Source organism: Schistocerca serialis, chromosome 1 (assembly GCF_023864345.2).
Source record: "Schistocerca serialis cubense isolate TAMUIC-IGC-003099 chromosome 1, iqSchSeri2.2, whole genome shotgun sequence".
NCBI lineage: Eukaryota > Metazoa > Arthropoda > Insecta > Orthoptera > Acrididae > Schistocerca > Schistocerca serialis.
In genome coordinates, this window is record NC_064638.1 from 890712992 (window position 1) to 890849387 (window position 136396).

Consider the following 136396-nt stretch of genomic DNA (forward strand, 5'->3'; position numbering starts at 1 on the left):
AGAATATAAGTTTCGATGAAGTAATTTGTGGACATTTGTGTTTATTTGTTTAGAATAATATTCAGGGTGTAAATTTTTAGTTGACAAACCAGAATAACTCAGAGAAATGTGTAGAATCCAAAGTTGATTATTTTCGTGGGGGATATCTGCTGGTGCTAAAATTAGCTTGCCACACCAGCCCCCTGGGGGGAGGGGAGGCAACTTTAAAATTTCAAATGGAAACCCCCATTTTTTGTTGTAGAATCGGAGTCTACATAAAAAACTACATACATTTTGTCTTAAACCGTTGTTCTGATTCTTGGTACTTGGCACTGTAATTCAAGAAAATCCGTGTTCTCATTTTTGCGTGGAAAATGGTTATGGATAAATAAAAAATACTTATTTACTTCGTACATTTTGATTCACTAGAACTAAAACTCTCCGTCTCTCCCCATAGGGTGGGGTTTGGGAGAGAGGTATTGGAGTTTTACTAATGTTGATCCAAATATTAATTTTTTCCGCAGATTTGGATAAGTTTTGTTTGTTTTGTGGTCATGAGGCCACACAACTTTTAATTATCAAACACATTATCTCAGTAGCTAACTAACTAACCAAACATCCCACTTACTAGCGAATGAACTCATTTAACTCACAGAGTAAACAAGTAAAAGACAAACTGGGGAAAAGCCTAACCCACTCGCTAACTAAAGATGAACGTATTCATGTTTAAGATTTGGTGGTCCTGAAAAGGAACGATTTGTTTCGTTTTATTGGTGATTACTTGCAAGTAAATGAATTTCGGGTGCTTGTCCGAAGCGTATACCCTCGCCTCTCACTTTTGGACTGCTTGTTGTCTGTAAATCCCTTGCATCCTACCGTTTTATGAAATCAAAAGTTCAAAGTGATGACCTTCAGCTTCAATTCATTTACTGACTCGTTCTGTAAATCCTTGAGCACGTCTTGATAACATGTCTGGTGTAATTGCAGAACATGCATCCCTTATTCTGTGCATCGTGTTTTCGCGAATGGTAGGTGTTTCCTGATAAACGATATCTTCTAGATAACCCCATAAGAAAAAATCTGGCTTGGTAAGGTCAGACGATGTGCCTGGCCAATTCACAGGACCTGCCCTGCCGATCCAGCGAAAATAGCAAAGTCGATCTAGTACACTGTGTGCTACTAATGAATAATGGGCTGGACAACCATAATGTTAAAACCACATGTTTTGTCGATGTTCGATGCTCAAGTCTTCAAGTAGATCTGGCAGTTCATTTTCAAGTAGGTTACGATATTTGTTGCCATTCAAATTACCGTCGATAAAATGTGGACTGATCAGTTTATCGCCATTTATACCACACCAAACGCTAACTGACCAAGGTCGCTGATGGTTGACTTCTCGTATCCACTGTGGGTTCCAGTACTGCATGTTATGTCGATTAACATCGTCGTGGCTTTTGAATGTTGCCTCATCAGAGAAAAGTTAGACGGTTTTGGAAGTCATCGCCATGCAGTTCCTAATACATGGATACATGGTATGGATGAAATTTGTTGAGCTTCAGGATTTTCCAAACTCTCATGTGTGAAATTCCTGATTGCTCTGATATTTCTCTTGTGCTCGCATGTGGATTGTGCAACAGCAGCTAGGCCTGCCACTTGATTGTTTTCTCCACAAACAGTAGCTGCATGGGTTCTTTTTTTCTGGTTCACACTACCTTCTGCAGTAAATTGTTTAATAACTCGAACAAAAGAGGACCGTGATCGTACATGGCCAGGAAAACGCTGCACATAAAGCGCGACTGCATCTTCAAAATTTCTCCCACTTTCTTCATAAATGTACACCATCTCAATTTTTTCTTCCACAGAAAGATAATTCATAATGACATATTCCACCTATTTATCTCAAGAGAGGAAAGATAAGGGGCATGGAGAAAGGCAGGGTTAGAATTTCTACGAGCGAGAAGCGACCCTCTCGGCTTAATTCCACCTAGGAATACTAACTCCTCATCAACCGCAAAATGTAGCGAGCAAAAGCCACGAATGCAGTCACACAAGGTAATCAAACATAAGTCGTCCGAAATAAAATCGTTATAAACGATGTATTGCTGTCTGAATGCTCAGACGGCTAAAAGATACAGTGCGTTAATTACGATAATACTTATAATTTCTAAAGCCCAGTCTTATTACGAGAAAGGGCGAAGTTCTCGTCCCTGCGCTACCTACGGGCAGCACTCCGAAACATTGCACCGCTCATCAGGAAGGGCTGAATAAGAGCATCGATTATCGATCAGGGCTGAGTGGGTTATCGATTATCGTACATAATTCAAAAAATGTAAACGACGCAACAGCCGCGACATTCCGAAATAAAATAAAGATGTGAACAATGTTATTTAAGTCAATAAGTTTATGAACGTCGTTTTCTACGTTTTTCCACCCGAAACTAAAAGACTCAAATTAATCAAGCACCCCAGTTGTGAGGCTTCTCGACAAACAAGAGTGATTACTCCGAATCTAATAAAAAATTAGGTTTGTGAGTCAGGTAGTTTTTTAGTTGATGAGTTCACTCGTTGGTAAATAGGAAGACTGGTTAGTTAGTTAGCTAGTCAGATGATTTGTTTGATAATTAAAATTTGTGTGGTCTCATGATCACGAAACAAACAAAACTCATCCGAATCTGGGGAAAAATTAATATATGGGTCAGCATTTGTAAAACTCTAATTCCTCTCCCTCAAACCCCACCCTACGGGGAGAGGAAAAAGTTATAGTTTTAGCGAATCAAAATTTATGAAGTAAATAAATACTTTTTTATTTATCTGTAACCATTTTCCATGCAAAAATGAGAACATGGTTTTCTTGAATTACAGTGCCACCTACTAAGAATCAAAATAAATGATTAAGACTAATTGTACTTGTTGAATCCGATTCTGCAATAAAAAATGGGGGTTCCCATTTGAAATTTGAAATTTGCCTTCTGCCCCACCTCCAGGGGCTAGGGTGGTGGGAGAATTTTAGCACCAGCAGATGTCCCCCTCGAAAACAATCAGCTTAGGATTCTCCCCTTTTTTTCGTGTGAAGCTTATTTTTCGAGTTATTCTGGTTTGTCAACTTAAAATTTACACCCTGTATATGAATTATAAGTTTAATGATACTTTAAATTTGCTAGATGGGCATTTTTGGAAGCAAAGTCATTAACTATTTAGGAAAAATAAAAGATTGTCAATCATTATATCCAAAAATTAATAATAAATAAATTTCAGAAACCAAAAATATTTAATCCATCATCAAAGTTGTTATTGTTGTGGTCTTCAGTCTTGAGACTGGTTTGATGCAGCTCTCCATGCTACTCTATCCTGTGCAAGCTTCTTCATCTCCCAATACCTACTGCAGCCTAAATCCTTCTGAATCTGCTAAGTGTATTCATCTCTTGGTCTCCCTCTACGATTTTTACCCTCCACCCTACCCTCCAGTACTAAATTGGTGATCCCTTGATGCCTTAGACCATGTCCTACCAACCGATCCCTTCTTCTAGTCAAGTTGTGCCACAAACTCCTCTTCTCCCCAATTCTATTCAGTACTTCTTCATTAGTTATGTGATCTACCCATCTAATCTTCTGCATTCTTCTGTAGCACCACATTTCAAAAGCTTCTACTCTCTTCTTGTCTAAACTATTTATCGTCCATGTTTCACATCCATACATGGCTACACTCCATACAAATACTTTCAGAAAAGACTTCCTGACACTTAAATCTATACTGGATGTTAACAAATTTCTCTTCCTCAGAAACGCTTTCCCTGCCATAGCCAGTCTCCATTTCATACCCTCTCTGCTTTGAAGATCATCCGTTATTTTGCTCCCCAAATAGCAAAACTCATCCACTAATTTAAGTGTCTCATTTCCTAATCTAATCACCTGACTTCATTTGGCTACAATCCATTACCCTCATTTTGCTTTTGTTGATGTTCATCTTATATTCTCCTTTCAAGATGCTGTCCATTCCGTTCAGCTGCTCTTCCAAGTCCTTTGCTGTCTCTGACAGAATTACAATGTCATCGGCGAACCTGAAAGTTTTTATTTCTTCTCCATGGATTTTAATACCTACTCCGAACTTTTCTTTTGTTTCCTTTACTGCTTGCTCAATATACAGATTGAATAGCATCAGGAAGAGGCTACAACCCTGTCTCACTCCCTTCCCAACCACTGCTTCCCTTTCATGTCCCTCGACTCTTATAACTGCCATCTGATTTCCGTACAAATTGTAAATAGCCCTTCGCTCCCTGTATTTTACCCCTGCCACCTTCAGAATTTGGAAGAGAGTATTCTAGTCAACATTGCCAAAAGCTTTCTCTAAGTCTATGAATGCTAGAGATGTAGGTTTGCCTTTCCTTAATACTCAAAGTAGCTCATGTAATTAAAAAATTTCAGAAAGCAATAAATGACATTTTTAAAGTAGCTCAATATTATATTGATTTCAAAAGTGGAAGAATAGTTAATGTTAACCATCCACTTGGTGATAGGGATGCAGATAGCGAACGATATTTGGAAACCACACTTTAAGAACCTATACAACAATATGCAGATATGTTAACTACATTTCAAAATTATTATTCCAAGAAAGATATTGAGAAACTTTTATCATATCTTCTTACAAAACCTGAATATACAAATATTTTAACTCAACTCAGTTATACAGGGTGTCCCAGCTATCTTGTTCATCCAAAATATCTCTGGAACAATAACAGCTATTGGAAAACGACTTTCACCGGTATCAATGTAGGGCTGGGGCCCATGAATGTACATATTTGGAAACGTTCTAAAACGAAAGCATATGTGTTTTTTAACACAAACTTATGTTTTTTTAAATCGACCTCCTATATTTTTTCTTCAGCAATCCATAGCATGACAAAGCACATACACAATGGCGTTGACTGCATCACAATATTCCCATTACATCCCGAGATATTAAGACGCGAAGTTTACGCTTGAAACACCTGACATGCGCTGCTAGCGCACGTCCTGAGGCTCAGGCGTGAACCCCATGCTGCCCGTATTCGCGATGTGATTGACATGCGTAATCACACTTCCATACCTATCAAGAGGTCCGAAACGAATAATATTGTCTGCTACCATCCTGCATTAACGACGTACATTCCAGCAGGCATTTATCCCACAGGCTAGGGGTGATGCGGTTCTGTAACATATCTGTGTACCGCAACGTTAGTCACAAAGTTAACTTCGCTTATCGTTAATCCATTACTAAACAGGTAACGCCGCTCAACGTTAAAACTTTACTTTACTGTAGATCTAGCGCAAGTGACAGTTAATCATTCACTCGTAATAGTAAAATTCATGTTGATGGTTTTAGTGAAACGAGCAAGTGGACTAAAAGTTTTACCGTTGTTTAGGTAAAAATGTTTTGATTTGGGAAGTTCAGGTAGGACATAGAAGATGAATGTACACATGTTTAACCAATTAGTTTTATTATCACATAATTATCAATGTTATGTTTATCTAATGCGTTAAGTGACAAATTGTTGCAAACAAATATTTCTTAACATCACTGGGTAAAATGGCCCTTTGTAGAAACATCCACTGTGATACCAGCACTACATACTAAACATGGCGCTCACATCTCATGCTCAAAGTGATGCCCATTGGCTTGCATACGTAGGGTCACTCTGCGGATGAATGATGCCCTACTTCGTGCTACTGTTTCCTCTTTGATGGCTGTACAAGCATCAATAATGCGTTGCTTCATGTCCTCTGGTGTTTTTCGTTCATGTTGGTAAACAGCATCCTTCACTGCTCCTGAAAGAAAATAATCCAGCAGTGTAAGGTCCAGATATCGGGCAGGCCACATAACTGGGCCACCTCGTCCAATCCACCTACCAGGGAACTTACGGTTCAGAAGTCGTCGTGCTCGTAAGGCGTTATGTGCAGGGCATCCATCATGCTGATACCACATGACCATTCTCCGGTTCAGAGGTACGGTGTCCTAGAGAACAGGAAGATTGTGTCGTATAAATCTGGAGTATTGTCTGCCATTTTGGATGCCATTTATAAAGAAAGGTCCGATAATGGTATCTCCAATAATCCCGCACCAAACATTAACTTTCAACGGACGTTGATGCTCTACCTGACGGAGCCATTTTGGATTGTCTGCGGACCAATAATGCATATTCCTCATATTGACAATTCCTTTGTTGGAGAATGATGCCTCGTCAGTAAAGAGAACATCTGCAAAAAAATTTGGATTAGTCAGAAGTTTTTGCTGAGCCCACCGACAAAATGTTACCCTATTGCGGAAGTCATTTCCGTGAAGATCCTGGTGTAAATGAACATGGTAAGGATGAAATTTATGACGTTTAAGAATACGCTGTGCACTTGATTTCGACACACCAACTTCACGTTCAATTTGACGCGTGCTGATTTGAGGATTCACAGCTATGGTAGCGAGCACAGCAACTTCAGCACGTTCATCTGTGCGTGTTCTAGGACGATGTCGAGTCTTGGATTTAAGCTTCCCGTTTCACGTAGACGAGATGTGAGACAACCAAACATCTGGCGCGAAGGCAATGGCTTGTCAGGGAATCGTCTTCTGTACAGTCGTTCTGCCTGAACAGCATTTCGTCCACCTACAACAGGGTACAGTACAGGTATGTAGAGTAGGGTAGAAAACAGACATATTAACTTAATAATCATAATGTTCGCTAACAGTACTATCAACAAACAAGCAATCTCATAACGTATTTCCCGTCAACGTACATTCTCCATAGATCAACAGCATTTCTACCCTATCTTCATGTGTGTACATTATACTGTACAGTTTAAGTTCCACAACACAACGTTTATTCATAATGTGTACTACCTCTGTGCCATCACTAGATTACTCTGATGCACGACTACGCTAGCAAGCAGTGTACTGCACGCCAAAGCAACAACAAATGGGATGCTCGGAGGGTGGTGGAGTACAGGAGTTTGCATGGGTCGCAAATCATAAACAAGGCGAAGTGGTAACTGTGGCAGTAGTGGGAACTACGTTGGACACTTGACTAGGTAGAGCCAGGCCCTGCGCGACAGGCGCAATGGGTCATATAACGCATTAGATAAACCTTATTTTGGGTGTGCAGGATAAATAAGACAACCTAACGGGTGTACACCGATCGGTACTGGTTCATATTGTGTATGTAGATACGGAAAAGGTGCAAGAGGGAAACCATTATGTGCTTATGAGAGTTGATGGCAGCAGACCGTATTATTCGTTTCGGACCTCTTCATAAATATGGAGGTGTGATTACACATATCAATCACATCGCGATTACGGGCAGCATGGGGTTCACGCCTGAGCCTCAGGACGTGCGCTAGCAGCGCATGTCGGGTGTTTCAAGCGTCAACTTCGCGTCTCAATATCTCGGGATGTAATGGGAATATTGCAATGCAATTAACGCCATTGTGTATGTGCTTTGTCATGCTATGGATTGCTGAAGAAAAAATATAGGAGGTCGATTTAAAAAAAACATAAGTTTGTGTTAAAAAACACATATGCTTTCGTTTTAGAATGTTTCCAAATATTGGGTGGACAAGATAGCTGGGACACCCTGTATATTAATAAACGGGAACTACGTAATTATTTTACAAAAATAAGATTAAAGATTTTTTCAGGAATAAATTTAATTCCGTACTTAAATGAGTTAAAGACCTTAATTTTATAAAGTATATGATGAACAAATTATTGAATTTACTTTTATGATGAGAGTTGAGAAAAAATGTATAATGTTGTTGGTGAAAACATAATCAAAGATTTAACATTTGATGACTTTGTTATTTGGATGAGTGTTGTAGATAAACTTTACAAAATGAAACCTTAGATTTTGGGAATCAAAATAATTCGCAGATGAAATTTTCTAACTGTTACATTAAAAGATTCTGTTGAAACTGCTCCAGGCAACCAGGGACTAATATAACTAATATAATAACATGGAACTAGAGGGCCTGAGGGGAGTTCTAAATCTGCTCCTGAGAAATATTATGGCCATTTACGACATTGGAGTATTTACAGAGACAATGGTAAAAGAGTACACAGAACTGAACATCACAGAATTTCACAATTTTTATGCCTTTGCGATACAGTGCAAGAGAAGAGGAAGACCAGTGGGCCACGTGTTATGCATCATTAAACCACAACTGGCCCGTTTCAAATTTCTACTAAGAGAAGAGAACATATTGGTTGTTAGGACAAGGATTGGAGCTATAGTAGCAGTCTACTTTAACCCAGACCACACCGCAACAGACATAATACATAAGCTAGGGATGACCTTCGATTACACTAGATACAAGGACAAGATAATCATTGCAGGAGACCTGAATTGCGCGATAAATAGGCAAGATGGAAAATGCAAAGAAGTAATGGAACATCTAGTAAACGAGGCTTCACAGTATGCAACAGACAGGAGGACTGGACCTACACAGGACATAACAGATCCAGCTCAACAGATCTAATAATCACGAAGGGCATCAGAACAAACTACCCTGCCACTACAGTGAAAAAGAGAGAAGCAGTCATTCATAAGCACATTCCAGTATAAATAAATATATAAACGGTAGAACCATCAAATTAGAAGAAGGCGAAATGTAACTCTTGGCAAAGGGATAATTACAGAAAAACATAAGGTTGAAATAGCAATACAAGCAAGGAATATTGATGAGGCCGCCACATGGCTGAAATCAAATATAATAAATGGGGCCACCACACAAGACACAAATAGGAGAGTGAGGCCATTATTCGACAGAGATTGCTATGAGCAAAGAAAACTGATGCTAAAAACACTGCATAAAACTAGAGGACAAATGGCAAGCACAGCCACAGAAGAAAACCAACGAGAACAGAAGAAATTCAAGGACCTAATAAGAATGAAGAAAAAGCGATACCTGGAAGAAGAACGAAAGAAAATGGTAGAGGAGGCAGAAGAAGACCCATACCGAGTTCAGAGATCGAAAAGGCAATAAATACAGCCCAACATCCCCATGGAAACATAGAAAGACCACATAAGAAAATTAACCTGTTCAAAAGAAACAAGACCTACTTTCAAGACATCTAGGACCCCGGAGGCTGATGAGGTCCTCACCACAGATAAATTTGCGAGAGCGGTACAGAAAATGAGGAAAAACAGAGTACCAGGAGCAGATGGAATGAAAAAACAGACAGCACAATAATGCCTGCCGATATGGACCTCCCTTCTAAATAAACGTATAGAGCCACGCGGGATTAGCCATGCGGTCTAGGCGCTGCAGTCATGGACTGTGCGGCTGGTCGTGGCAGAGGTTCCAGTTCTCCCTCGGGCATGGGTGTGTGTATTTGTCCTTAGGATAATTTAGGTTAAGTAGAGTGTAAGCTTAGGGACTGATGACCTTAGCAGTTAAGTCCCATAAGATTTCACACACATTTGAGCATTTTTAAATGTATAGAACTAGATAGCAAACCGAGCGAATGGAGAAAGTCAACAATCATACTACTATATAAGGGAAAAGGAGACACAAAGAACCCAAACGCATACAGAGGAACAGCATTGGAATCCACGCCACTGAAAGTCTTAACAGGAATCCTCACCAAAAGACTGGCAGAGAAGCTCGAACCCCTTCTACCACAGGAGTAGTTCGGTTTTAGGAAGGGACCACCCATGACCCTGGCAGTAGAAAACCTGTTGGAACAAATAAAACGGACGATAGGAAGACCTAAGGAAAAACTATATGTGGTTTTTGTTGACTACTCAAAAGCCTTCGACCTGGTCAACAGAAACGTTTTAACAGACAAATTGGAGGAACTAACTGGAAGAACGAGTACAACGACCCTGATCTCGAATATACTGGCAGAAAACCACATACAAATAGATGATGGAATAGGCATATTAGACTGGTTGCCACAGACGAACGGTATTCTCCAAGGCAATCCACTTAATCCTATCCTGTTTAACGTCATCAAGCGCGATGTCACAAAAGGAATGGCAGGAACAAGAACATATATGGCCATCGCAGTGACAGATAAAGACAAACTACAAGTAGCACACTAAGCGAATGGGCAGAGCGAAACGACATTAAGATAAACGAACAGAAGATGGAGTTCGTAGTGTTTAGGAAAGGAGGAAGACTCACTGAATCAGAGAACATCAAATTCAATGGAAAACCACTCAGGAGGGTTAAAAATTTCAGATATCTATTCATCACAATCCAATCAACAGGAAAAAATTTCAGACTACATATAAGATCTAGAGCGGTGATATGAATGAAACCAGAAACATCACACAACTATCAATCAGCACAGCTGTAGACCTGTTCAGGTTAAAGATACTATCTATTCGAACGTATGGCCTAGAATCAGTGGGAGAATACCTCACATACAAACGACTGGAAGAATTGGAGTGGGTAAAAGCTAGATACCTGAAGAGAATTTTAGGAGTCCCACAGAACTCAAGATCGAGTCTGGTGTATGAGGGAGACTTTCCTGAGAGATGATCTAAGATGCGAGCTCATACTCCCAGCTAGTGCCAACATCAAACGGCTTCTACGAGATCTACATAAGAAGAAAAACAACATACTGGAGGACTTCTATGCAACGTCTGCTAAGTAAGACATGACCTGGATGGAAGCTAACCAAGAAATGCGACATGTGATGTGACTGGTAACCCATGGTTTTCACCACAATGTGTGTTGCAACAAATTATTTCACAAAGCAAATGATGAGTGTTTGTGTGTTGTGCTTGGAATTTTTTGACCACTACCATATTATCAAATGCAGGAATAGACAGAAATCCATTGTAGGTTATAGCAAAGACAAGTAATGTGAACATAATCCTTTGAACAGCATGCATGTGTTTCCAATAAATAAATTTTCCAAATGTTTTACTTGTAATATTGTATATAAATGGAATTAGTCAACAAAACTTTAAACATGTTATTATTGAATATAATTTTCATTATGCTTATTGTTTCATTAAAGAAGATAGAGTTTATTTTGATATTCCAATAAAGGTTAACAAAAATGACTTAATGTCAAAATAATTTAAAAATTTTATATTTAAGTTGTCTGAATTGTATGATTTTGACAAATTTTGTTTATTTGATGCATATTAAAATTCTTATGAAAGTTACTTTAAATTTGATTATGAAAAACGTACTTGGAAATTTAGTTTTATACTCTACGAAGCATTTCTTAGTTTATTGCGATCTTCATTGAATTGTCCTCATGAATATTCTTCCAAAGTAATGAAATAATTTCGGTAGCAAACAATTCTTAAATTTTCTTTTATTGATATAATTTGCTGAATTTGGTACATAATTAAGTCCTTAAAGTTCTTCACAATTTGGATTCTACTTTTAATAATATCTACTTGATTTTGTGCATTTTTAAATTGTGTTCAAATAACATAATATTTGTTACTGAAATCATGTAACCTTAAAATAATAGAAGTTGGTCTCTCCCTAGTTAAGACCAACCTACAACCTTTGAGAAGGGCTTACAATACCTGAAAGGTTTCGAGAATACCGAGGTTTAACATCCACCAGCTGAGCGATGGGGATTTCGACTTCCAGACACCCTTGAGAAGAGCACGCAGAAACAAGCATGGCCTACTCTTCAAAAGGCTCTACTGGATGCAACTCATGAAACTATACCTGCTTCATCGAACAAAGGCAAGCACCCCTGGTGGACCACAGAATGTGATCATGCTATAGGGGAAAGGTGTAGAGCATGGATCAAGTGGAATCAGCCAAAAATGAGCCCAACCATCAGGCTTTCATGGTGCAGAAAAAACAACAGCGAACATTACCCACAAAACCAAGAGGAACTACAACAGGTCTCACATACTACACACAGAAGAAGACTTCAAGAAAAACAAATCAAGAGATCTCTACAAGAGACTCAAGAAACAGACTACTTCATACACAGCCCAAACCCGGTGTCTCAGAGGGCCAGATGGGAAACTCCAAATGAATAACAAGGACTGCACAAAATCCTTTGCACAACACTTCCAGAAACTCCTCAATGCAGAACAATTGAAAGAGAGACTTGCTTTCACTGAGCCTGCTGTCATTAACCAGGACTCTATACCACCCAAAAGGGAAGAAATAGAGAAGACCATGAAAGACCTGAAGAACAGCAAGACCCAGGTGAAGATGGTATAGTTGCATAAATGTGGAAGCATGTAGATGACCAGTCCCTGCAGTGTATCACCAAGGTAATACAGGAAATTTGGGGAACAAAGGTCTTGCCAGAGGAATAGACCTCACCAATGATCCATCTGCTACACAAGAAAGGAATTAAGATGGACCTCAACAACTACAGAGGCATCTCCCTGTTGCTTATAAGCTACAAGATCTTTTCTAAAGACCTGCAAAATAGAGTCACCAAACAGCTGGACTCCCAGTTAGGTGAATACCAGGCTGGTTTCCATGCAAGTAGGTCCTGCACAGAACAGATCCGAAAATTTCAAGACCATCATCTCTTATAGGAGCCAATTGTGACACCCCTGGGTAGCCATTATGGTAGACTTCCAAAAGGAATATGACTCAATAGAATGACAGACCCTCTTCTCCACCTTGTGGGAACTAGGGCTAGATGGGAAGACTACCAGAGTGATTCAAGCTACGCTGAATAACAGCACATCCAAAGTCAAGTTCAAGGGTGCAAGTTCCATGAGCTTTTCCATCCCAACAGCAGTCAGGCTGGGGGATGGTCTCTCTTGTATCCTCTTCAACTGTGTTCAGAAGAAAATAGTCATCTTTCACATTGTCCACCAGAAGCAGGACTGGAGCTTGGGTACAAGAAAGACAATCACAATGTACGCTGTCTAGCCTTTGCTGATGATCTCACCCTATTGGCCAACAGCATGGAGGAGACTACTCACCAACTACAGAGCCTCTACAGTATTGCAGCAAAAACCGACTTGAGAGTCAACATACATAAGACTGAGTTCATCACCAATATCAAGCAGGCTTCTTCTACAATCCCACTAGGAAACAATGCTATCTTTAAAGTTCCTGCAGTCAAGTACTTGGAAGAATGGATCTCAACAAGTGAGAGTGAAATCTTGACCACAGACACCAGATGCACCAAGTTAGAGAGGGCCTATAATTCCTCTAACAAGGGAACCTCCCCATCGCACCCCCTTCAGATTTAGTTATAAGTTGGCACAGTGGATAGGCCTTGAAAAACTGAACACATATCAATCGAGAAAACAGGAAGAAGTTGTGTGAAACCATGAAAAAAATAAGCAAAATATACAAACTGAGTAGTCCATGCTCAAGATATCCAACATCAAGGAGAATGTTACTGCAGGAGCGCCGTGGTCTCGTGGTTTGCGTCAGTAGCTGCGGAAGGGGAGGTCCTTGGTTCAAGTCCTTCCTCAAGTGAAAATTTTACTGTTTTTATTTTCGCATAGTTATTATCTGTCCGTTCGTTCATTGACGTCTCTGTTCATTGTAATTCGTTTACTGTTCACTGTAATAAATTTAGTGTCTCTGTTTTGCGGCCGCACCGCAAAACCGTACGATTAGTAGACGAAAGGATGTGCCTCTCCAATGGGAACCGGAAACACTTGATCGCAAGGTCATAGGTCAACCGATTCCTCCAGAGGAAAACACGTCTGATATATTCTATACGACACTGGTGACAGCATGTGCGTCACATGACAGGAATATGTTGACGACCCACCTAACTTGTACACTTGACGGATGCGTAAAAAGATTCTTCTACATTGCCCGATTTAGGTTTTCTTGTGGATATGATAATCACTCCCAAAAAAGTGATGAAAACGTAAGAGTTTGTCACATAAACTGAAAATAACAAAATTAAACTTTTCACTCGAAGGAAGACTTGAACTAAGTACCTGTCATTCCACAGCTGCTCACGCTAACCACGGGACCACTGCGACCCTGAACTCACACTGTCCTTGATGTTACATATCTTTTGCATGGACTACTTAGTTTGTATATTTTGCTTATTTTTTCATAGTTCCACACAACTTCTTCCTGTTTTCTCGATTGATCTGTGTTCAGTTTTTCAAGGCCTATCCACTGAGCCAACTTCTAAGTAAATCTGAGGGGGGTGTGATGGGGAGGTTCCCTCGTAAGAACATCTATACCATCTAGTACCTATCCAAGAACATAACGCTGACGCACTACAACTCAGTAGTAAAACACTCTGCACTCTATGCCTCTGAGTGCCTCTTGATGAATCGAAAGGGCCCACTCGGGAAAATCCTGAGGAGAATACTAGGACCCATAAGAAAGGAAGACAGTACCTACAGAATCAGGCACAATAATGAGCTCTACGAACATCAGGAAGACATAGTCACATGTATGAGATAAAGCGACTGACCTTCTATGGGCACATGACCTGCCTGAATTAATGCAGGCTCACCAACAGGATCCACAAAGTGACAAGTAGGGGAAAGATGTCCAAAGCTAAGTGGATCACCTCTGTTAAATGAGACTTAGAGGAACTGCAGATCCCATTAAAGACAACAGAAATCAATACCGACAGGCCATCCTGCAGGGAGTCTTCCCACTGTCTCTCACAAACAACAAGTGTACAGGCACCACCAGACCTAAGGAGACGGATGAGACAAAACAGACTCACAGCCATAAGATGGAGAAATACTGAGCCAAGAAAGAGGAGAAGACACTCGCTGAGAGTTAAGATGAGCACTGTGATTCCTAGTAGGCCAAAACGAATTGATAAAAGAAGTTGGTCCTACATTTTCATCACTTAATTGAGGAACAAGATGAGGTAATGATGTATTTATTTCTTCCTTTCTTTTGTTTATTATTCCACCTGCATCACGTATTACTACTCTCAAACTTTCTATATTTTATATATTTTCTATTTTTTAACTTAGTTATTTGTTCTTTATACATTTCTTTTACTTCTTTCATAATTGTATATCCTCCATGTTTTCGAATTGATGGAAAACATCATGAGTAGCAAATTTTTGAAATTGTTTTACTGCTTCTTCTTTAGATTTTATAATCCAATAATAATTGACAAAAATGGTTGATTTTTCACTTCTTTTCAAAACCTCCAAATTGTAGTTTCCGAAATTTGCTAATGTTATGATATCTTCATAATCAAAATTGTTCCACTGCTTTATCTATTTTTTATATTCTAGAAGTTTAGCAACATATTTAGTTTTTAAACCTTGGATTATTTGTCATCAATACTTACTCACAGATTTTTGTTATTATAAAAAAGTTTATTATTTTTTGGATCCACAAGCGACTTCACTTATATATAAAAACATTTAATACATTTTTAATTTTTTTAATTCAATAACTTTTTTGTATGAATGTAAAATGAATATAAAATGATTTGTCCATTGTACACTCAAGGAAAAGAAATTCATAAAGAAATTAAATAAGGAGACAAAATTTGTCTTCAAAATCTGATTGTAAAGGTAAAGAAAGAAACCAAAAGAACTTCTTCATAATTTGCATATTAAAACATTTATTTGAGAAAAATGTGAAAGGAAATTAAAAATTCATCCAAATGTTTTCGTAACTATGTTCATTCAGTAGATGAGAAATTACCTTTCAAACATCAAAAAGATAAATAAATAGTTTATGAAAAGATTGAATGTTTCTGTGGAAACTTTTATATACCAAGACATCAAAAATTACCATATCATGAAAGAATATTTAAAAATCAATTAATTCTTCATTTTTATTTAATCTCCTGTTTAATTCTTTTGAGAAACCATTTTTACCATCTTTTATTGTATTTGGATTTAATTTGTAATGATCATATGGTAATGTATTAAATCCATTTTGTTACACAATATGTTATTCATCAGTATACCTTAAAACAATTTTGTTACATTCGACTGTATGCAATTCATGTTTTAATGAATTAATCAAATTCATTTTACTATACTGATTTAATTTGTCAGTTAGATATATTTTATAATCATCGAAAGTAATTTCATTTTTCACAACTGATTTTTTAACTCCTTTAGATTTCTCTCTTTTTCACCAACTTTATAAGCATACAGTTTCGATCTTAAACTAATGTGTTCTAACACAATATTCCCACAATTTTCATATTTCATTTTTCCTACAACTTTCTTATTTACTTGCAGAACTTAATAAAAATTATCTTTTGGATAATTACTTGTATCAAATTCGTCTATCATTGATTTCATATCTTCATAAAAATTATCAATTCTTATATCATAAAAAAGCCATTAGCATGTACATAACACAAATCAATGTTTCCCCCATTTTTAGGTTTGACATCATAATGAAAATCATTCATTTTTATTTTCGAAATATAGAGAATACTCATTCCAATATAATTCGGTTTATGTAACAGTATTTTAATTTTCTTCAAATGAACTGAACTAAATTTTCTGTAAATTGAGTTGTATGTTCAAATTTTGGTTTTGAAATATAATTCTTATATTTTTTGAATTTGTTACATTTTAATATTTTGTTTATTTCTAAAATTTTCCCTTGTTTACCCAAATAATGAATTATTCATTAACTTGTTTCAACTTTTTTCAAAATCGTTAGTTGCTTTTTTTCTCATTTCTCTATTAAAATTAATATACTTCTTCAACCAACCTCATTGTTCAAATGATAATATTCCATGAATTTCCTTTATTTTTAATCCGAGATTTAAACACAGTATAAAATTCCTACTATATAAAACTTATTGTGACAGTACGTCACATAAATATTGACATTTTAGCAGTTGTAAATCGTAGTTTACGTATTTTATGAATATAATTAGTGTAAAAGATACAGTTAATGTTCTTGAAACAACTGATATGCAGCGATAGCATCTTTATTTAATGTCTCTGAAAATAAATAAGGATCGAAAGAGACGCGATTGTACAGCCGAGGAGGAAGGACGTATTTTGTGGTAGTCACACACTGTTTTGTTTCGCTATACGGAAGGCAGCCATTGAGAGGCTACATATATTTTATGCACGTTATTCATACTTATTGTTAAAATAAACTTGTTATTATTATTACAAAATAAATTTCTTTGTAATAGTTGTCACCTCAAATGCTCGCAGTGGCTAATTATTTGAAATAAGCATTTTTCAGTAATTTGCGCTGTGAGAAGCTCATCTTCCGATGCAGCCTCTGGGCGGCCATTACGCGCCGAACTATTAATTTATTTATCAAAGTGTTAACAGTAAATGTAAATGCGAGAGATTTCGTTGTATGAACCTTTTAAAATTGCAACAGATAATTAATTTACGTTAAAGTTCATGTTTTTAAACTATACAGATTTCATGACTTCAGTAAGTTTCATCTTGGCCACTCCATGGCAACAATCGAAATTCTCTCAAGCCTTGGTTTGCAATCAATAAACAGAAATTAACAAAATTACATTCAATTAAGTTAACAACAACTATATTTTAGTCATCATGTTCGAAATCTAAAGTTCGTACATGAATAACTGAGGCCCTTCAAGAACCCGTTTCATATTTACTTATGCACGTAAGTAAAAGTGATATAAAAAGACAATATCCTTGAGAGAAAGGAGCATGCTAATAAATTAAAAATCAAAAATATATAAAATATAAGTAATAATTTTTTGTATGTGACATAACAAATCCCAAACGGATGTCACAATAATTTTTGTTATTATTTAAATTCGTTGATAATTTACTTCCTCCTTCAGTTGCTAAAGGTAAATCTTTATGTAATTCATATAATTTTCTGGGAAATTCTAAATCAACTATTAAAATATTACCATATTTAGAATTATTTGACATTTAAAGTATTTTTTCAGAATCAAAAGATTTCGGTTCAATCCAACTGAAATTTTTTAATGTTAAAATTTGAGACATTGACCAGACATACTAATAATTTGCAACTAAATATGCAATATAATACGGTTGTGCTTTTAGCTCAATACTTTTTATATGTTTGTTATTTTATTATGCATATCTTTTAATTCTTATTCAAGAAATAAAATCACTTAATAATAGTATAATAAATGTAATTCAATTTTTGTCATTGTGACATAGAATACCAAGATAATATTGGAATTGTAAAATAACAACATGGATCAAGTTTATAATATTTAATACATATATCTCCAAAATATTCAACAATATCAGCTAAAATTAAAACGTCAGATTTTTATGTAATTTTGTACACATCTAAATTTTTAATATTGAATTTATTCCAAACTGTTTCTCCTCTGTTATAATCCTCAGCAGAAATATAATCTTGATCAAATTTTGAAAAAATAACATTCTTTTTCGAGTAATTTGGTTTCATGAAATTTTTCTTCAGAATACGTTTATTCTTAAGGATAAACTCATTTTAATCATTAAATATGATTGTTCAACTTCAAAAATTTTTGGTGTTTCTCTAACTAGTTCTCTTGTAAGATTCAGAGATAATTTGTGAAGCGATAAATGTATCCAAAATCTTAATCAGTCTTCAACATATTTACTAAAAGAAATATATTTTTGTTCATTTTTTCGAATTGTATCAATATCTTTATAATCAATGGCTAATTCTTTGACAAACAAGTGATCATCATAATTCGATAAATTATGAATAAATTTAGGATTCTGGTAATTAAGACTGCAACTCCACGATATTTTCCTGTTAAATGGCGATGACCTTTTCTTACTTTTCACCAACAGTATATTTTTGTCACAAATACAAGTTTCTGAAGTTATAAAATTGATTAAATCGTCTTTAGTCATTTTCAAGGAATAATTTGTTAACATATTCTAGCAATTTCTCTTGCTTCTTCATTCAACATTTCAAAGATTTTTTGCTGCTTCTTTACCTGTACAAGTAATTTTTATAACTTCCATTAGAATATTTAACATAATAGGCAATTAAAACGGAATTTTGTTTCATAACTGCTACATCAATTTTTCAGGATTTGGTTGACCAAGTACAAATATCTTTTAATAAATATTCGAAATCTACATCAATTACTAAGTGTACACGCAATGAATTATTATTATTTTTAAATTCAATTATTGACCTTTTAAAGACATATTTATTTTTCTTCTTTATGTTCTTTACAATCGTTTTCATGAATGTACTCTATTTCTTGTGAATAAAAATACCTTAAACATTGATGCTTGTGATTTAATCAATCTAGATAAAACTTTTATCCAACAATAATGTGCATATTTTATTCTCCAATTAAAAGAAGAGTTACATGTTTTTCTGTTTGTTTAGTGTATGGTAAAGAGGATATGCAATATTTTTTCCTTGTTCTTCGTTGTTTTCATATTCATATATTTCATTTCTTTTCAAATTTTGAAATATCTTATAGCTGAAGACGAGAATTAATTTTCTATTTCTCAAAAATTTCAACTTATTCTAATGCAAGATTTTTATGTTTACTAACTCTTTCTGCATCACATTCTACAGGATATAATGCCGACTTTATTGGGTAAAGAAAACACTTTTAATCGGCATTAATTACTGCTCTTTATCCTAAAATACTATTGGTAAATAAATATAAGAAGAATCAGAAATTGGATTGTTCATCATCATCATCATCATCATCATCATCCTCATCATTTAAGACTGATTGTGCCTTTCAGCATTCAGTCTGGAGCATAGTCCCCTTTATAAAATTCCTCCATGATCCCCTATTCCGTGCTAACATTGGTGCCTCTTCTGATGTTAAGCCTATTACTTCAAAATCATTCTTAACCGAATCCAGGTACCTTCTCCTTGGTCTGCCCCGACTCCTCCTACCCTCTACTGCTGAACCCATGAGTCTCTTGGGTAACCTTGCTTCTCCCATGCGTGTAACATGACCCCACCATCTAAGCCTGTTCGCCCTGACTGCTACATCTATAGAGTTCACTCCCAGTTTTTCTTTGATTTCCTCATTGTGGACACCCTCCTGCCATTGTTCCCATCTACTAGTACCCGCAATCATCCTAGCTACTTTCATATCCGTTACCTCAACCTTATTGATAAGGTACCTTGAATCCACCCAGCTTTCGCTCCCATACAACAAAGTTGGTCGAAAGATTGAACGGTGCACAGATAACTTAGTCTTGGTACTGACTTCCTTCTTGCCGAAGAGAGTAGATCGTAGCTGAGCACTCACTGCATTAGCTTTGCTACACCTCGCTTCCAGTTCTTTCACTATGTTGCCATCCTGTGAGAATATGCATCCTAAGTACTTGAAACTGTCCAACTGTTCTAACATTGTTCCTCCTATTTGGCACTCAATCCGTTTATATCTCTTTCCCACTGACATTACTTTCGTTTTGGAGATGCTAATCTTCATACAGAAGTCTTTACATTTCTGATCTAGCTCTGAAATATTATTTTGCAAACTTTCAATCGAATCTGCCATCACAACTAAGTCATCCGCATATGCAAGACTGCTTATTTTGTGTTCACACATCTTAATCTCACCCAGCCAGTCTATTGTTTTCAACATATGATCCATATATAATATGAACAACAGTGGAGACAGGTTGCAGCCTTGTCTTACCCCTGAAACTACTCTGAACCATGAACTCAATTTACCGTCAACTCTAACTGCTGCCTGACTTTCCATGTAAAGACCTTTAATTGCTTGCAAAAGTTTGCCTCCTATTCCATAATCTCGTAGAACAGACAATAACTTCCTCCTAGGAACCCGGTCATATGCCTTTCCTAGATCTATAAAGCATAGATACAATTCCCTGTTCCATTCATAACACTTCTCCATTATTTGCCGTAAGCTAAAGATCTGGTCCTGACAACCTCTAAGAGGCCTAAACCCACACTGATTTTCACCCAATTGGTCCTCAACTAATACTCGCACTTTCCTTTCAACAATACCTGAGAAGATTTTACCCACAACGCTGATTAAAGAGATACCTCTGTAGTTGTTACAATCTTTTCTGTTTCCATGTTTAAAGATTGGTGTGATTACTGCTTTTGTCCAGTCTGATGGAACCTGTCCCAACTCCCAGGCCATTTCAATTATCCTGTGTAGCCATTTAAGACCTGACATTCCACTGTATTTGATGAGTTCCGACTTAATTTCATCCACCCCAGCTGCTTTATTGCACTGCAATCTATTGACCATTTTCACCACTTCCTCAAATGTGATCCTATTTCCATCCTCATTCCTATCCCATTGTACATCGAAATCTGAAACATTACTGATCGTATTTTCACCTACATTGAGCAACTCTTCAAAATATTCCCTCCATCTGCCCAAGGAATCCACAGGATTCACAAGCAGTTTTCCTGACCTGTCCAAAATACTTGTCATTTCCTTCTTACCTCAGTTTCGAAGACTGCTAATTACACTCCAGTATGGTTTTCCAGCAGCTTGACCCAAAGTCTCCAACCTGTTTCCAAAGTCTTCCCAAGATTTCTTCTTGGATGCTGCAATTATCTGTTTGGCTTTGTTTCTTTCTGTAACATAACTTTCTCTGTCTACCTGAGTTCTAGTATGTAGCCATTTTTGATACGCCTTCTTTTTCCTTTTACAGGCTGCCTTGACTGTGTCGTTCCACCAAGCTGTTTGCTTCATCCTACCTTTACACACTACTGCTCCAAGACATTCTTTAGCCACTTCTAGTACTGTGTCCTTGTACCTTGTCCATTCCTTTTCCAATGACTGTAATTGACTACATTCAACTAACTGGTACCTTTCTGAGATCATTGTTATGTACGTGTGCCTGATTTCCTTATCCTGAAGTTTCTCCACTCTTATCCTCCTACATATGGACGTGACCTCCTGCACTTTCGGTCTCACAATACCAAATTCGCTGCAGATTAAATAATGATCAGTGTCATCAAAGAATCCCCTGAATAGACGTGTGTCCCTCACAGCCTTCCTGAATTCCTGATCTGTTATTATATAGTCAATGACAGATCTGGTTCCCCTGCCTTCCCAAGTATACCGGTGAATGTTCTTATGTTTAAAAAAGGAGTTTGTGATTACTAAGCCCATACTGGCACAGAAATCCAAGAGTTGTTTCCCGTTCCTGTTGGCCTCCATATCCTCTCTAAATTTACCCATAACCTTTTCATACCCTTCTGTTCGATTTCCAATCCTGCCATTAAAATCGCCCATGAGCAGAACACTGTCCTTGTCCTTTAATCTAACAACTACATCACTGAGTGCATCATAAAAACTCTCCATCTTATCTTGATCTATCCCTTCACAATGCGAATATACTGACACAATCCTAATTTTCGTGCTAGGCACTGTCAAATCTATCCATATCAGTCGTTCGCTTACATACCTTATTGCAACTACGCTGGGTTCCATTTCTTTCCTGATGTAAAGCCCTACACCCCAATGTGCTATTCCTGCTTTGATTCCCGTCAGGTAGACCTTGTATTCTCCCACTTCCTCTTCCTTGTTTTGTTTTTATTAACATTTAATTCTAAACTATCTATATAAAATAAAGACCAACCAGATGATTTCTCTTTCATTTCTTCCATTTCAGTTAATAGTTCTATCATCGATTTTTGATAATAATCTTCTAAATCAGTTGTTCGTAATAAAACCTGTTTGGTTGGTTTAAAATTAAATTCTTGTATTTCTTCTTGTCTTTTAAAATTACAAAAATGTTTCACATTAACTTTAATTGCCCTTCTATGTTTTAAAATATTCTTTAATTCTGATTTAAAAATTCAACAATATTACCATTATCATTAATTCTGTAAGATATTATTCTCGGTTTGCAAGCAGAAACTTTTCCATAAATTCGCTTCTGTGATTTGAAAAAAACTTGATCATTTTGAAAATTGAAACCTAGCAAATTTTTCTGATAATTCTTTTGCTTATTTTCTTCATATTTATCTACCATAATTTTCTGAAAAAATTCTTATTATCATTATTAATATTTTTCTTCTTAACATTATTATAAATTTTTTCTCATTTAAATATTTTTTACTCAATCATTATCTCTAAAAATTTTATCTTCAGGTTTTCTGATCAATTAATTGAGTTTTTCTCAGTTTAGAATGTTTTTAATTGTTTGTTTTGCAGTTTTCATGCAGTTCTTTTATTCAGTTCATTGTTATTAACATTTTTATTAATATGTCAACAGTATTTACAATAAGATCGATTAATTTTTGTTTATCAATTTTGGAATAATTATTTAAATTTTTGATTTAAGCAACTGATCGAAGTTCTTGTAAAATTTTATATTTTAGTTCTACCTTTTTTATATCTTCATTTGTGTCTTTCCTATGAAAATAATCAATAAATACCAACAGGTCTTCTCTAGATACATTTCAATAACTATTTTCTTTACAATAATTTTTCTAAATCTTTCTAACTTAATCCATACTTTCCTTCACTATAATTTTCTAAGTACTAAAATATTTCAGTTTTGTTGATTATTTTTGTTTTCATTGTATTTATATAGAATGAAATTTGACTTTTATGTTAATTGAAACATTTTTAGTTAAAATGTACCTTCCAGATTTAAGGTATGATGGTCCTTACTTATAAAGAATAAAATGTATTAGATTTGAAAATTTTAAATGAGAATCTGAATTTTTCGATGTAGGCAAATCAGTTTTGATGGTTCGTATTTGTAAAAAATGAAATTTCTCGGTTTTGAAAATTTTTAAATCAGAAAATGAGAATTTGCGTTTTTTGATATAGGCAAATGAGCTTTTTTGGTTGGGGTAATTGCGAAATTAGAATCTTGGTTTGCAAACTGGAATTTTTACTCAAAAATTCTCTTTGGTCCAGAATCGTCACAGATATACCACTAGTTCATGCGTATATTGAATGTAGACAGTGATGTAAGACTATAATGAACAATTCTGTTCCAGATATTGATTCTCTTAAGGGGGACAAACAATGTCGGAAATTCCATTGTAGTTTTTTTAACACTGACTACTTGTTTTTCAGTTTCGCATATAGTTGTCTCAGCTAAGTGAATAGAATATATACATATTTCAAAATAGGTTGTCCACACAGCTAAAAAGTTTGGGAGCCACAGCTCTAGAGTATGCATTGGTTACTGCATATGCTGTTGATTTATAGCGCTGCAGTAACAGAGGTTCTTTTTCAATTAAACTGTATTCGGTTTGTAGAGAGGGCCTAGTGAACCCCACAAAATTTACAACACTAATACCTTTGCTCGATTATATGGTTATGAATAACTCAATTTGTAGGGATTCGATTACCAAAGCGATTTTTTTTTCAATTACTTAATATGACTGTCACCGCCAGCAATACTTTGTGTGTATCACAGACTCAAAAATTTTACATTTTCCGATTCTGCACCCAGCTGCTACGTCTCACCTGCCTTCTCAAACATTAAGTTGATTTTTGAATTGGCAAAAGGCATCTGAATATGGTCTCCAACAGCTCCCAGTCTAGCATGACCATTCTTTCCTTTCATACTCTATTTCTGCTGTTCGTTTTTGATTTCGGGGCATTACTGTCAATCACAGACCATCAAAATATAAAAGGTGCAAGACCCATGTTACTGTGCACAAACAGAACGCAAGCAGTGCTCATGGTGGCCTGACAGTCCAACTTGAATATAAGAAAATATGTGTTCAGTCATTATTAACCAGTATTCGAAACAATATATTTTAGCAGTAATCAGTATGTATTACAAACATCTACCTGCTCAAATGACAATTTAGAAGCATATAATACACACTCTTATGCCTTCATCATTGGAACTACTAGTGAATGCTGTATGGTTAGCAATTACTTATTTCTGTAGCATTAAGGACAGTGGAAGCATGTTCACACTATACCACAATTCAAATAAGCACTTCAGTGTAGAATATTTTTGTTACATAATATAACCTGGCACAATAACTGTGTAGTATCACTAATACTACAAAACATACTCAGGCTCAAGATGACACACCATTCAAAGCAGAAACACATACTCATTCCATAACAAGAAGTAATAAATTTGAATACCAATTCTGTAGCAAACTCCTAACATGGAGTTTTCCATTAAATACAAGAAAGTATGAAATGCATACATGAAATAAAACAAAGCAGTGTGTGAACAATATCCTTACAATGCATTTAATTAGAGTAGTTGACACACAGATTCTAGGTAGGAACAAATGTCCATAGCATACTATGCAACAAAATCACATTCCTGTTTTATATGAAACAAAAATGAGTATGGAATCATTTGCTCTACTCAATATTACAAATATGAGCAAAAGTCAAGTGCACTACCAGTAATATACTGACAAAGTAAATCAAAGAATGCAACACACACACTCACACTCGAAGTTATAATAAGGACCAGAATGCTACAAAAATACTTTCTGTTTGGAGGAAAATCAAAACAAACATTGAAGACTTAAACCCCATTAAATACTGCCATAAAATATTTAAAATTTTGGGATAATATTATTATATCTACTAAAAATAAAGTAGTATAATTTCCTTATTTTATGCACAAAAATTGGGACTTAAAAGTCCTGACAGGCTATAATGATCATAGGAGATATTATGAGTTGTTTAGTTGTATTTACAGAAAGACAAACAGTTAGCAGAATTTTTATATTTCAATGCAATGGTTGATATTAGAACTTGATTTCATTTCGTTCAGACATAAGAGAATCTTGTACATGTTACATTTGATGATTAGTCATAATTCAATATTATTATTGGAGAATGCTTTACAGCATCTGCTAGTTTTTTAAACACATTGGGCACTCCACTGACACTCAGCCTAATGTCACTTGACATAGAGAAACTCTTCCCTTTCCTCCTCATTGTCTTGTTCATGATGTTAGGTCAGTCCTTTTAAAATGTTGCTGAAGCATTTTTCTTTTCCCTGCCTTTCTTCCACTGCTGACATGATTTTTTCCCATCAACCCCTATGCAGCTTGTCTTCTGAAGTGCAGAACATTGATTTTTCATGCATGTTACACTGAATAACATATGCACTGGTGAATACAATGACAGCCTAGATTATTAAGTGCCACCATCAACCCTATACAAAATGAATGAAATTTTCACTCTGCAGCAGAGTGTGCACTGATATGAAACTTACTGGCAGATTAAAACTGTGTGCCATGCTGAGACTCGAACTTGGGGTCTTTGCCTTTCGCGGGCAAGTGCTCTACCATCTGGAAGCATTCTGGAAACATTCCCCAGGCTGTGGCTAAGCCATGTCTCCGCAATATCCTTTGTTACAGGAGTGCTAGTTCTTCAAGGCTCGCAGGAGAGCTTCTGTAAAGTTTGGAATGTAGGAGGCGTGGTACTGGCAGAAGTAAAGCTGTGAGGATGGGGCGTCAGTCGCGCTTGGCTAGCTCAGATGGTGGAGCACTTGGCCGCGAAAGGCAAAGACCCCGAGTTCGAGTCTCGGCCCGGCACACAGTTTCAATCTGCCAGGAAGTTGCAACTCTATACAATGTTCACAGTTGACCCACATAATCTACTCCCCCAGTAGCTTTTTTGCTATCTGTAAGTATACTAGATCAAGGAATATTTAACTTTGGACCATCCATTTGCTTTTTTTTTTTCATTTCCATGGTAATTAGAGGCAAGAGTTACTATTCTGCTGTCCTTCCACTTGAATACAGATATTCAAAAATTAGAAATTTTATTATCAAATTGGCCTCTTTTCAATTGCTTATCCTCAGCCATTTGAGGTGAGCCATTCTTTCCCTTCTAATTGTACAAAATGTGAGGATCTTATATGTTTTCAGCACTTCAGTCATATGGAAGTAAAGTAATTTCCAAAACATAAAACTGAATTTGTACCCATCATGTATTTCGAAAGCATTAGGCTTAATCCTTGACCCAACCCAAATACGAGTAATTCATCCTCACTTTATTCCTCCCTCTCCTGGTAAACAGCAGATTGTGATATGTAGCCTATTTGGTGCTACTCTGATGTCCCAAAATTAAAGTAACAAATGGATATTAGCAAGGTTGCATTTATTTTGCCACAAGACAGTGTAAACAGGTGGTAGAAAAACAGAAATAATGTAAAGAATATAGAATGTAAACAACTGCAACATACAGAAGTGTACACAAAAAGTTATTCATTTTTTCCAACTTAATGGATTTTCACATTCATTCTGACAACTCGTTAATGTCCTCAGTATGGAGTGTGACCACCTGTGGCAGCAATACAGGCCTGACAACGATGGGGCATGCTATGAATTATGTCATCAATATCATGTTGAGGCAATAACGCGCATTCTCCTGCAGAGCTGCTCGCAACTGTTGGAGATTATTTGGCAGATGCTGGCATGATGCAGCTCATCTCCCTAGTGCATCGCAGACATGTTGTGTGGGATCCAATGTACGGGATCCAAATCGAGAAAGCAACCAGGCCACGCCATGTGTGCAATATCTTCTGTTTCCAAGAAAACATCAACCACCTGCATTCAATGAGGTCGAGTATTATCGTCCATCAGTATGAAGTCTGTGCCCACAGCACCTCGCAACAGCTCCACATGTGTCCCAAGATCTCATCCCGATACCTGACAGTAGTTAAACCTTGCTGAGTCACCTGTACAATTTCGTGAAGAGGTTTTTCAGAGATCAACATAATCCCTGCCCACACTATTAGGGATTCTCCTCAATATCACTTCTTTCCACAATGTTTGAGTCCCGAAATCGTATTCCATGTTCCCTCCAGACGCGAATCCGTCGAGAATCACTCTGCAGGCCAGAGAGGGACTCATCTGCGAAAAGAATGTTGGTCTACTGTTCGACCATCCATGTGGCATGTTGACAACTCCACTCTACACGTTCTCTTCTGTGAATACGCATCAGAGTTACACGTACAGCAGGTCTCTGACAATAAAGGCCACTCTGCTGTAGTCTTCTGTACACCGTCTACCTCAATACAACACACCCAGTGGATGGTGGAAAGTCAGATACCAGTTGCTGTGCAGCGCTAATGCTGTATCGTCATGTCCTTCCAGCCAAATAACGGTCCTCTCTTTCGGATGTCACACATGTTTGGCCTTGTCCTGGTCTTTGGGACACAGATTCAGTCTCTATAAACTGTCGCCACACCCGAAAAACAACATAACGATGGACATTTAGCCATTGGGCCACATCAGTTTGCAACTGTCCTTCTTCCATTCTTCATATGGCCCTCCACCACAGAGAGTCTGGTAGGCTTCTTCTCTGTGCCATGATCCATCTTCCGTGACTGTGTACACAGTGAGTGTGGATGTGGGACTACCCGGCAAACACTACCTCGTTCGATAGGTGCCCTGACATAATTGCTGGCTGGCGTGGTTGTCCATTGACCGGAATGCAATCTTCTGTGCACTTTACGATCGTATCTGTTGACAGTTACGTTTTTAGATTTTATTGTGAATTAGACACAGGATGGGGAAATAGTGGTTTGTTGCTTTAATTTTGGACACCAGCGGATAACCTGAAATCACGTTTGATTAGTTTCAGTGCATTGTACTGTTCCATTGAGCTCATGCTCATCATGCTCTCATCTGTAGTAACTCACCGTGTTGATTTATGTATCTTTTTGAAATATTTGTTCAAATTTTCAGTAAAAGGACGGAGTCTGTACAACTTTTCTTTACAGTCTTCTGGTTTCCCTTGGTTGTCATTCAACGATAACACTGACAAAATATTTTCAAAACGGTTCCTGTTCATGCATTGCTTCACTACTGGGTGCCCCAAATCAGCAGAAGTTGACTAATAATGGTTCCAAAAGTGAATTGTAGTCCATAAAGAAATTAATATCAATAAATCTTAGCAGTTCATTGTCCTGTAAGTTTAGCATCTTGTTCTTTCCCATTCCATACAGTTTAGACTAATAGATTATGTGCGTAATTAATGGTTCTAAAGTAGCACATAATATATCAGTAGATGAATCACAAGTCACAAAGGCATCCTCAACTGGGCCTGTAAAACCAAATGAATGTAATTTTACACGATACGCACTAAAACTAAGCAAATAAATAACAAAAAACCTGAACTATATGTACCTTCAGGAAAGACATATTTCGGCATTTCTGTCATAGCATCTGCATCGTTCCATCTTCTATTTATTTTGAGGATTTTACTTTCACTTTAGATTGGCCTGGTTCTAGAGAAGAACTACTTGTCTCACCTGTAAAATTGTTATAAGGCATAATGACAAAAGTCGTTACATGTTTTTCCTTCCGTTGCTTTTTACTCCAACAAGCCGCTACAATTCACCTGGCGAAATCGTCTACATAGACATAATACAGTCCATTGTTTCCTCTTTCCTGTGAGCAGAGACTTTGTACGATCGCAGCTAGCGAGTTTCATACGACCACTGTCAGAAAGATAGGTCGCAATTGCTTCCTCGGTGGTTAACGACGCCGGAAAGGGCAAGGGAATTTTAAGTCCCGTCAAAATGGTTAGATCATCCAACAACAAACCGAGATGATGGACTAATAAACTTGCATTACTCAATGTGGCCCGGCAACCGCGGTGTCGATCTTCAACGAGAGAATGTCGATAATTTGGTTGTTGCCTTGTTGGTGTTGGGATGTCAGACGTGTTGTAACTTGTAATTATGATGTTCTGTGGTCAACTGTTAGTAGAAGTTTCAGTTTAAGAAAGTGCTGAAGTGTGGCAGAGACAATAAATTCTGGTTTGAACGTGACTGATTTAAAGTGGACAGTATGCCCTGTACGGTTTCATATTAAAAGTGTTGATGATTTGAGAATGAATGTAAAAATCGAGGAAGTAGCGGACAGGATAAGTCACGTGGAAACATTTCTGTCACCGAACGTACATTACATAATTGTTGAGAGTAGACAGAATGAGGATTCGGCAGTGCGGACTGCATCCTGTCTAACGGAGCAATATACATTTGACTGGCATAAAATTATGATTTCGTTGAACCTGTCAGGTAGCTCAAATGTAAATTAGAATTAATTTCTGCTGTTGTCAATGTATGATTTGCAGATAACAGTATAAACTGTGATCAGTGATGACATTGTGGTTATGACTGGCTAGAAAGATCCCATTGCGTGTTGTCATGATATCCGAAAGTGATTATAATATCAGTAGCCTTCATTACACCACTGTAAAATTGTCTAATTCCCGGTTACATTCAGGGGTATGGACCGATTCAGTAATATGTCGGGAAATCAAATCTTTAATGCAGATAGATTCTCTGTAGAATCATATACCGGCGTTATTTCCATATTTGTTTGTGTATGGACATTATATAATATTGGCAGAGACAGTGAAAACGGTACATTTCAAAGAGCGCTGCTGAGTCATTCCATGTCAAATCAACACACTTTAAATAAAAATTTTACTTCACCCTCTTAGACTCTGCTGAAAGTTGGTATACTAATAGTGGGTGCTGAAATTAAGAAAAATACCACATTTCAATTTTTTACCTCAAACCATTCCTGAAATATGGTCATGTAAACTTTTCAAAAACTGGCCAAAAATGTGTGAACAGACTTTTTTTAAATTGCCCTAGGAGCTGCCCTAATTGAGCTAGAGAACTGGGAAAGGTGTCATTTTGCAGCATTTTTCATGCTCTTTCCAGTGATAGACAAAAAACATAGCTTCTAATTAATAACCTTTTTCAAAATGGTAATTAATATTTTGATTTAATTTTTTTACAAAAAGTAAATAATTGAAAATTTTCAAAATATTTCCATAACTACTTCATACTGTTGTAAATCACATGGCAAAATATAAATGTGGGATGATGATGGGTTCATTGTTAAAAAAAAAATTATTCCGGACTCTTGTTTTTCACTAACAGCCCTAGTTTGACAAAACTGACCTTTAAGGTAGTACTCGATGTCTGTACAATAATTCAGAGACTGGAGCCATTGTTGAGATGATGTAGTCTGCATTGTTACCTTCTAAGGCTTTGTGTGCCTATAGCATTATTGTGCACTGTGGTTTGAGTGCAAATCAATTGTTACCTATGTGTTGACCAGTCTGTATCTATTATATTTAATAGTTCATTTTCAAGTAAATCTATACATTGAAGGACAGTTTATAAGTGGTTTTTGTATAAATATGGAATCAAGTAAAAAGTGCAGTGCTGTAAGAGTGCAGTGTTGTAATCCATTGAAGAAGTCAAATCATTTTATTAGAGACAGAAAAAAACTGAGAAATGTCACAACATGGATGCCCAAATTATTTCCTCAAATACCAAGTGGTGCCAAGATTTGTGATAAATGTAGGAAAGATGTAACCAAATTGAAAAATACACCAGAGCCGATCAGTGATGAAAGTGTTGGAGAAGAATCTTCTGGATCAGAGATAATCATCCGAGACCAAGAACCTGACTTCACTCCAACTTCAGTAGCTGTTAAAACATTTAACACAACACTTCAAGAACTAGATGAGTCCCTAATTGACAAGAGAAAACTAACATCTAGGCATTACGCCAAATCAAAAGTGAAGAAAATCTCATCAATGACACGTAAACTTTTTGTTGCTCCTGAAACTTCTTCGTCAGATACTGATACTGATGAATCCGTTCTTGAAAATATTAAAAGAAACTATAAAAACTCTATAAGTAGAGCAGAAAAACTAATGATTCTTACAAGTTTACCTGAAAAGTGGAGTGTCAGGAAAATAATGAGGGAATTTAATGCTCCTAATTACATTGTTCGGCAGTCCAAAAAAATTTTGAAAGAGAAAGGATTCATGGAAGGTACAAACCCAAAACCAGGGAAGTGTTTACCAACAGAAACTGTCAAAACTGTACATTCATTTTATGAAAATGATGAAGTTAGTAGGGCAATGCCAGGTATTAAAGATTGTGTGACAATTACAGAAACAAGTGGAAATAAAACAAAAATATCAAAAAGACTTATTTTGTTTAACCTTAAAGAAGCTTACAAGCATTTTAAAGACAAGTTTCCTAACATAAAAATAGGTTTCTCTAAATCTGCTGAGTTGAGACCAAAACATTGTGTATTAGCTGGCCAGAGTGGCACACACACTGTATGCGCGTGAACAACTCACCAAAACATAAAATTAATGATAGAAAATGCCAAACTAAATACAGTAACAAACAGCAGCTTAAACAATTATAAGCAGTGCATTGCAAAAATGCTTTGCAACCCATCATCAGTTGATTGCAACATGGGAAACTGTGAATACGGCCCAGGAGAAACTGTCATACGTAAAATTTTAAGACTCTTTTCATGAAAACTTAATTGAACAAGTTCAGTTCCGACAGTGGATGTCAATTGACTGATGTAATCTGGAAATTGTTCAGAAAACTTCTGAAGAATTCATAGATTTATTTTGTAGTAAGATGTCGACTTTGATTCGGCACGAGTTCATTGCCAAGCAACAACGAACATTCCTTACCTCTACAAGAGAAAACCTTATGGAATCTGAATTTGTTGTCATACGTGATTTTTCAGAAATTTATAGTATAGTTCTACAGAATGACGCTCAGAGTTTCCACTGGACAAGACAACAGATTACCATTCATCCATTTGTTATATATTACAAACAGGAAGACAAAATTGAGCATATGAGCTTTGTCATTGTTTCTGATTGCCTGGAGCACAATACAACTGCGGTTTACAGCTTTCAAAAGAAGCTAATTTCATATCTAACAAATAAATTTCAAAAGATTCCAAAAAAGATATGCTATTATTCTGACGGTTCTGCCGCTCAGTATAAAAATAAGAAAAACTTCCTGAACCTTTGCCTTCATGAGGAAGACTTCAACATAAAAGCTGAGTGGTACTTTTCAGCCACAGCACATGGGAAAGGGCCTTGTGATGGAGAAGGGGGGTTCAGTAAAGAGACTGGCAGCTCATGCAAGTTTGCAAAGACCATGCCAAAATCAGATCCAAACCACATGAGATCTATTTGAGTGGGCAGTAGATAATATCACAAATGTTGATTTTGCATGTTCCACTCAAGAAGACTACGCTACTTCAGAAATATTCCTAAAAAGCTGACTTGAAGAGGCATTGACAATCAAAGGAACACAGCAATTTCACGCTTTCATTCCCAACACTACATCAAAATTAATAGTCAAATACTTCTCAGGTGATACGCAAAGTTGGGAGAGGGAAGTAACTACATCACCAGACAAACTGAAGTTACAAGATGTATCAGGCTATGTCACCACTGTATATGGCAGAAACTGGTGGCTTGGGCACATTTTAGAAAAAAACTAAGAACTTGATGAAGTGAAAATAACTTTTCTTCATCCATGTGAACCAGCTAAATCATTCTCTTATCCTGCACATGCAGATGTCCTGTGGGTGTCAGTTGTGGATGTTCTCACAAAAGTGAATCCATTTACTCCGACAGGGGGAACATACATTCTTAATGAAAGTGATGTAAACCAAACCCAATCAGCTTTATTAAAATGTAATATGTGAAGTTCCAAGACAATTTATTGGGAAACTGCTTTCAACTCAAAACTTAATTTTTGTCTCAGGTTAGTGTTAATGTATATTTTATAGAAAGCTGTTTCAAAATTATTGTTAGTACCTATTGCGTTAAATTTAGCTATGTACAGATACCAGTTACTCAAAAACAAGCATTAGGTATTTAATTTGTTTAATAGTTCCATTTCAAACATCATGGACCAGAACTATTGTGTAAATACTTGTACTTATTCATATTTTATTTCAGTTTGTAGTTAAATGCTCAATTTCTTGTTTTTGTTATATCGGTTAATATACTGTTAGTGAAGTTGTATGAAATTAAAATAAGCAATCAACTTAATTATAAAATATGCTGATTAGTTTTGGTTTAATAAGGTGATGTTTTGATATTTCTAATACTTTTTTTACTTACCTTTCAGTATATTTTAAAGATATTCCTGTTTGTTAAAGGTCAATTTGGTCAAACTAGGGCCATTAGTGAAAAACAAGAGTCCGGAATAATTTTTTTTGACAATGAACCCATCATCATCCCAGATTTATATTTTGCCTTGTGATTTACAATAGTATGAAGTAGATATGGAAATATTTTGAAAATTTTCAATTATGTACTTTTTACAAAAAAATTAAATCAAAATATTAATTAGTATTTTGAAAAAGGTTGTTAATTAGAAGCTATGTTTTGTTGTATATCCCTGGAAAGAGCATGCAAAATGACACCTTTCCCAGTTCTCTAGCTCAATTAGGGCAGCTCCTAGGACAACTTAAAGTCCAGTCACACATTTTTGGCTGGTTTTTGAAAAGTTTACATAGCCATATTTCAAGAATGGTTTGAGATAAAAAAAATTGAAATTTGGTATTTTTCTTAGTCTCAGTGCCCACTGTAAGTGTACCAACTTTCAGCAAAATCTAAGAGGGTGAGGTAAAATAGGTGTGTTGATTTGACATGGAATGACTGCTGCTTTCTCATCCAACTCTTGATCCTATGCTAGTGTTACATGGGCCATGTTTTTTTAACAGTGCTGTGCTTGTATTATTCTGCCATGGGAAGTTCGTAACATTATCTGTGTTGGCAGTACTATCGAAAAGTGTGTAGCCGTTCCTAGTTGCAAGCAAATTCCCATCGTAATATAAAACTGAAGTGTACATCACAGTACTTTCACATGAACAGATGTGATTTTACTGCAAAGTAACACCTACTCTTCTTTAATCAGGGAATTATAAAATTAGCAGTGTGGAGTAATTAGTAAAGAAATAACTTGCATTAATTGTTCCATTGGGAACAAGAACATTACTTATAAGGTTTTGCTGGCTATCTGAACATGTTAAAGTAAAACAAATGGCTGTGCCCATTCCTATAGAACCACCTTGGTAGGATCCTTAATTAATAAACTTCCGTATAAAATTGAAATAATGTAAGGATTTAAGTTGTATTCCCTCTGGCTGCAAGTCTAGCTCTTTAACCTCTGTGCTATGTTGCAGTCAAGCACTCTAAGAGCTTTTTCTGTCCTAAACTTGTATTTTGCTTCCACGGCTTTACTGTTGTAAACCTTTGCATTTACTACCTTCAAAAATGATTTTATGATGTAAAGCACAGGCTATCCAGGTTTATTGTTACATGTTCCCTTTTGTATTATGTTCAATCACGAAAAATGACTCCAAACAAGTATTTCAAAATCTCCTGTACCTTGTTCACATGACTGAAGTGGTGCAATTAAATGTATTGGGACTAAAATTTTACATCTAGTGACAACGGGGTCACCAGTATTTTCTTGTAACAGCATATATTAAAAATTTGGTCCTGTGATCGTTTTGTTTTATGTTTCAGTTCTAATGTTACGTGTGTTTTTAACAGTGTAATTTAGTTATTGTCGGAGATAGCTTAGATTGTTACATACTACATCTATATCTGTTTAGTGGAGATGAGAGTGTGTATTGAAGATCACAGTACTGCTCATCTCTTCCCCCCACCCCCTCCTTTTCTTTCAACAGACTGAATATTAGTTGATGAACGTAATGAACGTGTCAACCATTTCTTTTTATAGATTGGGTACTTGTGGAACTCTGGTCCATAATAGTGGCAGTTAATAAGTACACTGTAGGTACAAAATATAACACCTTTAGTCAGCACGATATAGTGCATTTATCAATACACAATTGTACACTACAAAATCACAGACGAAACTACTCGGAGAGAGAGTATGCCTCCTCATTCTCACTGGCTGTGATGTTACCACGTATTATAAAGTCATGGCATACAGTTGCATCAGTGGTGAAAACTTTTGTTGTTTCACTGTGGTTTAATATTGTCAAGTTTTTGATATGTTATGCAAAAGGGTTCCAATGCATACCTCATGCTCAATTTTTTAAAGTACGTTGTCATTGTTGTTGTGAGTAGCATGTTGTGCGACTTAATAGTCAAGCTTATTGTCAGCAGAGGCTTTTCATGAGTGGAAAATTGGTTTGTGGTCACGCTAATTCATAAAACTGTGAAATAGTCCAAGAATGAACAATGTTGAAGTATGACTTTGCTGCTTTTGCGAGCAGTTTTGCATGTTGTTGTTAGGCACGTTATGCCATTGACAGAGTTGGAATAAGTAGCAGCACATGAATCTGTGTGATAAGTATTCAGGTGAGTCTTTTACAGGCAAATAATCCATACAGAGAAGGCTGGGGCCAATATTAAACAATGTTGAGCAAAGATATTCTCTGTGTGTGTGTGTGTGTGTGTGTGAGTGTGTGTGTGTGTGAGAGAGAGAGAGAGGGGGAGAGGGAGGGGGGGGGGGGCAAAATACCATTTTTGGGGAATGACTTTCCTTCCAGGCCACAGCAAAATGTTGCTGTAGCAGTCACTGTGGATAGGCTTGACTTCTTCCTGTCCTAGGTTAGGCTACCTCTTTGTGGCTTGTTAATGAGTTTGTGGATACTAGGAAAATCATGGTTAACTGACTTAAGACAGGGAATGAATTGTGTCATTAATCTTTTGAGATTTGAGTGAGACCTTCTACATGCTCTTTGAGAGTTGCTTTCCATTAGAACATTGTAAACGGATTTCCAGCAGTAAAAGGTAGCGTGGGTGGCTAACTAGTGGGATAAGGATATCACATAGAACAAAGTGGGAATTATATCAAAATGTTAGAAGTAGTCACAATCGTGTGCTGTAGCCCATTACAAACAGTATTGTAAGGTGCTTAAAAATGTTATTAGGAAGGTAAAGAGTATGTGGTACGCAAATAGAATAGCAAATTCACAGGATAAAATTAAAACTGTGTGGTCAGTTGTGAAGGAAGTGTCTGGTCAGCAGCACAAAGTCGACCATATAAAGTCAGTTCGTAGTAAAAACATTTCCATTTCTGATAAATCTGATATATGTACAGTATTTAACAAACATTTTCTGAGCATTGCTGGTGAATTGAATAAACATTTAGCTTCTACAGGGAATCGTATAACTCTCTTGGCAAATGCCTTTCCAACATTGATGTCTGAATTGCTCGCCTGAGATACAGACAAAGGGGAGATTGAGTCAATAATTAAATCACAGAAGACTAAGGATTCTCAACGATTAAAGTACTCAGTAGTAAAGCCACTTTATAAAAAGGGAGAAAGGGATAGTGTAGACAATTTTAGACATATTTCTATGCCATCAGTGTTTGTTAAAGTTATTGAAAAGGCTGTGTATGTAAGAATAAGTGGTCAATTTATATCACACAATTTGCTATCAAATGTACAGTTCAGCTTTAGAAGTCGTTTGATAACTGAAAATGCTATTTTCCCTTTTCTCTGTGAGGCACTGGATGGGTTAAACAAAAGGTTTCGAATGCTAGGCGTATTTTTTGATTTAACTAAATATTTCTTCAGAAGTCGGACCATTACGGAATAGGGGGAGTAGCTCAGAATTGGTTCACCGTTTTAACAACACACAGCAAAAGGTCATTATTCACAGTGTTGAGAATGGCTGTGATGTGGGGCATGGTCAGATAAGGGGTACTCCAGTTTCGTATTTATATTAATGATGTGCCCTCTAGTATTATGGGTAACTCTAAAATATTTCTGTATGCTGATGACACTAGCTTGGTAGTAAATTAATTCTAAATTACAGTACGACTCGGTTTTTACCGTTTCTAATACACAATTCAACAAAACCTGATGTTTTAATTTCACAGAATGGGCATATAATTAATGAAACTGAACAGCTCAGATTTCTAGGTGTTCAGATAGATAGTAAATTGTCGTGGAAAGCCCACGTTCAGGATCTTGTTCAAAGACTTAATGCTGTCATTCTTACTATTTAAACTGTATATGAAGTAAGTGATCATTTGACACAAAAATTAGTCTACTTTGCTTATTTTCCCGTTCTAAAAGGATAGTTTTGTCTCAGAAATCGACCCCTGTTAACTAGTCTCGGTATTTGGACATTGGCCTCGTTTTGTGTTAACAATATCAGCTTATTCCCAAGAGTAAGCAACTTTCACTCAGTTAGTACTCAGCATAAATCCAACCTGCATTTGGATCGGACTTCCTTAACTCTTGTGTAGAAAGGTGTGCATCCATTTCCAAAAATTACCACAAGATTTCAAAAATCTTATCAGTAATTCACGTGTTTTCAAATCGAAACTGAAGAGTTTCCTCCTGGGTCACTCCTTCTATTCTGTCGAAGAGTTCCTTGAAAAATTAAGCTGGTTTTTGTTTTATTCTTGATTGTGTTTACTTAAACTTACGGTTTGTCTTTTTTCTTGGATTCATAAGCATTTTATGTTTATCTGTTATTACTTTCATGTTGTAATTTCATATACTGACATGTTCCATGACCTCGGAGATTTACTGCTCAATTTGGTCCTATGGAACTTGACGTGTAAATAAATAAATAAAATACACATTGTGAGAGGGGCTAGTAATCATTAAAGATGTGCCACCTGCTGATACAGTGTCACAACTATAGCGTAGGGACCTTTTTGTGCTGAAAGGGTGGCAGCTATCAAGGTAACGGCACCATTGTGTATAAGAAATGCAGTATGTGTCATGGCAGGGTGGTAGTAGATTTATTTTTCTACATTTCTAACCAGCAACATTTTCTATAAGTCAAGATCACATTAATTCTAGTCGTGCATCCAAAGCAGTAAAATACCACCTAGACCATTTTCAAAGCATAAAATTGCTTACGAAATAAGTTTCTTAGCCCATCTATAAGTAGTCACACGACAACCAAAATTGGCAGTTTGCAGTTGGAAAGCCCACAAGTAAGTGCGTTGGTTAATGGCAGAGTCACACACATTCTGCGTGCAAAAAATATGCATAAAAGTAACTATGAAACTTAATAACTTTAATGTTTAAAGACTTTTGATTACTGTAAACTAAATTAACAACCATTTTAACGGAACTTTCTTGTAATTAATGAGACAGTGTGGAATGATATTTCCTCAAAACAAGCGATTATTGGACAAGATGCTTCACATTGTGGACTGAATTAATGGAGCTACTGTGTTGTATTCTTTTGTGATAAGTTATTAGAGAACAGTACTGATAGATAACTGTGCTTTTACATGATAATGTGGACTGTGTTTTCTTTCAACATTTAAATAATTGACTTCACCACTGTGACAGTTAGGTAGTGCAGGTGCTGATGTCGCTCATTGCGCTAATTTATTTTAGTAGATGACAGACTGGTCGACATTCTTAATAACGGAAATTAGTGAAGAATAAATGTATGTTAGTGCAATTCAAATTATGGTGTGTCACACACATGTCAGAAAACACACCATCCTACACTCATTTAGACTTTCAGCTTAGGTGGTGATCAGGAGCTGAGCTGCTGAAGAGAGACTACGAGAATCAGGTCAGTATCACTACAAATACCATTAATGAGTCTTTCTGTCTCATACTCGATAGAAGCAAGTTGGAAAACAATGTGAAAATGGTAAAGTTGGGAATACTCATAAGTACTGAGGTAGCAGCAGAGCTGCACAAATTTAGTTTGGAGCAGTGGAAATGTAGAAAAGAGATTACGGACACAGGCGTTAGGTGCTAGCAAAGTATTCAAAAATTCAGAACCACACCATAATCCAAATTTGAAGCCAAGTAGCCGTAAGCTAAGTGGAGGATCAAAGAGCGACTCTGTAACATAGACAGAGTTACACAGAGGTATCTGAATGTCATTTACTGACAACATTAAATGTTCATATATCATTATTGGATGGGAGACCCAAATCACTGACTAATGGCTGAGCATTCATAGGTCGTTGAACAGAGACTAATAGATATCTTTGTGGTGACATATAGAAGTTATTTCATGGAATGGAAGAAGATAGCATGTGGAGTAGAGGTAGACGAAGTGAAATATGTTGGTGTAAAATTGTTGAAGTTCAGGAGAGAGAGTATTAGGTTTATCAGTCCTGAGACCAGTTGATAAACTTTCCCTCAATTACTGTGAATGAGGCAAGGGGCATGTTAAGATTTTGGGTGGTGAGGAAAGATTCCTCTAGATGGACCAGAAACATGTTGGCATTGGAAGGTTGTCACTGATTGTTTCCAGTCTTGTCTACAAGCACGTCATCCTCACACGAGGATCTCTGACTCATCTGTGGTCCTTTTGCCGCTTTGTACTATTTTGTGTACAGGAAGAGGATTGGAATTGGTATTCATCGGAAGCATGGTGGCAAAATAAGATAAAAATACTTGGTCTATATTTAAGTGTTCAGAAGACAGAAAGGGCTTGCACTGGGGGTGGCAGTAGGAATTATTTGTCAGTCTAGGAATTTGGTCAAAAAAAATGAAGAGAATATGAGAGGAGGTGGTAGACGTTCATGTGACTGGAGACTGGTCATGGTGAGCAGGCACAGAGGTGGATGGCAGGGAGTTGTCTGCTTTGGCTGGAGCCTCGGTCATGAGAGAGAGAGAGAGAGAGACACAACTGAACTCTGCCAGCAACCCCACACGTTCTTGCTCCCCACTTTCCTGTTCATCATATGGTGGTGTGCGTACACCAGTTTATTCAGCAGAGGGCTGAAGGCATCTCCTGTCAGCATCTTTTACTGAAATGAACTGCTTTCACCCAGAAGCAGAGGCTATATTGGCATGTAGGCATTGCAAGAACTCACGCTGGTAGCTTGTTTGAAAAGCTTACAAGAAAAATTTCATAATGGAATTGTGTAATGAACGCGAAGATATTCTTTGACTGGCTGGTCACCCTGTACATTTGTGATACGGAATACTTGTTTTCAATTTCTGTCATAGAAGCCCCTCCGTTACAGAGATTGGGTTAGCGTATGCACCAATGTACTTTCAATTGTTCATGCCTGCCTCTGCCCTAACTCACCCTTTACATTACTGAGAGAACTAATTCCATCCTTCCAGCTTTCAATACTTGTTGCTGGCATTCTGATGTTCTGTTTAGCCTCCCATTAATTTTTCTGTCATTTTGTGTTTTATTTGGAGCACAGAACACATTAAGGGTAATGCAGTGATATAGAATCTCGAAGGTGGTACACACTTCAAGAGGACCAGCCTAGTGGCTTTAAACTTTTATAAAAGACATGGAGAATTTCATTTGGGTGCCAGCAGGTATGGTTCCTGTGAAGACCAACCTAATGCGATGTGGCCTGAAGGAAAATTGATGACATCCTTCGTGAATAGTAGGGGTAGAGGCATGCAGGTTATTTTGGTGTGCACTGCTTCTCTGTTTCTATGTAAGACTGAAGTTCTGTAAGGAAAAAATAAAAGTTCTAGGGATTAACACATTGTTGTGCTAAGAATTGCAAAAGTTGATCTTTCATGGACACAGAAAGAAGACCAGTGACTAGTAGAAATAGTAGACATGCCAGCCGTTACTCATAGAATTTCACCAAATGTCACAACATGCAGTATTATTTGTACAAGTCTGTTTTCTGACCAAGGTCTGCATCTACATGTCTCCTCTTCATTTCACACATAAGTGCCTGGCGAAGTGTTCACTGAACCCTGTTCAGACTAATTCTCTGCCGTTCCACTCCCAAAAAGAGTGTAGGAAAAACTAACACTCGAATGTATCCACATGAGCTCTAATTTCTGTTATTTTATTACAATGGTTTCTCGCTATGTAGCTTGGTATATATATATATAGTTCAGAGGAGGAGATTGGTGACAGAAGCCTGGCTTATGGCTCAGCGTCCCCATCCGCGTTGCGGGTGCTGGATCCAATCCTACACAGCGGGATACGACTTGCCACTGGTGCCTTCCGGACCAGCCCTGTGGACAGCATACTTGTGGAGGCAGGTGTCCATCCACTGTGGTTACGGCACCAACATTTACTGGCTGCTTATACTGCCCATGTTTGTAGCTTGCCTGGGCATCCAAATTATCGTCTCCTGTTCCCGCAGTCAGTCGTCCATATCGCAGAACATCGGCCCCGGTCGGGTTGTACGATCGCCGTCCGCGTCCGAGAGCTTCTCTCCAGGCTTAGGGTTTTCCCTGTTCCACCTCCTTTCCGGGCCCCTCTGCATACACCCCCGTGGTGTGTGCCTCGCCCTTGCCTTCGGCTCGAATTGGCACAGGACCCGAAGGACTCAGTCGCTCCGGAGGCCTTCCGCCGCTGCTTTTATTCCATCCTAGCCACGTATCAGGGCTCTGGCGTGTTTTACACTGACGGTTCAATGGTTGCTGGTCGTGTCGGTTATGCTCTAACTGTAGGGCACCATTACGAACAACGATCCTTGCCAGCTGGCTGCAACGTTTTCACTGCTGAGCTGGTCGCTATCTTTCGTACCCTAGAGCATATCCGCTCCTGCTCAGGTGAGTCCTTCGTTATCTGTAGCGATTCCCTGAGCAGTTTACGAGCTACCGACCGGTGTTTCCCTCGCTCTCGTCTGGTGATGGCTGTCCAGGAGTCCCTCCATGCTCTTGCCTGTTGCGGCCGCTCTGTGGTTACTATGTGGACCCCGGGCCATGTTGGGATACCCGGCAATGAAAATGTTGACCGACTGGCGAAAGAGGCCACCAGTAAACCATCTCTGGACGATGGCCTCCCGGAGACTGATTTGCAAGCCGCCTCACGCCGCAAAGTTTTTGCGCTATGGGACACTGAATGGCGCAATCTGACCACACCCAATAAGCTCCATGCTATCAAGGAGACGACGACTGTGTGGCGGTTATGCATGTGAGCCAATCACAGAGACTCAGTTGTCCTTTGTCAGCTCCACATTGGCCACACCTGGCTGACGCACAGTTATTTACTGTGTCGCGAGGACCCTCCTCTATGTCGCTGCGGGGCGGCTCTGACAGTGGCCCGCATTTTGTTGGCCTGTCCCCTTTTAGCTGTGGTCAGACAGACATTTGAGTTGCCTGATACGCTCCCTGCCCTTTTAACAGATGACATTGCCACGACAGGCTTCATTTTGCGTTTTATTAGGGCAGGGGGCTTTTATCATTTAATCTAAGTGTTTGTCCTTTTTTGTGTTGAGTCTGGCATTTAGCCTACGATTTTAGACTGAGTTTTTAATGTGTTTCTCAGTGGTTGGCTTTTCCTTTTTTTGTCTCTATGGTCGGCCAACCACCATCACACTGTGTGTGATTTTAATTCGTTTTGTCTGGTCTTTGTCTCAGTTTCTCTTGTCCTTTGTTGTCTGTCATCTTTTCCTTGTTCGCTTTTATTCTCTGTGCGTGTTTTTAAGTTTTGGAAAAAGGGACCGATGGTCCATTTAATCCTCCAAACCAATCTTCAGGTGGTTCAACCTTGCTGGTGGCTAGTTACGACTGATGGTATCCGCATGTCGACACCCTGCACATAGAACGTATGCGCGAAGATTGTGCAGGCGCGGAAATCATTCATGTGCAATAATTTGCAGATAGATGGTCCCATACTAAAAGGCTCTCTACCGAAAATCTCAGAACGGCTCTCCTGCGCGTGCGCTGTACGCTATGTTTTCTAACAGTTTGGCCAGATGTCACTCGCTATAAAACGATACTAGACCAATGTTATGACGGGTCTGTTATCGAAAACATTTTAATTTTCTCACTTTGATTTAATAGCAGCCAATGCAGGTTTCCAGGGTGTGCTCAGTTGAAATCCTGCATCCCTGTTGTTGAGATTATTGGCTGTACGGATATGTATTGTTTCCTTAATGACGCAATCCCAGAAAGATGATGCTGGGGATAAAACTTCTGCCAGTTTTTCCGGTTGGTGTAGATGTGTATGACACTGATGTTCATTGCAGCATTCTTGTACTGTGCGACATGTCTGGCCTATATATGTTGCCCCACATTGACAAGGAATCTTGCACACACCACATTTCCTCAGGCCAAGATCATCCTTAACTGAACCCAACAGGTTCCTCAGTTTTGCAGATGGTCGAAAAACACTCTTAATGTCATATCTTCCGAGGACTCTTCCGATTCTTGGCAACATGGCACCCAAACATGGCAAAAAGGCCAAAGTGGTGGGTGTCTTCATATCTTCAGTCTGCTCCATATATTGAACTCACTTGGGCCTGAATGCATTAAGTATCTGTCTCTCAGAATAACCATTTTGTCAGAACACTGTCTTCAAATGTTGTATTCCACTCAACAGGCTCTCAGGATCAGATACCACATGTGCTCTGTGAACTAACGTACTTAATGCACTACCGCATTGTACAGGATGATGGCAGATATAAATATAATATGTATGCCCTGGCTTTCGGTAGATGCTGTGTCCCAAGGTTCCATCTGCTTTCCTTCATACCAAAACATCAAGAAAATATAAAGTACCACTTTTTTCCACTTTCTTTGTGAAGTTTATATTCGGATGGAGTGAATGTAAAAGCTGAAGAAACATAGATAGAGTATCAAGTCCATATGCCCACACGACAAATGGTGACACTGTCCACTTGTTCAAAATATTGGTCATGAAATATGTTGAAGCAAGCACTTGTTTAAATAATGCCACTATATCCTCCTGAAACTTGTTGCTAATGAGCTCTAAAGAGTCCTGCAGGGGCACCTTTGTAAAGAAAGACACAACATCGAAACTGAGAGACACGACAATTGCAATCTAAGTGTTTTCAGGCAACCTATGAAATTTTAGGAGTTTTTTGATGGTCACACTTGTGTACGAGAGGTCCCAGTAGTAATGTGTGATATTTGGCAACAAAATAAGTAGGTGTTCCTAGGTTACTTACAATGGGACGAAGAGGCACCCCATTCTTATGGATCTTGGGCAGGCCATAGAGTGTAGGAGGAACTGCAGCCTGTTGACGCAAACCCTGAGTGATTTGCACTGGAATTGAGCTCTTTCTCATGAGTTCCAAAGTCTTTCTCTTGGATTCTACCCGTCAGATCCCTTTTTAATTTACAATATGCAGGATCGTTGAACAGATTGTATATCTTGCTATTATATTCTGTTCGTGAGAGAAGCACAGTAGATTGCAGATTGGATTGCAATCATCAGATCTCTTAGTGAGTATCAATATTGTGTCTTCATTTACAAAGGTGCCCCTGCAGGGCTCATTAGCAACAAGTTTGAGGTGAACATGGTGGCATTATTTGAGCAAGTGCTTACTTCAACATATTTCATGACCAATATTGTGAAAAAGTGAACAGTGTCACCAAGGGAAGCCCTCTGTCTCCTGTGGTGGCCAATTATTTTATGGAGGACTTATGAAGAAAAAGCACTACAGTCATCCACTCTCAAACCCTTTTGTTTTCTGCAGTATGTGGATGATACATTTGTCGTGTGGCCATATGGACTTGATACTCTACCTTTGTTTCTTCAGCATTTAAATTCACTCCATCCAAATATAAACTTCACAAATGAAGTGGAAAAAAATGGCACTTTACATTTTCTTGATGTTTTGGTATAACGGAAAGCAGATGGAACCTTGGGACACAGCATCTACTGAAAGCCAGTGCATACATATTTATATCTGCCATCGTCCTGTACAATGCGGTAGTGCATTATGTACGTTAGTTTACAGAGCACATGTGGTATCTGATCCTGAGAGCCTATTGAGTGGAATACAACATTTGAAGACAGTGTTCTGACAAAACAGTTATTCTGAGTGACAGATACGTAATGCATTCAGGCCCAAGCGAGTTCAATCTATGGAGCAGACTGAAGATATGAAGACACTCACCACTTTACCTTTTTGCTGTATTTGGGTGCCATGTCGTCAAGAATTGGAAGAGTCCTCGGAAGATGTGACATTAAGTGTATTTTTAAACCATCTGCAAAACTGAGGAACCTGTTGGGTTTGGTTAAGGATGATCTTGGCCTGAGGAAATGTGGTGTGTGCAAGATTCCTTATCAATGTGGGGCAACATATATAGGTCAGACATGTCGCACAGTACAAGAATGCTGCAACGAACATCAGTGTCATATACACCTATGCCAACCGGAAAAATTGGCAATTGCGGAACATTGTCTGAATACAGGACATCAACAATTTATGAAAAGACAGAAATTTTATCCCCGGCATCATCATTCTGGGATTGCGTCATTAAGGAAACAATACATATCCATACAGCCGATAATCTCATCACCAGGGATGCAGAATTTCAACTGAGCACACCCTGGAACCCTGCATTGGCTGCTATTAAATCAAGACGAGAGAATTAAGATTTTTTTCGATAACAGACCTGTCATAACATTGGTATAGTATAGTTTTGTAGTGTTAGTAAACATAGCGTACAGCGCATGCGCGGCAGGGCTGCTGTGCGATTTTCTGCAGTGGACATTTTAGTATGGCACCATCTATCTGCAAATCATTGCGCATGCGTGATTTCCATGCGTGCAAATTCTTCGCGCACGTGTTCTATATACAGGGTGTCGATGTACAGATACTGTCAGTCGCACCTAGCCGCCAGCAAGGTTGAACCACCTGAAGATGTCTGACAGTAGCTCTGAAGAAATATTGTGGAATTTGCACAACGCCATCCGGAGGCAAACCAGTGAAGACTATTTACAAAAAATGCCTTTGTTTTAATGGTTGCCATCCCCACCATTGGTAACATTTCTGTGACATTGTCTCCCTTATTTCTTGATAATAAAAAATGAGCTGCCCTTGTTTGAACTTTTTTGATGTCCTCTATCAGTCCTACCTCTACGGAACATATATCACACAACAGTATTCCAGTAGAGGACTGACAAAAGTAGTGTAGGCAGTCTCTTTAGTAGACCTGTTGAATCTTCTAAGTGTTCTGGCAATAAAACAGTCTTTGGTTCGCCTTCCCCACAAAACTTTCTGTGAAATCATTCCAATGTTATTTGTTTGTTATTGTAATTCCTATGTATTCAGACGACTGACACAGCCCTTAGACTTGTGTTTAGAGGATTTCTTTTAGTACCCATGTGGATGTTCTCACACTTATCCTTATTTAAGAGTCAATTTAGACTTTTTGCGGCATACAGATATAAAATCTATGCCATTTGCCAATTGGTTTTGACCTTCTGATGACTTTACTAGATGGTAAATGACAATGTCATCTACAATCAATCATAGAGGACTGTGCAGATTGTCTCCTAAATAGCATAGATAGATCAGGAACAGCAGAGGCCTATAGCACTTCCTTGGAGAATGCTAAATATCACTTCTGTGTGACTCGATGACTTTCCATCAGTTACTACAACCTCTGACCATTCTGACATTGAATTATGAATCCAGTAGTGCAACTAAGATGATACTCTGTAGGCACACTATTTGATTAGAAGTCTTTTGTGAGGAACTGTGTCAAAAGCTTTCTGGAAATCTAAAACTATGGAATCAATTTGAGGTCCCCTGTTGATCGCAGTCATTACTTTGTGTGAATAAAGACTTAGTTGTGTTTGCCAAGAACAAAATTTTCAAAATCCGTGTTGACTATTTGTCAATAAATCTCTACCTTCAGGGTAATTCATAATGTTTGAATACACTATCTGTTCCAAAATCCTACTGCAAGTGATGTTAGTAATATTGGTCCATATTTCATTGGCTTATTCATATTTACTTCCTTGAGTATTACTATGATCTGTCCAACTTTCAGTGGTTAGCTATGGATCTTTCATCAAGCAAGTGGTTGTATATGATTATCAGCATTCTGTGGAAGTAATCTAATTAGTATAAAATTAGGACTGGAAGACTGGCCTTTATTAAGTATTTGAGTTGCTTTGCTACTCAGAAAACATTTACTTCTAAGTTATTAGTTTTGGCATCTGTTCAGGGTTCGAGTTCTGGAGTATTTACTTCATTGTCTTTGGTGAAGAAATTTTAGAAAACCGTATTTAGTAACCCCACTTCAGTAATACTGTCACTGGTAACATTACCATTGCTATTGCGCATTGAAGGTATTGTTTGTGTCTCGCCACTGGTGTACTTTACGTGTGACCAGAATCTGCACTTCTACTAGATTTCAAGGCAAAATTTTATTGTGGAAACTGTTAAAAGCATATCATATGGAAGTCCACACTAAGTTTCAAGTTTCACTAAAACATTGTCAATCTTGGAGACTTTGCATTCTTTTAAACTTGGCATGTTTTCATTGCTTTTGCGATAGTGTTCTGGCCTGTTTTGTGTACCAGTTCCATTTCTTACTAATTTATTTGGTTTAAATCTCTAAACTGTCTTCAACACTGTTTCTTTGAATTTAAGCCACATTTGTTCTGTGCTTACATAGTCAGTTTGGAAGGAGGACAGACTGTCCCTTAGGAACAAATCAGTCAGAATTTTTATCTGCTTTTGTGAATAGGTACATTTTGCATTTATTTTTGGTGGATTTGGATGTTCCGATACACAGTCTTGCTGCAATGATCCTGTGAGCACTAAGCTCCGTATCCATCATAATGCTCACCATTTGCTCAAGATTATTCAAGTATGTTTTCACCATCATCTATGCTTCGAATGCGCTCCTGAAGCAATTTTTCAAAATAATATTTGGAGAAAGCATTCAGTACAATTTCAAATGATGATTTATGCCTACCATGGACTTAAAACATATATTTTTGCCAACATATCAAAGGTAGATTTAAATCACTGCCAACTATAATTGTATGAGTTGGGTACCTATTTGAAATGAGACTGTTTTCTTTGAATTGTTCTGGAATTGTAGCATCTGAATTGGGGAGTCAGTAAAAGGAACCAATGATTAATTTATTCTGGTTGTCAAACTTCCTCACAGAAACTATCTACTTCAGTTTCATGTCAATCATGTGCCTAACATCGGAGCTTCCATCTAAAAGTAATAATACCCTATGTGAATGCGTGGATCGTGCAGGCTGAGTGGCTTCCTCTGAAACAGGAAATGCGACCACAAATAACTCGATATCTTTAACAGCTACTGATAGAGCCCAAAATATGTTCGTCAGACAAACTATGAGGCCTTTCCATTGGCACCAAGGAAAGTCTTTCACTGCCTGCCGCCTGTTGAAATGACCTCCCACTCAACATAGGGTGTGAGATCAACCTCAGTGTGGGAAGTAACTGGGGCAGCCAGACTAGTGGACAGATGGGGAGATGTGGGTGGACACACCTTAGATCCCCACATCTGACCATCACCTTAGATCCCCACATCTGACCATTCGCACAGATGCCCAAACAGCTTGACCAAAGCCAGCGCCACCTGGAGCTGTGAGCAAAAGGTCACGAAGTCATCTCGCATCCGAACACAGCAGTCACAGTCCCTATCCATACAAAAAATGGCAGAACTACTCAATACACAGTTATTAAAATGTGGGACTGTACCTAGTAAATAAATAAATGTGCAAGGAATTTAAGTATATAAATCACAAAACACAAAAGGTAAATTGAAAAGAAGTTGCTCTTATTTAGAAGTTCTAAGTAAGTATTCAGTTACATTCAGCAAATAAGTATTCGGTCATACAGTATATGTAGTACATCACTTCGACAGGGCACCCCTTTGCAAGAAATGTTGTTGGACAGATATTAATAATTAATGACCGGTTTCACTACTTGCCTATTCCTTGAAGGACCTAGAAAAATTTTAAGGACTATAACTCACTTCTCTTGTAATAAGATAGTCTCAGTTTGGATTTCAATGTGGCTCTCTACAGAACACACTTTTTTTTAGTTCCTGAATTAATTTCTACTATGCTTAAATGTAAAAATATCGCCAACTGGCATTTTCTGATACTTCTAGAGAATCTCAGATATCATAGCATCAGAGATCTTGCTGGTTGGTAACTTGTTTTAAACCTGATAAAAAATATGCAGGGTGCTGCATTAAGCAATATAGATTGTGTAGACATTGAAACAATGTTTTCGTAATGGGAGTAGTGACTACAGATGTACTGCAGGGGTCCACCCTCCATGAGTTCTCCCCCTCGAATGCTGACTACAGTTATACTGCAGGGATCTTTATTGTGTGTGTAAGTAATCTGTCTTCATATATCTAAGGAGCAGAAACAGTTCCCTTTGCTGATAATACAGTTTATTTAGCAAGTCCTAATGGGGAAACTTCAACACCTGAAAATGTAGATAAATTTTGCTTGCTAATTAGTAACCTGTTCTTTGCAAATGTGCTATCACTGAACTTGGGTAAAACACAATACTGGCACCAGAATGAGATTTTCACTCTGCAGTGGAGTGTGCGCTGATATGAATCTTCCTGGCAGATTAAAACTGTGTGCCCGACCGAGACTCGAACTCGGGACCTTTGCCTTTCGCGGGCAAGTGCTCTACCAACTGAGCTACCGAAGCACGACTCACGTCCGGTACTCACAGCTTTACTTCTGCCAGTACCTCGTCTCCTACCTTCCAAACTTTACAGAAGCTCTCCTGCGAACCTTGCAGAACTAGCACTCCTGAAAGAAAGACAAGCCATGTCTCCGCAATATCCTTTCTTTCAGGAGTGCTAGTTCTGCAAGGTTCGCAGGAGAGCTTCTGTAAAGTTTGGAAGGTAGGAGACGAGGTACTGGCAGAAGTAAAGCTGTGAGTACCGGACGTGAGTCGTGCTTCGGTAGCTCAGTTGGTAGAGCACTTGCCCGCGAAAGGCAAAGGTCCCGAGTTCGAGTCTTGGTCGGGCACACAGTTTTAATCTGCCAGGAAGTTTCACAATACTGGCAATTCTGTGCTGCACAAGGCCTGATCACATCATTAGAAACCAAACATCAGGAATAAAACAATAAATGAAACAGAATATTTTATATTCGTAGAGGTTTGTAATTAGAAGAACCTGTACTGCTGAAATGGAAGTTAAATGTTACACGTCTAAGCTTTGCAATATTTTTGCTATGAGTTATATCAGATTTTGAAGATTAAAATGCAAAAGTCAACTGACTTTTCGTATTCTCATTCACTAATGTCTTATGACTTTTCTGGGGTAATGCGTCATTGTGTATGTGTCGTGGAGGGGGGGGGGGGGGGGGAGAGAGAGAGAGAGAGAGAGAGAGAGAGAGAGAGAGAGAGAGAGAGAGAGAGAGAAAGTGTGTGTGTGTGTGTGTGTGTGTGTGTGAGGGAGTGGATTTTGCCCACAGAGAGTGGTCACAAATATGGTATCTTGTATAATTAGAATCCATTTGTCTGGCATAAGAGAGGAAAAGGGATCTATTAGGACAAATGATTCTGGGTAAGGGAGATATAGCAAGACAGGCAAAAGCCGGAAACTTAAGAACCAGTAGGACTGTGAAGCTTCTGGTGGATACCAGTATTCTTATGGTTAAAATGTGCATGACGACCTAGGAGTTACATAGTGCCGGTGAATAGTTGCCTAGTTGGTAGTGTCGCAGGTCAGAGTTGATGGTTGTATTCTGTTTCTTCACTACTTACTTTGCTCTGTCACCTCTGGTCACACTGCAGATGATGAAAATTGTTTCTGCTACTGATGTTTAATTCTGATGGCTGTTGATTAAATGTTACTGTGCTATGGTGACCTCAGCTCTGGAGGTGCTTTGCTACTATATTGGCTGAAGTTTCACAATAGTATAACACACATAGCCAGTGCCCAAAGTAAGATGCGTATTTAACTGTAAAACCTCTTTGGCTGCTGAGACTGCTCTGAGTTTGCGTCAAGTGAATCATCATGTGGCACACTGGACTAATAAGGTGATACTGAGCACTCGCTTCCTTTTGTCCCAGTTGTTAGATTAAGTTCAGATATGAATGTCACCACTCAGTAATGTTATGTCAGTTTTGAGTCTGTAATTAGTAGATGAATTGGTGAGAGAGTTAGTGTTTGTTATGAAAATGACAAAACTGAAGGATGAATGGGCTCAGGAACGGATCATTGATGTGCAAAATATATTGAAAAGGGTGGATGGAGATCTAATAAAATATGATTCCTTCATTCCTCACCTTCAATAGTATGAAACTCCCAGAGAATATCAAGGCAGGTTTCCTTCATCTGAGTGTACAGCCATATGTTCCAACCCAATGCACTGTTTTCAATGCTAGCGCTTTGGGCACACCACTTGTGGCAAATGTGGTAAGGCTGTCCATGACAGAGTTGGTTGCTCCTCCCCTCCAAAGCGTGTAAATTGCTCTGGGGATCACCCTGTCTGGAGTAGGGATTGCAGTGTCTTCCTTGAAGAAAGGAAGATACAGGAGATTAAGAGATTGAAACACATCCCATATGGTGAGGCCAAGAAGATGTATAAGGCCATGCAGCCTCTCACATTAACTACATCACTTGCTTCTGTCCTTAAAAACACTCTTTCAACAGCCAATGCTTCTACGCAAACAGAGGTTGCTAGTGTCAGCATTAGTACTTGCGTTTGTCAGTGCGCGTCTCAGGCTGTAGTTGTTTCAGAGCCCATAGCCCTCCCGAGAATGTCAGATAAAGCAACAGATGGCACCACTACGAACCTCCCAGTACCTCTAAAGACAGAGCCCAGTAATAAATGTGGCACTGCCTCCACTACTGCTGCAGTAACTCCTACAAAGCCCTCCTAGACTAAAAAAGCTAATGGGAAGATTCCACCATAGGCAAAAAACAGCTTGTAAATCATCATATCATGTCAATGTCGTTCAACTTGATGGCTCTGCTGCTTCTTCTTCTTCAGAGCCAATGCACTGCAAAGTCTGCCCAGGGCAACCATCTTGCCCCAGCAGAAAGATGGGGTGAAAGTACAACTCCTGTGCTAAATGGCTCCCGTAATACAGTGGAACATGAATAGGATCAGAACTCGTGTGAAGGAACTGCAATCCTGACACAGGCATAACCTTGTGCTTGTGTTTGCAGGAAACACATTTAAAAGCTATTGATGCCCTTGTGCCATAGGGCTGTACCCTCCACTGAAGGATGACCTGACCGGGGAAAGAGCCAAAGGAGGGGTTGCTGTGATTGTCAGTAACACACACCGCTCCTCTGCTGTCTCCTTGGTTACTGCCCTACAAGCAGTAGCTGTACCACTTCGTGTGGGTCAGAAGATCACTGTCTGCAAATAATTTATATTAATATATTACATTTAATTAAATTTAAATACTTATAAGTTTATTTTATTATTATTTCTTTTCCTTTAGCCTTAGCTTGTTTTGCTTCTTGTTTGGCCGAAACTAACCCCTGTACTTGTGTCCACAGGCTGCTATAGACTCTGAGACTCTCGAGGCCTTATTGACCAATTCCCATGCCTGATTCTCCTAATGGGTGATTTCAATGCCTGCTCAACAGTGACAGTCCCACTCATCTCTGGCCTGCTACTAGGTCATCCTCAACCGTCAACCTCTCTTTCTGTTCTCCAACACGTGGAGACTTAGCACAGTGGGAAGCATCTGATGACCTTCATTCCAGTGATCACTTCCCACTGTGGATCCACCTACTTGATGGAGAATCATTTGAACAGAAGCCACTGAAATAGATGATCAGCTGTGCTAACTGGATGATGATCAGCTAAATGGCTGTGTTTGAACACAGTGACAGCATACAGGAATAGGTGATCCACATGACACAAATGATCCATCTCACTGCTGACCTATCGATCCCAAAGTCCTCGTGACACCTTAGGAGGCGACTTGTAAATTGGTGGGCTGTGAGGGGTGCTGTTCAACAATCTGCGACAGGTGTGTAGCTCTACGATAGTTTAAATGCCATCCAATAGCAGGAAACCTGACAGCTTCTTGAGTTGTAAAAGCAAAGGCTTGACACGTAATTAAGGAGAGGAGTAAAAGCTTATGGCAAGCGTTCATGGACTCTCTATCAACTGTTCTACTGACATATGGGAAGTCATCTGGAGGATCTGCGGTAAACACAGTCGTTTAAAGATAGCAGCAGTGCTGAAATGGGTGTTTCCAAACAGTGCCCAGAGACATCACTCGGACAATGACCGAGCATTTTGCATCAACTATAGCCACTCCCAGCCAGGATCCAGTGTTTCGCTAATACCATGTGGCTGCAGAGAAAGGCAAATTGGATTTCAAATCCCACAATTCTGAGTCTTACAACCACCCTTTCTCCATGTGGGAGCTGGAATTGCTGCTGTCTGAGGCCCATGGTACTGCACCCAGTCATGACCAAAATAGATACTTCATGCTTTGAAATTTGCCAGCAGCATCAAAGGAAATTCTCCTTGAATGTTTTAATCTTATATGGTAGATAGGCCAGTTTCCCAACTCGGAAGAGAGGCAATTCTAATACCTCTCCTCAAACCAGGAAAGGATCATATGTTCCAGTAGTTACTGGAGTGTCGCCTTAACAAGCTATGTAGGAAAGACCATGGAGCGCATTGATAACAGTTGCCTGGTCTGGTTGTTAGAGACCAGGCAGCTCCTTAGCTGCTGTCAGTGTGGATTCCAGAGATTTTGGTCCACTGATGACAACCTGATCCTACTAGAGGCGGCTGTTCAGCAGGCTTTCATAAACATCACTGTCTCAATGTATTCTTCAGTATAAATAAGGCAATGACACTACTTGGAGACACAATATTCTTGTAAAACTCCATCAACGGGGCTTTTGTAGCCACCTCCGCATTTTCATACAGTCCTTCTGTCTAAGTGCTTTTTTCAGTCTCACGTTGGTGATATGCTGGCAGAAAGTTTTGAGCAGGAGAATTGTGTTCCTAGAGCAGCGTTTTAAGTGTTGCCCTCTTCGCCGTTGTCATAAACAGTATCACGTCTATGGTAAGGAGTCCTGCACACTGCTCCTTACTTGTGAATGATTTTCCTGTTTTCTGTTCCTCCTCTAGTGTTGCTACAGCAGCCCATCAGTTGCAACGTACAGTATGGAAGTTAGAGGAGTGGGCTGCAAAGATGGGTTTTCAGTTTTCTGCAGATGAGAGAGAGAGAGAGAGAGAGTATTTTCATTTTAATCATTCTTGTAGTATTTTTAATTTATGTTACTTGCATTTGAGGAATACCATTCCACATTTTAAAGACTCGGTGAGGTTTCTAGCCCTAGTTTTTTGCTCAAAATTATCATGGTTACCACACCTGAGGGACCTAGAAGCCAAAGCCCAGAAGGCACTGAATGTCATAAAGTGCCTTAGTCACAGGTCTTGGGGAGCAGACAGGGCATGTCTGCTCCAGTTTTTTAGGTGTTTTGCGCATTCACAGCTAGACTATGGACACGCAGTGTACAGGTCAGCAAAGCATTTTTACCTTGAGCTTATTGACACTATCCACCATGAGGGTATTTGGCTTGCCACAGGTGCTTGTAGGACCAACCCCATATCCAGTCTCTTTGCTTAGGCTGCGGGACTGTCACTCATCTTGTGGCACTCCTCATGGTGCATGAGATACGTATGTTCCTCGCAACTCTGACTTCATCCGCATATTATACTGTTGATCATTGGCCTGTAGAACTCCTTTTCTCCAATCGTCCATTTGGGATCGGCATCCAGTGCGTACTGGAGCCACTTGGTGTGAAGTATGTACAATCCTAATCTTTGTGTAGAGCACCCAGGGTTTTAATCGCCCACTACCTCAGAGGATCAAATTGGTAAAAAGATGAGGGCTAGTAGAAATCCTTAGGTAACAGAAGAGATATAGAATTTAATATATGAAAGGAGAAAATATAAAAATGCAGTAAATGAAGCAGGCAAAAAGGAATACAATCGTCTCAAAAAAGAGATTGACAGGAAGTGCTAAATGGCTAAGCAAGGATGGCTAAAGGACAGATGTAAGGAGGCAGAGGCATATATTACTAGGGGTAAGGTAGATACTGCATACAGGAAAATTAAAGACACCATTGGAGAAAAGAGAACCACCTGTATTAATATCAAGAACTCAGATGGAAAACCAGTTCTAAGCAAAGAAGGGAAAACAGACAGGTGGAAGGAGTAAATAGAGGGTCTATACAAGAACGATGTACTTGAGGACAATATTATGGAAACGGAAGAGGATGTAGATGAAGATGAAATGGGAGATATGATATTCTGTGAAGAGTTTGACAGAGCACTGAAAGACGGTAAGTCGAAACAAGGCCCTGGGAGTAGACAACTTTCCATTTGAGCTACTGATAGCCTTGGGAGAGCCAGCCGTGACAAAACTTTACCAACTGGTGAGCAAGATGTATGAGACAGGCGAAATACCCTCAGACTTCAAGAAGAATATAATAATTCCAATCCCAAAGAAAGCAGGTGTCGACAGATGTGAAAATTACCGAACCATCAGTTTAATAAGTCATGGCTGCAAAATAATAACAAGAATTCTTTACAGACGAATGGAAAAACTGGTAGAAGCCGAACTCGGGGAAGATCAGTTTAGATTCCATAGAAATGTTGGAACATGCGAGGCAGTACTGACCCTACAGCTTATCTTATAAGATAGATTAAGGAAAGGCAAACCTACGTTTCTAGCATTTGTAGACTTAGAGAAAGCTTTTGACAGTGTTAACTGGAATATTCTCTTTCAAACTCTGAAGGCGGCAGGGGCCAAATACAGTGAGTGGAAGGCTGTTTATAATTTATACTGAAGCCAGATGACAGTTGTAAGAGTCGATGGACATGAAAGAGAAGCAGTGGTTGAGAAGGGAGTGAGACAGGGTTGTAGCCTGTCCCCGATGTTATGCAATCTATACATTGAGCAAGCAGTAAAGGAAAAAAATTTGGAGCAGGAATTAAAATTCATGGAGAAGAAATAAAAACTTTGAGGTTTGCTGATGACATTGTAATTCTGTCAGAGACAGCAAAGGACCTGGAAGAGCAGCTGAACGGAATGGACAGCATCTTGAAAGGAGAATATAAGATGAACATCAACAAAAGCAAAATGAGGGTAATGGAATGTAGTCAAATGAAGTCAGGTGATTAGATTAGGAAATGAGACACTTAAAGTAGTGGATGAGTTTTGCTATTTGGGGAGCAAAATAACGGATGATCATCAAAGCAGAGAGGGTATAAAATGTAGACTGGCAATGGCAGGGAAAGCGTTTCTGAGGAAGAGAAATTTGTTAACATCCAGCATATATTTAAGTCTTTTCTAAAAGTATTAGTATGGAGTGTAGCCATGTATGGAAGTGAAACATGGACAATAAATAGTTTATACAAGAGGAGAAGAGAAGCTTTTGAAATGTGGTGCTACAGAAGAATGCTGAGGATTAGATGGGTAGATCATGTAGGTAATGATGAGGTACTGAATAGAATTGGGGAGAAGAGGAAATTATGGCACAACTTGACTAGAAGAAGGGATCGGTTGGTAGGACATGTTCTGAGGCATCAAGGGATCACCATTTTAGTACTGGAGGGTATCGTGGAGGGTAAAAATAGTAGAGGTAGACCAAGAGATGAATACACTAAGCAGATTCAGAAGGATGTAGGTTGCAGTAGTTCCTCAGAAATGAAGAAGCTTGCACAGGATAGAGTAACATGGAGAGCTGCATCAACCAGTCTCTGGAGTGAAGACCACAACAAAACAACCGTGGTTATGCAGAGACCCAGTGTAATTTTAGCTTTGGTGCAATACTGGGGAGATTGCAGTCCTGCATCTGTTTTTAATGTGATATTTTCTGACACTTTAAATGAGCACCACAAATACATAGCCATCTTTACGGGTTGGTCTAAACAGGGTGACTCTGTTGGTTGCTATGTTGTTTTCCCAGATTGTGTCCTCATGGTCCAATTGTCTCAAGACTTTACTGTCTCCAACACAGAACTGTATGCAGTCTTGCAGGCACTTGAGCATACAAGATGTTCTTCAAGCACTGAATTTCTTGACTGTTCCGATTCTACGTGTACCCTTCACTCTCTACAACGTTTGTACTCAGCAGATAAAGTAGTCCAGAATATCCAGGATGCCCCCCTGCAACTACAACAGCTGGGGAAGGAAGTGTCTTTCTGCTGGGTACCAGGCACATGGATATTGCGGGAAACAACGGGGTGGATCTAGCAGCCAAGGAGGCATGTCGTGATCTTCAGTTATTTCAGTGTGCCATACCCCTGCATGCTATAGCCGCACTGTTGAGATCTAGAGTCATGGGAGGATGAATGGCTGGAAGTGACAGACAACAAGCTCCATCTAGTGAAGCCTACAACGCGGCCACAGCGTATCTCCTACCAGCCATATTGACAGGACAAGATCCTCCTTACTCATCTTCACATAGACCACAGCCCTGTAATTTAAAACTTGTTGCTCCAGCGAGAGGACCCATCAGTATGTGGTGCTTGTAATCTGCAGATAACTGTGTGTCACATTTTATGAGACTGTGTTTTATTATCCAACAAGCAGGCAGCAGCGGATGTGCTGAGGAATCTGACCTCTATTTTAGATCATGTTCAAATGAATGAGGTTAGAGTTTTAAAGTTTTGTGAATTGTCCAACATTTTTCCCAAGATTGTAGGAAGATGGTTTTAATGTGTTAACAGGGTGATTTGCTCAACCATGTTTTTTGTAAGAGGACAGCCAGTGACATTTCCCTGTTTATTTTAACTCCTCCGTCGTTTTACACGTGTTTTAGTTTCCTATATAGCACCTTTTACTCTTTCTCCATTGCCTTAATGTGTGTGATAACATTTTCATAATTTTATCCGCATTAGTTTCTTTTAATATATGTAAGGGCACTGATAGCCTCACTGCTGAACACCCATAAGCCCCAAACAAAAACGAACAAACACACCCACACACCCACCCACCCACCCACACACACACACACACACACACACACACACACACACACACACACCAGTGCGCACGTGCGCCAGGACAGTTCCTTTGAAAGAGCATTGTCAATTTCCTTTCCCATCCTTGAAACAGTTCAAGCTTCTGCTTCTTCTCTAATGACCTTGTTGTCAACAGGGCATTAAATCCTTCTCTTCCTTCCTTCTTTATGCCTTTCTTTTTGTTGTCTTTTGAGCGTAAGACTTACATTGTAGTGTAAATGCTTGATTTGTCCCATACTCCTTGTTTGTAACTCTATTAACAGTATATTTCATACTAATCACACATTTTAAGATAGCCGTTTTCTGATTAGTGAAAGTCATCTCACTTCAGGCCACTCACAATGTTTACACTTGTTGCCAACCTTAGCTACAGTGTTAAGCAACAAGAAGCCATCATGAATATAGTGTTGAGTCATATGTGGTGTAGGGTATAGTGATTATTAATACTATTTACAAAAATGTGTAAAGAGGTTGTACCTAGTTCTTCCAATCACTCACCACCAACTCCATTTGCTTTGATGATTTCTTTGCGAAAAAAGTGGAATTATGTTTGTAATGGTGCAAGAAAAATGATGTTAAATGTCATTGAGTGCTGCAGCAGAGGAAAGAGGCAGAAAGCACTGCTACATCTGCTCGATAAGTCTTGTAAAAGAGTAGCCATGTATAAGGTGCAAAGCAAGTGCAGCCAGAAAAGGCTGAAGAATTTTACAAGGTTTCATCCTGGTGAATAACCTTCTACTCTTGGCAAGAAGAGGTAATTTTCAGATACACTTGTGTGCAGCATAATGTGTTTGAAGCACAAAAATAATTTTCTGAGATGACTAAATTTGAACCTCAGGTGAACACAGTAAATTGAATATTATGAAGTTAACATAACCCATCAATCAAATTAATACTTTTGTTTATCTATAACAAATTTCTCTCTCAAGTTTAACTTCATTTTTGTATTTTTTATTGTGTTGCGTATAGTGAAATATGTGCAGAACAATTTGGAATTAACATAGCAAATACAGATTTATCATGTCAGGCAGTTCTTCAAAGTATCTTAGCTCTCAGATTTTTATATCTCATCCAGTGCAGTCCCAACAGTGTCTTTCCTTGTCATCCCATCCAGTAAGTCTCCCATGACCCATGGTTCTCGGTGACTTTTCCAAACTCTAACCCTTTTCCACACCTCTACAGTCGTTTCCCTTCACCCCTCTTCCATTCTCTTTAACCCTTCTACCAGAAGAGGCAGCCACTGGCTCTGAAAGCCTGCATAGTTTATGTGCATTTTCTGCTGCCACTTGGTGAGTAGATTTTGTATCTAATCAGTTACATTATATTGTCAAAAACTGATTGTTTCTGAGTTATATTAAGTGTCTATTAGCTGCACAACAACTTCGTGTTTCATGTGTTGACTTTTGGGAGTGAATGTATCAGGCATTGCACCCATCCCAGGACTCGCTTCACTTTCAAATTCTCTGTCACAGAGCAGAGTTACAATGCACATATTGTAGATGTAAAATGCACTATTACTGTCAAACCACCTTCTATGAAAGCATAGTTGTACACTGTATGTACTACAAGTGTGATGTTACACTACCTCTCTTCATTGTATTCAACATAGAATGCAGTCCAACTTTCTAAGAATTCTTTTTCTTGTGGTCCTATTAGGCAAAGAAATTGCAAAGTTGAAACAGTAATTAATGGTTTAAAACAGGTACTTTCCAGTTGAGAAATTTTATACCCTTATGAAAATTTTACCAACTGTCAGTAAATTACTGCCAGCACGAAGAATAAGATTAACTGGAAATTGAGTGCTACCTGCTTAAGAAAAGTATTAAAGACATTTGTTTATCGAAGTTGCAGACATAGTGTTTCTTAGTGCAAATTGGAGACACCGGAGAAGCTCTGCAACCAAAATTTTCTATATAGACAAGACCTGGATAGATAATAACTTGCTCTCTGGCAAATATTGGTAGAGTGATGGATTGCTGGGAACCACAGTGTGGGGAACTACCCCCCAAGGCTGTTTATGGGAAGCACTGGTTCAAAAAATGGGTTTTTAGAGGAATATCAGCTCCAGTTTTGGACCAAATCCTCACATGGAAACTATTATTGGCAGATGGATTCTGTGACTTGTGAGAAATGGGTTGAGAAAAAAGTACTTCCAAACCTACTGCCACAATTTGTTGTTGTGGTGGATAATGGTCCATACCATTATGGGCAAGTAAAAGTATCACCAAATTAATAAAACCCCAAAGCAACGGTGATCAGATGATTGCATTAGAGATATACAATGTGACAACATGCTGGATGAGGACCTGTATGATTTATAGTTCTTCAAAACAAGATCACTGCAAAGTCATATGTAGTCAACCACGTGCTACAAGCAAAGGTCATAAAAGCATTCAATTGTTGTTGTTGTTGTGGTCTTCAGTCCTGAGACTGGTTTGATGCAGCTCTCCATGCTACTCTATCCTGTGCAAGCTTCTTCATCTCCCAGTACCTACTGCAACCTACATCCTTCTGAATCTGCTTAGTGTATTGATCTCTTGGTCTCCCTCTACGATTTTTACCCTCCACGCTGCCCTCCAATGCTAAATTTGTGATCCCTTGATGCCTCAAAACATGTCCTACCAACAGATCTCTTCTTCTAGTCAAGTTGTGCCACAAACTTCTCTTCTCCCCAATCCTATTCAATACCTCCTCATTAGTTACGTGATCTACCCACCTTATCTTCAGCATTCTTCTGTAGCACCACATTTTGAAAGCTGCTATTCTCTTCTTGTCCAAACTATTTATTGTCCATGTTTCACTTCCATACATGGCTACACTCCATACACATACTTTCAGAAACGACTTCCACACACTTAAATCTATACTCGATGTTAACAAATTTCTCTTCTTCAGAAACGTTTTCCTTGCCATTGCCAGTCTACATTTTATATCCTCTCTACTTCGACCATCATCAGTTATTTTGCTCCACAAATAGCAAAACTCCTTTACTACTTTAAGTGTCTCATTTCCTAATCTAATCTCCACAGCATCACCCGATTTAATTTGACTACATTCCATTATCCTCGTTTTGCTTTTGTTGATGTTCATCTTATATCCTCCTTTCAAGACACTGTCCATTCCGTTCAACTGCTCTTCCAAGTCCTTTGCTGTCTCTGACAGAATTACAATGTCATCGGCGAACCTCAAAGTTTTTACTTCTTCTCCATGAATTTTAATACCTACTCCGAATTTTTCTTTTGTTTCCTTTACTGCTTGCTCAATATACAGATTGAATAACATCGGGGAGAGGCTACAACCCTGTCTCACTCCTTTCCCAACCACTGCTTCCCTTTCATGCCCCTCGACTCTTATAACTGCCATCTGGTTTCTGTACAAATTGTAAATAGCCTTTCGCTCCCTGTATTTTACCCCTGCCACCTTCAGAATTTGAAAGAGAGTATTCCAGTTAACATTGTCAAAAGCTTTCTCGAAGTCTACAAATGCTAGAAACGTAGGTTTGCCTTTCCTTAATCTTTCTTCTAAGATAAGTCATAAGGTTAGTATTGCCTCACGTGTTCCAACATTTCTACGGAATCCAAACTGATCTTCCCCGAGGTCCGCTTCTACCAGTTTTTCCATTCGTCTGTAAAGAATTTGCGTTAGTATTTTGCAGCTGTGACTTACTAAACTTATAGTTCGATAATTTTCACATCTGTCAACACCTGCTTTCTTTGGGATTGGAATTATTATATTCTTCTTGAAGTCTGTGGGTATTTCGCCTGTCTCATACATCTTGCTCACCACATGGTAGAGTTTTGTCAGGACTGGCTCTCCCAAGGCCATCAGTAGTTCTAATGGAATGTTGCCTACTCCCGGGGCCTTGATTCGACTCAGGTCTTTCAGTGCTCTGTTCAACTCTTCACGCAGTATCTTATCTCCCATTTCATCTTCATCTACATCCTCTTCCATTTCCATAATATTGTCCTCAAGTACATCGCCCTTGTATAAACCCTCTATATACTCCTTCCACCTTTCTGCCTTCCCTTCTTTGCTTAGAACTGGGTTGCCATCTGAGCTCTTGATATTCATACAAGTGATTCTCTTCTCTCCAAAGGTCTCTTTAATTTTCCTGTAGGCAGTATCTACCTTACCCCTAGTGAGACAAGCCTCTACATCCTTACATTTGTCCTCTAGCCATCCCTGCTTAGCCATTTTGCACTTCCTGTGATCTCATTTTTGAGACGTTTGTATTCCTTTTTGCCTGCTTCATTTACTGCATTTTTATATTTTCTCCTTTCATCAATTAAATTCAATATTTCTTCTGTTACCCAAGGATTTCTATTAGCCCTCGTCTTTTTACCTACTTGATCCTCTGCTGCCTTCACTACTACATCCCTCAGAGCTACCCATTCTTCTTCTACTGTATTTCTTTCCCCCATTCCTGTCAATTGTTCCCTTATGCTCTCCCTGAAACTCTCTACAACCTCTGGTTCTTTCAGTTTATCCAGGTCCCATCTCCTTAAATTGCCACCTTTTTGCAGTTTCTTCAGTTTCAATCTGCAGTTCATAACCAATAGATTGTGGTCAGAATCCACATCTGCCCCTGGAAATGTCTTACAATTTAAAACCTGGTTCCTAAATCTCGGTCTTACCATTATATAATCTATCTGATACCTTTTAGTATCTCCAGGGTTCTTCCAGGTATACAACCTTCTTTTATGATTCTTGAACCAAGTGTTAGCTATGATTAAGTTATGCTCTGTGCAAAATTCTAATAGACGGCTTCCTCTTTCATTTCTTAGCCCCAATCCATATTCACCTACTATGTTTCCTTCTCTCCCTTTTCCTACTGACAAATTCCAGTCACCCATGACTATTAAATTTTCGTCTCCCTTCACTACCTGAATAATTTCTTTTATCTCATCATACATTTCATCAATTTCTTCGTCATCTGCAGCATGAGTTGGCATATAAACTTGTACTACTGTAGTAGGCATGGGCTTTGTGTCTATCTTGGCCACAATAATGCGTTCACTATGCTGTTTGTAGTAGCTAACCCGCACTCCTATTTTTTTATTCATTATTAAACCTACTCCTGCATTACCCCTATTTGATTTTGTATTTATAACCCTGTATTCGCCTGACCAGAAGTCTTGTTCCTCCTGCCACTGAACTTCACTAATTCCCACTATATCTAACTTTAACCTATCCATTTCCCTTTTTAAATTTTCTAACCTACCTGCCCGATTAAGGGATCTGACATTCCACACTCCGATCTGTAGAATGCCAGTTTTCTTTCTCCTGATAACGACATCCTCTTGAGTAGTCCCCGCCCGGAGATCCGAATGGGGGACTATTTTACCTCCGGAATATTTTACCCAAGAGGACGCCATCATCATTTAATCATACAGTAAAGCTGCATGTCCTCGGGAAAAATTACGGCTGTAGTTTCCCCTTGCTTTCAGCCGTTAGCATTCAACTAGCACCTTATAACTGTGATATGAACACAATAGTGTTTGCATGGACATAAAAAAAAAAAAAAAAAAAAAAAAAAAAAAAAGTTTAGAGAGCAACACATAACGGGATATGTCCGCCACAAATCTGCGAAACCTCACGGACACTTCTATCAGTTAATTACCAGTGTGTGCCGGAAAGCCTACTGCCAAACCTGCAGGAGGTGGAGGAAGTTATCAAAAGTATGACAGTATGATGCAAATTGCTGTGGACATCATTATCATTAACACAATGTCTGGCAGCACCCCTAAATTGGAAGAGTCAGACGGCCACAGGTGAGAGCAGTGGAAACGATTATAGTTTCACAATTTTTTACTTCTACCCCTTATCTCTTTATATTTTTCATAAGCAATAGTTATTTCTTAGAAGTAAGAATCAATTTTTGATTACCCAAACATTACAGTTATGCATTAACCCATAACACATTCGTTTCTCTTATATTCTGTAAGCTGGCTGCCTTGTGAGAAGTAAGCAGTGCCTGTCTCAGCAGCCAGTGCTCTATGAGGTAGTTGTGAGCTTTCATTCCCAGCATCCTCTGTAAAAGGGCCATCTAAAGTGTCGAATTGGTACATAAGTCTTTGGAGGGTAAAGTATGGTTAAATTGGTCTTTTCTTAATTACAAATTATAATATATTTTTTGTTGTTAAACGTACAATGGTGAGTTGTTACTTTTACTCCTGCCATTGTTTATAATCACAGTTCAGATCGTTTTACAAGGCATAGAAGAAAATGTCTACAGTGCAAAATTGTTATTTATTTTCCTTAAAGCGTACTTTGTAAGATATACCAGTGGCATTGTTATGTGGTAATTGGGTACCACGGAAAAAAAATATCCTTTCCATTTGTAAGTGTTTAATGTGCTTCATAATTTTGTAATATGTAACAAGATATTTGTGTTGTAGATTGTTGTAATGGAAAGAATTAGCTGTAATGGAACAACAACTTTTAATCTTAGTTTCCTTATTTTATTATTTTTGCAGATAATGTTCACATTCTCAGCCAACCAGTGCATTGGTTCCCTGAAGTTGCTAAAAGAATGTGGCCTATATTTTATGAAGCTCATAGTATTTTAGCAAATGTGGACTCAGAGACCATGGAGTATTTCTGGGGTTTCTGCAGATGGACAGGAAAAGAAAAAGACCTTAAAGAATTGTATGAAGATTTCCAAAGTTATAATGATACAAGCACAGTGGAAGCCATATTATTTGTAACATCTGTTTTGGAACGTTCATTGGGAAATGTAATGGCAGATAAGTTTTCCTTGCTAACTACTGTAACTATTTAGTTTGAGTCTGATGTTTCATGTTCAGTACAGTCCAAATATTCATTGCCAAGTGTTCATATAGCAATTTCACTGACAGAATTAGTTTTAAAACTGGCAGATAAAAGATGATCTTTATAGGTGGATGTTAGATGATAAATAGATATAGATCTTGTTCTTTCAGAAGCTATTATAGGAATACATTGAGTACATTGGTGGAGGTAGAATGAGTATCCCTGATGCTTGCAGTTAACTCTGTTGTTTCCACCCATTTCTCTTTCAGCTGTCAATTTTTGTGAAGGCATCCGTCAGGTTCCTTCACTTTTAATGCCATCAAACTATCTCTGGTTGCTGTCTCATTTTCATTTGTAACGATCACTTTTAGATATGCATATTCAATATTCGTAGCCACATATTCAATATAGTCTCTACACTGCACATCCTGTCTCCTAAATGCAATTTTCTTCCTTTCTTCATTACATTTTCCTCAAACTATGCTCTTCGCCATCAATCTTCACTCTGCTAGTGTTCAAAAGTCACCAAGCAAGCATAAGTATGTCAGAAAAATGAGGGCCCAAGAGGACACTTCATTTATATCCCTCCTGCTGCATCCTGAATCTCAGTAAACACTTCATCCTTGGATTAGTTTTCTTACCAGTAGCATTTACAAGTTACCAGTCTTACATTGTATATGGGGAAGGATGGCAGCCTTGCTGTATCCACTATCTATTGATAAGTGAGTGATAATGTGCTGCTGCTGTCACTCAACACGTCTATGTTCTCATCATTAATCATTAGCACCTTTATAGAGTTAGTTTTTCTTCTTTGTAACGTAAATTTTCTCACATTTTGTCAAAGCTTTTACATGTCAAAGATTACCAGTTTGTTTCAATTTATTTTGTACTGCTGGTTTCAAGTTATGTCTTAGTAGAAACTTTCACATGTTTAAATACTTTCCTAATTTTCAAATGCTCCTCCATTTGCTTCATTTTTGGTGCCCCTGTGAATGGTCTTGTTGTTCTTTCGTAGTTAAATCCTTCACATTGACCCCTTGTATTGATATCCTCCATCTCTGTCCTAGTCATTCTTTGTTAATCCATCATCCAGATTTGATTATGAATGTGACCTATCCTGGAAACTATGATCTTCATATCTCCACAGTTTCAAGTATTTCCCTGCCCATTCCATAATTTTGCTTGGAGCATCTCTAATGATCAGTAGATTCAGGTTTATGTTAACAGTAAATAAATGTCCTCAACATTAGATATGCTTCGACCCTAAATAACACCTTCGTCAATTTGGAGATTATAGCAGGCATGTTCTGTCACATGGTGATCTTACAGTGAACCAGCTGTATTTGTGGTGTAGGCCAACACTATCTATATGAAATTCACGGAAAGCTGTCTCATGGATTTCCCTGGTATTCGCTTCCATATGAGCCCAAAGCACAAATTTTCATTGCCTTAGGAACACTCACAGGCACTACTAATTTCTTCATAAAAGCTGGAAACTCTTGAAAAAATGCCTCACCTTAATATTATGTTCCATGGTTTAATAATTCCAGTCTGTAAAATGGGTAGTGAAGAGTGAAGATTTTAGAACCTTCAAAATGTGTTGCCGACTTCACTGCCAAACCAAAAATTGATGTTTGTTGTAACAGTGTACATATCAAAAATTTTGCAATAATGTTATCAACAGATGGACATGAACTGTTGCTTTAATTGACATAGCCTTCATTGCAGTTATGGAGACCTCAAACCGTCATTTGCCAGAATTTGTAGTTGCCTTGCAATATCTAATGCCCAGATACTTTAGTGGCAGGGAAACATCAACCTTGGAACACACAGACCTCGCAAAAATGGTTCAAATGGCTCTAAGTACTATGGGACTTAACATCTGAGGTCATCAGTCCCGTAGACTTAGATCTGCTTAAACCTAACTAACCTAAGGACATCACACACGTCCATGCCCGAGGTAGGATTTGAACCTGTGACCGTAGCAGCAGTGTGGTTCCGGACTGAAGCGCCTAGAACCACTCGGCCACAGCAGCCAGCAAAGACTTCACAAAACTACCAGATTTCATGCCTGAAGAAGCCATCACTCAGAGAAGTTATTTTGAAAGACACGTTAGATCGTAGGGCTTTTGATGCTCTGGACTTGAGATCCTTTGCTGCCCAATCTTTATTTAGTATCTTGACAATGCTATATTGTTCCAACAGTAGCTGTTGAAAAAATATATTCCGTTAGTCGTTATCCACTCTACCAAACACTCTCTCAGAATTCTAGGTACACCAAGGAATTGGAAAATAATGTACCAGTACATCATTAGTTAGTGTGCTTATCATTACTGTATTTTTATTTTGATTAGTACTAGAGTCAGAAAATAAATGTATTTCATTTGGACCATGTTCTAACTGGGATGTCTCCAAGCTTCTGAGAAAATCCAGTAGAGTAGAGGCCACTTATTTGATTCCTTTAGGTCCTTCTGTTTCAACCCAAGTATAAAAAGCAATTCTTTCCTGTATCTGTGCTAAGGAATGAAGCATTATGCAGAAATTGTATAGTCAAACCAGTCTTTAATACATTACAATACTTCACATCTACAGAGATCTATGGTGTTTGCTGATTCTGTTGAATATAAAAATGTACTATAACCACTGTTGGTTTTTCTTGTTTCATTATTCCATAGAAGTTTTTTGCACAAAGATGATGTAACTTACCAAACAAAACCGTTAGTATGTTGATAGAGACACAAACAAACACAAACACACAAACAAAATTCAAGCTTTCGCAACCCACGGTTGCTTCATAAGGAAAGAGGGAAGGAGAGGGAAAGACGAAAGGATGTGGGTTTTAAGGGAGAGGGTAAGGAGTCATTCCAATCCCGGGAGCGGAAAGACTTACCTTAGGGGGAAAAAAGGACAGGTATACACTCTCTTGCGCGCGCGCGCACACACACACACACACACACACACACACACACACATCCATCCGCACATATACAGACACAAGCAGATCCTGCTTGTATCTGTTCTGTGCGGATGGATGTGTGTGTGTGTGTGTGGGCGCGCGCGCGCAAGAGAGTGTATACCTGCACATATACAGACACAAGCAGATCCTGCTTGTATCTGTTCTGTGCGGATGGATGTGTGTGTGTGTGTGTGTGTGTGTGTGTGTGTCCCTTTTTCCCTCCAAGGTAAGTCTTTCCGCTCCCGGGATTGGAAGGACTCCTAACCCTCTCCCTTAAAACCCACATCCTTTCGTCTTTCCCTCTCCTTCCCTCTTTCCTGATGAAGCAACCGTGGGTTGTGAAAGCTTGAAATTTGTGTGTGTGTTTGTGTTTGTTATTGTTTCTATCAATGTACCAACGCTTTCATTTGGTACTTTATCAAAACAGTATTTCTCTTTTTTGCTTCTTTCTTGATATGCCTTCTCCCTGACAAAGTGGGTTCGAACTGAGCAATAATCAGTAGTTAATGTTGTTGTGTAAACCACTAATTTATTTCTGTTGCTAGTTCTGACAGCAAGTGTTTGCCTACAGTTTATGTTCTTTCTTTCTTTTTGATCGCAGAAGACTCTCTCGCATTATCCTTGGCAATAATGTCCTACGTTGTTAATCTCTCTTGAGAGCTCTCAGAAGCAAAGCACAGTTTGTGTCTATTGACTTTTGCTTTAAGTAGCTAGGAGCAAAAATGGAGTTTTGTAAAAACTCGTAGTTTTCAACACCCTTTAACAACAGCAGTTGTCGACCTTTGACAAAACTGTTTCAGCATATCATGCATGGTAACAAGCTTGGTTTGTAACTCCAAAAATCTAAATTTTGAACAACTGGGCGATTACCAACTTTTGAAAAATTGCTCCTCAGTTGTGTGTGTGGTGCTTTTGGTAACTGTTCTTTATGTTCTGATTCTAGTTTCACAGTAATTACAAACTCTACAACTGTCAAAAAGACATTATTGTCATAAGCCTGTATTTGAAAATTTTGTGATTAAACATTAACAGTTTTAATCTTAAATATTACTTTAACTTTCATAACAGAAAGTGAGTATGTTATTTCTTCGTAGGAAATATAGGATGTTTTGGCCTTATGGGTGTCAATTTTATGATTGGTTTGGTTACAAATTTTATTCTCACAAACATCTATTTTTCTCAAAACTTGGCATGTGTGCCTTTGACTCTTATGGTTCTCAGTGGCGGATTTCTATGTGAAGCAATTTTATAAACTATATCTGTATATCTAATCGTGTTATTTTTTCACCTGTACTGGTACTTCATGTTCCACACTGCACGAAGTCTATGCATTTTCTTATACATATTTGCTTAATTATATTTGATGCTGAAGTATGAACAGTTAATACAGTACTCATTTCACTTAAGAGCAATCACACACATGCAGAGTTACAGTTAACTGATAATAATCTACAGTTTTGTCTGATAAACTACTAACCTAGGTGTGTATACTACCTTACCATAATTAAATTATTTTCTCCACGCACTAACAAATTCTGTTGTCACTGTAAATATTTCCTTTAGTTCAGCAATATTTCAAATAAAATTAAATATAAGGTAAATGTTTTGCTTCCATCCAAGGTTGCTTTTTCAATCAGAACAAAAATAATTTTCAAATTTGGATTCTCCTTTCTGTGAAAAACATTTTACTAGTTTTATGACAGTAAGAAACATACATACAAACTTACTTACTGAAATGAAAGTAATAAAACTGAAGGTTGTTCAGTTGCCACATGACTAATATGTACTTTGCACCCCTCAGTTCTCCAGTAATTAATCACCACAGTTTTCTAAAATGCACAGTTTTGATGTTAAATAGCAATACTTTGCTCAATAGCATTTTATTTACAGGTTTACCTATTGAGAGGAAAAACAGTACCATTTCTACTGCGTGACCTTCTCGCAACATCAGAGTTGAAGTCAATTCTGGGTACTATTCCTGTAAGTAACATCTGTTTTGATTTGTCCTTCTGAAGTTACTTTATACATAAGATGCAGTTTTTCAGCAGTGATTCACTGGATCACAGTGCAATTTTTGTCTGTTTGTTTATTTCATAAAATGCCCATTTACACGAAAGAGAGGAAGAGCATAAGCAGAATGTGATGAAACTTTAACCAGGAATTGTGAAAGCAATCAGTACATACTCCACAACAGCTAATTGATACCCTTACAGAGAATTTCTGAAACAAGGAAGTGTAAAAGCTATACTGAATGTGAATCAGGGATGAATCTTTCAAGGAGTATTAAGAAAACATTGCAGTTAATTGGTGTAGAAGGACAAATAGCAAGTTGACATTTGGCCTGTGTGTCCAGGAAAACTTAAAATGGCAAACACACATCAGTACAGTATAACTAATAGTAAGCTGAATTAAGTGTGGTACTCCTGAAGCATCCTTACATATTGCACAAGCCCAGAGACTGTTTGCACTGTTTACTGTGCACAGTTTCATAGTGTAATGTAATATGGTATCATATTCTGGGGAGACACCCCACATAGCTCACACATTCCCCTCAATCAGAAGAGAGTTGAGAGATCAATGAATAGTGCAAAGCTAACTGACAGCTGCAAACCTCTCTTCTAAATCAATCATTTTACACCTTGTCAATCTGTAAAAATTAGAAATTTTAAGCTTGTAAGAACTGACATTGTAAAATTCAGCAAAAACATGATTGTCCATGATCATGGTACAAGACAGAAAACAAAACTCCATGTTCAAGGATCATGTACCTTTGCCTTTAAAATTCACTATTTAACCAAGGCATTCAACTTTGCAACAGTCTGCCATAACAAATAAGAAATGTAAAGTGTCTGTCTTTGTTAAATAGCAATCTGAAAACCACCTTGCTTGATCATTTCTTTTACAGTGTATCTGAATGTTTTGTCCGTATGTGCACGAAGAAATGTGAAATTGATTGCAGAAATGATTTTTGTAAAAGAAGTAAACACTGATGTGAAATGGTATAAAAATGTTTTATGTTTATACCATCTGCAGCCATGTCAGTTGTGCGCTCGCTCGCTCTCTCTCTCTCTCTCTCTCTCTCTCTCTCTCTCTGTCTCATGTTTCACAAATTATTATGATGTCAACTCATGTCATCAACCACCACAGCATAATAACTTGTCCAATACCATAAAGCATGTTCTGTGCATCACCATGTGCATGACTGATTCAGAAGACAAATAATAAATACCATTTTTGGCAGTATTATGAAAAGGATATATAACTATTTGCCATATAATGGAGATGTTAAAACACAGACAGGCACAACAAAAAGACTGCACATATGCACACACACGACTGCTGTCTCTGGTTGCTCAGACTGGGCTGGCAGTCCTCTATTACCGTAACTGATGGGGTGCAATTACTGTTGCAACTGCCTAGCTAAGACTTGATCCTAAATGAAAAAAACAATTTTTGGGGGGGGGGGGGGGGTCATCGAGACAAGACAGTCAATATCCAGCAGCTACTGGGAAACCACCTGCTCTTTCCAGCAGCTACTGGAGCTCTTAAGTTGTACAAGACTTACCTAGGCAAATGGGATTCTGCATGCATGAACTGAGTAGATTCCTAGCTGCTCATGGAAACAACTGCGTCCTCTGTCTACTAACCTAGACTGTTCCAGCACTGGACAAGTGCAGCTACTAAAGGCTATCTCTCAGGTAGCCTGTTGCACACAACCTGCAAATCACTTCCCCACTTTTGCACATGAGCTCAATACCAAGATAGTACAATAGTCGTATAAGCAGCATCCCACACGTCAACTGTTTGCCCACACCTACTTACTGCTGCCAGTGAGCACCCAGCTGCCTGCAGGCAGGCACTTGAGTTAGAACAGCCTCTCCTAACGGATAACATTCCCAGCCAAATGGGTGTATAATCATGGAGTAAAAACACGCAAAGAAATGAAGGCTTGGGTAGGTAATTCTTCAACCCAGCTCCTTTTTAAGTTGATACCCAAAAAAAAGATAATTCCATTTGCAAATTCTGTGTGTTCAGGAGGGCATCTTGAATGTTCTGAATCGTATCTGTTGGATATGCTTTTCGCAATGGTGGGAGGACACTGAGAGTCTGACAGATTTTGCCAGGGTGACTTCCCATTTTTTCAGTGCCTTTTGGGTAGTATAAAGTTTGGCATGATAAATGCTATACATGTTTCGTGTCTGGGAGTTAGGGGTAACGATATAGTGCACACAGCAGCCAAAGACACTTCTACGAACAGCACAGTGCAAGATAATCAAATACCCAAACGGGCTGTAATCTCGCTGACAAGAAGAAAATTATGAGCTAGTGAGAAGAAGAGTGGTTGCAAATAATGAAAAACATCTGCAATGAGCTGCAACCATTAAAGCCCAACATTCAACAATGGTGTACATCCTCACATCCACGGAGATGAAACGATGATGATGCTAACCAGATTTGGAATAGGGCATTGCTCTGAGACCCATAACACCATTTTAGTAAAGATAACCCACGAATATGCACTGCTTGCAATTTTGTGGTGATCATCAGTTTTATGTATGACAATACAAAGTTTACTATTTAATGATAATATAGATGTTGCAAAAGTTGTAAAAGGTTAACTCGATCCTCCCTCCTAAGCTATTAGGGAAAGATTTTAATGTATAACAAACGGAGTGACTGGCTCATTAATTTTTGTCCAGCGATCAGCCAGTTAGGTTAATCTGTAATATTACTTTATCTTTCATTTCCTATTAGCCTTCTTTTAGCCCAGATTTCATTTGTTAGTATTAATAAATGTTTGAATATGCTATCTAACATAAATACTGAAGTGCAAAAGAAACTGGTATAGGCACGCCTATTCAAATACAGAGATATGTAAACAGACAGAATACGGTGCTGCAGTTGGCAACACCTACATAAGACAACAAGTGTCTGGCACAGTTGTTAGACCAGTTACTGCTGTTACAATTGCAGGTTATCAAGATTTAAGTGAGTCTGAATGTGGTGTTATAATCAGCACCCAAGTGATGGGATACAGCATATCCGAGGTAGCGATGAAGTGGGGATATTCCCTTATGACCATTTCATGACTATACCATAAATATCAGGAATCCAGTAAAACAACAAATCTCTGACATCACTGTGGCCGGAAAAAGATCCTGCAAGAACAGGACCAACAATGACTGAAGAGAATCGTTCAACGTGAGAGAAGTGTAACCCTTCCACAAATTGCTGCAGATTTCAATGCTGGTTCATCAACAAGTGCAAGCGTGTGAACCATTCAATGAAACATCATCGATACGGGCTTTCAGAGCCGAAGGCTCACTCATATACTGTTGATGACTGTACAACACAAAGCTTTACGCCTTGCCTGGACCCGTCAACACTGACATTGGACTGGAATGTTGCCTGGTCGGACAGGTCTTGTTTCAAATTGTATTGAGCAGCTAGATGTGTAGAGGTATGGAGACAACTTGATGAATCCGTGGACCCTGCATGTCAACAGCGCACTGTTCAAGCTGTTGGAGGCTCAGTAATGGTGTGGGGTGTGTGCAGTTGGAGTGATATGGGACCCCTGATACATCTAAATATGACTCTGACAGGTGACACATACGTCAGCATCCTGTCTGATCACCTGCATCCATTCACGTCCATTGTGCATTCCGACGGACTTGGGCAATTCCAGCAGAACAATGTGACACCTCATATGTCCAGTATTGCTACAGAGCGGCTCCTGGAACACTCCTCTGAGTTTAAACACTTCCGATGGCCACCAAACTCCCCAGACAGGAACATTACTGAGCTTATCTGGGACACCTTGCAAAGTGCTTTTCAGAAGAGATATCCACCCATCAGTACTCTTACAGGATTCATGGCGTCAGTTCCCTCCAGCACTATTTCAGACATTAGTTGAGTCCATGCCACATTGTGTTGCGTTACTTCTGTGTGCTCACAGAGGCCCTACACAATATTAGGCAGGTGTACCAGTTTCTTTGTCTCTTCAGTGTAAAATACCAAGATTTTAAATAATGTTTATTAATTTGATTTGTTGAGCAACCTGTGTTGTTTGCTTGTTATAATTTTAACCTTTGTAATAGTGGTCTTCCTGTTTTATAAAGGTGTAAAGGAGAAGACTTATTTAAGTCTGTATCTACACTATGCGAATGACAGAGAAATGCATAACAGTGCTTTCATTTCCATAATACTGACATGGTTAGTGTAAGAAGCATTAATTTTATACTTTTCTCAATATTCTGTTATTTCCCGATTAGTGTGAGTGCAAATATGTGTGATCATTTCATCTGATATCAGCAACTGCGATGATTCAATTGGTGACATGTTCCGTTTCTCACGAGCTGCACTGATGAGACCAGGCAGGTGAGTGATGTTGCGGCTTCTGACTCTGAACCTAGATGTTGGATGAGTAGACCACTTGAATCGATTTTTACCTTGAAAATATGCAGTACTTGACAGCTGGCTATGTCTCTCTACTGAATCATCAAACGATGGATTATTTGAATCAGAAGAAATTTCTTGTTGAGTCACGATAGGCACAACAAAAAGATTCACACAGTTATAGCTTCCGGCCATTAAAGCCTTTGTCAGCAGTAGACACACGCACATGCGCGCACACACACACACAAATGCAACTAGCACACACGTCTGCAGTCTCAGAGAGATGAACCCACACTGTGAGCAGCAGCACCAATGCATGATGGGAGTGGCTACTGGGTGGGGGTAAGGAGGAGGCTGGGTCGGGGAGGGGGAGGGATTGTATGGTGGGAGTGGCGGACAGTGAAGTGTTGCAGTTTAGATGGTGGGCAGTAGAGAAGGTGCGGAGGGGGGAGGGGGAAGTAACGGAAAGGAGAGAAATAAAAAGAAGAAATTAAAAGACTGGGTGTGGCGGTGAAATGACAGTTGTGTAGTGCTGGAATGGGAACAGGGTGGGGGCTGGATGGGTAATGACAGTGACAAACTAAGGTTGAGGCCAGGAGGGTTACAGTAACATAGCATATATATTGAAGGGAAAGTTCCCATCAGCGCAATTCAGAAAAGCTGGTGTTAATGGGAAAGATCCAAATGGCACAGGCTTTGAAGCAGTCATTGAGATGAGGGATATCATGTTCGGCAGCGTGTTCAGCAACAGGGTGGTCCACTTGTTTTTTGGCCCCAGTTTGTCGGTGGCCGTTCATGTGGACAGACTGCTTGTTGGTTGTCATGCCAACATAGAATGCAGCATAGTGGTTGCAGCTTATCTTGTAAATCACATGACTGGTTTCATAGGTAGCCCTGCCTTTGATGGGATAGGTGATGTTAGTGACCAGGCTGGAGTAGGTGGTTGCAGGAGGATGTATGGGACAGGTCTTGCATCTAGGTCTATTACAGGGGTATGAGCCATGAGGTAAGGGATTGGGAGCAGGATGGACAAGTATATTGTGTAGGTTCAGTGGACAGTGGAATACCACTGCAGGAGGGGTCGGAAGGATAGTGGGTAGGACATTTCTCATTTCAGGGCACAATGAGGGGTAATTGAAACCCTGGCAGAGAATGTAATTCAGTTGCTCCAGTCCTGGATGGTTCTGTGGCCAGACTGTGGGACTTTGGGAGGTGGTGGGAGACTGGAAATATAAGGCACAGGAGAATTGTTTTTGTACAAGGATGGGGGGATAATTACGGTCAGTGGAGGCTTCAGTGAGATCCTTGGTATATTTAGAGAGGGACTGCTCATCACTGCAGATGCGACAACTGCGGGTGGCTAGGCTGTACAGAAGGGTCTCCTTGGTATGGAAAGGGTGGCAGCTGTCGAAGTGGAGGTATTGCTGGTGGTTAGCAGGTTTGATGTGGACAGAGGTACTGATGTAGCCATCTCTGAGGTGGATGTCAACATCTAGGAAGGTGGCTTGTTGGGTTGAGTAGGACGAGGTGAAGCAGATGGGGGAGAAGTTGTTGAGGTTCTGGAGGAATGTGAATAAGGTGCCCTCACCTTCAATCCAGATAGCAAAGATGTCATCAATTAATCTGAACTAGGTGAAGGGTTTAGGATTCTGGGTTTTTAGGAAGGATTCCTCTAGGTAGCCCTTGAATAGTTTAGCATAGGGTGGTGCCATGTGGGTGCCCTTGGCCGTACCGCAGTTTTGTTTGTAGGTAATTCCTTCAAAGGAGAAGTAATAGTGGGTGAGGATATAGTTGGTCATGGAGACTGGAAGGAGGTTGTTGGCTTGGAATCCATAGGGTGCCTGGAAAGGTAGTGTTCGATAGCAGTAAGGCCATGAGCATTAGGAATGTTAGTGTACAGGGAGGTGGCATCAATAGTGACGAGCAGGGCACCATGTGGTAAAGGGACAGGAATTGTGGAGAGTCGGTCGAGGAAATGGTTGGTATCTTTTATATAGGAGGAGAGATTCCAGGTAATAGGTTGAAGGTGTTGGTCTACGAGAGCAGAAATTCTCTCAGTGGGGGCACAGTAACCGGCCACAATGGGGCATCCTGGGTGGTTGGGTTTATGGACTTTTGGAAGCATGTAGAAGGTGGGAGTGCGAAGAGTGGTAGGGGTAAGTAGAGAGATGGACTCTGGGGAGAAGTTCTGGGATGGGCCTAAGGATTTGAGTAGTCACTGGAGATCCTGCTGGATTACTGGAATGGGATCATTGTGGCATGGTTTGTAATTGGAAGTATATGACAGCTGACGGAGTCCTTCTGCCACGTAATCCTTGCAGTTCAAAACAACGGTGGTGGAGCCTTTGTCTGCAGGTAGGATTATAAAGTCGGGATCAGTTTTTAGATGGTGGACTGCTGTTCTTTCTGCGGATGTAAGGTTAGTTTGCACTTTGAGAGATTTGGGGAATGATGGTGAGGCAAGGTTCGAAGTTAAGAAATTTTGGAAAGTTAACAGGGGGTGGTTTGGAGGCAGTGGGGGTGGATCACGGTTGGATGGAGGAGTGAACAGAGTTAGGCAAGGTTCAATATTGGTCTTTGGTTGAGTCTGATTGGTCGGGTTGGTGGCAAAAAAGTGTTTCCACTGTAGGGACTGGGAGAAGGAGAGAAGGTCTTTAACTAGTCCTGCATGGTTGAATTTGGGAGTGGGGCAAAAGGTGAGGCCTTTGGAAAGGATTGGTATTTCTGTGGGACTAAGGCTTCTGAAGGAAAGGTTCATAACTGTGTTCCAGGTCTGTTTAGGTTCTGGGTTCTGTGTGGTGGTGGGAGGTAGCGGTGAGTGTAGTAGGTCTGCGAGACAGGGTTTGTCAGCTATGAGGGTCCCATGGGGGAGGTTGTTGTGGAAGTGGTGGACAGTGGTATTCCATGGCAGGAGTAGGAAGTGAGCAGGATGGAGAGCTTTTTGAGCTGGCATTGTGCATGTTGCTCAAGTTCCTGCAAGGCAAGAGTTTCAATGTGAGTTATGGGTGCCAGGAATTTGGGATTACATAGCAGGAGAATTTTGTGGATGGAGAGGATTGAACTTGGTTGATATGGTTTTGTAGGACTATGTTGGTGAGGACTAAGGATTAGTGGAATTTGAACAGATGGAGGTCATTATGGAAGGAGGGGTGGCAACCAGAGATGGGTAATTTGATGTTAAGGCCATTAGGGGGGATTTCATGAGCTAAGCAACAACGCAGGAACAGTATGTGGGAAATGGACCTGGTTAGGGATAAGGAAACTTTTCTGTATTGACGCAGATGGAAGGAGCAAGGATCGATGGTGGTGCAAAAAATGTGAAAAATTACCTAAGAAAGTAGAATTGTGTCGGAAAAATTACGCAAAAATACACCCAAATACGTGTGAAAAGTACGAAAAGGATGAAATGGATGCACCAGGGGGGAAAAAAGAGATAAATCTGAGGAAGACAACGATAGTGGAAGGCAAAAACTCGCTAAAATTGGCAAGAACTCACAAGGGTCAAAGTAGAGAATAACTCATCATTAATAAATATATGTAAAATACTGTGGGTAGCAGGTATGAGGGCGGATAAGCATAAAGAAGGGGGACGGCAGATGTGACTAGATGAGGTGGATTTAATGGATGCGAACAGGGATAGAACGAAGAAAGTGTGGGCGGTGAGGAGGGTTTCGTAGTTAGAAAGTTAAGATCGTGTGGCACCGGAAAAGTGCAAGAGATAACACACAAAAATACAGGAACTGACACAGGGAGCATGATCAGTTTGAAGGTATAGGCTTATTTATATCAGCGGGAGTAATGTGGGACATAAGATGCTGCACCAACAATCTGCGTGGTCTTGAGGCCGTCTGTTGGGCGTGGCTGAGACGGTTGATACAGTGTGGCTCATAAGCAGGGTGTGCAGTATGGTTCGTAAGGCAACAAGAGAAACACAGGAAAGAAAAGAAAGAAGAATGGACATCGAGTATAGCAATGCAAAAGAAAGTAGTTACAAAGGAAAACAGCACAGGGTTAGGATCGAAGAAAAACCGTCAGGCAAAAATCAAACAGTGGAAAATCCAGGATGGCATGTAACAATACCAGAGAAGGAAAGTTGCTACTTACCATATAGCGGAGATGCTGAGTTGCCATAGGCACAACAAAAAGATTCACACAGTTATAGCTTCCGGCCATTAAAGCCGTTGTCAGCAGTACACACACACACACACACACACACACACACACACACACACACACACAAAAACACACACACACACACACACACACACACACGTCTGCAGTCTCAGAGAGCTGAACTCACACTGTGAGCAGCAGCACCAATGCATGATGGGAGTGGCTACTGGGTGGGGGTAAGGAGGAGGCTGGGTGGGGAGGGGGAGGGATAGTATGGTTGTAGTGGCGGACAGTGAAGTGTTGCAGTTTAGATGGAGGGCAGGAGAGAAGGTGCGGAGGGGGAAGGGAGTAAGTAGCAAAAAGGAGAGAAATAAAAAGAAGAAATTAAAAGACTGGGTGTGGCGGTGAAGTGACGGCTGTGTAATGCTGGAATGGGAACAGGGAAGGGGCTATAATTGTGTGAATCTTTTTGTTGTGCCTATCGCGACTCAGCATCTACGCTATATGGTGAGTAGCAACTTTTCTTCTCTGGTATTGTTACATTCCATCCTGGATTTTCCATTGTTTGAACTTTCTTATTCTGTATTTTCATTGTCACTTATGTCATCATCACTTATGTTCTCTTAGTCACAAGGCTGAAAATCACTTAAAGATTCTGTGTTTGAATAATTTTCACAGATTTCTTTTTCAGTGAGATCCTGCCGCATTGTGGCAATAAAGTTCTTGAAACACCACAAAATAAGTCAGTATACACAGACTAAAAAATCCCATATCTGGAATCGCAGGTCAAATTGGATCCAGGGATGACACTTACCTCCACTTCCAGTAAATTTCAAGCAACAAGCTCCCGGTCCCTGGTGCACCTCACAATGTACTGAGATTACACTGGCGCGCAAAACAAACTCCGTGCCTTTCCATTGTTAGATGGTTTTATTGTTGTCAGCCGGTCCAAAATCACCCACTATTCTGGTTAAGGGTTAAGAAGACCAAGGTTGAATTTCAAATTCGTGTCCTTACCTGTCTCATAAATGGTTCAGGAAAAGTGAATGAGAAACCCATATTCAAAATTAATTCTTCTTCTGTGCCAGTAACTTCACTGTTGTTCATTCTGGATTTATATGAGAACCTATAATCATGTGAGTATTCAAAACATCTTTAGCAGAAAAGACTAGAGTGTGCAATAAGTGAAGTGTGGCATTACAATAAAGTAACTGTGGTACTACTAAATTTTAGAGTTGTAGTGGACTGCTGTTAATGCGAGGTAAATAACAAAACAATTTTCTTATCACTGTGAGTCTCTCTCAAGAAGGATTCACCACTTTCATATCTTTAGTTCAGCTGAGAAACAATTTCTTCCTCAGTAAAGAGAGCATCTTGTGGAATGCTATCAATTTTCATGAACTGAAGGTAGAACCAAGGAACCACTTTCGAACACCAGAAGATACATAGTAAGCAATTTACACAGTATTGTTTACTAAATCCAAAACAATCTAGTTACGCAGTATTTCATTGTTTTGCACTTATGCTGTATTTTCATTTATTTTTTTGCTCTGCCATATACACGGTACTGTTTTAGTTCATTTCATAGGTATGTAATTTAAACAATCAGCATTCTGGAAGTAAGAGTAGAAGCACTGAGAGTCAAGGATATGAACTGACTGAAAAATGCAAAATCGATAATCTGTCAGTTACGCGGTATTGTTTCTCCATCGACGACATGTATTTATTCATAATTGGAAAGGACACTGACTTCCATGCCATTCATTTCCCTAAAACCAAAATCATAATTATTATTTCTACAGCTTTCCTTTACTCTCTTAACCCTTGTCCCTTATTTACTCTTACCAGTTCCATTTTCAAACCATGGTCTATCCTAGACAGTCACTCACCTTAACTAAGTATCAACAAATGTGTGCACTAAGCTTATGTTTCTTAGTCTGAGTTATAATGTTCTGGTCCGTAAGTTCAGGTCCTTATAGTGAGCATTGTCTTTACTCATGTTATTTATATTATATCAAGTATTTGACACTACCACATTGTTTATACAATAATGATCAAAACATGCACACTTATACGAGGGTTGGAACTTAAATAGTGGCAACTATTTATTCACAACTGATACAAAAGAGTTACATGTTTGCACCTGTTACTGTCCTTCAGAGAAGTCCCCAGTGTTGTGTAGAACCCAGCAATGTGGAAGGTGTAGTGTACCATTAGCAGAGCCTGTTCTGTTGATGCTGCGAATGGAGTGGTCTAAAGTTTGGTGATTCTCGTGTACAACTGTGATGGTGTTATCCTAAGCATTACGTTCCTCCACAGTAGACCGTCAGTGCACAGTATTACTGTTCGTTTTTGGAGCATCACCTGCAACCAGCTTTGTGTAAGAAGCGGCGACACTTTCTGCGCAACCCACCTATCATATAGCACGACAATGCGCGGGCGCATGCAGCGCAAGCTGTGGCTGCTCCGTTCTGTTGATGGGACTACCACCCACCATACTCCCCGGACTTAAGGCCTTGTGACTTTGATTTGATTCCGAAGATGGAGGAACCACTTCGTGGCATTCACTTCAGAACTCTTCCAGAGTTTCGACAGGCAGTAGACTGCTCCATTTGCACCATCAATAGAACAGGCTCAGCTAATGGTATACTACGTCTTCCACAACACTGGCAACAGGGTCTACACGATGCTGGTGATTACTTTAAAGGACAGTACAGGTGCAAACGTGTAACTCTTTTGTATCGGTTGTGAATAAATTGTTTCCACTATTTAAGTTCCAACTTTCATATTTAACCAGCATAAAATATGGCACCTGAATTGTTGCAGATAATTCTAAACATTATGTATGTAGTTAAAATGTAAATTAAGATTTTTCTATGACCATGCATTATCTTCTGAGATTTTAGAAATACCAGAAAGTAATGTAAAGGTTTGTACCCAAGCCATATAATAGTCATTTCTGTGTAGTTTTACATTATTTTATCTATCTTTGTCTTAGAATGAGTTATATACCAGTCAACATTATTTTCCTACTTCTGGGTCTAAACTTTTAAACAGTATGTGGTGCACATTTCTGAACTGTGTAATGTAACATGATCAGTTAAGTGTTCACTTATTTTTCAGACAATATTCCTACAGTTACTGGTAGGCACTCCACTGTCTTTTAATGTGCGTAACCTGGTATGGCATGGGTTTCTTCATCCAGCTGAGATACCCCCATCACTGGCTACAGCACTCTTCGTTACAGTTGCCAGTATAGGGCAGCTGCTGTCTGCTGAGCTTGCAATTCCCCGCAGGCCTCAGGCCAGCGATCTATCTGAGCTCGCCGAACACATGGAGCCACCTCCTGGTGACCTCGTACCACACGCAGTCCTGTCTGTTCTTACAGAATCTCCACTTATTCCATCCCGACACATCAATTTTTGGACATCTGCTTTACAGCACTATCATAGGGGTAGGTGAGTAAATAGACTTTCAGCTTCTAATTGCTATATACTTGTGTATGTTGAAATAAATGTTATTTATCACGAAGTGCTGAGCTTTCAGAGTGATGATCAAATATATTTCCTTTCTTATGATTCTCATGTGCTTTTTAGATGCTCAAAATTTCCACCAAAAATTTTTCCCACCCTATATTATACAAATATGGGCTTTCTAGAAAATGGTGCAAGGCTTTTTGGTATTTTTTTTATTTTAGGAACTTAATTCACTGGAAGTGTTTTAGCTTTGAAATAAAACGAGTGAGAACTAAATTGAATGAGTGACATCCACTGCTAATAGTTCCTTCTAAATTTTTTCCAAGCATTATGGTCTTCAGTGATACATATTCATGCTGCTCTTACAAGTTTTCTAGTATCACCTACCAGCATTCCATGGAACGGTTGGCTTGGTGCTCTCTCTTGGAATCCAGCAAAAAACTTCTTTTGTCTGTCTAACAGCCATTCAACTGACCTAATGTTCCGTTCATTTTCATTATGTGGTGATAATTATGTTTTCAATCCCAGTTTATTCTCTGATACATTCGCTTGTTCCCGTTTCTTCCCATATTTCTCAGTTCATTGAAAAGACTCCAGGCTATTTTTAATTTTCTGTTTATGAATTTTGCCAAACATCCAGTTGTCTTCATTTCAGCCATATGTAAGGACTCATCAATGGGAGGGGGAGGGGGAGGGGAGGAAGTGCACATGCATGCAGCCGTGTGTGTGTGACAGAGAGTTTGTGTATTCTAATTTATAGAAACTAAAATTTCTACAGATAGTCTCATCTTAAAATTCCATATCGGTTTTGAAGACTATTCAATTTCCTAAGATAGAAATGCAAAATATTTTTTATATGCAACTACGGAAAAGCTTTGAGTTGAGTTACATTCATTGAACAATAAAGAGTTGATCCATTTTCAATAACATAATAAATGTATTATGTAAATGCGAACTGGTTTCATAATTTTGAAGTTCTCTGGTACCTGAATATATCTGTTGCAGTTGGGGTCGGTGCTGCCTAGTGGCCCTGCCACAGCTTGAGCACTTGGCACGCGTGGCTTACTGTGTTGCTCACAACTGCCCATCTCGCTTGCTCACTGCTGAATCAACAACTCGATATCTTACTCTGGATGATCTCCTAGATACATCTGATACCAGCATGCTGTCTTTACTTGGGGAAGGTCTTCTGCAGTTACTTAGAGATTTACTGTCCCTACCAACAGGTCCCAGATTGAGAGATCGTCTCAGCCACGGAGAAGTCGACCTGGCAGATATTCCGAGCTGTTTAGCAGGGCACTTGCTTGGTGCTGCAACAGCCATAGCCTTCCGGTTCAGGGCCAGTTCTACACAACCATACAGCAATTACACATCTAGGTCTGTAGTCTTCTTTCTTGTTCTTCATGTTTATTTATTTATTTGTTTTATTTATAAATATTAAAAATTGTTGAAGCAAAATATTATTAAATGTTTATTGAGAGAGTTATTTAAAGCAATGACTGACACACGTTTGAAGTTTAATGTGAACAGTCAAGCAAAATATTGTCTCATAGAAATAGGAATCATTTACTGAATTTGATGGCAAGGTCGCTAGTTAAAGCCAATGCTAGGCACTGAAAGTGAGGTCATTATATAATCACAATAAAGGCACAAACAGTTGGACTGTCTCCAGAATGGTGTGTGCGACTGTCTCCATAATGGTGTTTGCCTGTGTCTAAATAGAATATACAGTAATACTTTATGATTAATGGAGAATACTCACCGAAAATCAGAAGCATTGAGTTGTCACTAGGCACATACACAAAAGAAAGAAAACGTACCTACTTTTGGATGTATCTGTTGATGAGCAAGAGTAAAATACACACACACACACACACACACACACACACACACACACAAAATAAAGCTGTGCTGTTACAATGAGGTGTTGTTCCTTCCTTGTTGAGGTCACGTTGCTGACTTTACGATTAAAGTTTCTCACTTGCGCAAGGTAAAGCAATCATTTCCGGGCTTGTTCTGCTTTCCACAGTGTCTGTTTTTTGTCTGTTTCCTACTTTGGCTGTGACATGTGGCTTTGGCCTGGCTTGCCCTTACTTTGTGCCACCTGGAGAAGACTTGGAGAAATTTTTACATTGCTCCATAATACATTTCCACTGTTTAACATTCCTCTTCTTTAAAAAATTTGTCCAGAACTTTTTTTAGTTTGTCTCGGAAACACTACCGTGAAATGTGTGTTGCATAGGTAATTACATACTGTACAACTTCCTGGTATTTAAATTTTCAGAAGGCTTATTCACAAAGGTTTTTGATGTTTTATTAACTCTCTAAAATCTCGCTCTATTTTACACTTTTTTTAAATCTTTATTGCCACTATTTAGCCATGTGACAGGTATTTGATGGCTTGGCGATTCAGGTGGATGAGTGGTTATGCCTGAAGAAAAGTAGAATGTGCAAATAGTTAGTAGAACCATGGCAGCCACGGTAATGGAAATGCTAATGGTCATGATGATGATATGTAGTTTTTTATCCCTATAAGTCTGAATATGCTGAATGTTTTTTCTGCAATAGTTACTGGCCATTTTTGTGATGCTATCAGTTCATCTAGTGAGTGCAATGTGTTTAAGCTGTTGTTGGAGAATGTGAAGTTTTGTTTGGGTAACACTTCTAACAGTTTTTCTGGTCAATGGAACTTAGGTTTTGAGAACTGTATCATGGGTGTACTTGCGACACTAGCTGGAAGATGAAATTGTGCTCCTACCATATCACAGGTTGTGCCATTTATTAATATGTCACTGTTTCATAGTTCAAATTTGGTCATGCCCATGGGTTTTCCATTTTGGTAATAGTTTACAATAAGAACTTCCAGTGTGAAAACTGAACAAATTCAACGTGCTCCCCATCATTGTTACATCATTTTGAGTGAAACTCTGAGACGCTCAAAAGTATAAAGCGTTGAAAGCCTTCGATATTTTGGTAATAATAATGTTCTTTAAGCCATGTTTTAGTGGTCTCAGATGTAATAGTTCCTCTCTATAGATACCAATAGAAGTTGATATAAATTCTTGATGCTGAGTTAATCTTGGCCCGCAGTAGATTGTGAGGTACAGAGGAAGCAGGAAGGAGACCTTTGTTGCCACTTTGAGTAGACATAAGAGGGGGGAATGTTGTCTGGCTGCTATAGAATGATAAAATGATGCAACTTTAGGCAAGCATGCGGCATAGATAATCATCAACTATGGTCTATAAATTACACGTGGAAGTATAAGTTTATATGATTGAATACTGTTCACATTTAAACACACTTGTTACATTGACACAACACTCGGTTAGGTCACTGAAGTTGGCACCAATCATAGAGATAAGACAGTTGACAGGGAGTGTACCGAAATGTGCCTATAACAGGTTGGGAGCCGAAGCCCAACTTACTGTTGACAACTTATAGAAATTGTTCCACTTCTCGCTGCTCCCAAACTTTGCCGTCTAACAGTCATTGAACGTATTCAGTTGGCAAATTTAATTTTGTAGTCATTACAATGAATACTTGCTCTTATCTCGTACCTTCCCACTCCTCACATCTACACACTTGTCCACCACTAATGGCCTTGCTTGCTTTCCTTCCAATATTATTATTCTATAAGATAGCAAGTATGAAGAGGAGAAGAAAGATGCTTCTTATTTGCTCCAGAGGAAAGACAGTGATCTGCAGTTGAGACAATCATTACTGCAAATTGGGCTGAAGTGAATTTTTTCAATCTTGCTATCATTGTGTTGACATAAAGTTTAATGCAGTAAGTTACTGATGATATCTATTTCTGCCACCTGTCAGTCAGATACTAGTCTGGAAAATTTGACATTGCTCAGCATACTCTTTAAAGGCTTTCCATCCAAAATTAATATATTTTCTGCATTTGAAAATGAACTTTGCTTCTGCTTCTATTTGAAGGACATTAGGCTTGTCTCTTTTAAGCTGTGTAGTTTCTTGGCATAATATGTTGAAAGTGTGTCCCAATGAAAGTATTTTGTGTTAGGTTATAATAAAACAATGGAAAATCCAGGATGTAATGTAACAGTATTATGAAACGAAAGTTGCTACTCTCCGTATGGTGGAGAGGGTGAGTCATAAATAGGCACAACAAAAAGACTGTCACAAATAAAGCTTTCAGCCAGCAAGGCCTTCATCAACAATAGAACACACACACACACACACACACACACACACACACACACACACACACAAAACTGCAGTCTCAGGCAACTGCAGTTTTGTGTGTGTGTGTGTGTGTGTGTGTGTGTGTGTGTGTGTGTGTGTGTTGGGTAGACTGCAAAATGTACAGTTTGTTCATTGTAACTTAATGCTTTTACTGGGGACATCTGGAAATAGAAAACATTGTCACACAGAGGTAACAACAGATTCATTTAGTCATATTAGAGGGAGGACTCAAACCCAGAACCTTTGCCTTTCATGGGTAAGTGCTATGTCAACTAAACTACCCAGGCACAACTCACAACCTGCCTGCACAGGTTTACTTCTGCCAGTACCTCTTCCCTACTTCCTGAACTTCACAGAAGTTGTTCTGCATACCTTGTGAGACTAGCACTCCCAGAAGAAACAATATCATAGAAAAGTGGCTTTGCTACAGCCTAGTGGTTATTTTCTGGAGTGAATTCATGCTTTGGCATATGGTTGTAATCGGACAGGAAGTTTCAAATCAACATGCACTCCACTGCAGTTTTAAAAAAAGACTAGTGCTACAGTTGCCATATTTTGAGCATTTAGTAATGATACAGTATTTATTTCTGCAAATTATGTATCAAAGAAATAAAATAGAATTCAACATTGGGTAACACAATGTCCCTGCTCATAGTATTGTTTCATAGCTATGTTTGACAGCAACTAAAATTAGTCAATACCAGCCCAAAGTCATCTGACATATATACTGAATCCACTTCAACATTTGCCCACAGCAAGATTACAGAACCTGTGGTGCACTTTGGTTGAAATAACCTGGCGATTGACATAATAGTGAGATGTGGGTAACTGGAGTTGCCTGCTCTACAGAAATAAAACGTTGAGAATGTGGCATTGTTTGCTCTGCATCATGCCCGAACTGTTCCCATGGCCAAACTGCCTTAACAAATGGCCATTTCACTTTCATTATTTGTCTAGTGTGTATGAAACTAGTGCATCCCATTGCCATCATTGTATGTATGTATGTATGTATGTTGTTTTTGGTGTGGTTATCACGTCTGGTGAAATGTGAAACATAGGGGGCAGATCCAGGATTCAGGATCCAAACACGTCAAGAAAGAAAGCAGGAAAAGGAATTGTGTTTAAAGGACAATCATGACAACTCGTGTACAATTTGTGGGAATATTTTGAGAGGAAGGTGCAAAATGGAAGACCTCTGTTAACCAGTTTCCAAAATAGTTCCCAAAGCACTCTCATGGTTAAAGTTGGTAAAATAACCGTACTTTGTATTGGTAAAGAAAAATACAAGAAGAAAGGAAATCAAACGGGCTTCAGTTGTCTTCATACGCTGGGCAAGAAGAAAAGTATTCAGAAACATTGAACAAATCTGGATCCTTCTGCACAAGAAACAATTCTGGTCAATCAGTGTGAAGTGATCCAGTGATGGTTGATTGCCCTATATTTGAGAAGTTCAAAACAGTTTGGTATTGTTTTTTTTTTTTTTTTTTTTTTTTTTTAAAATAATTATCTTCTACCTTTACTGGATGGCAGCCATTTTTATTTGAGTGTGTGCTACGATTTTTCAGTCTGGAGACATTAGCGAAAATTTGAATATCTCTGCACTGGGTTCAGTTACTACATTGCAACTGATATGATTGTTTTTAGAAAAGTGTCCTCTACAACATTGTCTATTACACAAAATACCCTAAATTCAAAAATAACCAGTCAAAATGACCTCCAAAGTTTGGTATCCAAATTTTCAAAAATCCACATCTTAGGCCCAAAAATAACAAACAAGGAGTGATTTATGAGAGTCTATTTTTTCCTATAGTTAGATACTATACACTGCTAGCCTCATAGAGAGCAAGAACACTTACAAATGTTTCCTTAATTTTTTCTGAATTTTTGAAATTTGAAAATTTCCATTTTTTTAAAGCTTGGGGTTAGTTATCCCAGGTGGGACTGAATATAAAAATATGATTTTTGCAGTTCGGACACCTAAATGATAGCAATGTACTGTAAAAATTTTAACATTGATATCTGACTGTGAACAAAACTATGAATTTTTGAAAATGAGGAGATAATTCACATTACTCTACAACTGATCTTATGGCTGTTGCATATTTAAGTGGTTTATTGTTTCATTGTAATAAAATTTAATTGTGACATATATTTACTTAACACTATTACCCAATATTCATTTAGTTTATTTATTTTTAATAATGCAATATTAAACAATAGGAGATTTCGCTTTTGTTCTATGATAATAAAAATGCCCATTTACATTTAGGTTTATTGTCAATAAAGAAGTATGTAATTGCTGGGTGTGGCATTGTAGAAGTAAGTACATTATTGCTGGGTGTGGTATTGTTTTACTCAGTCTGTTGAAACCTCTGTTAGAGTGGATGTACATACTTCATCGAGAATGTAGAATGTGTTATGTGCTTTGTTCTGTGTGTAATTTGTAATTAATTTCTAGAGATTAACTGGAATGCAATAACATGGATGAACAGTGCTCTGTTGGAGAATGAAGTGTATCACAAAACAGTTTACAGTTCAGTTTCAAAAAACTTGAAAAATGTCAATGACTTTGATGAAGTTAGACAAACTTTGTTTAAATTTCGAGTAAGTCCTTCTGTAACATCAGTGTGTGACTATCATGAGAAGAAATATATTATGAAGTACAACTACATTTTTGGAAGTAAGTGCTGTGATCCACTTAAAGTTCATAAAAAGCCTATGACTAAAACTTTAAGGGAAATAAAACTTAAACATTTGTCTTTGTTGTGTGAGAGTGAAACAGCTTCCCCAGTGAAACATAGTGTGATTCCTGGAAATTCCCTGTGCCCAAATTGTTACTCAAAAATATTTGTTGTGATTCCAGAACCAGAATCATGTAACCTTGTTAATGACATTTATATTCTTAATGAGGAAGTTGTTAGCATATTGGATTTTGCTTGTTCTAAGTTAGACATATCTCCTGCTTCAAAAATATTAAAATTGAGTAGCAGAAAAAGAAAAGCAGCTATTGAAAATAAGGTACAGCAAATTTCAAACAAAATTAGAAAAGACTGGGAATCATGCTTTAATAATACAGATACCAACATTATTTCTGAAGAGGAAGAAAACCTACCACCAGCATCATCTGACACTGAATATTTGAGCTTAATAGAGAAATTAAAAATTAAATCTTCAGTGACAAAAAGTAAAATTTTAAGTTTGCTCCCTGACTCATGGTCAAGAGAAAAAATAGTTCATGAATTCTACGTTTCTCATTTTTTGGTTAAACTATCCCAAAAATTAGTGAAAGAGCAAGGCATTCTTCCAGTTTTAGGAAAGAAGAAGGGAGTAGGTATAAGTGAAGAAACAGTTAAAAAGATCCAGCAGTTTTTTGAAGATGATGAAAACCGTAGAATGTGCCCAGGTTGTAAAGATAGCAAAAGAGTTGTTACAAATAGAGTTAAAGTAACAAAGCAGAAACGACTAGTGCTGTCAAATTTAAATGAACTTTATGTAGCTTTCTCGTCCTGAAAGCAAAATTGTATTTTGGCTGGATCCTCAGGGACACACTCCATATGTGTTTGTTTACATCATCAAAATGTCAAACTGATGATTGCGGGTGCAAAACTCAGTGGACACTAACAGTTAGGACTGCATGATGAGTTTGTGTAGTAAATGCCCTGGTAAGGGAACTGTTATTGAATTGTTTCACGAATATGATGAGGAAATGCCACACAGTATTACCTTCAAACAATGGGTCACAACTGACAGGGCAGAAATGATAACAGTGGTTAAATCTCAGGAAGAGTACTTGGAATCTTTAATTGATAACTTACAAAAACTCAAAAGTCATCACTATGTTTCTAAAATCCAAAGTAAGTTTTTGAAGGACAAAAAAGCATAACTTCATGAAACTGAATGCATAATGCTAGCTGATTTTGCAGAAAATTTTACATTTGTGATTCAGGATGCAATACAAGGGTACCACTGGGTCAATGACCAGGCAACAGTGCATCCATTTATACTCTACTTTAAAAATGAGAAAGATGAAGTTTGGAGTTCTTCAGTTTGCATTCTAAGCGACTACTTGTAGCACAACACTTTGGCTGTACGTGTGTTTCAAAAGTATATAATAAATTACATAGAAGAAAATTTTCCCAAGGTTCAGAAGCTGATATAATTTTCAGATGGAAGTGGTAGTCAGTATAAGAACAAAAAGAATTTTTCAAATCTGTGCAACTGCAAATTAGACTTTGGGTTGGAGGCTGAATGGCACTTTTTTGCATCTTGCCATGGTAAAAATGCATGTGATGGAGTAGGAGGTACAACAAAACATGAAGTAAGTAAAGCCAGCCTACAAAGACCAACCACAAACCAAATTCTCACAGTACATGACATGTATGTCTTTTGCAAGGATAATATTAAAGGCATTACCTATTTTCTGATCAAGAAAGAAGTGGTTCTCCATATGAAAACAACACTTCAAACCAGATTTGAAAACTGTATAGCAATAAAAGGAACAAGGCATGTCCACAAATTCGGTGGCATTGCAGAAAACTTAGTTCGATGCTATGTAACATCAGAACTGAAATTTATGAGGATCATTGTGTCAGTAAAATTACATCTCTGTCTTTAACATTGAATGACAGTGGCATGTGTGTATGATGGGCAGTGGTGGCTTGCAGAGGTTGAAAGAATAAGTATGGAAAACAAAGATGGTTTCGTGCATTTTTACCACCCTGCTGGCCCAAGAACATCATTCAAGAAATCTACTAGTAACAAAGTTTGGATACCAGTCGAAAATGTTTTAAGGAAACTTTTAGTGCTTGAACTTAACCACAGCAACTGGGAGGTCTTATTGAAGCTGTGTGAAGAAATAAGTGTTCTTAACATTCACCATCAGGTTGAGGAACAGTCGCATCTCAAAGGTTGTCGATTAAAAATATTTATTTTAAGTATGTCAGAATAATGCAAATGTTAATTTCAGTGATGTTTCAGTACCTTACTTCAATAATAATCGATTATATCCCGTCAGTATCACACATGAATAGGCAACAGCCATAAGATCAGTTGTAGAGTAATGTGAATTATCTCCTCATTTTCAAAAATTCGTATCTTTGTTCACATTCAGATATCAATGTTGAAATTTTTACAGTACGTTGCTATCATATAGGTGTACAAACTGTGCCAAAAATCATATTTTTATATTCAGTCTCACCTGGGATAACTAACCCCAAACTTTATAAAAAATGAAAATTTTCAAAGTTCCGAAATTCATAAAAAAATTAAGGAAACAGTGGTCTTGCTCATGATGAGGCTAGTAGTGTATAATATCTAACTATAGGAAAAAAACAGACACTCATAAATCACTCCTTGTTTGTTATTTTTGGACCTAAAAAGTGGATTTTTGAAAATTTGGATACCAAACTTTGGACGTAATTTTGACTAGTTATTTTTGAATTTAGGGTATTTTGTGTAATTGACAATGTTGTAGAGGACACTTTTCTAAAAACAATCATGTCAATTGCAATGTAGTAACTTAACCCAGTGCAGAGATATTCATATTTTTGCTAACGTCTCTAAACTGAAACATAGTCGCGCGCTTAAAAACGAAAATGGCCACCATTCAGTAAATGTGAAAGGAAATTAAAAAAAACAAAAAACTGTTTTGAACTTCCCAATTATAGGGTAATCACATATAAAAAAATAAAATATTTAAAAATGGCCAAGCAACAAACTTAATTTTTATTGGACCACTTCATTTGGATTGACCCATTTAGCATCACATAAAAGATAAGTATTCAGAAACTGGATCCTTTTGCACGAGATGTGACTTGGCATCACCTATACACTTTGTCATCGTCACAGATATAAGTCCACATTAGATATGTTTTGTATGACATTGTGTGAGCCCGAACTTTTTGAAGGCAGTATATCATCATTGCAACTGGTTCTGCAGGGTCTCGGATTTAAAGACAGAAATATTCCGGGCCATAAAATCTTAATACAATGAGCAGATGTAGCTGCATAGTGATGCAGAATTTTGCATGAAGCAAAAGACATTAATTTTGATGACATTCTTTGGATCAACGAAACATGTATCTATGCTGTTCATGCTGCTACAAAAGGTTGGGCTCATGACAATTGAGAATAATTTATTTTTAACTATCTTAAAGGTATTGCATTTAAATTTCAACATATATTATTATTATTATTATTATTATTTCTTTACTTTCTCAGACGTTAAGTCTGGTTAAAAATGGAAAGTGACGCGGACCTTGATCAAGCATCACCTCCTTTTAACTGTATGGTATGTGTTATATTGCATTTACGAACTTTCGGGTAATTGAACATGTATCAATAATTACAGATTTCTGTAGTTGTATATATAAGTTTGGATGTAGCTGTATTGCATTGATGTACTGGTGGATATTGTATGGTAAGACTCCTGTAGTAGATAGTATAATTGGTATAATGTCAACTTTATCCTGATGCCACATGTCTTTGACTTCCTCAGCCAGTTGGATGTATTTTTCAATTTTTTCTCCTGTTTTCTTTTGTATATTTGTTGTATTGGGTATGGATATTTCAATTAGTTGTGTTAATTTCTTCTTTTTATTGGTGAGTATGATGTCAGGTTTGTTACGTGGTGTTGTTTTATCTGTTATAATGGTTCTGTTCCAGTGTAATTTGTATTCATCGTTCTCCAGTACATTTTGTGGTGCATACTTGTATGTGGGAACATGTTGTTTTATAAGTTTATGTTGTAAGGCAAGCTGTTGATGTATTATTTTTGCTACATTGTCATGTCTTCTGGGGTATTCTGTATTTGCTAGTATTGTACATCCACTTGTGATGTGATCTACTGTTTCTATTTGTTCTTTGCAAAGTCTGCATTTATCTGTTGTGGTATTGGGATCTTTAATAATATGCTTGCTGTAATATCTGGTGTTTATTGTTTGATCCTGTATTGCAATCATGAATCCTTCTGTCTCACTGTATATATTGCCTTTTCTTAGCCATGTGTTGGATGCGTCTTGATCGATGTGTGGCTGTGTTAGATGATATGGGTGCTTGCCATGTAGTGTTTTCTTCTTCCAATTTACTTTCTTCGTATCTGTTGATGTTATGTGATCTAAAGGGTTGTAGAAGTGGTTATGAAATTGCAGTGGTGTAGCCGATGTATTTATATGAGTGATTGCCTTGTGTATTTTGCTAGTTTCTGCTCGTTCTAGAAAGAATTTTCTTAAATTGTCTACCTGTCCATAATGTAGGTTTTTTATGTCAATAAATCCCCTTCCTCCTTCCTTTCTGCTTAATGTGAATCTTTCTGTTGCTGAATGTATGTGATGTATTCTATATTTGTGGCATTGTGATCGTGTAAGTGTATTGAGTGCTTCTAGGTCTGTGTTACTCCATTTCACTACTCCAAATGAGTAGGTCAATATTGGTATGGCATAAGTATTTATAGCTTTTGTCTTGTTTCTTGCTGTCAATTCTGTTTTCAGTATTTTTGTTAGTCTTTGTCTATATTTTTCTTTTAGTTCTTCTTTAATATTCGTATTATCTATTCCTATTTTTTGTCTGTATCCTAGATATTTATAGGCATCCGTTTTTTCCATCGCTTCTATGCAGTCGCTGTGGTTATCCAATATGTAATCTTTTTGTTTAGTGTGTTTTCCCTTGACTATGCTATTTTTCTTACATTTGTCTGTTCCAAAAGCCATACTTATATCATTGCTGAATCCTTCTGTTATCTTTAGTAATTGGTTGAGTTGTTGATTTGTTGCTGCCAGTAGTTTTAGATCATCCATGTATAGCAAATGTGTGATTTTGTGTGGGTATGTTCCAGTAATATTGTATCCATAATTTGTATTATTTAGCATGTTGGATAGTGGGTTCAGAGCAAGGCAGAACCAGAAAGGACTTAATGAGTCTCCTTGGTATATTCCACGCTTAATCTGTATTGGCTGTGATGTGATATTATTTGAATTTGTTTGGATATTAAGTGTGGTTTTCCAATTTTTCATTACTATGTTTAGGAACTGTATCAATTTAGGATCTACTTTGTATATTTCCAATATTTGTAGTAACCATGAGTGGGGTACACTATCAAAAGCTTTTTGGTAATCAATGTATGCGTAGTGTAGCAACCTTTGTTTAGTTTTAGCTTGATATGTCACCTGTGCATCTATTATCAGTTGCTCTTTACATCCTCGTGCTCCTTTGCAACAGCCTTTTTGTTCTTCATTTATAATTTTGTTCTGTGTTGTATGTGTCATTAATTTCTGTTTAATGACTGAAGTTAATATTTTGTATATTGTTGGTAGGCATGTTATGGGGCGATATTTAGCTGGGTTCGCTGTCTCTGCTTGATCTTTAGGTTTCACATATGTTATTTCGTGTGTAAGTGTATCAGGGAATGTGTATGGGTCTGCAATGTAACTGTTAAATAATTTAGTTAGATGTGAATGTGTTGAGGTGAACTTCTTTAACCAGAAATTTGCTATTTTATCATTTCCAGGGGCTTTCCAATTGTGAGTAGAATTAATTGCTTGGGTGACTTCATGTTGCAAAATTATCACTTCAGGCATTTGTGGTGTCTGTTTCTGCTTGTATCCATCGTGCATGCCTGTTATGTTGTACCGGGTTTGACCATATGTTGCTCCAGAAGTGTTCCATGTCTGTTATGTTTGGTGGATTGTTTATTTTAATGTGTGTGTTATCTATTGTCTGGTAAAATTTCTTTTGGTTTGTGTTGAATGTTTGGTTTTGTTTCCTTCTATTTTCACTTTTTTTGTATCTTCTGAGTCGTTTGGCTAATGCTTGTAATTTCTGCTTCTTTTCGTCTAATTGCTCTGTCGCTTCTTGTTGTGAGATTTTACCTAACCTTTTTCGTTTTTTTTCCGAGATTTCATTTCTTATAAATTGTGTTAGCTGTCCGATGTCTTTTCTCAGTTTTTCTATTTTGATCTGTAGCCTGTGTTGCCATGGTGGTTTTGTGGGTTTCTTCTGTGTGTTGGTTTGTTCTGATCTCTGCCTAGTGTGTATATTTAGTGTAGTGAGTGCTCCTATATAAACCAGTAGTTGTAACTCTTCCATAGTTGAATTTTCATTTATTTTGTTGTGTATGATTGTGTTGATAGTTTTTATTGTTGTTTCGACTTGTGGGTTATTTGGTGGTCTATGCAAGAATGGTCTAATGTCTGTATTTGTGTCTTTGTATTCTATATATGTTAGCTGAAATTTTTCTTCTATATCTAACATCTGTGTCACTTCGTGTTCTATTTGTGCTTGTTCTGGTGGCTGTCTTAAGATTTCGTTTTCCTCTGATTGTTTGATTGGTGCGTGTTGTTCTTTGTTTGTTTGCTCTGGGATGTTTGAGTCCATTACTGTATTTTCTTCTTCTTCTGATTGCACATTATTTTGTTCCAGTATTTGTTGTACTTGTTGTTTGTTGTTTTCTAATTCTGACTGGGGTATCCTGTTATTTTTTATTATTACACGGATCTGATCAGCTAGTCGTTGTTCTGTTAAAAAGTTTAATTCTGGGTATCTGGTAATAAATGTTGTGTATACTTGTGATCTGTATCCAGTTGTGTTGGTTCCTAGGTTTGTTGCTTGGTAACAGAACATGAGGTGTCGATTAACTTCATCTGACCATCTCATCCTCTGTCTTTGTTTTCCTTCTAGGGTGGTTGCAGGAAGCATATCCTGCAAAACACCTCTATTTGGATTTAAATCATTTTCCAGTTGGCTAGCAGTGTCGTTACCATTGTGGGCGGGCATAGGGTTCAAGCGTCGTCCCCGACCATGACGGCGCTTGTCCGAGGCTTCTTTAGTTCTGTCCTGAACCAACTAATCACACTAAAAGGGGGGTTAGCCCTATTAGTGGTTTGTTCTTTTCGTCGCCTTTTACGACTGGCAGAACATACCGGAGGCCTATTCTTTTCCCGGGCCTCCATGGGGATTATTATTATTATTATTATTATTATTATTATTATTATTATTTAGTGTGGAAAATTGTGAAACAAGGTTCCAGGCATAATGCAACACAACACTGGTAGCATATCTCTTTACAAGAAGCCCTGTCACTCTCTCTCTTGCTTCTGGAACTGCATAAATGACACACACAAGCAGCACATTTCTTAGTAGTTGGAGATACGTGCTTCAAAAAATGCCTCTCTGTTAGCTGGCCTAAAGTTCCTTCATTTGAAAGGGCATGGCTGATTTTCTTCCCCGTCCTTCCCTAATCCGATGGGACCAATGACCTCGCTGTTTGGTTCCCTCCCCCAAATCAGCCAATCTGTTCCTTTATTTCTTTGTACGACTTCATGTGTATTACCTGCAACAAGTTGAACTGCGAGCATTGTAATAAACTCTGTTTTTATCAGTTCCTTATTGTGCAAAGATAAGTTTAACACGGACCAAACGTGTTAAAGTAACCTTGCAGTGTTTTGCACTAAATTAAAAGCAGCAGCCCATAAAATTTATGGGCCTTGTGATTTTTGCGTGACTCGAGGCCCATAAATCGTACGGTTTGGTGCATAGTGTATTAAAAAATTTCATCTACTACTAAAATACACATAAAATTTGTTGAAGTTTTTGATGAAGGCTGGTACAGAACTACCGCAACTAATTCCACAACTGTCAGTGGCAAAATAATGACTACCTCTCTGTACATACAAAAGTGAAGCAACCATGATGCTCTCACAGGTTACTGAACATTAGAAGACTGCAGATTCATAAGAAACAAACAAGTGACAGCCAAATTTTGTTCTTACAGTAGCTGTCTGCGTGACATGGTAGCCATTTTTAAATTTCTCTAAGTTTCACGTTCAGAAAACTGCAGAGTATTTTTTTAAGATAAAAATTAAAAAATTGATTATTGATCTTAATCTTTATTAGGGTAATATGGGCTTCTGTATGCTAAATGTGCAGTAGTGATCATCTTTGCCTTTGATGTTTAGGTTACTAACACTTTACGGAAAAGAGTACTCAATTTAGTAATAAGAGGTTCAGTTTTTTTCTGACCTAAAATGTCACAGATAAGACGAATGCTCGGTGATGCTTGTACTTCTGTTGAGCACTCAACAGTGTTTCAGTAAAAATTAGGTAACTGCTGAATATTATTGAGCTATAATGACCTATAATTAAGCAAAACAATTCTTTCATAACTGCTAAAGGTAACTTTTAACTTATGTGCTTCTATTGTTTTTAATGTTGTATTTTATAGGAACACTTGTGCGCTGTAGCCTTCTGTCATCACAGTAGATATTAATCTTTAATATGTGGTAATTAGTTAATTGTGTTATGAACACTACACTAAGTGGGTTTTTTTCATTCATTGTTATTGTATTATATTCACAGATTCCATAATATTGCCATTTTGAAGACAGCTATATTGCAAACAGCGAAGAGTATTACAATGTGGAAACAGTGCCCCAGGCCTCCAGAAACACCGTGGCCAAGTTGGAATGATGTGGTTAAGGTGAACCAAGATGTTTGTAGCCTTTATCAACATCTAACCAAATACGTAACAGCTACTTTGACTCATGAAAAGCATGTGGATGATGCTGATAACTGGGGTAGGCTTGAAGACCTACCAAATATATTGGAAGTATTTCTGTCCAGTGTACATATCCCTATAATGCCTATTCCAAAGAGTAATACGGAAGCCATCACTTTACTCAGGTGGGAACTGCTACAGCAATCAATTTTTGCATTAAAATTTATAAGAAATATGTGTTATAAGAACAATTAAAAGTGATTCTACTAAGAGCTGGGGAAGAGCCCTTCATTACACCATTGTAAATATTAAGGGGGCCAAATATGGCCGGCCAGAGTGGCCGTGCGGTTCTAGGCGCTACAGTCTGGAACCGAGTGACCGCTACGGTCGCAGGTTCGAATCCTGCCTCGGGCATGGATGTGTATGATGTCCTTAGGTTAGTTAGGTTTAATTAGTTCTAAGTTCTAGTTGAGTGATGACTTCAGAAGTTATGTCGCATAGTGCTCAGAGCCCTTTTTTTTTTTTTTTTTTTTTTTTTTTTTTTTTTAACCAAATATGGCTGTTCCCATTGTCCCATTCAGACACTCAAACTGTGGGACTACGTGGTACCAATTAGGTAACCGTCTTGATATATCATTTTGTAGGAAACAACTATGGATTTGTTGCTCGCCAACTCTGCTGAGCCAAAGTCTATCCATTGGACTAAGATGCATATGTATAACACAGTGACTGACTGCTAAATTACTCTTGACTTAAAACTTCACTGTCAGATGAACAGTGTATTAATTGGTTCTGTTGGAAACAATTTATGTTTATGCATCAACATGCATAACAATTGGGAGGTAGAAGTGTTATACAAATCAATAAATGAAAGTATACCCCATTTCAAAACGGTGGTTGATTTTATTTTTAAAAAATAAGACAAAATTTAAAGAACTCTTCAGCAGGAAACTTCGAATATAATACCAAGAATGACAGATCTTATGTGTTACTGGAATTTGTTTAGAATAACCCTTTTGTGCTTAATACATTCTTCCAGGAAAAGGGTACACAAAAAGAACCAAATGGACCTAAAATTGAAATTTCTGTATTTTATCAAACAACAAAGACATTTTGGTGATTGTAACAGTCGTAAATCATTTTAGAATTTAACGTGCACAAAGGCTAATAATATACAGAGCAAAAATACACATAAATGCATAGTCTCATGTGTTAATAAATTAATATAATTTTGTCAAGCATTCAGTCATATCAACTGCCTGAACTACTACTAGTTTTTAGCTAAGTACTGTCGATGACATGCCAGCCAGTGACTACTTAACGATGGCAGTGAAGTATTCCAAAATACTTGCCTGAAGTGGTGAGCATATGGCCATCTTTTAATTATACGGCCCTGGTAATCAGCATGTAAATTTTTATGTTGGGTAGTTGGTGCTGATGGTCTTTAATTCATAGATTAATTATGGACTTTCAGTCCAGAAGTCACTATTGTTACTATTATTTTTATTATTATTAAATACTAGCATGGAACAATGAAGTATTCTCAAATTATTTGTATATTGTCCTACTATGCTTTCTGGAAGTTGGGAGCTATGCATCAAAGTCAACTAATATCAAAGGGCTAATGACAGGAGATACTTCCAGTGAATTTTGAATTTGCCACCAGTTTTATAATCCGTGCCACCAGAGATGGTCCTTTTGATTTCTGTCAGAGAATTTTTGGCAACAAAACCTGGTCATCTCACATCACCACGGGACTAGTCTAATCCGACTATCAACTCAACAATAACCTGTCAAAAGTCTTACGTCCATCATCAGTCTGCATATGTTTACAGCACTGTAGATAGTGGCAGTCTAATCCATTTACTTTCCACTAATATTGTAATTGTGCTATATTCATCATATTATTGACTATTTTGGAGGAAAAAACTATATCCTACCTGTATTATTTTTCATGGAAAAAGGTTCTTGTCTTGGAGAGTATCAATAGTGCACGTCTGTTGTAGCCTATTCATGCATATTTTTCAACATTCCCAATAGTACCAAACAAAGCATTTAATTCTAAAAGACAAAATGTTCATTAATGCTACTCTGTGGATTGTGGTAAAGTGTAGTTTGTAGCATTTGTTCTTAATTTACTTACCATGCAATACAGTGAGTCAGTATAATGTACAAGGGCAGATAAAAAGCCTACTCACCAAGCGGCAGCAGGAGAATGCACACACAAAAAGGTTTAATTTCTAGAAGCTTTTGGATCCAGTGACCCATTCTTCTGGTGGAGAGTTAATGGGAAGGAATAGGGGTCAAGGAAAAGGACTGGAGAGGTTTAGGGAAAGGGGCACAGTACAGAAAAGTCACCCAGAAACCTGTGTCAGAGGAGACTTACCGGACCGGATGAGAAGAAAATTTCCTTCTCATCCTGTCTGGTAAGTCTCCCCTGATTCAGGGTCCTGAGTGACTTTTCTGAACTGTACCCCTTTCCATTAATCTCTCCAGTCCTATTTCTTTACCCCTATTCCTTTCCATTCAACTCTTCTGCCAGGACGAGGAGTGGCTGCCTCCAAAAGCTTGTGTGTGTGTGTGTGTGTGTGTGTGTGTGTGTGTGTGTGTGTGTGTGTGTGTGTTCTCCTCCTGCGGCTTGGTGAGTGGATTTTTTTTATTTGTCCATGTACATTATGTTGTCAGTTATTGATTGTTTTCATTGTAATAATACAGTAATTCAGTTTATTAAAGCCTTTGCATAAAAATAAATTAATAAAAAAATTCTAATGTTTATAAGGCAGTGAATGTGTATTAGGCATGATTACTTTGATGGTATATTCTTAAAGAAGAAAGAAGACTCCTAATGCCTGCTTGTTGTTATTTATAGGCAAACAATAGACAATATAGAAGCAATAAATGCCAATGTCACCTCCAGTCTTGAAATGAAAATCCAGCTTCTTGTTACTCACAAATTACGTTCACGACAGCGAGTTACATATGGTCGTTTTCTTAATGTTGTGCCACGGCTGGAAGCTGTTTTGAAGTGTGTAATTATTATAGTCAGTATGCATTTGCTTGAAATGTCTATGGTCCACACCATCACAGAAAGAGACCAAGCAACATACATCAGGTCAGTGACATAAGCATAGTAATGTAGTGATGTATTTCCATTATTGTAATGTGTGTAAGGTGATGGTAGAAACTACTAACTCACATCTCTATATTTGGGGAAGGGAAGAAGTTTATAAATGATCAGCAGGTAGGCATATTTACAAATTAATTTGTACTGTGAATGATTCATTCCACATCGTTAACTGACATTTGCATTTGTCTTAAAACCAATTCTGTGACTGATATCTGTGAAGCAGCATAGGCTATGTTGTGTATTTGAAAGCAAGGATTACACAAAATATCTTTGGAGGTAATTTGCACAGGGTAGTTTCCTATCAGACAGGCTGATACACTAATGTAATCACAGCAAAATGGTCTCTAGTTTGTAATACTTTGAGATACTGAGGTAAAAGCAGTATTATAGTTTAACACAGGATTTGCTCAGAAGTAATTCATTTATTTTGGAGAATTTAAATTAGTAAAGTAGAGAAGATAGAGATATACACAATCTTCCTTCGATTAGTTGAGTTCTGGTATAATTGCCTGTCTATAGCTATTGGAGACATTGTGACAAATGCGTATAACTCAGCTGTAGTGGTCTACTAAGCTTTGGGTGACTGTTAAAAAGCAAACGGAATCATACTGCAAAAAACACAAATGAGGATTGGCTATAAGTCACACTTTTCCAAGTGTCTCCAATCTTCCTTTGTACAATTAGCGGTTTGGCCATACAGGTTTTTGATGTCTCTCTAAGCCACTGCCTTGGTGACCATACTCACCACCAGGACACAAGCGTTGACCTCTTGTACAAAAGTCCTGCTGGATAAAGGATGTTGATACTGGATGGGATTCTCTGGTTCTGCACTCTCTGTGAAATTAGTAGAACAAAGCACAATTTCCACATACACCACTATGGGCCAGAAGCAGCCTTCCTGGATAGTAGTGGTATCGGTGTTGACAACCACTATGTTGCAGAGCTGCTGGTCTATGAGCCTACCGCAAACCTTATGGTTCCAGGCCTCAAGCCAGTGCCATCAAGGTACACCACCACACTTTGGCCCCAGAAAGGACTTTGCAGACACAATATTTTTACATTTGGTGTCAGAAGAAAGAGAAACAGTGAGAGACCAAGCAGAGCACTAATCTGAAACATAATTTAAATGTTGTGAATGAAAAAAAAATACTACTCTTATTCCCATGTGATTGGTTCAGACATGTAGGTGTCTCATCTCCTAGACTGTATGATTTGATGGAAAGTTCATCTGTCAAAAGGGGACTCAGTAAGTGTAGTGATTGCAAGGCATACAATAAGGGGACAGATGGCCGTTTGCATCCACTTATGTATATACCGGGTTATTACAAATGATTGAAGCGATTTCACAGCTCTACAATAACTTTATTATATGAGATATTTTCACAATTCTTTGCACACACATACAAAAACTCAAAAAGTTTTTTTAGGCATTCCCAAATGTTCGATATGTGCCCCTTTAGTGATTCAGCAGACATCAAGCCGATAATCAAGTTCCTCCCACATTCGGCACAGCATGTCCCCATCAACGAGTTCGAAAGCATCGTTGATGCCAGCTCGCAGTTCTGGCACGTTTCTTGGTAGAGGAGGTTGAAACACAATCTTTCACATAACCCCACAGAAAGAAATCGCATGGGGTTAAGTCGGGAGAGCGTGGAGGCCATGACATGAATTGCTGATCATGATCTCCACCACGACCGATCCATCGCTTTTCCAATCTCCTGTTTAAGAAATGAAGTGCGGCTTCAGTCGAACAAAACTTTATGAGTTTTTCTACGTATCTGTAGTGTGTCGTGACCATATGTCAATGAATGGAGCTACAGTGAATTTATGAAATCGCTTCAATCATTTGTAATAGCCCTGTACAATGTAACTTGGCAGGGCACAGTGCTGCATGCACCCACTTATTTACAATAACTTGCTTTCAGTGTGTGAGGCCTGGACATTATGCCAGGGACTGTAGGGAATGCCCACATTTAGCATCAGGTATAAAAATGAGGTGTGTTTAGTGCCAAGAAACATGAATATGATATTGATGTTCATTCCTTTACCATTTAATTCTCCTTTTTATTGTGGACACAGTCTTTACAATGAGTGAAACAAGGGTAAAGAAGACAGTTCAGATATTCTTAAACTAAATAGTACAAATGCAAGCAGGCAGTATAGGGTTGCATAAGCAATAAGATGTGTTAAGAGGATAGGTCCCTGTCCAGTATGTCAATACCCATCCTACATTCTAGTTCATCTGCCCTGGTTTCTCTTTAGTGCGATAAGGCAGGGGAGGATGTTTAATGTTCGTAAATGACTTATTAACAACTCCTAAACTTGGATGGTTATTGTAAGAACAGCTTTTACATATGGCCAATTTATGTTGGTGGGTGATGCTGAAATGCACGTAATTAACATAAGGAATTGACGAATGGTCCATCACCTGAAATTATGACCAGGGGGGGGGGAATTACAGTTATAGTGGTATAGCAGGAAGAATAGCTGTATTACATGATGGAGGAGGCTAGCAATGTGTCGCAAAACACGGGGTGCCATTCAGAAGCTAAATGTCAATATACGCAAGTTGAAAGAAAGTGATTATACCAGTAAGGTCTTTCTTCGAGAGGCAGAACAAAGACTGCTGCACACATTTTTTTTTTTTTTTTTTTGCGGGGATTGCCACATAAGGTGTCAGGAAAAAGTGTAGGCAGAGTGTCCTAAGAACACAGCTGGAGCAACTGTGACAGCATTGGAAGAGAGAGACATGGTGGCTAGGGTTCAGGATAGAAAAGGAATTTTTACCACAAGTGTTGAGTGACACAGATGCAGAACAACTGGCCACATAAGGCAGGAACACTATGAGCCACAATGTTGGAAATGCAGATGAATAGGGCATCCAGAATGGGATTGCAGGCAAAAGCCTGACATGGGACATGATAAGTGGACTCAAGATGGGAATTAAACAGTTCACAGTTAAACAGCAACTGATGCTCCAGACCCACTGTGCAGTGCTCACAGTGAATATAAACACAGCCAGACCACATGGAGTAGCAGAATTTTCGTTAGGTGGCTTGATGGATGGAAGGGAAGACAAATTTTTATTGGTCATGGGGTTGCAGGTGTCTGTGGCAAATTTGGACCTCATTGTGGAAAGAAGGTTGGGTCCATCACATTGTAGGTTAAGTGATGTGGATATAAGTGATGTACGATCTCTGGATTCTGCGACATTTCTTTGGATTAATTTCTTACTTAAACATCAAACTAAAGTTGGCCTTGATCATGTATGGTAGAACTCAATTGGTCATTGTTCTATAAAGGAGAAAAGTGCTGACAGTGCCACACTGTTACAAGGGGCACCAATTAAGCTGCGTACAACATCACTAAAGATCAGTTCGTGCAGTAATGTACTGCAGGGTATGGGAAAACTATTGTGTGTGAGCATTGGAAGTAATTTGCTGGTAAACATATTTGGTAGACCCACTAAAAGAACATGAGGAGTTGGACAAGACACAGTGTTTCATATGCTGGAGTGATATATGTGCACAGGAATTGGATGGTGAGCAGATAGTGCCCATTGGCATAGTCAGCTTTGGGACTGAGGAAATGGAAATGTCGAGAAGGTGGATGGTTGCCATTTTGGAGATTTTAGGTGGTGGTGATTTGGATAAAGCAATTTGGACCCTCATCTTAAGCAAACTGGGAGTTAGTAGCAGCCTTGGAAGGATAGCAGTGGAACAGTTGTTGTTGAAGTTTGAGGATCTATTTAATCCGTGGGGACCTTTACCAACAACCCGAGTGACACAGTGAAATGTTTCTTCCTCTTTTACTATTTTGCTACAGACGTTGATAGGTAAAACAATTCCTTAGTCAATCTGTAGAATTTTCGTAGGTTAATTTTTCAAAGTACTTGCACTGTATTTTATTGGTCACCATATATCTTGTGCTGAAAGGGCCTCTAATCAGTGGCCCTTTAGCAGTGGATAATCTCTTATCAGTGGACTACTACTCCTTTTGTGTCAAAAGGTGCTGGAAGCGATTTCTGCTGTTTGATGTACCTACTAGAATAACATGGCAAGGTAGTTTGAATTGAGGTGTTGTCTATAATATACAATTCTAGATGATGGCAGATCAACGACATCTGCATACAAAGTGTGATTGGAAAGTTTTAAGAATGGATCCGCTACGGCTTACTGGTTTGGCAGCTGGTACACAGAGGGTGGGGAGTGAGTCATTGCCTTGTCCTTGAATGCCCTCTGACAGGAAACTGCATTTCCTTTATTCAGTTCATTGTGGCAGCTGGTTGAGTGCAAGTCTGTTAGGGCTTGTTGCCAGATTCCGTCTGTGTAAAAATGGAGCAACAAGTTTGTGTGAAAAACAGCTTTTGGAGATAATTGTATGAGCCAGTCAAACGTTTTTGTCTGGTTCAACAGATTTAAAAATGGCCACAAATCACTTGAAGATGAACCACAGTTGGGCCATCCTTCCACATCAAAAATGAATGAAAACGTGAAAGTTCGCGACAGTATATTAAGGTATGTTTATGAGGACCATAGAAATTGCATATTGCTGACAATATTTTCTCCAATAGGATTGTAGCCACACGAAGTTCAGCTACATGTACTGTAACATTGGTGGCCCACTATTGTCTGGCAGTATTTGTGGTAATATATTTGCTGGCCAGAAGTGTATACAAGGAGCCACATGAGAGAGTGAAAGTGAGTGCAGCTCTACTGCTTTTACATCACACAAGGAATAAAATTAGAAACAAGATAAATCAATCTTTATGGATGTTCTTTTTTAAGTGAGCAGAATAGTTCAGACTAAATTTAACTTTTGAACTGACTGAATATGTATCTTTCCCAAAATTTTACCAGAATCTGGAAAAATGATTTATACAAGAAGTTGATCCAAGAATAGAAATATGAGTGTGTGTATATCAGTTACAACCCGCTTGGGAATCATCCTTGAGTTTTTAGCTACTGATGATTTGTACAAAAGTTTAATGTACTGTTTTAAAGTCCACTATTTATCAATAAGCCTTTTAGTACCAAAATTATGCAGTGCTTTGGTAGGAGGATTGAAGAATTTCATTAAGGTAAGTTTGAAATAAGAATATGTCATTTAAAATTTCTTTTTGTTCACCAGCAAGTGGCAAAGCACAAGATTCATCAGCAACAGATTGCTAACTAACTTTGTATACATTACATATAAAAACAAAGATGAGGTGACTTACCGAACGAAGGCGCTGGCAGGTCGATAGACACACAAACAAACACACAAAATTCAAGCTTTCGCAACAAACTGTTGCCTCATCAGGAAAGAGGGAAGAAGAGGGAAAGACGAAAGGAAGTAGGTTTTAAGGGAGAGGGTAAGGAGTCATTCCAATCCCGGGAGCGGAAAGACTTACCTTAGGGGAAAAAAAAGGACAGGTATACACTCGCGCGCGCGCACACACACACACACACACACACACACACACACACACACATATCCATCCACACATACAGACACAAGCAGACATATTTAAATATGTCTGCTTGTGTCTGTATGTGTGGATGGATATGTGTGTGTGTGCGAGTGTATACCTGTCCTTTTTTCCCCCTAAGGTAACTCTTTCCGCTCCCGGGATTGGAATGACTCCTTACCCTCTCCCTTAAAACCCACTTCCTTTCGTCTTTCCCTCTCCTTCCCTCTTTCCTGATGAGGCAACAGTTTGTTGCGAAAGCTTGAATTTTGTGTGTATGTTTGTGTTTGTTTGTGTGTCTATCGACTTGCCAGCGCCTTCGTTCGGTAAGTCACCTCATCTTTGTTTTTATATATAATTTTTCCCATGTGGAATGTTTCCCTCTATTATATTTGTATACATTACTTTTGAAATCCCATAGCCTTTTATCATTGGTGATTATCATTGGTGATTTGCATTTATGAAATTCATAGTTCTCTTGTTTGTCAACTTCTCCATTACTTTCAACAACAAATAACTAACAAAAAAGGTGACTATAAGTATGCACGGAACCTTTGGGATAAAAGTGAAACAATATTGTTTTCACTCAGACCAGGCTCTCTTATCAGAACCTCTGTATATAGGCTTTCTATTGGACACGTGACAGCACTGTCAGTGAGAGGAGTAGGAAACAGAGGTGAATGTGTTGCATTCACAGGCAAGGGCAGAGATAGATATTGTCCTGCAATACAAAATGTTCTCCATCTATGGTGAACAACACCAGCAACCCTTTGGCAGTACATTGGCACTGCCTGGAACATGAGCCATATTTGCCAAGCATATGGCAGAAATGCTGTGTCTTGCAGCACTGTTGATGACATTATTACAGCCAAATATTGCTGTAAAATATTCAGTGGTTCTGAATGCTTATGCCATGTTATGGTATACGTACAAATGACAGAGTGCTGCTTAAATGGATTATGATTCTTTGTGGGAAAGGGATATAAAGTGCTTTATCCCTAAAATTCATCTGGCTTGTTCAGCATCTGTCAACATTATTAGGACCACTTTCAAAATTCTGAAACACCAGCAGCACGTATTCAGACACATCTAATGCATAAAAAAAGGCTTGCTTTGACACTGCAAAGACTCCCCCTCAGTGAGTATCTCCAAACACACATCTTTTGGTTACAATAAATGTGACATGATAACACCTGGTACATACCAGACACCTCCAATTCAGCTTAACAAGTAATAAGTAACATTATAACAACACTCTTCTTTATGTCACAAATAAAGTAATCTTAAAGGTGATATGCAGTAAGTCAGTCTTTTCAGTTCTGTATATAAAGGAAATAAATTTAAAAGACTTTTAAATGTAAAGCAAACTGTTAATTTTCCCATTTCAGGTTCCTGAGGACAGTTCTGCAATTTGTTGCACTTACAGCATCAAGTTCTACACAGGAGAAAAACAGGTGGGAAGAGATTGACACCTTGTCACGGCAGTTTTGCCAACAAATGTTGGAAAACAAACATCTTGTCCCCATGAAGCACACAGTTGGGACATGCAAATAAGGACCATTTTACAGCTAAATTTTTGTGCCTCATGAAGTTATTTGAAGCAGTATATATTGCTGGGCCAAAATTGCAAAGTATTTGCTTCACACCACTTACCGTATATAAGTTTGAAGTTTGTTTAAATCTCTGTTTTGTCACTCGCGCTTTGAAATGTGTGTATTTCTGGGGGGGGATCTGCAGTACAGTGTCCATCAGTTATAAGAGAATAATTCAATATGTAGACTGCTGTGCCCCTAAGTATTGTATCAACAAATAATAAATGATACCAGATGAAATTTGCCATCTGTCTTCCTTGCTGTATTGAAGATGCGATTAATTCCTAGTACACTAAAATAACAGAGTACTTTTAAAATTTAGTGTTCACTTCAAAATAACAGGATTACAAAGCGTATGAGGGAGGTTACATATCCACATTTCATTTAAGCCTGTCTTTTATGTTTGTGTTTCAGTTGCAAATGATGCCACAAAAATGGTAAAAATATAAGGAGTGTTCAAATGAAAAGATACAAAATGTCGTAACAACCAGACTGGTTGAAATTTGAATGTGTCACTTGGAATAAAATAGTGAAACATCTAGGAATACAAAACATGTGTAGTCACTGCCCTAAAAAAATCATAACTCTGCCTGAGCAGGCAAGGTGATGCCCACCACCTTTTGTGACTTCCACAGTTCAATAGCCATTAACAGTGATGTATGTTGTGAGACACTCCATAGCATACACAGGACCATCAAGAGCAAACGGTGTGGGCTGCTCAAGGAGTGAGTGATTCTGCTCCTTGATAAAGTTTGTCCACACGTCTCCAAGGTTACACAAAGTGTAGGGGACAAGTTCAAGTGGAAGTAGCTTGAACATCCACCCTACAGCCTGGACATGCCATCCTGCAACTTCCATGTGTTTGATGCACTAAAAAAAATCTCAAAGGGAAATGGTTCAACTTGGATGATGAACTGAAGGATAAAGTGGAGGGCTGGCTCCTCCCATAGCCACAGCAAGTCTGAAAAGAGGAAACCCTTTGGCTTGCAGAACAGTGGGATATTTGTGCTCTGGCCTCTGGTGATTACTTTTAAATAAAGACTTCAGTTAGGTCCACAGTGTTGCTTCGTACCTTTTCCTTTACTCATCCCTTACAGATCAAAATTGTGGATGTATTCCCACAGATATAAAACACCATTTCTTCATGATCAAACCTATCAACTTTTTATTTTTGTTTACTACACTCCTTTAATTTCTGTAACTTCGATCTTGGTCCGCACACCAACTCTCCAACACTCTTTCCATTCTTTAAATGTGTCTTAATTCAGTATATTTGCCAAACCACTACAATCCAAGTAGGTTCCTCAAATTTACAACTACAGAGTAAACATTAAAATGTTTAATTTCTTCGTATGTAGAAACTATACTCATAAACACCTCTTCTCCCAGAAAGATTTATTTCACATCTTCCAACATTTCTACAGCAATGGTGTTTATGTATAAACACACATTTCTCTTTCCTTACTAAAGATGTAGGTACACTCATCCTATTCTTTCTATACTGTAAGGGTCTACAGATTGCGCGCAGCTGTACAGTGCATAATACGCACTCGCCAGCCGACCTGTCTGGAATGCTGACACTTTGCTTGGTCAGTAGACGTGCGTCCAACCGCACTGCAACACAGAGTATGCCGCTGGCCACCGTCCGCAGTGTGCCGTATTAATTAGTGCAGCCTCGGGTGTGAATATGTCTCTTTTTCTTAGCTCACCATGGAGCATTTTGATACAACCATAATTAGGATGTCAGACACAGTGATGATGGGTGCATGTAGTGTGCGTATTTTATAATCCGCCTTTGTTAATAAAACTGTTTAGACTTACTTCCCGTGTTCGCGTATTGCCGTACCTCAAGAACCCACCGCTTACAAATCCTGACAAATATTTCACCTAATTATCATCCGGGGCAACAACACAAACAACCACCATATAGAAGTGATGTCAGAATGGAAATAATTATGGAAACGTGAACTTCAAGCAGCAGCAGCATGAACATCTTCAGACTATGCGGGGACATCCAACGCTGGAATTCAGATTGGTCTACACCAGTTTGGCTAGAATACGAAAGGCAGTGATGGATTTTTATTTTACAATTGAGTGACTCATTGGTGATAAATTAGATGAAGTGTTGCAATCCAGTCCGAGTAACATTGTCGACCTACAAACTGTTATTAATGAACTGCAAGAAGAGATTTGGCAGTTAAAAGCAGAAAGAAGCAAGTGTAACATTCTGAAAGACTTGGCAAATGAAAGTTCATGCAGTACAGATACAACTACAATAAAGAATTTTTCATTATTGCCATCAGTACCAGTGTTTAGCGGGAAACCCAAAGATGATGTGAAAGTGTTTTTTCGTCAACTTGAAGGTGCCGCTGTGTTAGGATCATGGACAGAGTCTGATAAGCTAGTGGTTGCAAAATTAAGAATTCAGGGAACAGCACAAGATTTCATTTGTGCGGAGCCTACTTGCGTGAAAACAGAAGATTACAATGAGTTTAGAACGATCGTTGTTCAGAGATTTAAACGTAAAAATGTGATCAGATTCAACAGAGCAGCTTCACAGTTTGCAAATGCGACGAGACGAATCTATCAAGCAGTTTGCCGAAGAATTCGAAACATCAATGCTCAAATGTACGAGTTGGTAGAAAATGAAAATCGCATTCTGTTGTTCAAAGCCAACCAGAGAGCCTTGGACACATTCATTCATGGGTTGCACGGAGAGGAAGTAAGCAAAGCTGTTAGATTGTTACTATGTAAAATGTTTCAGGAAGCAGTAGAATCAGCTGTTGATTTTGTTGAAGCACTAAGACGACCAAATGAGATGCAGAAACAAGAATGCAGAGTTTTCAACACAACAGTACAATGCTACAGATGCAATAAACTGGGTCACAAGCGTAAGGATTGTAAAGAGAATCAAATCTGCTATCATTGCGGGATGCAGGGTCATGTTTCGAGAGATTGTCGCAACAAGAAGAAAGGTAATGCGAACAACAGGCAATCTGCCAGATCTTTAAACGAGTACAGGGATCTATGGGCCACCACTCTGTCCGCCCCTTGCCAGAGACAATGATTCCTGTTAGTTCCAGTGAAAATCAGACCGAAAATTACTTCGTGATAAGTGCTGTATATCATGAGAAAAACATCGAACTACTTATTGACACAGGAGCACAGACTTCATTAATGTGGTGTTGCATAGATAAACGGGATAAATTGAAACTGCCGCTATTAAAAGTGCGAGGTTTAAACGGAGGAAAGCAATGTAACTATGGATAAGTTGACGTATAAGGTGAAAATAAAGATAAGGATAAAAAAAATACATAGCACGGGGGCAAGTAGTTTCAAATAACGAAATGCGTTACGACGGTGTACTTGGATACAATTTCTTGTCCACTAATCAGTCTAGGCCGTAGCAACTACAACCTAGGAAATTGTTCTTCAGATCATACTCAAAGGAGCAGCAATACTGACATCATGGGAATGGACCACCCAAACGATGCATCAGTTCAAACCATCCGAGTCGATGTTCAGATTGATCAGCCTCAGCAAATTCCCAAGGGAGCAGGAAAGACAATCTACGTTGAAGTTAAGTCAGCCCGAAGAAAGGAAGGAACTTTGTTATTAATTGAGCAGTCCGAGAAAAGTGAGTTACTGGATACAATTCATTGTTATATTGCTAGAAGTGTAGGTGTTGCTACAATGTTGAGACAGAATGTCGCAAAAGTCCCAGTGGTGATATTACTTTGTATTATAATTATTAATAAATTTTATTGATTGGCGACTCCATGTTGTCATGTGCACTACGACCAGATAACAGGTATACTTGAAAAAAGAGACAGCATTGGTCGTATATTTTTTACTATTGCAAAATCAATTTTCTGTCACTGAGTGACCATCTTCAGTGCTATATTGTATAACTTAAATTGGGATGCACTGTTGTCACTAAGCTTACATAGTCTATGTGATTGCCGTAAGCTTAGTGACAACAGTGCATCCCAATTTAAGTTATACAATATAGCACTGAAGATGGTCACTCAGTGACAGAAAATCGATTTTGCAATAGTAAAAAATATACGACCAATGCTGTCTCTTTTTTCAATTATTAATAAAGTTTTATCCTTGACTCCTGTTACCGGGGGCATCAGCCGAGAACCGCTAGGTGTACATCTGGTAATCGGGGGCTCAAGGATGCAACATTTTTAAAAAATTAATAAAGCATAGTGCCGCCTAGCCTGCTGGTTACGCAACCCGTTTGGCTCGGTGCTAGGCCAGTGCACCAGCAGACGCGTGCTGCTAGTACTACAGCACGCGTACGGGATAACGCTTTCTCGCTGGTGCCTGCAGAGCCTAAGTCTGTTATCAGCACTTTATGTAACCAAGGTCACTCGCTGTGTATATAAGCAGGCAGTGCACGCCAGCGGAACCATTCTGCTGTGAGCTTGATCTGCAACAGCATTGAAGCACTATGCCTCGTCGACATGTGTATCGTCACCGCTGCCACCGCATGCCAGCCTACAAACACATTATCAGCCTCAAAAATAAACTTGGAGGAAATGGCACTGCACAGTCTGTTATTCTTAATGGACCTATCTTTTTCCGTGGATTCAGTTTTACGAGGGTTCACCCCAACACAAGCACTTGTTTACCTTGATGATGTAATAATTTTTTGTGAAAACATGAAGCAGCATACTGAGAGACTTCAAGCTGTTTTTGAGCGTATAAGAAGCGCAAACCAGTCTTTATCAACAGATAAATGTCATATAGGACAGACAAGTGAAGATGAATCTTCCACTGCTCACATTAGAGGACTGTACCTGGTGCCAAACAATCACAGAGTGGACGATATCTGAACTATGTGTAGACAATGAATATAGACTGATTCCGAGTGATTTACGTGTACATGTAATTCAGTTATACATATATGAATAAATGGTGTAGGGCTCTTACTATCTAAAATGTACAAAAGGAGCTTACTAGATTGCAAACCAGTGTCAGAAAGGATAATAACAGCACACTTTAGAACAAATGTGTGAAATATCACTGTAATTCATTGTTATGCATCTACAGGTGTAGTTGAATGAGAATTAAAGATGCATTTTAGAGAGAGGTAAATGGAGTCCTTGGAGAAACTAATTGTAGAGAAATAAAAATTTTAATGGGAAACTTGATCAAACAATGGAAACTCCAGGCTGGAATATTAACAATATTAGGAAAAGGATCAACTGCTACTCATCGTAAATATGATGCTTTGAGATGCAGACAGGCACAATGAAAAGACTGTTACAGATTATAGCTTTTGGTCAAAGCTTTCATCAGCAAAGGTCACACACACACACACACACACACACGACCACGACCACTACCACCAGCAGTCCTGACTGGAATATGACTGTCATGTGAATAGTAATCTGGAGTGAGCCAGGGAAAGGAGAGGGATAGCAGGGTGTGGGTCAGGGGAGAGAGGACCACGGCCTGATAAGACTGCCAGGCACAGTGTCAGGAGGTGGATTGTAGAAATGAGGTGGATTGTAGAAATGGGGATGGAAAAGGAGGAGAGCAGGGTAAGGGAAAGGAGAGGCAGTTGCATTGGCATAGGGTGCCACACAATGAGGGTGGGGACATGAAAAGGGAAGAGGTAATAGGAGAGAGGGGGCAGAAACTGTCGGGTGGACGCTGTGAGGACAGTAGGTTGAAGCTAGGATAATTTCAGGAGCAGAGAATGTGTTGTAAGGATAACTGCCATCTGTGCCTTTCAGAAAAGCTGGTAGTGGAGAGGAGGATCCAGAAGGCCCCAGGTTCTGAAGCAGCCATTGAAATCAAGCATGTTATGTTCAGTTGTATGTTGTGCCACTGGCTGGTCCACTTTACCGTTGGCCATATTTTGGCCGTGGCCATTCCTCCTAGTGGACTGGTGGTGGTGGTGGTGGTAGTGGAGAGGAGGATCCAGAAGGCCCCAGGTTCTGAAGCAGCCATTGAAATCAAGCATGTTATGTTCAGTTGTATGTTGTGCCACTGGCTGGTCCACTTTACCCTTGGCCATATTTTGGCCGTGGCCATTCCTCCTAGTGGACTGGTGGTTGTGGCAGTCATACCAATATCAAAGCTGTGCCATGGTTGCAGCAAAGCTGGTGTATGACATGGCTGCTTTCAAAGTTGGCTCAACTTTTGATGGAGAAGATAAGTCTGTGACAGGACTGGAATAGGAAGTGCTGGATAGGTGGATTGGGCAGGTATTGCACATAGGTATGATAACTGTGGCAAGGATTTGGGATTGGGAGTGGCATAGGGGTGGGCTAGGATGATGTGGAGGTTGTGTGGGCAATGGAACAACACTTTAGGTGGGGTGGGAAGAGTCTTTGGTACTATGTCTCTCATATCAGGGCAAGACAGGTAACCAAAGCCCTGATGCAGGCTGTGGTTCAGTTGTTAGAGTCCATGGTGGTACTGGGTGACGAAGGTGGCACTCCTTTGTAGCTAGCTCTTGGAGGTGATGGAAGGGTTGGGTGTGTTTGGGGAAATGGTATGGGAAATCTGTCCGCAGATGAGGTCGTGGGGTAGTGCCTGTCTGTGAAGGCCTTTGTGAGACTTTCAGCATACTGGAAAAGGAAGTTCTTGTCACTGCAGATAGGCCCTCCACAGGTGGCCAGGATATATGGCAGGGATATTTTGGTGTGAAAGGGATTTCAGCCATCAAAATGCAGGTACTGTTGGTGGGGTAATGTGGACAGAAGTGTGGATGGAGCCAACAGAGAAGAGGAGATCAATGTCTAGGAAGGTGGTACGTTGGGTTGAGGAGGACCAGGTGAAATGATGGGAGAAAATGTGAGGTGGTGAAGGAATGAGTATAGGGTGTCTTGGCCCTGAGTCCGAATCATGAAGATACACTATGTGATCAAACGTATCCAGACACCCCCAAAAACACAAGTTTTTCATATTGGGTGCATTGTGCTGCCACCTCCTGCCAGGTTCTCCGTATCAGCGACCTCAGTAGTCATTAGACATCGTGAGAGAGGAGAATAGGGTACTCCATGGAACTCACGGACTTAGATGGTCAGGCGATTGGGTGTCACTTGTGTCAAATATCTGTACGCGAGATTTCCCCCACTCCCTAAACATCACTAGATCCACTGTTTCCGATGTGACAGTGAAGTGGAAATGTGAGGGGACATGTACAGCACAAAATCGCACAGTCTGACCTCGTCTGTTGACTGACGACAGAGACCGCCAACAGTTGAAGAGGGTCGTAATGTGCACTAGGCAGACGTCTATCGAGACCAACACACAGGAATTCCAAACTGCATCACGAGCCACTGCATGTACTATGATAGTTAGGCGAGGGTGAGAAAACTTGGATTTCATGGTCGAGCGGCTGCTCATAAGCCACACATCACGCCGGTAAATGCCAAACGACGACTCGCTTTGTGTACGGAGCGTAAACATTGGGCAACTGAGCAGTGGAAAAACGTTGTGTGGAGTGACGAATTACGGTACACAATGCGGCGATCCGATGGCTGGGCGTGGGTATGGCGAATGTCCGGGGAACGCCATCTGCCAGCATGTGTAGTGCCAACAGTAAAATTTGGAGGCGGTGGTGTTGTGGTATGGTTGTGTGTTGCTTGCACCTCTTGTTGTTTTGTGTGGCACTATCACAGCACAAGCCTACATTGATCTTTTAAGCACCTTCTTGCTTCCCACTGTTGAAGAGCAATTAGGGGGTGGTGATTGCATCTTTCAACATGATTAAGCTGCTGTTCATAATGCACGGCCTGTGGCAGAGTGGTTACATGGCAATAACATCCTTGCAACAGACTGGCCTGTAGTCCTGACCTGAATCCTATATAACACCTTTGGGATGTTTTGGAATGCCGACTTCATGCCAGGCCTCACCTACCAACACTGATACCTCTCCTCAGTGCAGCACTCCGTGAAGAATGGGCTGCCATTCACCAAAAAACCTTCCAGCACTTGAACTTACATATGCCTGCGAAAGTGGAAGCTGTCATCAAGGCTAAGGGTGGGCCAACACCATATTGAATTCCAGCATTACTGACAGAGGATGCCACGAACTTTTAAGTCATTTTCAGCCAGGTATCCAAATAGTTTTGATCACATACTGTATCATCAATGAGCCTGAACCAGAGCAGGGGTTTTGGGAGGATAGGAAAGTTTCCTCCAGATGGCCCAGGTTGCCATAGGAGGGTGCCATGCGGGTGCCCATAGCTGTGCTTCAGATTTGTTTGTAAACCTTCCGTTCAAAGGAGAAGTCGCTATATGTTAGGATAATGTTAGTTAGGTGCTGTGTCTGGAGTGAAGGATGTTGGAAAAGTTAATCTTTGATTGCAGCAAGATCATGGGTACAAGCTATGTTGGTGTTTACAGATGTGGCGTCAACAGTGACCACTAGGTTGATTTGGTTAAGGAACTGATTAGTATCTTCCATGCGGGAGGCTAGATTACAGGCAATTTGTTGGAGGTTTTGGTCAATGAGGGCCAAAATTCTTTCAGTGCAGGCACAATAACCAGCTACAATGATGTGGCCAGGACTGTTGAATTTTTAAATTTTGGGGAGCATGTAGAAGGTGGGTTTGCAGCGTGTCAGAGGTGAGGAGGGAAATGGACTTAGGGGAGAGGTTCTGGAAGGGCCTAATGCTTTAAGCATAGATGAGAGGTTATTTTGGACTTCTTGGATGGGATCATTCTGGCAGAATTTATAGGTGATGACTCAAACAATTTTCTAATGCTTTCCAAGAGATAACCACTGTGACTCATCACAACAATGGTGGAGCCCTTGTCTGCAAGGATGATTAGGTCAGGATCTGTTTCGAGATTCTGTATGGCTGTCCTTTCCTCTACTGAAAGGTTAGCTTTCTTAGGAAGGGGCATGGGGAAGAATGGTGAGGCCAAAACCCATGCCATCTGGATTGTCTGCTCCACCAACAGCTTTATTGAACTGTGCAGATGGGAATTTCCTTACAACACATTCTACATTCCAAATTATCCCATCCTCAACCTACTGTCCCAACAGTTCCACCCCATTTGTCCTATTACTTTCTCCATTTTCACATATGCCACCCCCATTGTGTGCCACTTTCTGCCATTGCACCCACCTGTCCTTTCCCTTCCCCTTCCTGCCCCTCTCATCTCTTTCCCTTTTTATCCCCTACAACCCACCTCCTGGCACTGCACTTGGCAGTCTTGTCAAGCCACCATCTATTCCCTGCATGCCCCGCCAGACAACACTCTTCTCTCCCCCCACCCATATAATGGAAGACTTGAATACAAAAGTTTGCTAAGAAAATGAATGGCTCGAATACAGTACCATTGCACACAGCATAGCAAATACTAACGCAAATGATGTGTGTGCTGAGCGTGAGCTTATCATTGCTGGCACAGACATCCACATCGCAACTGCCTTAAGATAATGTGGGTCTCGTTACCAAATGTCAGAAATAAGAAAGGAGTGGATGTCATCAGAAGAAACCACCACCTAGTTTTGGCTGACTTCAGATTGAAGACAGTGGCAAACAGCGCTCAATCACAGGAGCAAAAACATACAAGTGGTAAAGTTAATCAAAGAAAGATTCACCTTTAACAACAAAACAGATTCCAGGTCCTCTCTGACAAAACTTTATGCATGTAGGAAGTGAAATAGGTTGGCAAAAACTTAAAGACAGCTATCTAGCTGTCAGAGAGACAATATTAGGATTTAAGTCATATCAAAAGAAAGGCTGGATCTCTGATGACATGTGAGAAGAAATAGGCCACAGGAGAGAACGAAAAAGTTAAATCTTTGCAAGACAAGAATGTAAAACATCAAAATGCGTGAAGAGTACACAGAGAAAAATGAAACAGAGAAAATGTCTTATCGCTACGATAAAAGGAATGAACAGGTGCCCAAGCACAGTTAGCAGAAGAGGCAGCAAGACTGGAAAATATAAAGTAGCTGCACAATATCACCAAACGAACTTTTAGGCATGAAGAACCAGTTAAGAGAAAGGATGGGGGCTGATTACAAATGAAAAGGCACAGCTACAGAGATGGGAGGAGCAGTCCCAAGAGGAACAAGTAAGGGATATTCCAGAGAAAGTCATACCAGATCAAGATATAAATCTGCAGTATCCCACAATGGGTGAAATTAGGAATGCTTTGAAAAGCCTAAAAAAAGGCAAAGGCTCCAGGGCTAGACAAAATGGCACAGAGCTGTTGAAAGCTGATATCAAAAGTGCCATTAAAATATGCTCCACTCCTTGCTGAAGCATGCTCCACTCCTTGCTGAAGCATATTTGTCTCTTAAACATCAAAAGGAGTGGAAAAGTGGACTGGAGGTAAAACTACCAAAAAATGGCTCATGATTGCCATGGTATTACATAGCTGTCAGTGCCCAATAATGCCCTCATTCAATTGAAAATAAATTGCACAAAGAACAGGCTGGTTTTCGGGCACAACTCTTAGGATCATATCAGAGCAAAGCAAAACATTCCAGGCAACCATGAACCTGTATTTTGAAAAGGGCTTCAATAGCGATCAAGTTCTGTGGCAAGTGTTACGAATGGGTGGTATACCACAGAAGATTCTAAACATAATCAAACATCTGTATAATGACTAAAAATGTGTACTCCATGAGGGAAATCTCGCAGGTCCAACAGAGGTAACAACCACAGTCTGGCAGGGTTGTATTTTGTCACCGACACTCTTCCTACTTGTTCTTGACTCAATTATGAGAAGAATCACAGTGGGCAGGAGATGAGGAATACATGAACATCTGGAGGATTTGGATTTTTCACATGATAGTTTCAATAGCTCAAAGGCTGGTGGGTATGAAAGTTAAATTAAACTCACTGAGAAAAGCAGCAGAGATTGCTAGGATCCGGATAAATGCGGGTAACACAGAAAAAATGAGAATAAATTCTGGGAACATGGAAGTGCCACTGCTTGTATGGAACCATCAAATTGAGATTAGTCAGTTCATACCTATATCTGGATAGTGTGGTTGTGACATTATTGTTCATTTATTTTTTTTTGTAAATATTTTATTGAAACTGTTAAAGCAGAAGTAGAGACATCTCGTTTGAAGCGAAATGGATACTGAAACTCTTTGATAGGATTAAAGTGAATGTACATATTAAGAAAAAGGGTGTAATATTTACTTTTAAATATTGTAAAGATATCTATTTGTTATAATTATTAAATGTAAAAAGGTGCTATAATGTAATTATCTGTAGTAGTTACTGGCACTCACTTAGGGCTGTATGAGATATGTGTAGTATAAAAGATGGAGGAACGGAAAGCTGTGTAAGTGTAGGAAAAGGTGGGAGCGGAAACGTTTGGCGCGCTTTGGCAGGCGCAAACAAAGTCAGTCGGTGGCCAGAGATCTTAGAGGCAGCACATACAGTGCCAGCATAGTGTGGAGTGTGCCATATTGTTGCATCTTGCCTTGGTATCATCGCTATGAAGAGGAAATAAGTCTGACATGGATAACTGCTCTTGGCCGCTCTGATATTAATGCAGTTGTTTGCCACCATCGCTGATCACAGCTTACAGGGTACGACATTTTAGCTATGTATTATAGTGTGTGCCAGGAAGTTAAAATGTGCTTTTAGAATAATAACCATCATCCAAATTAACAATTATGTCCACCTGGTAATTTATCCCACTCATAAACCAAGCAGGATCCTAACCTGGTAAATGAAAATTCCGAGTGACCTGTATTCAGCCAAGACTGTGAAATCTAATATATTGTTGGCAAATCAGTGAAATAATTGATGCAAATAACTGAGAATTTCATAATTAACATTGCTATTATTTTCTGTGTTAAAATGATTACGTAAGGTTATGCCAGATTCAGAGACCACATTAGATAAATTGTTTGCTGCTTTCACATTACGTATTAATGAAAGGGAATACTAAGTTGTTGATTAATGGTGATAAATAGTAACGTTAAACAGTTTATAGTGAATCAATGAAATGTTGAGTACCAAATATGTTGATATAGAAACCTCCCTCCGTCCAAATTTACTTTTGCTTTTATGAAATCAGTCTGTTTGCTTAAGCAATTGGGTACTGTAGTTTTGTTTCAAGCGGCTAAACTTTTATTGTATTGCTGAACCATCTTTTATTTAAATCTAAAGTGAAGTCTGTTAGGTAAGTAGGGAGTTGCAATCTTTTCTGCTATCCTACTCAGCTTCATTACATGTGCCTAATTAGACTGGCGAATAATAGTGTACCACCAACCACATATATTGTTATTGATGCAGAATAGTAGTCTAGCTACTGTTATTTGCCATACCTCTGAACTAATGACTTATTTGAAGAAACGAGTTAAAGTCTGATGCTTATTCCTTAGGTTAACACACACGGTTATTACACTTGTTTTTGTGGTTTTGCTGTCCGGATAGGTAACTGTATTTCTGTTTGTTACATTGCTTATTATGAACAGTATAGTATAAGAATATTACAGTTGGCTTTGCATGACAGTATGTTTTGTAAACCAATTCAGAGAATTTGTATACACGCAGGTATTACATCTGGTTCTACATATCAGGACAGTAAATCACACACACAACATAAGGAGGAATATTACATGGTGATTGAAGACAGTCGAGCTAGAGGTAAGAAAAAGAAAAAGCCATATGCAAAAGTAAACATATTTTTAATACAAATGTAAAGGCTGCCTTCCTATACACCAGTGAAACTTGGTAAATAGGTACAAAGATAACTTCACAGTTACAGTGTGTCATAAATAGGAGTCTCTGGGGCATAATGAATACCTGGTGCAATGAAAAAAAAAGACAGACACCTATAGAAGAACAGATACATGAGAAAAAGTGGAGATGGCTGAGGCATACATTGACAAGCCAGATGGAGCAATCAAAAAGAAGGCATCAGAATGGAATTAAGAAGGAAGAGAGGCAGGCCTGGATGTACAGGAAAGAAGACAGTGGAAGAGGAAGCAAGAAGAGTTGGCAAGACCTGGGCGGAATTGAGGGATATGGCCACGGAAAGACAGTTGATGAATTTTCCTGGGTGCTTTATGCCTCCACAGAAGCCAAAGACATTAAGTAAGTCTCATACATAATTCAAAATTAAAAATAACCAGACATAAAACTTACATTTTGGCAATAAACAGAGAATGAGTATAATTTTGAAAAGTTACTCACATATGTTGCACTGCCTTGTACGTAGGCAAATAACAATTACTCTCATATTCCTGGTCTGTGCACAATTCATTACCATTGCTACTGTGATTGACAAGTGTTCATAATGATTTCATCTACTGCCAGTTCGACTATACATTTTCATCTCTAGTAATCTTCATCCGGTTGTTGAACTTTCCTGCAGTACCATTTGCATTCATCTGCAGTTACTGACATAAGGGAGTCCCTTGCAGTGTTTAACATATTGTTTCCGTCATGTCCCCTGAAATGCTACACTTCCTAAACAATCATTTTACTTTTGCCAATACCAGTTCTACCGCACTCAAATCACAATTATAGAGTGGCATGCGGACAACTGTATTGCCCTTCTCTTTTGCCATTTCATCGAACACATCCTTTTTTTTTTAGCAGGTCTATGTTCTTGAATTAAAGTGAACAGAGCCTGCTTCCTTATGCTCTCATTACACACAACATACCTCTTTTGCACCCAATGTTATGACCACCTGTCTCTTGTAGTATTCAGCATTGCCCACCACACTTACTGATCTTGGAGGAAGATTTGGCAGATACATATTTGCAAACCACTTTTCGAAGTTTCCACAATTCATTTGATTGTCGTAGTCACCTTTAGTGGATTTAGCCAAAACAAACCCCTTCCTTGCTTCCAATGCTTCCAAAAATAAGTCTTTTAGAGGAGGTTTCTCACTCCTTAACATCGACATAATCCCCTTTCTGACAACATTTACGAACTGCTATATTACTGTCTGTCGAAGTCTGCAGACAGAGCAATCTTCTGCACCAAGTAGAAGTCATTGATTGTCTCAAGACACCCCTGTCAAAGTTATCCAACTTATTTTTCCAATACATCTTGGCCTAAGTGAAAGAGAATTTAAAAAATGAAGTAGGATGTACGGTCACAAATAATAAGGAGAGATCCCCAGGGAAAGGGCTGACTTCCACATATACAGTAGTGTAGGTTATGGTTCCAGATATCACACTATGTAGCCACAATTTAATAAAAATAATGAAAACAGTCATTTCTATTTAAAAAAAAAAAAAAAACTTGACAGGTGACAGGACTCATGCCAACTAACTTCAGCATACCAGTCAAATATCTAAGCGATTACACCACATGAGGGTTTCTAAAAAAAAAACTGACATTTATTGCAACTGTAGCCACTTATTGTATGAAAAGAAATATTTTCCATACACACAAAAAATAATCATTTTAAAGTAATTCAGACAAAGGGGAAGCCAGTTTCAAAGCAATGTCCAGCTGAAAAATTTCAACAAAATTCACCTCTTTGCCAAGAGTTTCTGGTGATTTCACAGCATTATCACTACAAAATTTGTGAATTCTTTTCGTAGAGCTGAAGCTTGCTCCTGTGTACATCACTGTTCTTTTTGTTGGCTGAGAGAGAGTGGATCAACTCTTCTTGTGCTCCTGCTTGCAACATTCAGTGAAATCAATTATTTTTCTTGCTCCACTGTGATGTACTGCCCCTTGCTCTTCTCCGAACCACTTCATCACTCATCAAAGATTGCATTACTTTACTAAGTAATAACACAGAAAAATGGTCATCTCCTATAGCTACGTACTCAAGGTCCTGTATTAGATTACCGAGGTTGGTAGCAGTTGGACTCAAAAAATTAGTGGACCTAAATCAATTGACTTTAGCCAATTCATAACTAGGGAGCCTTCATTCTTCTCTTTGTGAACAAGCTGTATTCATGCTGATATTATTTGGTTTGGGTCTGAGTGGAGATGTCAACTTGTGGGGTTTTCTTTATCATTGAAGCAAAGGATGCTGTGACAGTAGAAGGTTGCATTGTCTTTTAGGTTTTGTTCACTACCATTTGGGACTTTGAGACAAAACAAGCACTGCATGATTTTAAAGAGGTACAGACACAAGCAAGTGTGCTGTTCACAGCTACCAGTACTACATCGTCGTAACGCGCCTGTGCTCAGTGTACAAAGGACTACACCATAATCTAAGAGTAAAATTAAAATAACTTTTCTAAACTTCGTGAGTGTATGCCTCAGTATATTATGTTACTACTGTAAGATCTCAGGACAATCAAACGAATGTGTTATGCAAAATATACGATCTAAAATAATAAATGGTGCTAAATAATAAGACTAAAAAGCTAAAAATTGTTCAGAATTTGTAAATGTATGTCAATTAAAAGTTACAAGTCTCAGCTCGATCAGAGCAATATTTGGGTAAAAACTGGCATTTTTACGAAAAATTGAAGGTGCTAAATATTACACTCAAAAAGACGAAAACTCATATCTAGCCTCAGTTTCATATGAAAACATTGACTATGTGACATAAGTAAAGCTACCTCTATTACTTTTCAAGTTATTTACTAAAAACCAAATCTGGAACAAAAAGTGTTGTCGTGATAGCGTAAGTATCATTTGTATTTGTAACAAGAAGTTCTAATTACAGCACTCAATGACATTCTTGCAATAATATATCTGTTCCAAGTATCAAGACTTTATTGTAAATAGCTATGGTTACAAGGAATTTTAAAGAGGCAGTTCAGAGGTCATGTTCTAATATCGGTTCCACTCTAAAAATTCTGAGTGAATGCAGTCAAGCTAAAACTTTTTCAGTTACCAAAGCAAATTTATGCTAAAATTAAAAAGACTGTAAACTGTTAAATGACAGAGCCACTAATTAATGTGTGTCTGAGAAGGGGCCATTTGGATCCTGCCACCTATGCCTAGTGCAGCTGATGGCAGATGTTTCTTTCAGTGGTCTGCTGCACCCATATATAAACACCACCAGAGGGGCAGTGGGAAGAGAGACTTTGCACCGAGATAGCAATCTGTTTGCTTCTGTAAAATGCCCACATGCATTGTGCCTTGGATAATGTGACAGCTGGGTAACTTGAAGGCATTCTCGGTGAAAGTAGGAAGTGACCCCGCAAGGACTGTACATCGTCCTGGACTGCTTATATTTCATAGAAGTAACTGTTTGTGTGAAGCCCGAAATGATGTTGAAACTGTATGGCAAGTGGCGAAATTCTTTTCCACTTTTAAGGTGAGCAATTACCTTTTAGTGATCAGAAGTTAGAGTGATAGACCATTTTACTTGGAATTTCCTCCAGAGGTTGCCTCTGAGCTGTTAATAGTGCTGTTTCTGAAAGGGATATTATTATTATTATTATTATTATTATTATTATTGTTGTTGTTGTTGTTGTCTTCAGTCCTGAGACTGGTTTGATGCAGCTCTCCATGCTACTCTATACTGTGCACGCTTCTTCATTTCCCAGTACCTAATGCAACATACATCATTCTGAATCTGCTTAGTGTGTTCATCTCTTGGTCTCCCTTTACGATTTTTACCCTCCACGCTGCCCTCCAATGCTAAATTTGTGATCCCTTGATGCCTCAAAACATGTCCTACCAACCGGTCCCTTCTTTTTGTCAAGTTGTGCCACAAACTCCTCTTCTCCCCAATTCTATTCAATACCTCCTCATTAGTTATATGATCTACCCATCTAATCTTCAGCATTCTTCTGTAGCACCACATTTCGAAAGCTTCTATTCCCTTCTTGTCCAAACTAGTTATCGTCCATGTTTCACTTCCATACACGGCTACGCTCCATACAAATACTTTCAGAAACGACTTCCTGACACTTAAATCTATACTCGATGTCAACAAATTTCTCTTCTTCAGAAACGATTTCCTTGCCATTGCCAGTCTACATTTTATATCCTCTCTACTTCGACCATCATCAGTTATTTTGCTCCCCAAATAGCAAAACTCCTTTACTACTTTAAATGTCTCATTTCCTAATCTAATTCCCTCAGCATCACCCGATTTAATTCGACTCCATTCCATTATCCTCATTTTGCTTTTGTTGACGTTCATTTTATATTCTCCTTTCAAGACACTATCCATTCCGTTCAACTGCTCTTCCACGTCCTTTGCTGTCTCTGACAGAATAACAATGTCATATGCAAACCTCAAAGTTTTTATTTCTTCTCCTTGGATTTTAATACCTACTCCGAATTTTTCGTTTGTTTCCTTCACTGCTTGCTCAATATATACATTGAATAACATCGGGGAGAGGCTACAACCCTGTCTCTCTCCCTTCCCAACCATTGCTTCCCTTTCGTACCCCTCGACTCTTATAACTGCCATCTGGTTTCTGTACAAATTGTAAATAGCCTTTCACTCCCTGTATTTTACCCCTGCCACCTTCAGAATTTGAAAGAGAGTATTCCAGTCAACATTGTCAAACGCTTTCTCCAAGTCTACAAATCCTAGAAACGTAGGTTTGCCTTTCCTTAATCTAGCTTCTAAGATAAGTCGCAGGGTCAGTATTGCCTCATGTGTTCCAACATTTCTACGGAATCCAAACTGGTCTTCCCCGAGGTCGGCTTCTACCAGCTTTTCCATTCCTCTGTAAAGAATTCGCGTTAGTATTTTGCATCCGTGACTTATTAAACTGATAGTACGGTAATTTTCACATCTGTCAGCACCTGCTTTCTTTGGGATTGGAATTATTATATTCTTCTTGAAGTCTGAGGGTATTTCACCTGTCTCATACATCTTGCTCACCAGATGGTAGAGCTTTGTCAGGACTGGCTCTCCCAAGGTCGTCAGTAGTTCTAATGGAATGTTGTCTACTCCTGGGGCCTTGTTTCGACTCAGGTCTTTCAGTGCTCTGTCAAACTCTTCACGCAGTATCTCATCTCCCATTTCATCTTCATCTACATCCTCTTCCATTTCCATAATATTGTCCTCAAGTACATCGCCCTTGTATAAACCCTCTATATACTCCTTCCACCTTTCTGCCTTCCCTTCTTTGCTTAGAACTGTGTTTCCATCTGAGCTCTTGATATTCATACAAGTGGTTCTCTTTTCTCCAAAGGTCTCTCTAATTTTCCTGTAAGCGGTATCTATCTTACCCCTAATGAGATAAGCCTCTACATCCTTACATTTGTCCTCTAGTCATACCTGCTTAGCCATTTTGCACTTCCTGTCGATCTCATTTTTGAGACGTTTGTATTCCTTTTTGCCTGCTTCATTTACTGAATTTTTATATTATCTCCTTTCATCTGTTAAATTCAACATTTCTTCTGTTACCCAAGGATTTCTACTAGCCCTCATCTTTTTACCTACTTGATCCTCTGCTGCCTTCACTACTTCATCTCTCAAAGCTACCCATTATTCTTCTTCTACTGTATTTCTTTCCCCCATTCCTGTCAATTGTTCCCTTATGCTCTCCATGAAACTCTGTACAACCTCTAATTTAGTCAGTTTATCCAGGTCCCATCTCCTTAAATTGCCACCTTTTTGCAGTTTCTTCAGTTTTAATCTACAATTCATAACCAATAGATTGTGGTCAGAGTCCACATCTGGCCCTGGAAATGTCTTACAATTTAAAACCTGATTTCTAAATCTCTGTCTTATCATTATATAATCTATCTGAAACCTGTCAGTATCTCCAGGGTTCTTCCATGTATACAACCTTCTTTCATGATTCTTGAACCAAGTGTTAGCTATGATTAAGTTATGCTCTGCACAAAATTCTACCAGGCGGCTTCCTCTTTCATTTCTTATCCCCAATCTATATTCACCTACTACATTTCCTTCTCTCCCGTTTCCTACTACCGAATTCCAGTCACCCATGACTATTAAATTTTCGTCTCCCTTCACTATCTGAATAATTTCTTTTATCTCATCATACATTTCTTCAAATTCTTCGTCATCTGCAGCATGAGTTGGCATATAAACTTGTACTACTGTAGTAGGTGTGGACTTCATGTCTATCTTGGCCACAATAATGCATTCACTGTGCTGTTTGTAGTAGCTTACCCGCATTCCTATTTTTTTATTCATTATTAAACCGACTCCTGCATTACCCCTATTTGATTTTGTATTTATAACCCTGTATTCGCCTGACCAGAAGTCTTGTTCCTCCTGCCACCGAACTTCACTAATTCCCACTATATCTAACTTTAACCTATCCATTTCCCTTTTTAAATTTTCTAACCTACCTGCCCGATTAAGGGATCTGACATTCCACACTCCAATCCGTAGAACGCCAGTTTTCATTCTCCTGATAACGACGTCCTCCTGAGTAGTCCCCGCCCGGAGATCCGAATGGGGGACTATTTTACCTCCGGAATATTTTACCTAAGAGAACGCCATCATCATTTAACCATACAGTAAAGCTGCATGCCCTGCGGAAAAATTACGGCTGTAGTTTCCCCTTGCTTTCAGCCATTCGCAGTACCGGCACAGCAAGGCCGTTTTGGTTAGTGTTACAAGGCCAGATCAGTCAATCATCCAGACTGTTGCCCCTGCAACTACTGAAAAGGCTGCTGCCTCTCTTCAGGAACCACACGTTTGTCTGACCTCTCAACAAATACCCCTCCGTTGTGGTTGCACCTACGGTACGGGTATCTGTATCGCTGAGGCACGCAAGCCTCCCCACCAACGGCAAGGTCCATGGTCCTTTGGGGGTGGGAGATTATTATTATTATTATTATTATTATTATTATTATTACTATTACTACTACTCTTTCTTTTGCTGCAGTCCAGAACCGCGCGACCGCTACGGTCGCAGGTTCAAATCCTGCCTCGGGCATGGATGTGTGTGATGTCCTTAGGTTAGTTAGGTTTAAGTAGTTCTAAGTTCTAGGGGACTCATGACCACAGCAGTTAACTCCCATAGTGCTCAGAGCCATTTGAACCATTTTTGAACTCTTTCTTTTCTCAGACGTTATGTCTGGTCAAAAATGGAAAGTAATGCGGACCTCGATCAAGCGTGACTTCCTTTTAACTGTACGGTATATGTTACATTGCATTTAGGAACTTTCGGGTAATTGAACATGTGTCAATAATTACAGATTTCTGTAGTTGTATTGCTTTGATGTACTGGTGGATATTGTGTGGTATGACTCCTGTAAGTAATAGTATAATTGGTATAATGTCAACTTTATCCTGATGCCACATGTCCTTGACTTCCTCAGCCAGTTGGATGTATTTTTCAATTTTTTCTCCTGTTTTCTTTTGTATATTTGTTGTATTGGGTATGGATATTTCAATTAGTTGTGTTAATTTCTTCTTTTTATTGGTGAGTATGATATCAGGTTTGTTACGTGGTGTTGTTTTATCTGTTATAATGGTTCTGTTGCAGTATAATTTGTATTCATCATTCTCCAGTACATTTTGTGGTGCATACTTGTATGTGGGAACGTGTTGTTTTATTAGTTTATGTTGTACGGCAAGTTGTTGACGTATTATTTTTGCTAAATTGTCATGTCTTCTGGGGTATTCTGTATTTGCTAGTATTGTACATCCACTTGTGATGTGATCTACTGTTTCTATTTGTTCTTTGCAAAGTCTGCGTTTATCTGTTGTGGTATTGGGACCTTTAATAATGTGCTTGCTGTAATATCTGGTGTGTATTGTTTGATCCTGTATCGCAATCGTGAATCCTTCCGTCTCACTGTATATATTGCCTTTTCTTAGCCATGTGTTGGATGCGTCTTGATCGATGTGTGGCTGTGTTAGATGATATGGGTGCTTGCCATGTAGTGTTTTCTTCTTCCAATTTACTTTCTTCGTATCTGTTGATGTTATGTGATCTAAAGGGTTGTAGAAGCGGTTATGAAATTGCAGTGGTGTAGCCAATGTATTTATATGAGTGATTGCTTTGTGTATTTTGCTAGTTTCTGCTTGTTCTAGAAAGAATTTTCTTAAATTGTCTACCTGTCCATAATGTAGGTTTTTTATGTCGATAAAGCCCCTTCCTCCTTCCTGTCTGCTTAATGTGAATCTCTCTGTTGCTAAATGTATGTGATGTATTCTGTATTTGTGGCATTGTGATAGTGTAAGTGTATTGAGTGCTTCTAAGTCTGTATTAGTCCATTTCACTACTCCAAATGAGTAGGTCAATATTGGTATGGCATAAGTATTTATGGCTTTTGTCTTGTTTCTTGCTGTCAATTCTGTTTTCAGTATTTTTGTTAGTCTTTGTCTATATTTTTCTTTTAGTTCTTTAATATTTGTATCATCTATTCCTATTTTTTGTCTGTATCCTAGGTATTTATAGGCATCTGTTTTTTCCATCGCTTCTATGGAGTCACTGTGGTTATTCAATATGTAATCATCTTGTTTAGTGTGTTTTCCCTTGACTATGCTATTTTTCTTACATTTGTCTGTTCCAAAAGCCATATTTATATCATTGCTGAATACTTCTGTTATCTTTAGCAATTGGTTGAGTTGTTGATTTGTTGCTGCGAGTAGTTTTAGATCATCAATGTATAGCAAATGTGTGATTTTGTGTTGGTATGTTCCAGTAATATTGTATCCATAATTTGTATTATTTAGCATGTTGGATAGTGGGTTCAGAGCAAGGCAGAACCAGAAAGGACTTAATGAGTCTCCTTGGTATATTCCACACTTAATCTGTATTGGCTGTGATGTGATATTTGAACTTGTTTGGATATTAAGAGTGGTTTTCCAATTTTTCATTACTATGTTTAGGAACTGTATCAATTTAGGATCTACTTTGTATATTTCCAATTTTTGTAGTAACCATGAGTGGGGTGCACTATCAAAAGCTTTTTGGTAACCAATGTATGCATAGTGTAGTGACCTTTGTTTAGTTTTATAATGGAAGGAAACATTCCACGTGGGAAAAATTATATATAAAAAAACAAAGATGAGGTGACTTACCGAACAAAAGCGCTGGCAGGTCGATAGACACACAAACAAACACAAACATACACACAAAATTCAAGCTTTCGCAACAGACTGTTGCCTCATCAGGAAAGAGGGAAGGAGAGGGGAAGACGAAAGGAAGTGGGTTTTAAGGGAGAGGGTAAGGAGTCATTCCAATCCCGGGAGCGGAAAGACTTACCTTAGGGGGAAAAAAGGACAGGTATACACTCGCACACACGCACATATCCATCCACACATACAGACACAAGCAGACATATTTAAAGACAAAGAGTTTGGGCAGAGATGTCAGTCGAGGCAGAAGTGTAGAGGCAAAGAAGTCGTTGAAAGACAGGCGAGGTATGAGTGGCGGCAACTTGAAATTAGCGGAGATTGAGGCCTGGCGGATGACGAGAAGAGAGGATATACTGAAGGGCAAGTTCCCATCTCCGGAGTTCGGATAGGTTGGTGTTGGTGGGAAGTATCCAGATAACCCGGACGGTGTAACACTGTGCCAAGATGTGCTGGCTGTGCACCAAGGCATGTTTAGCCACAGGGTGATCCTCATTACCAACAAACACTGTCTGCCTGTGTCCATTCATGCGAATGGACAGTTTGTTGCTGGTCATTCCCACATAGAATGCATCACAGTGTAGGCAGGTCAGTTGGTAAATCACGTGGGTGCTTTCACACGTGGCTCTGCCTCTGATCGTGTACACCTTCCGGGTTACAGGACTGGAGTAGGTGGTGGTGGGAGGGTGCATGGGACAGGTTTTGCATCGGGGGCGGTTACAAGGATAGGAGCCAGAGGGTAGGGAAGGTGGTTTGGGGATTTCGTAGGGATGAACTAACAGGTTACGAAGGTTAGGTGGACGGCGGAAAGACACTCTTGGTGGAGTGGGGAGGATTTCATGAAGGATGGATCTCATTTCAGGGCAGGATTTGAGGAAGTCGTATCCCTGCTGGAGAGCCACATTCAGAGTCTGGTCCAGTCCCGGAAAGTATCCTGTCACAAGTGGGGCACTTTTGTGGTTCTTCTGTCGGGGATTCTGGGTTTGAGGGGACGAGGAAGTGGCTCTGGTTATTTGCTTCTGTACCAGGTCGGGAGGGTAGTTGCGGGATGCGAAAGCTGTTTTCAGGTTGTTGGTGTAATGATTCAGGGATTCCGGACTGGAGCAGATTCGTTTGCCACGAAGACCTAGGCTGTAGGGAAGGGACCGTTTGATGTGGAATGGGTGGCAGCTGTCATAATGGAGGTACTGTTGCTTGTTGGTGGGTTTGATATGGACGGACGTGTGAAGTTGGCCATTGGACAGGTGGAGGTCAACGTCAAGGAAAGTGGCATGGGATTTGGAGTAGGACCAGGTGAAACTGATGGAACCAAAGGAGTTGAGGTTGGAGAGGAAATTCTGGAGTTCTTCTTCACTGTGAGTCCAGATCATGAAGATGTCATCAATAAATCTGTACCAAACTTTGGGTTGGCAGACTTGGGTAACCAAGAAGGCTTCCTCTAAGCGACCCATGAATAGGTTGGCGTACGAGGGGGCCATCCTGGTGCCCATGGCTGTTCCCTTTAATTGTTGGTATGTCTGGCCCTCAAAAGTGAAGAAGTTGTGGGTCAGGATGAAGCTGGCTAAGGTGATGAGGAAAGAGGTTTTAGGTAGGGTGGCAGGTGATCGGCGTGAAAGGAAATGCTCCATCGCAGCGAGGCCCTGGACGTGCGGAATATTTGTGTATAAGGACGTGGCATCAATGGTTACAAGGATGGTTTCCGGGGGTAACAGATTGGGTAAGGATTCCAGGCGTTCAAGGAAGTGGTTGGTGTCCTTGATGAAGGATGGGAGACTGCATGTAATGGGTTGAAGGTGTTGATCTACGTAGGCAGAGATACGTTCTGTGGGGGCTTGGTAACCAGCTACAATGGGGCGGCCGGGATGATTGGGTTTGTGGATTTTAGGAAGAAGGTAGAAGGTAGGGGTGCGGGGTGTCGGTGGGGTCAGGAGGTTGATGGAGTCAGGTGAAAGGTTTTGCAGGGGGCCTAAGGTTCTGAGGATTCCTTGAAGCTCCGCCTGGACATCGGGAATGGGGTTACCTTGGCAAACTTTGTATGTGGTGTTGTCTGAAAGCTGACGCAGTCCCTCAGCCACATACTCCCGACGATCAAGTACCACGGTCGTGGAACCCTTGTCCGCCGGAAGAATGACGGTGGATCGGTCAGCCTTCAGATCACGGATAGCCTGGGCTTCAGCAGTGGTGATGTTGGGTGTAGGATTAAGGTTTTTTAAGAAGGATTGAGATGCAAGGCTGGAAGTCAGAAATTCCTGGAAGGTTTGGAGAGGGTGATTTTGAGGAAGAGGAGGTGGGTCCCGCTGTGACGGAGGACGGAACTGTTCCAGGCAGGGTTCAATTTGGATGGTGTCTTGAGGAGTCGGATCATTAGGAGTAGGATTAGGATCATTTTTCTTCGTGGCAAAGTGATACTTCCAGCAGAGAGTACGAGTGTAGGACAGTAAATCTTTGACGAGGGCTGTTTGGTTGAATCTGGGAGTGGGGCTGAAGGTGAGGCCTTTGGATAGGACAGAGGTTTCGGATTGGGAGAGAGGTTTGGAGGAAAGGTTAACTACTGAATTAGGGTGTTGTGGTTCCAGATTGTGTTGATCGGAATTTTGAGGTTTTGGAGGGAGTGGAGCTGGAAGTGGGAGATTGAGTAGATGGGAGAGACTGGGTTTGTGTGCAATGAGAGGAGGTTGAGGTTTGCTGGAAAGGTTGTGAAGGGTGAGTGAGTTGCCTTTCCGGAGGTGGGAAACCAGGAGATTGGATAGTTTTTTGAGGTGGAGGGTGGCATGCTGTTCTAATTTACGGTTGGCCTGTAGGAGGATGCTCTGAACAGCCGGTGTGGATGTGGAGGAGGAAAGATTAAGGACTTTTATTAAGGATAGGAGTTGACGGGTGTGTTCATTGGCTGAGTTGATGTGTAGGTGAAGGATTAGGTGGGTGAGGGCAATGGAATGTTCAGTTTGGAACTGGTATAGGGACTGATGGAAGGAATATGCGCATATTTTATTTTCTCAGGCTTGTCTGACATTTGGCATTACCCCCAAAGGCCTCACACTCAAAGTTCCCATCTCTGGCTGCAACCCTTCCTTCCATCAGTCCCTATACCAGTTCCAAACTGAACATTCCATTGCCCTCACCCACCTAATCCTTCACCTACACATCAACTCAGCCAATGAACACACCCGTCAACTCCTATCCTTAATAAAAGTCCTTAATCTTTCCTCCCCCACATCCACACCGGCTGTTCAGAGCATCCTCCTACAGGCCAACCGTAAATTAGAACAGCATGCCACCCTCCACCTCAAAAAACTATCCAATCTCCTGGTTTCCCACCTCCGGAAAGGCAACTCACTCACCCTTCACAACCTTTCCAGCAAACCTCAACCTCCTCTCATTGCACACAAACCCAGTCTCTCCCATCTACTCAATCTCCCACTTCCAGCTCCACTCCCTCCAAAACCTCAAAATTCCGATCAACACAATCTGGAACCACAACACCCTAATTCAGTAGTTAACCTTTCCTCCAAACCTCTCTCCCAATCCGAAACCTCTGTCCTATCCAAAGGCCTCACCTTCAGCCCCACTCCCAGATTCAACCAAACAGCCCTCGTCAAAGATTTACTGTCCTACACTCGTACTCTCTGCTGGAAGTATCACTTTGCCACGAAGAAAAATGATCCTAATCCTACTCCTAATGATCCGACTCCTCAAGACACCATCCAAATTGAACCCTGCCTGGAACAGTTCCGTCCTCCGTCACAGCGGGACCCACCTCCTCTTCCTCAAAATCACCCTCTCCAAACCTTCCAGGAATTTCTGACTTCCAGCCTTGCATCTCAATCCTTCTTAAAAAACCTTAATCCTACACCCAACATCACCACTGCTGAAGCCCAGGCTATCCGTGATCTGAAGGCTGACCGATCCACCGTCATTCTTCCGGCGGACAAGGGTTCCACGACCGTGGTACTTGATCGTCGGGAGTATGTGGCTGAGGGACTGCGTCAGCTTTCAGACAACACCACATACAAAGTTTGCCAAGGTAACCCCATTCCCGATGTCCAGGCGGAGCTTCAAGGAATCCTCAGAACCTTAGGCCCCCTGCAAAACCTTTCACCTGACTCCATCAACCTCCTGACCCCACCGACACCCCGCACCCCTACCTTCTACCTTCTTCCTAAAATCCACAAACCCAATCATCCCGGCCGCCCCATTGTAGCTGGTTACCAAGCCCCCACAGAACGTATCTCTGCCTACGTAGATCAACACCTTCAACCCATTACATGCAGTCTCCCATCCTTCATCAAGGACACCAACCACTTCCTTGAACGCCTGGAATCCTTACCCAATCTGTTACCCCCGGAAACCATCCTTGTAACCATTGATGCCACGTCCTTATACACAAATATTCCGCACGTCCAGGGCCTCGCTGCGATGGAGCATTTCCTTTCACGCCGATCACCTGCCACCCTACCTAAAACCTCTTTCCTCGTCACCTTAGCCAGCTTCATCCTGACCCACAACTTCTTCACTTTTGAGGGCCAGACATACCAACAATTAAAGGGAACAGCCATGGGCACCAGGATGGCCCCCTCGTACGCCAACCTATTCATGGGTCGCTTAGAGGAAGCCTTCTTGGTTACCCAAGTCTGCCAACCCAAAGTTTGGTACAGATTTATTGATGACATCTTCATGATCTGGACTCACAGTGAAGAAGAACTCCAGAATTTCCTCACCAACCTCAACTCCTTTGGTTCCATCAGTTTCACCTGGTCCTACTCCAAATCCCATGCCACTTTCCTTGACGTTGACCTCCACCTGTCCAATGGCCAACTTCACACGTCCGTCCACATCAAACCCACCAACAAGCAACAGTACCTCCATTATGACAGCTGCCACCCATTCCACATCAAACGGTCCCTTCCCTACAGCCTAGGTCTTCGTGGCAAACGAATCTGCTCCAGTCCGGAATCCCTGAATCATTACACCAACAACCTGAAAACAGCTTTCGCATCCCGCAACTACCCTCCCGACCTGGTACAGAAGCAAATAACCAGAGCCACTTCCTCGTCCCCTCAAACCCAGAATCCCCGACAGAAGAACCACAAAAGTGCCCCACTTGTGACAGGATACTTTCCGGGACTGGACCAGACTCTGAATGTGGCTCTCCAGCAGGGATACGACTTCCTCAAATCCTGCCCTGAAATGAGATCCATCCTTCATGAAATCCTCCCCACTCCACCAAGAGTGTCTTTCCGCCGTCCACCTAACCTTCGTAACCTGTTAGTTCATCCCTATGAAAACGCCAAACCACCTTCCCTACCCTCTGGCTCCTATCCTTGTAACCGCCCCCGATGCAAAACCTGTCCCGTGCACCCTCCCACCACCACCTACTCCAGTCCTGTAACCCGGAAGGTGTACACGATCAGAGGCAGAGCCACGTGTGAAAGCACCCACGTGATTTACCAACTGACCTGCCTACACTGTGATGCATTCTATGTGGGAATGACCAGCAACAAACTGTCCATTCGCATGAATGGACAAGGCAGACAGTGTTTGTTGGTAATGAGGATCACCCTGTGGCTAAACATGCCTTGGTGCACAGCCAGCACATCTTGGCACAGTGTTACACCGTCCGGGTTATCTGGATACTTCCCACCAACACCAACCTATCCGAACTCCGGAGATGGGAACTTGCCCTTCAGTATATCCTCTCTTCTCGTCATCCGCCAGGCCTCAATCTCCGCTAATTTCAAGTTGCCGCCACTCATACCTCGCCTGTCTTTCAACGACTTCTTTGCCTCTACACTTCTGCCTCGACTGACATCTCTGCCCAAACTCTTTGTCTTTAAATATGTCTGCTTGTGTCTGTATGTGTGGATGGATATGTGTGTGTGTGCGAGTGTATACCTGTCCTTTTTTCCCCCTAAGGTAAGTCTTTCCGCTCCCGGGATTGGAATGACTCCTTACCCTCTCCCTTAAAACCCACTTCCTTTCGTCTTCCCCTCTCCTTCCCTCTTTCCTGATGAGGCAACAGTCTGTTGCGAAAGCTTGAATTTTGTGTGTTTGTTTAGTTTTAGCTTGATATGTCACCTCTGCATCTATTATAAGTTGCTCTTTACATCCTCTTGCTCCTTTGCAGCAGCCTTTTTGTTCTTCATTTATAATTTTGTTCTGTGTTGTATGTGTCATTAATTTCTGTGTAATGACTGAAGTTAATATTTTGTATATTGTTGGTAGGCATGTTATGGGGCGATATTTTGCTGGGTTTGCTGTATCTGCTTGATCTGTAGGTTTCAGATAAGTTATTCCATGTGTAAGTGTATCAGGGAATGTGTATGGGTCTGCAATGTAACTTAAATAATTTATGAATATAATAGGGAAACATTCCACGCGGGAAAAATAATTTAGTTAGATGTGAATTTGTTGAGGAATTTCTTTAGCCAGAAATTTGCCATTTTATCTTTTCCAGAGGCTTTCCAATTGTGAGTAGAATTAATTGCTCGGGTGACTTCATGTTGCAAAATTATCACTTCAGGCATTTGTGGTATCATCTTGTATGCGTGTGTTTCTGCTTGTATCCACCGTGCATGCCTGTTATGTTGTACCAGGTTTGACCATATGTTGCTCCAGAAGTGTTCCATGTCTGTTATGTTTGATGGATTGTTTATTTTAATG

General features: G+C 39.3%; 1 protein-coding gene and 1 long non-coding RNA gene across 3 annotated transcripts; both read left to right on the forward strand.

Annotated features, from left to right (window-relative positions):
- Positions 1-29227: 29227 nt before the first annotated feature.
- On the forward strand, positions 29228-108051 carry LOC126411364 (endoplasmic reticulum membrane-associated RNA degradation protein-like). 2 transcript variants are annotated; one of them, XM_050081358.1, is made up of 8 exons: positions 29228-29803; positions 64725-64984; positions 69866-69955; positions 81608-81942; positions 82966-83337; positions 97520-97843; positions 100528-100770; positions 107623-108051. In XM_050081358.1, the coding sequence occupies exons 1-8, from the start codon at positions 29617-29619 to the stop codon at positions 107786-107788; spliced, it is 1977 nt and encodes a 658-aa protein (XP_049937315.1). In that variant the 5' UTR covers positions 29228-29616; the 3' UTR covers positions 107789-108051. The 2 variants fall into 2 exon arrangements, with proteins under 2 accessions (XP_049937315.1, XP_049937316.1); XM_050081359.1 differs by lacking the exon at positions 100528-100770.
- Positions 108052-114888: 6837 nt separating this feature from the next.
- LOC126411390 (uncharacterized) lies at positions 114889-119447 on the forward strand. Its single transcript, XR_007575217.1, has 2 exons — positions 114889-117759; positions 117812-119447. It is a non-coding gene; the product is annotated as an uncharacterized LOC126411390 (long non-coding RNA).
- The last annotated feature ends 16949 nt before the right edge of the window (positions 119448-136396 follow it).

Bases quoted from the DNA above. Each gene is read 5' to 3' on its own strand.
- LOC126411364 (XM_050081358.1), top strand. From the start codon at position 29,617: ATGAATGTAAAAATCGAGGAAGTAGCGGACAGGATAAGTCACGTGGAA. The intron at 81,943-82,965 runs GTGAGTAAATAG...TATCTGTTGCAG, and splicing joins CAGCACTATCATAGGGGTAG to TTGGGGTCGGTGCTGCCTAG. The intron at 83,338-97,519 runs GTCTGTAGTCTT...TTATATTCACAG, and splicing joins TACAGCAATTACACATCTAG to ATTCCATAATATTGCCATTT.